Genomic DNA, 129,465 nt, shown 5'->3' on the forward strand with positions numbered 1-129,465 from the left:
CCAAGGTAACAAATTAAATGTGGAATTCGATTTTTTTTCTATATCACTTTAACCGCAGTCATTTTTGGATTATTTTAGATTATATGGTAACTTCGGCAAAAACTTTTTAAACTTCTTTTTATAAGTTACTGTACATTTTGAAATTACTGTTTGTTATTTGTTATAGTATCAATGTTAAAATATTTAAGAAAATATTAATATCCTGAATATAAAAAAGATTTAAGATATTGAAAACACAAGTTGTAACAAAACTAATAAGTGAATCTAAAAGTATAAGGTAAACCCGAAGTTGTTGAGTGATGAATCTGAAAACGCATCACACAGTATAGCTGACTTATATAAACCCTGAAACCAAATTTCAGAATTCCTTGTAATATAGTTCCTGAGAAAAATGTGACGAAAATTTTAAACTTGGATATCATGAGTAAAATAATGTAAGTGTCAGTAAACCGGAAGTTGTTGAGTGATGATTCTGAAAACCCATCACACGGTATAGCTGACTTATATAAACCCTGAAACCAAATGTCAGAAATCCTTGTAATGTGAAAATTTTTAACTTGGATGTTGTGTGTAAAATGATGTAAGTGTTCGGTAAACAGGAAGTTGTTGAGCGATGAATCTGAAAACGCATCACACGGTATAGCCGACTCATATAAACCCTGAAACCCAATTTCAGAAATGCTTGTAATATAGTTCCTGAGAAAAATGTGACGAAAATTTTCAACTTGGATATCATGTGTAAAATGATGTAAGTTCCTGAGAAAGATGCGATGAAATATATTCATGGGACGGACGGACCGACTGATTCATGGACGAATGGACAGACAGAGGTAAAACAGTATACCCCCACTTTTTTAAAGCGGGGGCATAATAAAAATCCTATAAATAAACTTAAAAGCATCACAAAAATTCTGAATTTCCAGGTATTTTTAATGGCCATAAATGTCATTTTCAGTACAACTTTCTAAGTTCATTGCGGTTAATTAATTGATGAAGGAAACAAGAATTACCTAAGGAAACACAAAACCTTCAGCAAGTATTTTTTTTTTCAAAGTTAACCTTTCAAAGTAGATATATGAATAAACTATGCTTTGAAATATTATACCTTTGTGTAATTAATGACATTATTGTAATCAAGTTTCACCTTACACAATTAGTTCAAGTACTAAAATACAGTAAAACCAGTAAAAACCAAACCTTGCATTACATTGAAACCTATGTAAACTGAACTCTTGTTTCCAGCCATATAGTGAACAGGTGTAATAACCACCATTGTTTTTCCCCTATTAGTTTTTATTAAATTTGCCCTTTTCAAAAAATATGTTTCAAATAAAGAAATACTTGGCATGAGTAAAGTTTCATCCTGTCCAGTACTACAGTCAAAATTTCACATAACATTTCATTGCATATAAGATATTAACCATCGCTGGAAGTTAACCAATCAAATTTTCACCCCTTTTTTTCCTGTGTACAAGCTTAAGTAACCATGTAACCTCAAGTTTCCAAAATATTCTATAGAAACACCAAATAAAAAAATAATGGTGCTTTCAAACACCCAAGATATATATGTTTATGACATCAGAAATTTTTTACTGCAATGAAATGTAGCATTAATTTAATTGTCAAATTCAAGGGAATATTTTTTTTCGACCCTTTTTTGTATGTAACCAGATGTGACATACTATTATTTGGTGGTATTACACCAATATTATAAACATATAGTGTTTAAAGAAGGACAACTCTGGAATTCAATCTGCTGCAATAGTGAAAATTGAACATCCTGTATTTTAATTATAGATGGTAATGTTGCAAATTTAAAGGGTTCCTTTTTAGAAGAAAGAGACTCTTTCTGGATTTTTAAGGATATTTTGGGGACCAGTATGCTGTTTTCAGTAACTTAAATGACCACGAGCCCTCAGCAAAAATTTGAAAGGAGGTTCTTGTTATTTCTTTAGATGCTATTTCTTGATCATGAAGAAGCTTCTCTTCCAAATTTTTGTAATATTTCACGATGGTTTGACAACTTTATTGAGGTCTTACAAACTTTTAACACACATCAAACCTAAATTAATACAAATGACAATGCTGAAGTTTCACACACAATGTTAGGTCGCTATGTCTCTCTTTTGTGAATTTCATAGCAGGCAAGACAAAAACCATCCAATTGGAAAGGACTTAATTTTAAAATGAAATACTGTACATTTAGGAACAAATTATACAAGTCAAAAGATTTGTGCAACAAAAGATAAAAGATAATCATATATATCTTAAATTGGAAACCAAATATTTCTACACAACAAACGGTCTTTGTCAGTGTCAATCTCTTTTCCATTCTAGTATTTTTAAAATTATCTCTAATCATTATCATATCACAAATCTAATTAATATATGTATTATATATTATATATTGAATTTACCAATATTCTTTTAGAAAATACAATGAGAAATTTTTCTGTTGGAAAAGCCCAGAATATTAATGTACTGAATTAACCTGTATTTGATATCTAAGAGTAGGTTTATTACCAGGTAATACATCTCTTTTTATTTGTAGGTTTAATATTCCACAGTTTCTATTACAGTAAACAACTGCCTTGTTGGTAGTGTTGGGAATCGGCTGGAAAATTATCATCTATTTATCAGTATAATCGTACAGCATGCTCTGATTCTATTTCAATTATAATCAGTTTTTAATTTAAATGCAAATTATGTAGGAATTAAAAAACGCTATACATTACGTAATTACGTAATACTTGTGCATGTCAAATAAATTATTAAAGGGGCATTAGCTGTCAAATTCATGTTCACCGATTTGACTCAAGTTCTCATATTTGATTTATAACATACGAAAACGTATATCCAAATTATAAAAAGTCTGAAAGAAACAATTTACGATGCATGTAACTTGATAATATGTATCAGTGTTTTGTGTGTATTTTAGTAGAGACGCCATCTAATTGAACCATTGAGGTGACCTCGAAAACTGCTGACAGTCATATAACCCGATATAAACATTAATATAGATATAAATAGATAGCGAACACGTGCAATTGGATTTTTCTAGGTCTGTTTGATTTCATATTCAGGGTTTGAAGCTAAGAAAATATAGCAGTAGCCAAGTGTGCAATAAAAAAAAAATAAGGTAGTCCACTTAAGAAGTAAGGGGCCCAGAGGTGCGCTGCGAGGGGTCTGTGTCTTGTTCACCTTTCCTTTAAAGCAGTGCGGGGATTGTTAAGATGTGTTCAAATTGGTCTGTCGAGACATTTCCCCGACCGGATATTATGATTGTAGTATAATAATCACAAAGTCGGCAGAAAGGTGTATAAATTTTTCGTACGAGAAAAACAATAGCTACAGAGAAATTTTCATCTCCAGATCGATCACTGCTTAACTTTATTCATCATCTTTTAAAAATAGAATTATCACAAAAGTTAAATTACGCAAGGTGAAGTATCAAAATTGAAAATCATGCCGCACTTCCGTTTCGTGTCGTTTGGCTGTTCTGTTTATCCTGTCACGGGTTAAACTGAACAGCTGAACGAAACCAAAGAAAAGTGCTCAGGATACAGGAGTACTATTTCAATAACAAGAAGAAACATTAAACTGGACCCCTATTTTGCTCTCATCTAAACGTTTATGGCGGAACGTCAATCAGTGGGTAGCCAATTGAAGAAGCATGTGCAAAAACTTAGTAAAACAAAGTTGGAAGACTCCTTAATTAGAAATATATTGTTAAAATTTCTGTTTTTTAAATTTTTATTTACACTGAAAAATTTGGCCAGAGATTGGATTTTTATTGGCCCACACTGGAATTTGATATTCACTTGCCAAGTGGGCGACTTAGATGGAATTTTTATGGGCCCACACCGGAATTTGATATTCACTTGCCAAGTGGGCGACTTAGATGGAATTTTTATGGGCCCACACTGAAATTTACTCGCCAATGGCGAGTGGGTGACAGCTAATTTCAAACCCTGCTATATTAGGTTTTAAAAAATGTTATTCATTGTTTTTACCTGTATAAGAAGTTTTTGTGGATCGAATCAGTCAACCAAATGGTTTACCCTTGTTTCACTTTCAATGTTGACATTCTTTTCCTTTCAATAGCTGAACATGCCTAGTTTATGCGTAACCCATCTCTAGCTAAGGGCTTAAATTGAAAGTCACATGAATACGGATTCAATGAGGTCGAATGCAAGTGAATATTTCATCAGTGATATTTCTTAGCTTATTTTGACAAAATTGAACTAAACTGCCAGTTAAAAGCCAATTATTATTTCACTATTTCACTTTCATTAATTGAACTAAAAAAATTATTTAAATTTTCTTATATCTCTTAGCTAATGCTTCTTTAAAATTGAATTACCAAAACATACAGATGCATAAATGCTGAGTACTCCATAAAGTGTATATGTACACAATGGGTGTCTTAAGGCGTTCCTAACAATTTACATAGAGGTGTCAAAAGTTTCAATAAATAGAAAAAAATTTCACCGACACTTTTATAATTATATAATTATAATCAATAAACAATTTTTCAACTCTATTTTCGGATATAATCAATACCGGTATTTGAAACATCCCTTCTTCAATGTACTTGTTGATCTTGTAGCAGTCTGCTTTCAACAAGTGCTTGAGGTCATATGTTCAATCCTTGTTGTTGTCAAACTTATCCTTTAATATTGGTATTTGCTATTCATGTTGTTGTGGCTTCAGGATAATGTGACTATGTAGGGTAATTGGTCGCTTGCAGACTGTTGTAAGCAAGCATACTAAATATCTGACTCTGCTTTTCTGTCTAGTAACTAGATACCCTAATAATGATTCTGGCTAAGTTTGGTTAAATTTGGCTAAGTAGTTTCAGAATTATTCTTTTTAAAAGTGAACAGACAACAGAGGAGGGAACCAAGTGATGGCATAAGCTCAGACTGGCCCACCAGATGAGCTAAAGAGCAAGGTATACTGTAAACCATCTTATTTTCCAGACTTTTGCAAGTAATACTCGCTATGAAACAGTAGAAAAGCTTGGCAAGCCTCGCTTTTCCTACAGTTTCTAAAACTGGTACAAATTCTCCTTTTTTTTGGACATATTTTATTCATATATTGTGTATATCTTGAATGGTGCAAAAATTGTGACAGGATGTACATTGCATTAATGAAGACTCCTGGTTCATTTCATATAACTAAGTATATGATTGATGATTGGTCCAAATTTTGGAAGTTATAAATGCACTCATTAAGTTCTGAATATACAATATTAATACTCACTCATAAGAACTCAATGGAAAAATATTACTCAAAATATCTTACTCTAGATGCTGCCATGAGATGTATTTTCATAATTTATAACACAAGCCAGCAAACTATTATATGGGTGTATGAATACTGGATAATTTATTAAATATGGCATTGTAAGATGAACTCACAGTATGTATCATTTCTTAGTGGCATACTCTAGCGGTAAAGATGATCGGACTCTAATATTCTGTATCCCTGGATCTGTTCCATGGTAATGACCAGCTCCATCAACTGTTAAATACAAAATTCCTTTACAATTTTAATAATAACTAAATCATCAATTTATTAAAGTATATGATGTTGTATGAAAAGACATGGACCATATTGAAAGCTTAGCAAATCAAAGAATACCCTTGTGTCTGTACTAAGTCAGCCTATCTTGGCCATGTGTTCTTTGTTACTGTGAATTCATTATTATCCTTGAGATACAAATTTCATGGGTATAAGTGAGCCACAAATTCAAATGTCAATGTTTGCTAGTATAGTGTAGGTAAATGAAGTGAAAGGTGCCACTTCTGACCTCTAACCTTTACAGACCTTCTTGTACAGTACCTGTATCTTGTATTGTGTAGGTAAATGATGTAAAAGATGCCACTACTGACATACGACCTTGACATACCTTCTTGAACAATACCTGCATCTTGTATTGTGTGGGTAAATGATGTAAAAGGTGCCACTACTGACCTCTGACCTATACATATCTTCTTGTACAATACCTGTATCTTGTATTGTGTAGGTAAATGAAGTAAATGGTACTACTACTGACCTCTAACCTTTACAGACCTTCTTGTACAATACCTGTGCCATGTATTGTGTAGGCAAATGATGTAAAAGGTGCCACTATTGACCTCTAACCTTTACATACCTTCTTGAACAATACCTGTATCTTGTATTGTGTAGGTAAATGAAGTAAAAGGTGCCACTGGTGATTTAGCTACCAAAACCTGGGGAAAAGAGAAATTACTCATCAGTTTCAATGATTCCTTGGAAAACAGCACTTCAAACCAAATGTATCTGCGATTTGTGTATGTAAGCATGTACGTAACCAGATTACAAAACACAATACTTTAAAATGAACTATTTGTACTGCATTTAATTTTAGATGAAAGAATGGGGAACTAGATATCAATTATTGTAAAAGTTATTTCTAAAAACATCAAATAAAAAATTTCTGTTTTTCCAAGTTTGAATATAAAGAATTTATTGGGGAAAGGGAGATAACTATACACAAACAAACACAGAATTTCTTGAATTCTAAGAGGGATATATTCTTCACTTATTTTTTATCCCTCAAAGCCTTTATATTATTCAATATAAATGCATGATTATCCTTTCATATTCTGCCACCTTTAACATTATACTCTTAATCAGCTGATTTATCTTCAATTGGAAATATGTGTCAAGTAGTTTCTGTTACAATATTCAATAAAATGCTTCGCTGGGGCGCAGCTTGATACGACCGCAGAGGTCGAACCCTGAACAGTTGGGGCAAGTATGGACACAACATTCAAGCTTGATACAGCTCTGAATTTGGATTGTTATTAAATATTTGACACAGCATAGGTTTCTGACACAGAAAGAATGTGGTCTAAGAACTTGAATTTTTTTAATTTACCTATTATGGTCCAATGTCCAAAATCAAAATACACGGTTAGATTCAGCATATCAAAGAACACCATATATTCAATTTTTGTTAAAATCAAACAAAGTTTAATTTTGGACCCCAACTTGGACAAACTTGAAAACTGGGCCCATAATCAAAAATCTAAACACATGTTTAGATTCAGCATATCAAAGAACCCCAAGAATTCAATTTTTGCTAAAATCAAACTAAGTTTAATTTTGGGCCCTTTGGACCTTAATGTAGACCAATTTAAAAAACGGGACTTAAAATTAAAAATCTAAATACACGGTTAGATTTGGAATATCAAAGAACCCCAATAATTCAATTTTTGATGAAATCAAACAAAGTTTAATTTTGGACCCTTTTGACCTCAATATGAACCAATTTGATAGCGGGGCCCACAAATAAAAATTCTAAATTCATGGTTAGATTCAGCATATCAAAGAACCCCATATATTCAATTTTTGTTGAAATCAAAAAAAGTTTAATTTTGGACCCCAACTTGGACCAACTTGAAAACTGGGCCCATAATCAAAAATCTAAATACATGTTTAGATTCAGCATATCAAAGAACCCCAAGAATTCAATTTTTGTTAAAATCAAACTAAGTTTAATTTTGGACCCTTTGGACCTCAATGAAGACCAATTTAAAAAACGGGACCCAAATTAAAAATCTAAAAACACGGTTAGATTTGGCATATCAAAGAACCCCAATAATTCAATTTTCGATGAAATCATACAAAGTTTAATTTTGGACCCTTTTGACCTCAATGTGGACAAAGTTGATAACGGGGCCCAAAAATCAAAAATCTAAATACATGGTTAGATTCAGCATATCAAAGAACCCCATATATTCAATTTTTGTTGAAATCAAACAAAGTTTAATTTTGGACCCCGATTTGGACCAACTTGAAAACTGGGGCCATAATCAAAAATTTAAATACATGTTTAGATTCAGCATATCAAAGAACCCTAAGAAATCAATTTTTGTTAAAATCAAACTAAGTTTAATTTTGGACCCTTTGGACCTTAATGTAGACCAATTTGAAAACGGAACCCAAAATTAAGAACCTAAATACACGGTTAGATTTGGAATATCAAAGAACCCCAATAATTCAATTTTTGATGAAATCAAACAAAGTTTAATTTTGGACCCTTTTGACCTCAATATGAACCAATTAGATAACGGGGTCCACAAATAAAAAATCTAAATACATGGTTAGATTCAGCATATCAAAGAACCCCATATATTCAATTTTTGTTGAAATCAAACAAAGTTTAATTTTGGACCCCAATTTGGACCAACTTGAAAACTGGGCCAAAAATCAAAAATCTAAATACATGTTTAGATTCAGCATATCAAAGAACCTCATATATTCAATTTTTGCTAAAATCAAACAAAGTTTAATTTTGGACCCTTTGGACATTAATGTAGACCAATTTGAAAACTGGACCCAAAATTAAAAATCTAAATACACTGTTAGATTCGGCATAACAAATAAATAAATGTGATCAAAGATTTTACAAATCTAATGCGCCATACTGTGCAATTAAAGATTACTTCTTGATATTTTTCAATATTTGAAATTTGAAAAAAAAATAATATTTGAAGAATAATTCTTTTTAATTTCTGAAATCTGAAATGAGAAAAAATTGGCCCCCCACAATTTCTTTTTATCCCCCCCCCCCTTTTTCCCCCAAAAAAATTCTTTCCCTGAAGATATGGTCATAATCTCAATTCAAATTTCCAATGGAGTTGGCAACCATAATTACCCATTTAAATTTACCATAGTGCTAACTTAATCTATTTTATAATAGAATTAATAAAAATATAGTGTCAAATCTTTCATATGGATTTTTTTGTAAAAAAAAAAGATGAAAACATTTGCAGATATTTTTACTGGTCTTCCTTTATAAATATGCATTTCTTTAAACATAATTTAAAAGCAGAGTAAGGGAAGTAACCAAAACGTTGTATTTGGATTACCTCCCTTACACTGTTTTAGATTATCTTTATTGTTCATTAACCATTACTTTATACATAATTTAAAAGCAGTGTAAGGGAGATAATTTCAATGATGTATTTGATTTATCTCCCTTACACTGCTTTAAATTATGTTTTGTACTAAAGTATTTGTCCATTAACCAGGACAACCTTGTTTTTCCCCCTTTTTTGCCCCTAATTCCTAAACAGTTTGAGCCATAACCCCCCCCAAAGCAAATCCTAACCATCCCTTTGTGGTATGGAAACTTGTAGTATAATTTCAGAGAGATCCATACACCGTTCCACAGTTATTGTCTGGAAACTAGAAAATGCTCATTTTTGGCCCCTTTTTGGCCCCTAATTCCTTAACTGTTGGTACCATAACCCCCAAAATCAATCCCAACCTTCCTTTTGTGGTATTTAACCTTATGGTCAAATTTCAAAAAGATCCATTCACTTAAACTAAAGTTAGAGTGCGAAAACCAATATGTATTCGGACGACGACGCCGGACGACGACGACGCCAACGTCATACCAATATACGACCACAAAATTTTTTTGCGGTCGTATAAAAACAGCTAGGATTACCAGAGTGGGGTCCATAAAAGAGCAAACTGGTTCCAGGAAGTAAATATAACTGTTCTACATCAACTTACTTGTCTTTTTTGTCCTTCAAGGTATTGTAAAATCAACCTTGTGTTAACATTATGGCTCCAGGTATTCCCTAAGGCTGCCGTCACATATCCACTGTCTGTTTCTGGTACAATTTCTCCTGTAAAGAAAAACAATTATTATCATAGAATCAATGCATACATACATTAATATAAGCACAAGATAAATATTTTTTTTTATTTCTACAAACCCCTCAGGAATTTCAACATGAGGTGGTACCATTAAAACTAAAAATTTATAGTGACAATTTTAGATCAAATTCATACAAGTAATGAATGCATGAGAACTCAAGTGTTTAATTTACTGGGAAACATATGTTTTCCTTTAAAATAAACCAGATAATGAACATATGCACCAATGGACTAGGTCCGTTAAGACCTCTTTTTGGCCCTAAAATATAGCATTTTGTAAATTTGTTAAAAATGTAAATTTTTAGCTATCAATTAGGAAAAAAAATGTTTGTTACATAAATATGGGCTGTTTTTGACAATACAATGCACATGCATCAGGTACTGGCATCATTAATTCATGCAACATTACTCAAATCTTCACAATTGTAGCATTTGTGCTCATTTTTAGACAGTTTTTGTCTAAAATGGAAGTGCCCGCACTTGTGTTCAGTCTTAATATTCAAGTATATATATGTTGTATTTGATGATGATTCATAACATATATAAAGGTTGAAACTGAACATGAATGCAGCCACTTACATTTTGGAGAAAAAAACATCTGAAAAGTAACGTTTTATGGCATATTTGATAGATTTTTCTTATGTAAGCTTGAATTGGAGCACCTTTAATGACCAAATCAGTTCAAATCTTTTACATAATTCAATCAACTGAAGTAGACACTGAAAGTGTTTAAAAAATGTCAAAAATCTTTCATCAGATGTACTTCAAATTTTAGACCAAAATTAGCCCTTACCGGGCCTTCTCCTTTAAAGTTGATGTGACCACAAAATACATGAAACCAAAATTTTAATGAATGATTGGATGGGCATACAGTCTGGAATAAACTGCTTCGCTGAGCGCAGCTGGATACGCCAGCAGAGGTCCAACCCTGAACAGTTGGGGCAAAAATGGACACAATATTCAAGCTTGATAGAGGTCTGAATTTGGATTGTATTAAATATTTGACATATTATAGGTTTCTGAATAAATGTAGTCAAAGAACTTGAAATTGGTTATATGAATTGAATTTATATTCAAGTAAAGATTTCTTGCTGTTGTGCAATACACTGTGCTGTTGCGCAATACTTAGTAAATCTGTTGTCAGACTATAAACAATTAAAGTTCAATTAATTCTCAATGTCATATTAGAAATTTATGAAAATGTAAAGGGAGCTTACATCAATAGATATAAACAATTCACAAAAGTTTCATGAGAATTGCTGACAGCATTTTTGAGTTATTGTCCGAAAACTGGAAAATCCCCCCTTTTTTAATGAATAAAACCCCATAACTCAGAAATGTAAAATGTAAAATTTATAAAATTCTAAACGGAGCTTACATCAATAGATATAAACAATTCACCAAAGTTTCATAAGAACTGCTGAAAGCATTTTTGATTTTTTGTCCGAAAACTGGAAAATCCCCCTTTTTTTATGAATAAAACCCCGTAACTCGGAAACGTAAAATCTAAAATATATAAAAATCGAAAGGGAGCTCATGTCAATAGATATAAACAATTCACCATAATTTCTTGCAAGTTGGTGAAAGCATTCTTGAGTTTTTGAGTTAATGTCCGACATGTTGACGACGGACGGACAGACGGACAACAGTATACCATAATACGTCCCGTAAACGGGCGTATAAAAACTTACTGCCCCATGACTATAATGATCAATATAATACATAGCCTTCATTCAGTCAGGTAAGCTTGAATGTTAATATATAACATTATATAATATAGGGAAACTTTCTGTAATTTTTTATTTTAAAATTGCATTAAAAATCAAGTCTTTCCTACAGAAAAATACAGACTGTATAACATAAATCTCAACAATAACAACAATATATTTTTTTTTGTGTAGAGGTTAATTTACATCTAAGAAATCAATAATTAACAAGGCTGAAGGTTGAACAGAATGACAGAACAACTTTTCAGTTTCATCAGTGGCAGAATGTTTTAACTTTATCAAATATCCTAATTTAAATATTGTTACCTCCCTCCTCCAAATCAGAAGGTGTAGGATTCTGTCCAAATCTTGTTGTAATCTGATTGGTTACCACAATCTGTAAAAGGCAATTTAATATTTTCATTATGCATTTTCATCTCCCCTTGTGTTTTTATTTTTCAGTTGCATGCATGTGTTGTAGTTGCTTTATGCTATATCTGATGCAAAATGTACAACCTAGCTGATAAAAACTTGGTGCTTTTTAGGAAATTGAAATATGTTGTTTGCATATGCTGCTGTTTAGTGTTAGTTTATGCTTTATATATTCAGACTAAAGCTCTATAAGCTTGAGTCTGATCGTTTTATTCATTTGGAATCTTACCAAAGTTTCTTAACTACCGTACCTACTCACCTAGTAGTTGGAAATTTGGGAGTAAAATTCATAATCCAGAGAGGGGTACCAACTTATAGGCGGGATCCAGCGACCAGAGGAAAAATCCTAGCTTGAGAAAAGTGGTCAGGAATGAATTTCCTGGTCAAAACTACGTTGGTGATTGTCAAACCTACATAAATCTCTAAATAAAAAGTTTTTATTGAAAATAAATGACTACAATACTGTCTTTGTGTTATGCATGCTGTGAAAAATATTTTCAACAAGTGTTGTTTGATTTTTAATTTTTTCAGGTTCATATTGGTTTATATTCGCTTTTCTCAAACAATAGGTTGTTAGTCATACTCTACAAACTCATTGATGCATTACGTAAACAACACTGGCTAATGAAACAGTGAACAAAACAAGAGGAATGAATACATCTTTATTATTAACAGCAATATAAATCATCATGATGAACATCAATTAAATTCAAACCAAATAAACATTCATGCAGAAAATGAATATAATTCCTGGATTTGCATTGGTTTTACCGGCGTTCAGTTACTGTCAGCTGCAAAAAAAATGCCAAAAATTTGTCCCGACTTATACCAGTGTCAAGACCAAATCCTTGGAATTTGGAGCTGAAAAGGGCAACCGACTTATAGTCGGATCGACTTATACTTGAGTATCAACGGTAAATATGAAATCTTGTGATGTGTGATTTTTAGTTCCTCCATATCTTTTGGATACAAAATTGTGTAAACAACTGTTAAAAGTTTGAATTTGTATTTATTTTTTGTTTTTTGACAATAACAATTTTTGAGGTTTATCAACTGAATACAAATACATAGAGTTCTTCTACTTACAGGAATACAAAAAACTTCTGCCAGATATTTCAAGATGGCTGCCTGCTGTGACAGGAAGTTGGTTCTGTCAATCAAACTTTTTCCGCCACTCCCACTGTATTCCTTTCTAACCAATGATGCAATAGAATCTACCACAATCAATTTTATTTTTTTTGATATTATCTCCTCTTCTAATGATGTCAGTCTAAATAGAAAAACAACAAAACGTTTTTAAATTTATACATTTATATGTGTTAGATGTGTTTCTACAAAAATTCTTGACAAGCAGAGTGTATAAAAATAAGAAGATGTGGTATTATTGCCAATGAGACAACTCTCCACGAGAGACCAAATGACACAGAAAATAACAACTATAGGTCACCCCATGGCCTTCAACAATGAGTAAAACCCATACCGTATAGTCGACGATAAAAGGCCCCAAAATGACAAATGTAAAACAATTCAAACAAGAAAACTAAAGGCATGATTTATGTACAAAATAATGAACAAAAAAAACAAAATATGATATACAGCAACAAACGGCCACCCTGAATTACAGGCTCCTGACTTGGGACAGGTACATACAGAATGTGGCGGGGTTAAACTATTTAAAGGCGCCAACCCTCCCCTAATCTGGGACAGTGGTGTAACAGTACAACATAAGAACAAACTTTAATAAACTGCTTCGCTAAGCGCAGCTGGATACGCCCGCAGAGGTCCAACCCTGAACAGTTGGGGCAAAAATGGACACAATATTCAAGCTTGAGGTCTGAATTTGGATTGTAATTAAATATTTGACATATTATAGGTTTCTGAATAAATGTAGTCAAAGAACTTGAAATTTGTTATATGAATTGAATTTATATACAATTTAGGATTTCTTGCAGTTGTGCAATACACTGTGCTGTTGCGCAATACTTAGTAAATCTGTTGTCAAGACTATAAACAAATAAAATCTTATAACTCGGAAACGTAAAATCAAAAAATTATAAAAATCAAAAAGAAGCTTACAAAGATAGATATATAAACAATTTACCAAAGTTTCATAAAAAATGCTAAAAGCATTTTTGAGTTATTGTCCGAAAACTGGAAAATCCCCCATTTTGTAATGAATAAAACCCCATAATCGGAAACGTATAGTCTAAAATTTACAAAAATCAAAAGGAGGCTCATGTCGATAGAAAAAAACAATTCACCAAACTTTCTTGCAAATTGGTGAAATTGTTTTTGAGTTCTTGTCCGATAACTGGAAAATCCCCCTTTTTTAATGAATAAAACCCCAAAACTCGAAAACAGTAAATCCGAAATTTATAAAAAATGAAAGGGAGCTCAGGTCAATAGATATAAACAATTCACAAAAGTTTCATGCAAATTGGTGAAATTGTTTTTGAGCTATAGTCTGAAAACTGGAAAATCCCCCCTTTTTTAATGAATAAAAACCCAAAACTCGGAAACTGTAAATCTGAAATTTATAAAAAACTAAAGGGAGCTCACGTCAATAGATATAAACAATTCACCAAAGTTTCATGCAAATTGGTGAAATTGTTTTTGAGCTATAGTCTGAAAACTGGAAAATCCCCCCTTTTTTAATGAATAAAAACCCAAAACTCGGAAACTGTAAATCTGAAATTTATAAAAAACTAAAGGGAGCTCACGTCAATAGATATAAACAATTCACCAAAGTTTCATGCATATTGGTTAAAGTGTTTTTGAATTAATGTCCGACATGTTGACGACGGACGGAGGTATACCATAATACGTCCCGTAAACGGGCGTATAAAAATCAGTTGATAAGGGCTTAACTCATCAGATGGATACAAAGCAGAAATACATCAGTGTACACATATAACGATTGTATCATAATGAAGGAACAACCGAAAAAAAAACCATTTTATCTGTACAAATATTTTAAACTTCATACTACTGTTCTCTATGGTCTATTATCAACCTATGCTTGTGTATAAATGTTTGATTTTATGTGTAAACATTCATTGACACGGTGAAAAAAAGAATTTGTGTCCATAGGACTCAATTGTGTGAATGCCCCACTCACACTTTCAGATTTCCATGTTCAGCAAACCCTGAAACTGAGTAATAAACTGTTAACACAGAGATATTTCACACCTTTTTGTTATTTTGAAAGATAAATGCAAATGTTGAAATATTTTGACATGTAAGTTATGCAAAATATTCAAAGTTAATAGACCATGACTGAGGGGCGGGGCCAAATAATCTCTATGGAAATGAGATGTGCCAATGTTTATACAACTGCATACCAAATATCATTGACCTACACTAGTAATTCCCCATAAACTGACCTAATAACAAACTAAAACATGTCAACTAAGCAAAAGTTTCAATTCAATAGACCATGACAGAGGAGGCGGGGCCAAATTATCTCCATGGAAATGAAATGTGCCAATGTTAATACAATTGCATACCAAATTGACCTACACTAGTAATTCCCCATAAACTGACCTAATCACAAACTAATACATGTCAACTAAGCAAAAGTTTAAAAGTCAATAGATCATAACTGAGGGACCAGGGCCAAATTATCTCCATGGAAATGAAATCTGCCAATGTTAATACAACTGCATACCAAATACCATTGACCTACCACTAGTGGTTTTTAAGCAAAACTCTAACCTGAAACAGGGAATACTATTGGATGGATGGACATAGAGACCAGAAAATGTTATGCACCCTACAATCACAAGCAAGGTATAAAAATAAGAAAATACCAAGGGTAAGTCAAAAATCGTACATACATTACATACACTCCTAGTAAGCTGCAGTAGTATGTCTTTACAATTCTCTACCTATTTTATCTATAGATTTTTAACTTTCAATTAAAAAGAGATGAACATAATTTTTAGTATCAAATAATACATTTCTCTAGGAGGGTTACAGTATGACTGCAAACCACCCCTTTTTTTTTATCAATATATTTAAGAAAACAAAAAAGTTGTTGAAATACATCAATTACATACTTAATAAGCTATACCTTTGCACTTTTTATCTAGGTTTTACCTTTATTTAAGAGAATAACAAATACCAAGTATGTGTCCATAGTACACGGATGCCCCACTCGCACTATCATTTTCTATGTTCAGTGGACCGTGAAATTGGGGTCAAAACTCTTATTTGGCATTAAAATTAGAAAGATCATATCATAGGGAACATGTGTACTAAGTTTCAAGTTAATTGGACGTCAACTTCATCAAAAACTACCTTGACCAAAAACTTTAACCTGAAGCTGGACAGACTGACGGACAGACGGACAAACGAACGGACGCACAGACCAAAAACATAATGCCCATAAATGGGGCATAAAAATACAGAGATGTTGTATGATCTGCAATGAGACAGCTATCCACCAGAGACCAAATGAAGTGCATGTAAGCAACTATAGGTTAATGTACAACCTTCAACAATGAGAAAAAATACCATATAGTCAGCTATAAAAAGCTTAGGTTTAAAAAATGTAAACCATTTCAAACAAGAAAATCAACAGCCTTCTTTAAGTTAACTACAATAAATGAAAAACAATTGTGGCAGACAGAAACAAACAACAACCACTGAATCATTATAATCCTGACTTTTAACAGACATATAAAGAATGTGGTTGGGTTTAACCTGTTTGTTGGATGGTTGCTTCCCTTGTTAACAATAGTAAGCTGTCCTAAACACCTTTTCATCAATTTTGATACCTTTTTTAATAACAGAAGAAAATGTCCAATGAACACCTACAAATATTCCCCTTGTAAGCTGTAAACTGTTGTTCTAAACACCCTCCCATTTTCAGTTAAAATTTGTACCTTTTACGAGAACAAGTACATTATTAGTAAGCTAGTGTAAACTGTCCTAAAACACCCTCCCCTTTTTAGCATTTTGTTTTGGCACTGGCTACGGTTACATGGAAATGTAACAATAATAAAAAAGTTATTGTTACATTGGAGACTAATTGCCGGAATACAATGTTGGCTAAGGAACCGATTAATTACGAATTTAACAATAATATTTGTGTCTACAGTTACATTGCGTTATTGTTACATTAAAGACTGCAATGTATGCAAGATATATTAAACTTAAACCTTCTATAGTTTTGTTTTTGTCTTCGATACCGTATAGCTAATTTTCGCGGGGTGTTTATTTTCGCTTATTTTGGCGGATAAAAGAAAATCGCGAAAATTAATGCATACTTTTGTTCTTCTATAAGCTAAAGTGTCGGTCGGTAGGTCAATAACGGTATAGGTTATTTTTAACAACATATAAAAAAAGGGCATTGAACATACATGTACTTTATAAAATGACTGTCATGTGTGTATATCCTTATCAATTAGTGTCAAATAGATTATGAGTAGGGTACTCTATCAGGTAATTACCCTTATTAATTAGTGTCAAATTGCATAAGAGTTGTAAATCATTCTTGATAATTTTATAACCTAATTAGTGAGTACATCAAAGTTCCGGTCAAGATCAATGAATAAGACGTCGTTTAGGGAAACAAATCAATTAACTTGCTTCTCAATTTTTCAATATTTTATATGCAACAATTTCAGTATCCGCCAAAATATTTAATTGGGATTTAAGAATCCACTAAAATAAAAACCACCAAAATTTGTCGTATACTTTGTTGCCCCTAAATCGCGAAATTTTACACCCGCAAAAATAACCCGCTATACGGTATGTACTAGATAATATTAGTGATAAATAATAATAATAATAATAATATTATTCAACAAATAGTGTTTAAATAGTATTAAGCATTGATTTAATTGTTTTGATGTTCTTAGAGATATCAAAATTGAGTATGGAAATGGGGAGTGTGTCAAAGAGACAACAACCCGACCAAAGAGCAGTTTAGTAGTGCCAAAGGCGAAAAATATAGTTCAATGGTTCGCTGTTAAGAACTTGGGCTGAGAAAATGTATTTTCTGGTTTGTGATGGCTGCTTGGAGTGATTTCACAAAAATGCATCGGACTTAAACATGATCCAAAAAAACAACATACTGGCCTGATTTGTGGAAACTGTCATTGTAAATAAAATAAAATGCTCCGCAGGGCGCAGCTTGATACGACCGCAGAGGTCGAACCCTGAACAGTTGGGGGAAGTATGGACACAACATTCAAGCTTGATACAGCTTTGGATTTGGATTGTGATTAAATATTTGACACAGCATAGGTTTCTAACACAGATTGAATGTGGTCTAAGAACTTAAAATTTTTAAATTGGACATTCACCTATTATGGTCCAATATCCAAAATCTAAATACATGGTTAGATTCAGCATATCAAAGAACCCCAAGAATTCAATTTTTGATGAAATCAAACAAAGTTTAATTTTGGACCCTTTTGACCTCAATGTGGACAAAGTTGATAGCGGGGCCCAAAAATCAAAAATCTAAATTCATGGTTAGATTCAGCATATCAAAGAACCCCATATATTCAATTTTTGTTGAAATCAAACAAAGTTTAATTTTGGACCCCGATTTGGACCAACTTGAAAACTGGGCCCATAATCAAAAATCTAAATACATGTTTAGATTCAGCATATCAAAGAACCCTAAGAATTCAATTTTTGTTAAAATCAAACTAAGTTTAATTTTGGACCCTTTGGACCTTAATGTAGACCAATTTGAAAACGGAACCAAAAATTAAGAATCTAAATACACGGTTAGATTCGGCATATCAAAGAACCCCAATAATTCAATTTTTGATGAAATCAAACAAAGTTTAATTTTGGACCCTTTTGACCTCAATGTGGACAAAGTTGATAACGGGGCCCAAAAATCAAAAATCTAAATACATGGTTAGATTCAGCATATCAAAGAACCCCATATATTCAATTTTTGTTGAAATCAAACAAAGTTTAATTTTGGACCCCGATTTGGACCAACTTGAAAACTGGGCCCATAATCAAAAATCTAAATACATGTTTAGATTCAGCATATCAAAGAACCCTAAGAATTCAATTTTTGTTAAAATCAAACTAAGTTTAATTTTGGACCCTTTGGACCTTAATGTAGACCAATTTGAAAACGGAACCAAAATTTAAGAATCTAAATACACAGTTAGATTCGGCATATCAAAGAACCCCAATAATTCAATTTTTGATGAAATCAAACAAAGTTTAATTTTGGACCCTTTGGACCTCAATGTGGACCAATTTAAAAACGGGGCCCAAAATCCAAAAACTAAATACACGGTTAGATTCAGCATATTAAAGAACCCCATGAAATCAAGAATAAAACCCCATTGAAATTGGTCAAGAAATAAGCAATTTATAGGAAGTATCTTCTTTTGCACAATCCTGTGCTATTAAATATTTCTTGCTATTGCGCAATACTGTACAATTGACAATTTCTTGCTATTGCGCAATATTGTGCTATTGGATATTTCTTGCTATTGCGCAATACTGTGCAATTGAAGATTTCTTGCTATTGCGCAATACTGTGCAATTGAAGATTTCTTGCTATTGTGCAATACTGTGCAATTGAAAATTTCTTGCTATTGCACAATACTTATTATATAATAATTTACACATCCTGTTTGGTGTGTATCTCCTACCATATCATTATTATTTGATTTTAAATATAAATCAGAAATAACCAACTTAAAATGGAAAATTTTAAAAGAAACAAAAAAGGAAAAAAAGAATAAAAAGGAAAAAAAAATAAATCCCCCCCCAAAATTTTTTGAACCCCCATTATGATTCATCACCCCCAAACTCAATCCCAGCCTTCCCTTTGTAGTATGGTACCTTGCAGTACAATTTCAGAGAGATCCATACACTTGAACACAAGTTATTGTCTGGAAACTAGAAAAAAATGTGTTTTTTGGCCCCTTTTTGGCCCAAAATTCCTAAACGTTTAGGGCAATTACCCCCAAACTCAAACCCAGCTTTCCCTTTGTGATATGGAACCTTGTAGTACAATTTCAGAAAGATCCATACACTTACACACAAGTTATTGTCATGAAACTAGAAAAATGCTTGTTTTTTGCCCCTTTTTTGGCCCCTAATTCCTAAAATTTGGAGGCAATTACCCCCAAAATCAATCCCAGCATTCCTTTAGTGATATGGAACCTTGTGGTACAATGTCAGAGAGATCCATACACTAACACACAAGTTATGTCTGGAAGTTACAAAAATGCTTATTTTTGGCCCCTAATTCCTTTACTGTTATTACCATAACCCCCAAAATCAATCCCAACCTTCCTTTTGTGGTATTGAACCTTGTGGTAAAATTTCATAAAGATCCATTCACTTAAACTAAAGTTAGAGTGCGAAAACCAATGTGTCTTCGGACGACGACGACGACGACGACGACGCCAACGTCATACCAATATATGACCACAAAAATTTTTTTGCGGTCGTATAAAAATTTAAAATTGTATGCAATATTGTAAATATCAAATAAAAGTTTTCAAGTTTTGTTTTCATACATATTACTATAGTCCCATCGTACATTGCAGTGCATTAGTGTAATAATCACGCAATGTAACCGTAGACACAAATATTATTGTTACATTCGTAATTAATCGGTTCCTTACCCAACCCTATATTCCGGCAATTAGTCTCCAATGTAACAATAATATTTTTATTATTGTTACATTTCCATGTAACCGTAGCCAGTGCCTTATGTTTTTAACTTTAAATAAGAGAAGAACATGATTGTTGAACATTAACAAGTACATTAGTAGTTATCTATAGTAAACTGTCCTAAAAACCCTCCCCCTTTTTAGTATTTTTTTTACCTTTTAATAAGAGAAGAACATGTCTGTTGAACATCAACAAATATACTCCTTGTAAGCTGTAGTAGGCTGTCTTCCTGGCTGAAGTATTCTGGGTATTTACACTGTGCTACCTGAACCAGCCTGTAAGTAAAATACATGTTAATAAATAGGATTATTCCATATTTGATTATGAAGAAACTTCTATCCTAGTTTTGTAAAATTCAAAAAGATTTACAGGCCTCTACAATAACTTTTTTTTCAACTTGTCCAGTAGGACAAGTACAACCCAAAACTTACTTGTCCGAATGAAATTGTAACTTGTCCAAAAAAAATCTTAATAATAACCTTTTTTGCATTTTAAGTTGATTCAAGGAACAAAATGAATTAAAACAATAGAACAGAACTTGATTTATATCTTTTGAAATACTTTTCAAAAATATGAGTCGAGAACAACTGAATCTAGTCATGTCACAGGGCTTAGGTTCTAGTTTTCATCAATGCCAAAGTCTCATCAGACTCTGCACATGAGGCACCGTCTGATAGGCCTGTCAATGTACACTCATTGGATTTGTATCCTGGTTGTTTAAGTTGAAAAAAGATTATTCAAATGCAATCAATAAAAAAAAAAGAAGATGATGTATGATTGCCAATGAGACAACTCTCTGCAAGAGACCAAATGACACAGAAATTAACAACTATAGGTCACCGTATTGCAAGTATTGTTTCTTTCTACATATGATCAAATATGATTTTGTGAATTTTATGGTAAATAATTTCTTCATTTTTATTTAAAAAATATTTTTGTTAAAAAAATTACCGGTATGGTATTTATTATAAAGCAACAGAATAAGGTAGGAAAACGAGGTACTGATTTGTGTTGGTCCCGAAATGTCTCCTGCGTTGCCAAACTGTCTATTAATCATGTCTATTAAATATGTCTCCTACGGTGCCAAACTGTCTATTAAACTTGGGAGCCGAGTCTTTCCGAGCTGGTGACGAACTGTCTTGTAAAGTTACCTTTTCTACAAAGCGCATCGCTGATTGGATCAGTAAAACTGGTTTCCGAGAATAGTATGCCTTTTACCTATTAAAAAGTACCTGACAAAGAACCAGTTTAAAATAATCGATTTGCAAGTAAACATGTCAAATTCATACTTGTTTTTATCTTCTTTTCTTGTTATTTGTTTATAATTACTTTGTTCATGAAAGTTGGATTAAATTTATTTTCTGCAGAATAATTTTACTTGTCCCGTCGGACAAGCTTGAAATAGCTTTTACTTGTCCGACCTTTTTTTCCTCTGGTACCAACAATCGGACAAGCGTTATTGTCGAGGCCTGTTCTAACAAAGCTATTGATGTTTAAAAATACTTTAACCACAGACTGAACCTAATGTTGACTATGCTGGGGACAATGGAACATTGTATCATGAATTGCTAGGTCTTGCTTTAGAAACTTACTTTGCAGCTTGACAAATCTAGGTTTCCCTCTCAGAAAAGACGGATCTCAGACCTTGGGTCTACACACATTTGAACCCCTGGCCTTTTAAAATGGTTAATGATCATAATGATAAGTGAGTAAACCTTAGGTCAAATAATTGAATTTCTTTGTAAATGATCTAATATGAATTAATTTACTTCAAATCGAGGAATAATAAGGATGCAGGTCTGAGGGGAGAGTCTTGGGACCAATGTTTTGGGAACTGGCTACAAATATTCCACTAAGGCACTACTTTTTGGGACCATGCACCCCTGATACCCAATTTTAATGTTTATCAAAAAATCATCTTCATAAAAAATCTTGCGATATTGTAATTTTATATTTGTAATAATAAACTTTTTGTATAAACTATGACCAGTTTTAGTTATAAGATTTTCAATTAAAGCAGCTGCTGTGTTTAATCTGTAATAACAAGTGAAACTGCGAGCTACTGCTCACTGATGATACCCCCGCCCAAATATTTTGGTAAACAGGAAGTTGATGAGTGATGAATCTGAAAACGCATCACACGGTATAACTGACTTATATTAACCCTGAAACCAAATTTCACAAATCCTTATGATGTAGTTCCTGAGAAAGATGTGACGAAAAATATTCATGGGACGAATGGACAGACTGACAGATGGACTGACGGATGGATGGATGGACAGACAGAGGTACACTTCACCCATCACTATTATTTTAACTTCCCAGCAGAAAATATTTTTCACTGAACTAGTATACATTATTGGTCAGGGGTTAGCTGGAGCCCTTCAACAGGTGTAGGATTTTCTCGCTGCGTTGGACTGATTGGTGGTCTTCGGCTGTTTTCTGCTCTTTGGTGGGGTTGTTGTATCTTTGACATATTCCCCATTTCCATTCTCTATTCTATCACTAAACTTTTACGTCTCAGCCGAAATGCTGATTCACTACAATTTTACCTTTCAGCTGAGAATGCAGACTCAGTATCTATGTACATCACACAACCATCTAGACCTCCAATATTGGCAGGAAGTGTGGCTACTACACTTAACATCACACAGAACTGGGTTTTACCACAGCCTGAAGGTCCTGCTATCTACAAAAAAGACATATTTCTTTCAATGAATCACTCACCTGGATCTAGGCTGCAATTAAATAAATATTTGTTCCCCCACACCCCAACAAAGATTTTTGCTGTTAGGTAGGTAGGTGATTTTTTTTTTGAAAATGTATTTGTCAGACATATAGAAAACATAATGCATGAAAAATTGGCAACTACACTCAGGGTACTCCATTTTGTGTTGATGCTATTCATCAAGCATTGTGTTAAGACTTTACTGTGAATTGTAACCTGTTATTGATAAGCAGCTTTGTACATTTTGATAAATACTGTATTGCATACAAAGCGTTCTCATTTCTGAAGTTTTTATTTTTCCTGTGCGTGGATATTTTATCCTTAGACATGAAGAGATGGTAATTTTGACTGCCATTGACGCGGATCAATCAGAACTACTCTGCCTTTTTCGAATTTTGTGTTGAGGAAATGACTAAGTAGTTCCGATTGGATGCAGATGCACATTAAATAAGAAGTCCAATCCAGATCACTATTTCCGGTCAGACGAACCTTTAAATAAGGACCCAATATTTTTTTTGTGGAGTCAGCTGCCTTTTTTAGTCGATTGGGGCATGGGGAAACAAACCTATTTCTTTATTTTGGCCCTGTGTGCATCTTACACAATGACCAATTTCATACAGACTTACAGTGTAGACTAGAAAATAATTCATTACTAAAATGTCTTTTTTTTTGTGATTTTGTATTACTGATATTATTTCTGTTTATAGTTTCACCCTTACTACTATACTTTTTACAAAAACTTACAACTCTCATTCTAAATTTTGATAGCATCATTTGCATGCAACATTTCCAAAAATCGCAATAAATGCTGCATGCAAAAATTTCTGAATTTACAATATACAAACCTCGGTCACAGTACCCATAGGAATACCACCATGTAAAACTTTGTCCAGGTCTAGTAAAGTTGTCTTGAAAAAATTCTTTGATTTTCTTCTCTCTAGAAGCTCTAATGCCTGTTAATGTTTTGGAAAATTGATCAAAAGCTAGAAAAGGTCATGTCTTTACCAAAATTGGTTCCAATATCATACACATCTTTTAATTATATATATATATATACCAGAAATTTGTCATTTGCAAACAGATTTAGATATGACAAAGTGACAATGCATAAAATAGTTTTTGATAAATTGTTTCATGTAATATGATAGATTGTGAGCAATTGCATCATCTGATAGTTTGGTTAAAAATTTATGGCAAGTAAATACTCATTGAAACGAAATGAAATCTGCGAATAGGGTTGGTCAAAAATTCTAAAATAATCAAAATTTTTAAAATGCTTCCTCAAAAGAGATCACATACTTTAGGACTTACCCGGTAGTATGAAAATAAAAGTTTTCGGATTGTTTATGAAGGGAGTTCCTAGAACCCTTGAATGTCCAATCCACATAAACATGATATACTTACAGTAACTGGTTCTGGAACACAAGCTTTACAACAAGTCTTTACCACCTTTTGTAAACTGTAATATCCCAATCCAAGTAGTTTCAGAAGTTCCAAATTGTTTTTTGACAAGAAATCCTGAAATCAAATGAACGTTTAGTACTGAAATTTCCTTTGTATCTTTAGTGTTATTGTTTTGATTATCTATAAACTTTTAAAGGGAAAATTCACGATTTTTTACTCATCATCTTATTATGTTCATAATACCATAAAAAACATATTCACCAAGTTTTATCTGGATATGAAAGCTAATAAAGAAGAAAATTGGGAATTATTAATTTTATTTATTCGAACTTCCTGACTTCTGTGACGTAGTTTAAGTCTTTTTGCATGCCGGGAGTGGAATTAATCTCATTTAAGTCTTGTTCGTTAATCATCTAATAACGCGATTTAAAACGCATCGACGACTTTTGGCATAGCTATTAACCAACTAATAATTAAGAAAGTAAAGTGATCAGCCGTGCAACTTTTAAAAATAAAATGTACGATTTATATTTTAAGGATTTCTGATATGATTATAGTCATTATAGTAATAAAAGTAAATCATACAATAGAATATTTTTATGAATTTTTTTTCCGACGGATATTTTCAACAAACATATATAACTGATAGTGTATTAAAAATGCATGTTTGTATTCTCACCTTTTACTTCAGTCTAGCAAACATTTCTCGCTAGTACTGTGTAAAATTAATACAATGTGTATTGTACTGTGACACTTAGTGACTACCTGTTGAATGCGTGGTTAAACTAAGGTATTTAAAGGTTTGCATTCTGTAATTCTAATCTTTTGATCTTCACTCAGTGAATTTTAGCCGTCACTGTTCACCTTCCAGGTGTGAACATCATTTCGTATGAATGATAAACGGGAGTGATAGTTTGAGATAGAAAATAAAAAAAGAAATATAATTATTTTGGGGGAGTAATATGGTGGCACAATAACTGGATAGCCGTGGTATATTTTTATATTTTCCGTAAGCTCAGTTTAAAATGAATTATGACTGCTGAATATTTTTGTAACAATGAAATACTGAATTAATTTAATTGAATAAATAATAATGACATTCTAAACACGAGTGTATGAACTAAAAATTGTACTATTCTAAATTAGAATTGGTAACCTTGAATATTTGAAATAGATGATTACCAATTGCAATTATATAATTTGGTCCGTCCAAAGCCGATCTTTATTTACATATTCAGGAATTATGTTCTTATCAAAATATTTTAAATCTCACAACGTATAAATACTTCAGCCATTTGAAGAAAGATGTTTAAAAAGTTGACAGGAAATTTAAGGTCAACTTTGTCTTATTGGAGAAAATTATCAGTTACATTAATATAGTTTGGTCCGTCCAAAGCGATCTACATTTACCTAATCGGGAATGTCCTTATTAAAATATTCTACATCTCACAACAAATACTTTAGCAATTTGACCAACGATGTTTAAAAATTTTTTACAGAATCAATCTAACGTCAACTTTCCTTTATTGAATGGAGACAGACCGGCGGAATCAATTTTTAATGTGCTTTATATCTTGTACCTTTGCAAGACTTATTCATTCATAAACCATGTCTATACCGCAGACATATATATACATATAATTATATGTCTGTCTTAACTGACAAGAATACTCCTGGTTTTACACTAGTAATTTGTCGAGTCCCTTTATAGCTTGCTGTTCGGTGTGGGCCAAGGCTCTGTGTTGAAGACCGTACTTTGACCTATAATGGTTTACTTTTATAAATTGTGACTTGGATGGAGAGTTGTCTCATTTGCACTCATACCACATCTTCTTATATCTATAAGCAGTATATTCTTTAAATTTCTGTGATTTAATACCAAGAAAGAAAAAAATCCCGAAATTAATTTGATACTTTGATACTCGATATTTTCCTGGAAAATATTCACATCCTCATTCGGTCTGAAAATAAGATAAGAAACTGGTATACAGAACATGCAGAAGTGTGAATGTCATAAAACCTTGTTATATCAGAAACCATTATAAATGTGAACCTGTATACGTAAGACCTCATGGGACGATGTACCTAACCACATACAGGTAATATACAAGTAGCTCTGTTATACCCGGAAATGTCAAGGTTAATCACTACCGATACAGAATGTACCAATGCAAAGTAAATTCTGATGATTGTGAAGCATGACCATTCATGATTTTAGAGGAGTCTTAGGTGGGGGATTGCCGGAACGATTTAAATTCTGACTAGATTTATTCTCAATTTAAATCACTGAACTAAAAAAAAAAAAGACGAAAACTACGTCCAAGAACAGAAAGAATTCTTCTTGTAAATTCATAAATACAACGTTCTTATTTTGTAACTTTCGATAGACTTGACCTCCAACCCCCTTCAAACCTGGGAACATTATATCTAACAATGTTTATGTTCCTGCCCAAATAAAAAAAAAAAGAAAAAAAAAGAAGAAAGAGATGAACCACTAGAGATGAACAGTAAGTCACATCAGATTCAGTTATCTATATAGTTGATTGTCGTTAACTAGAGATGTATAGTTACATGTCTCTGCGTTAACTGATAAGAATAACAGGAAAGTATAAACTTGAAATAGATTTATGATGAATAATATGCAACTGCGGCACCCCTTTTTATCAAAGCGTACATGCACGTATTTTAATGATTGTCCGTTATTTCGATTATAATGACAATTGTACGTGAAATCCTATAGTTGGTGCAGGGACAGTTTATACTAACGTTAGTATAGAAAGTCCCTGGTTGGTGAGACTTTTTTTTTTACCAGATATGCGACTTTTCGTATTTATATTTTCTCTTATATTACTCTTATTTAATATTTTATGCATAAGTGCAATATTGGGAATGGTTTATTCCCCCACAAGCTAACGTAATAAATTAATCAACCCTCAAGCTTATCAGACGTTAATACAACTACTATCAGTCTATCCGGATTGAAGTTTCTTTATTTCTTCAAATAAACTTTTTGGGGATCATTAGTGTACGTCCAGTGGCATATATATTACATGCATGTCGGAACAGGAAAATTGGCATACAGTTCTATTAGAACCATGTTCACATTAATATACATTATACCCAACAATTGAGGTGATGACGAATTTCTTCAACTGTTCGAGAACAATCTAATTGAAATATAAATCTGTGATTTTACTATGTCCATAACTTCGATGAACCAAAGCAAGTTAGATATCGACCTGTATTTAAATCAAATTGGTTCTGGATGTTCTTTCTTATATTCAATATACAATTTTAAATTGCGACTATCTATAGTTCCGTAACTTTCTATCTAGGCGTATAAATCAATGATCGACAAGTGCGTACATTTTTGTTAAATCAATAGTCTTTCATGTGTCCATCATTATTGACAACGAGTATATACTTACATTTTCCCCAATTTACCCTTGGAAAAAATATGTAAATAGATTTTTATTTTATCAAATCTTTTTTTTGGAATTATTAAGATTTTCATAAATATCATTCTTTACACCAGAAATGTTATTTATAAACAAGCGTATGAGTTTAGTAATGACTAGTATATCACTATCGGACATGCAAGACAGAGATGTATATTATACACCTGATAGTTTCAAAATGGAAAGTTACAAGTTATCGGCTGTGTACACTGATCAATACCCTCAGAAGTGAAGCGATGCATGAACATGCTTTATGTAATTGTGTAATAAGAGTTTTTAAGCCCAACAGGAAATCGCTTGAATACCTGGACGTGTCACCTCACAATACCTCAGGGAATAATTCCTTTAGCCATGCTGGTGATCAGATAAGAGAAGGTCCGAATTTATTTAAATTAGTTTATGACATAAAAGAATTATGAACAAATTAGATTTTCGAAAACGATTTTACACAGAACACTCATTTATGACTTTGAACTTTTGACTTTTTAACTAATTCCCATATAAATTTCTTGTTTCAAAAACTTCGTAAAGAAAAAACAGTTTAAAAACGACAGACCATAGTTATTTAAAAAAATAATTACATTTTCTGTAGCAAGTTAGTTAGTCGGATAAATGCGACTACGTTAGGTTACTGCTGGTTTTGGTCCTTTGTGGTTTATAGATATATCGTGGTTTCTAAACCGAGAAGATGTCAAAATGGCCGCACACAGAGTTGATACTCTAAATTTAAAATCGATGGTGATCTCTTATCTAGCAGAATAAAACGTTAATATTTATGAATTTGTGCTTTTTTATACAGAATGGACATAATATCAATTTTTTATTTTTTTGCGAAGTTTCCCTTTAAGTGTGATTTGTGCACTCAGCTTTCCTCAAGGTAATACATTTCAGAGTGTAATAGTACCAGTAATGTGATTTTCAGAGGGATCAATCTAGCAACTCATTCATTTTCTGGAAAAATCGGTTACCAAGAGTTTTTACATGTACTACATGTATTGACAGTATAGGTGCAGTTTTCAATATTTTTGCTAAATTCAAAAATTAAGATTTTTTGGCACTGAAAATTTATATCCCATTTGGGCTAAAATATCCCAACTGGATTATTTTAACCCATTTTGGAGATAATCCCCAACCTGTGTAATGTCTTTTTCTATTATCATACCTTACATATTTCATTTGGGTAACACATTACCACTGATATGGAATAATTCAGTTAATTTTCATTTAAATGCAAGGAAGGACGAATGTCCATAAAAATTTACACCCAGCAATGAATAGAATAAGGGAGCTAGGATGAAATTTGAAAAAAATAGGCAGGACAAGAGTTTTGAGTAAACAAAAAGGCAGGATGAGACACTTTGCAAAAAAAAAAGGCAGGATGACAATTTAGGTAAAAAAAGTCAGGATCAACTAAAAAAAAAATGCAGGACCGAATAGAGTGAAAAATAAAAAGGCAGGACAGAGATTACAACTAAAAAAAAATGCAGGACAAAATTTTTCATCCTAGCCCCCCCATAAAAATCAAATGGCAGCTCCCTAACTATTTCAACATCTTGATTGTACACTAGTTATCTCCCATTAAAATGATGTCACAGACGTATGTAAACAAAATGACAAAGACCATGTTAAAAGCCCATCATGTGACAAAGAAACAAGATCAAACAAGTTCAACTGCATCTAGTGTGGGTATATCTCTTGTCAACAGCCTTTTTCAGGACCATCAATATTTTACAAAGAGTCTACCATCGTTGTACACTCACGAGAAATTCTTAGACACAAAATAGTTTTCTAACATGAGTGTTTTGACAATCTGTTACTATACATTTGTAGTTACCAAGGCAAGTGCTTTTCCAATAGTTCACAAGTCCCTTCCACTGTTAGTTCGGAATAATAAAACAAAAATTTCTGGCCCCTTAGAAGCAATGAATATCCAAAATTGCAAACCCTAAAAAGTTATTTTACTTCGAGCTGCACCCTCAGGGAAATAACCTTTCAGGGTCTGGGATGACAATTTTGGATAGTCATTAATTGTATATTGCTAGATCACTCATGGTAGAAAGTTTAAATGATATAAAAACTGTTCTATTTAATTCCAATCATGTCCTTACATTGATTTGAGCACAAATATTTGGTCAAAGCAAACTCTGCAATAGTCAACTTTGACCAGTTTCTTTCTATTGTTATAGATCTAGTTCAGTAGTTGTAAGCTCAAAGCCTAAACTATCAACTTGTACTGTTATGGAAATCATGTCAATTCAAATTGTCAAATTTTGTCCCATGTATAGTTTAAACAGAGTCATATATACGGGAGAATCATAGTTCAGATAAAACGACATCTGCTGAGGATAAGGTTCGTTTCTTAATAACTTAAAGATCCTAGTTGAAGCAGGAAGGCGTCAAAGCAAAAATTAAAATAGCTTTCCAAGACATCGATCATAACCAACAGGAAGCGAAAACAGGACCCTGTAACAACAACCTTTATCATGGGCCCACACGAAATGCCATCAGTGAAGAGTGCCACACACTTAGGAATCATCAGAACCACATCGCTATAAGAAAACATGACTGCTAATGTTGAGGAAAATATAAAAAAAGTAAGGAGAAGCGCATATAGCCTCCTTGGAGGAGGATTTCATAGTCATAATGGATTAGATATTAGAGACAATGGTGCATCTATACAAAATATATGTATCTACAGTACTTCTCTATGGTTTACAGCTAATATTACCAACAACAAGCTCATTAGCACTAAAAGAAAACTTCCAAAATAAGCTACTTAAGCAAATACTTTCATTACCAACTTGTGTAGCAGATATAACTATTAACATCTTAACCGGAATACTACCAACAGAAGCCCAACTACATATCCGAGCACTTGGACTATTCAACAACATCTGTAATCAGCCCGAAGAAAGCATAGAAAAATCGCTAGCTAGACGACAACTTATCTTAAAAAACAACCAAAGTTCTAGTTGGGTTGTTGTTATAAAACATACATCTACAAGAGGCTACATGGTACCTGGATAACCCTGTTTAAAAATCCTTATGGACCTCAAACATCAAGAGAACAGTACATAACTACTGGCATGTGACTGGAGTAAATCAATAGTGCAACTACTGCCACTATATAAAGGACTGGACCATCTCACAACGAGAAACCTGGAAAAGGAAAAATTCATCCTCTGTTCATTATTATCTGCCATTCAACCATAGATACGGCAAGGGTACCAGTTAAAGTTAAGCTGCTTACTGGATCCTATATTCTAAAAAGCAAACGAATAAAAATATACAAGGACGAAACCGATCTGAAATGCCTACTATGCTCAAAGGATGACGAAATTGTGACCCATTTCATAATAAACTGTGAACAACTCCAAAATGTAAGGCATAATATACTTCTAGAAACAGTTGTTGTACAAAACAGTCTTGGAATTCAATTTAATGAACTATTGGACAATGAAAAGTTGCAAATAATTCTGGACATCACACCGGTAGCAACATCAAGAAAACTCTCTCCAGCCAGTGTAGAAAAAGTAGAACGCCTAACTAGACGCTTGATATACCAGCTACATATAGCCCGTATTAAGATAGTATGCGGATGATAATAATAAGGATAATGACTTTAAAAGGAAAAACTAACCACTTCCAAAATAGAAGAAACAATATCTTTGCCACAAAACTCATATACTAGTCAATTTACAGAGTGAAAAATAATGAACCTATTTTACCATATACACATACTAGTGGTGACATTTTATTAAAGTGTGCGATCTTATATCAAAAATATTTTAAATTATATATAGCCAACAGAATTTTAAGCAATATATGGATTATATCACACAAAGGACTTTTCAGAAGAACAGAATGCTTTTAACAAACATTTTATAAATATTGCCCCGAAAGATAGCCTATCAACATCTAAATCATACAAATTTGATAGTAATAAGATTTATGAGGAGGTAGCAGCAAAAGTACCTCAAGATACTTGGTTTTACATCCCCTTGATTACAGTTGCAGAAGTTAAGGACTGCCTTAACAATTTAAATGTTGCAAAAGCTACAGGCATTGATCAGATCAGTCCTCCCATACTTAAACTATCATCAGAAGTTATTTCACCGTCAATAGCTTATATTATAAATAGGAGTATCACTGCTGGTATATTTCCTTCTGAGCTTAAAAATGCCCCTGTCATGCCCAGTCATAAAAAAGGTCCTAAAGATACTGTCGACAACTATAGACCAATATCTATTTTGCCTACTCTTTCAAAGATTTTTGAAAAGCATGTCTGCAAACACCTATACCGATACCTATTAAAATATAAGCTCCTTCATGCAAGTCAGTCTGAATTTAGAAGCCACCACTCTTGTCACACTGCTTTACTAAAACTTATTGATCAGTGGTTGAAAGCCATTGATGATGGAGAAATTATAGGTATTATCTTCCTAGATTTTAAAAAAGCATTTGATCTGGTAGATCACATTATCCTTCTTCAAAAACTGCAGTGCTACAAAATTTCAAATTTATCATGTAACTGGTTTAAATCATATCTATCTCATAGATTCCAACAAGTTGAAAATGGGACAATCAAGTCAAGGGCACTAGAAATAAAATCTGGAGTACCTCAGGGCTCCATATTAGGCCCCCTTTTATATTTATTGTTCATTAATGATTTGCCCCTTCATATAACCTCATCTCAAGCAGACCTCTATGCAGATGATACTACCATTCACTGCACAGGTCGTAGTCTCAATACCATCCAGGACAGCATTACAAATGATTTAGACAGAATTGAAGAATGGTGCAAGGGAAATAAGATGTATATAAATCCAACAAAAACTACATCTATGGTTATTGGTTCTAGACAGAAACTAGCAAAAACAGACCATGTTCTTAATTTGACTGTTGGTAACTCCCACATTAGAGATGTTAATGGCGAAAAGCTCCTAGGGGTTTTTATTGATGAAAATCTTGAGTGGACAGCCCAAATTGACACTTTGTGCACAAAAATCAGTACCAGGCTAAATCTTTTGTCTAGGATAAAGAAATCCCTCCCCCTGGAAACACGAAAGTTATACTTTAATGGTTATATTCTCCCTATTTTGGATTACTGTTGTACAATTTGGGGAAACACCAGTGACCAAAATACAAATAGATTAGATAAACTTCAAAAACGAGCAGCTAGAATTATTCTTGAACTTCCTTATGATACCCCATCTAATACAATGTTTAAAAATTTATCATGGCTTCGATTTACTGATCGTGTAATTTACCACAAGGCCTTATATGTTCATAAATGTTTATATGGATCTGTCCCAGAATATTTGTCTAACAAAATCTCCTATGTTACAAATAAAAACGGAATGCAACTTAGATCAAATACTACCCAATTACTTAATATACCAAAGGCAAGAACAAACACATTTAGAAGATCTTTTTCATATTCTGGCCCAACTTTATGGAATAAACTACCAGAAGCACTAAGACACATGTCAAACATAAATACTTTTAAAACAGACTGCTTTAAGTTTTTACTTGAAAATCCAGGAATTATTTAAATGATTATGTATCAATTTTGATTATGTTTTCTTTTGTTTATCTTTGTTATGATGAAATTGTGTGATGCATTGTGAGTGGAGTGTGAGGGCCTCAAGGGAGAATAGTGTTTACTAATTGAGTATACCCTCTTGAAATAAAGATTATTATTATTATTATTATTATTATTAAATAACTTTTAAACAATACTTTAAAATATAGCTTTTAAATCATGAGGAAGAGGCACTCATTCTTTTATCATTTTACCGTTATACGAAAGCAAATGATTTTATGGAATAATGTTGTTGATATCTTAAAGAAATGAGTTATACTTTTAAAGCATACCCAGCTACGCATACAAAACGGTTAGGGGAACCGAAACCAAATGTGAATTTCAATTACGGACCCTTTCAAACTTTCATCGATGTTGTAGTTGACAAAGTTTCAGGTCGTCTTGAAAATCCAAATGACCCAACAAAGGCCATTTCACAGGCAACCCAAATATTCGACACTGGTGATTGGCCAAGAGATCGTCAGGAGTTAGCAATGTATGGCCCAGAACAATTAAGATTGATGGATGAGCATTTTGGTCAATTCTTAGTTAACATCGGGTGTGACAGGGGTCAATTGCAACAAGAGTGGAATGGATGCAAGTAAAAGCACATCTCGGTAACAGGCGGGTTAATAACTTTATCCCAAAAATCAACTCTCTGTTCCTGGATAAAGGTGGATGTTTTAAAAACATTCTTCTGCTTATTGAAATCATCCTTGTACTGCCCATAAGTAGTGCTATTTGCGAAAGGGGATTTTCTGCCGTCAAACGAATAAAAAGTGACTGGCGATCTAACCTCAATACCGAGACAATGAATCGACTTTTGTTAACTTCTATCGAAGGCCCTCCACCTGAGGACTACAACGCAGAGCGAGTTGTGCATGCATGGTGGAATGGTGGCCAACGAGAACGAAGGCTTCAATTTGATGGCGATGCAAACGGTCAACTTGATGAGGAACAGCTTCTTGACTTCATGATGAATGTGGTTTAAAACATTAACAATAAAAACTTGCAGTTGTACACTTCTACTCCTAGTACTCCATTTATGTGTATAATTTTGAAATGACTCAGAAAACTGAATGATAGTTTGATCTAAAAATTAACTCAGTGACTAATTGTGTCAATTATAAGAATACTCCAAATGTAATTATATTTGAAAATGTATGGTTCATTAAATTGTTTCAAAGTTTAAATTATATTCTCGATTCAACTATAATTAAAAAATCAGTTCATGACACATCATGCATGGCATTGACAAAGTCTCTAAGTCTTCTTGAGTTGAAATTCTGGTAAGTAGACTGCTGGGATTCCGGAAATATTATTGACTTCTCAATTCATCAATATTCATACTCCATATTCAATTTACAACCCATATACATGATAACTATATTTTATCTGCATGTACTACATTACAACCACAAAAATAGCATGTAAAAGTTTGGGCATGTAGATTTCACTTTCGGACAAGTAAAAGTAATAGGGCACTTGCCCAACTGAACAAGTTTGTATAAAAGTTAATGTCAAACCCTGTGAAACATGTGTATATATATAAAGAAAGAAAAGAATTTTATAGTGACTTGACTTTTAATCATCCTACGATAAGCACAGAAACATTTTAATTATAAAACAAAGGATTTTTAATATAAGTGGGTGTGGGAAGGATTTCACTGTATATATAGAGCACTGCAACATATTGGTGGAAGCATCACTGTACATAGAAATTACAGATCACAAGTTCCAGCCCTCAATTAAGTCTACTGAAATGGTTGCCTGGGCGTCTTTAAAAGTTGATTGGCGACCAAAAATTCATAACTGGTCGCCATTTAGGCTATTAGAATATTGAAAATCTGGCGACCGTAATTTTTTGGAAATTTTGCCCTGATCGGAGCCGGGTTTTAAATAATCGTCTGAGCACTTGACAGTAACACAAATGTTTACTGTATTTCAAGTGCCTTTTAGATATAAGCTTGATCTTGTCAGCGCTTTATTGCATCAGGTAATTGTAGTTCATTTGTAAGCAATTTTTTGTCGATGACTGAAAATGGCAAAGATCTATCTATCTTCATATTTCCGCACTTAGTCACAACGTTGACTATTGTGTGCCATTAGAAAGAAAACCATTGGCATTTATAGATTGTGTTTATTAAAAAGCACATGGTCAAGCCTCGTTCTCGATTTTGTCAGTAAACTGATGGAAACAAGGTCGGCGACAATTTTGTAATTTGTTCGCATAGATTCAATAAAATACCAGCTACCATTTCGGCAAACGATTACAGATGTTCACTTGACCGATGGGGCAATCACCAGTGCTTCTGCACAAGTCTGATGAGATTTTTACTAGACTGGGGCTCTGGACTATCAGTTAACGTCGCAGACTGTTTTAAAACATGTACAAAGAATATAAAATTAAATAAATCATGTGGTTATTTTACAGTTGATTTATACGAACTATTTTCTACACTTGACAGCAAAAAAACACAGAACAAAAACTTAATACTTTTATTTCACAAGGGTTGTTTAGCTAGAAAAAAAATGTAGGCAACCTGAAATTATTTCCTGGCCACTGAAGTTTTGAGATGGCCACTAAATTTTCATGTCTGGTGGCCAGTTTGCAACTTCATTTCAGAGGCTACTTTGAGGGAGTTCAACATACTAGCGTATGGTTCCTCTACAAAGGGGGTTAAAGATACAGAGGTAAGGTATCATTTATGATAATGAGAAGTTGCAGTATTTCACAATGCTAGATACTGTGTGAATATAAAACCTTGCATGTGAACACGTTGTTAACAGCTAATCTTTCTGTTATATCTTTTGATAACCCAGCTCTTCGAAGCTTCTTATTTGACATTTTTGTTCGAACGGAAAAGCGCGCCAAATTTGTTCGGAACATCTCGATCAAGAATATAATACCGGTACAAGGACGGACAAAATCCGGCATACGACAATAATTAAAATCATATTCGACAATATTATTAAATTTTACCAGCTTAATTTGATTTTGACTTCATAAATCTAGTGAAAGTATGGAAACATGTGCCCTTAATCACAACTTTTAAACAGTGTAAAAGGAATGATATACCTGATGATTTTAGAAAAATTGAGGCTTATTTCAGTCAGTTAACCTGAGACTACTATAACACAGAGATTGGTCACTTCCCAATATTTATTTTCGTGGCTATCCAAATTTGTGGTTTTGCCAAAAATTTGCATATAAGTTTATATTAAACTGTATTTCGTTGAACATTTAAATTCGTGGTTTAAACTTTACCTTCACCCACGAAATCCACGAAAATTGGTATCCCGCGAATACTGATAATGTATCCCGGCCATTATGATTAGGGGACGACCATTTGATATTCTGGTGGGGGGGGGGGGGGGGGCAGGAGGATTTGTTTTGGATCGGTTATTTATTTTTGTAAACTAAGAGGACAGATTATCTATTTTCTGCACTATTGAAGCAAGATTTTCATTTTCATTAAAGCAAGGGACTGATTATTTATTTTCACAACTATATTTATAATATTCGAAAACATACAATTTTTAAATTATTTGTTAATTATAAATAATTCATGTATAGTCAAGTCATTATGTACCATTTAATCAGAATTAATTATTATCCTCTACAGAAATGAATCTTCTATATTCCCCAATGCATATACATGTAATGCATACATACACAGTATTAAAGCCTAAGTTTGGTTGTAACTAAGGCTATTTTAAAAGTATTGGCAAACATGTTTTGCCGAGCGGAGCGAGGCAAAATTTTTTTTGAAGGGTTTTTGTACCGCTGTAGGCCCAAGAAGCTATAGAACAAATGATGCAAAATCATGCCTTCTGGGTGTTCCCCAGACCCTTTCTTAAACTGAAAATGCAAGTTCTGTTTTAATAATTTTATGACAATATTTTGGTCTCAAAGCAAAATCACGTTTTAGATTCAGTGTAAGACTTAAGTTTCTAGGAACAACATCAAAAGACAAATATGCATGATAAAGCAAAAATGTAATTCACATAGTTAAGTCTGTGGCTGCTGTGTTTTTTTAAACTCATGATCAAGTTAATAATAAAATTACTAAATTACAAAATGAATGCAACACTAACAGAATACAGAAGGGCAATCAATGAACAAAAGACAAATAAATAAGAAACATTGATCCCGAAAAATCAGGGGCTACGTCTGAGGGAGAACAGAACTTGCTTCTTGCAAGGCACTCACGGTGAACACAATTTGATATGGAGACAAGCGTTTGGTTTTGAAATTTCCTACATGAGGCATTTGTCTCAATGTAGTTACGGCCCTGATTTAATAAAAGTGAGGTAAGTGTTCCTGAGACAATTAACCTCAAGTTAAATGAAACCAATTTTCTGACATTTCAAGTATATTTAAATAATATTTATACTTTTATTATTAAAAGATATGGGAAGTGTTTACCGATTTTTTTTTTGGAAAAAAGATGAATATATGAAGAATCTGGTGCCATCTCATACTTTCGATTAGACCTGCTGAGTTATTTATTTTCAATACATTGCAAGTCAGGTAATTTATTTTCAAACTACAACAGAACAAACCATTTATTTTTGTGATTATCAAGGCTGAGTTATTTATTTTCAAAATCCTCCTGCCCCCCCCCCCCCCCCCCCCCCCCCACAGAATATCAAATGGTCGTCCCCTTACAACCTTTCAAAAATATATGTTATTTTGTTCATCTTTTGTGGATAGGAAAGAGACAACTTTTTAAGGTGGTACCAAACACCTTGACTAAAATCAATTTGGCTCGTTTAATATTCATAAAATTTTGACTAAATAATTGCTTTGACCCTTTGACAAAAATATAAAAATTTCAATAGAACTGGATTAAAACGTTCAGCTGATTTTTACAGAGTTATCTCCCTGTAGTGTTATGTACCACCTTAATCACATTTTTTTTCGATATTAGTGTATAATTTTATATATATATAATACGCCGTAGTATTTTTGTAACCGCATTTCTAATCATGAATAAACAAGTTTTTTTCTCAGAATCCAAGCTAATTCAATAGCCTGTATAGGTGTCACACCATCAATTAAATCAATCACATTTAAAACGTAAACTTGAGAACACTTTCTCTGACAAAACATAAAGTGCATTTGATGTTGATGCTTTCTAACATTTGCAAATGAATTTACATGAAGGAAGCTTTTTCTAAATGAGAAATGTATTTTTGCGCTCAAATATACTTGTCCATGAAGTCAGTAAGATTTTCGGAAAATCGGAGTGCTATATTTAGTAGTATGAGACTTTCGGATATACATGAAGTGAAACTAAAATGAGATCAAGTATTTAGAGAGACGTGAAAATTAATGATAACATTGAAAAACATTACAGATCAAATAATGGGCTGTCAAATTAGCACAAAAACAAGAACTCCCGGTCATCAGAATCAGGACTCCACTGAAAAGACAGAGACAGATATACAACGGAAAAAATATACAATAAAGGACATATCGATTCATAATAAGTCAAAAGGATTTATAGATATCTTTCCATTCAAAAACAAGGTGTACTCGACTAGTAAATTCAAGGACGCAATGAGAAGTGTAGTAAAACAGATATATGCCGAGATATTTAAAGACGGGGATCATATATTCATGTACAATGTTGACGTCTATGAGGAGTTTTATGATATCTGGAAGTACTCTCCAATCTATTTAGTTTTATTCAAATATGAAAACATGTATTTAAGTTTTTCAGACATTAAAGATGAGCTACCGGTGTGCAACATTGCAGACGTTATCGACAACGGTGAATTATCAAAGGATTTAGTTAAAGATTCCACTATGATTCTGGACGATTTTAAGGGCGATCCAAAAATCACTGAATACAAAAAAGAGTATCAAGACTTATTACAAAGATTTCTTAGTTTCACAAAATCACATAAACCTAATGGGCGGGTGTCAAACGCGAACAGACAGGATCCATACACAATAGCATTGACTTGACCGCTCTACGCAAATGGACAGAAACCTGGGAACTTTTCGATACCGACGTACCTACAGACGGGGCATGGCCAATACTTCCTGACAAAGTTGTTACTGTACCAACTGATATAAAGCTTGAAGATTTAGAGGGACTTCCAGATTTTGACTTTACGATAGAGGGAGAGGCAGCTTGGGTCGTAATTGAACTTGACATTGTAAAAAACGATAAGACAACCGAAGAACAGGAAAGAGTGTGGCGATCTCGTGAAAACAGGACAGATCTTAATGATCCTATGTCTTCATTGAGTAGGCAAACTGAAACTAGACTTGAAATGTATTTTATTCACAAGTATGAGTGGGATAGTTCGAAACTAGATCCCTATAGAAGATTTACAACAAGACTTCAGAAAGCGTGGACAGAATTCCAGGCCCTTGTTGAAGCAGATTAATGTATGATTATGCAGTCAGAGGACGAGTATTTCAGCTTTATTTTTATAAATTTCAAATACATTTATGTTAGTTTTATTTAAGAATTGAACGCTTCTTTTTATAATTTTATTGGGGTGTAAAGGAGTGTACCGAAGCAAATTTTGTATGAAGCGTAGAAGCGCTTAATTCATTCTAAAAATGTGCGCACAATCAACGCTTTTACAAGATTTTATAAGCCAAGTTATAAAAAGAAGCATTCAATTCTTTAAATTACATTTTTATGCTACACAACAACCATGAAATTAAGAGTTATATCAAGCTTTTCGTCGGGTTTTACTATGCATTATTCTAACATTGTCACGGATAGCACATGCAGTCACATAGCTGTTGTATTTTATACGGAGATACAATTTATTATCATTGGAGCGTCTAACGATTGTTGTCAACCAATCAAAATTACGTATTCTGATGAAACATACATGTAATGTTATTATTTCAAAATATATTACTTCTTTTTTTAAAAATTGATCAGTTAAGGTATGAAAAAAAAAATCAATCCGTACAATTTACCAAAAATCCACTCTTTTTTGGCCCCTTGAATTCGAAAATAAATCAACCAAATAAAATATTTAAGATGTTCATAAGACTCATATATCAGTACATGTAATTTTTAACTTTGACTTGCATATTTGAATTTTAGCTTCAAAGGTCTTTCGGTTAGTACTACTTCGGGGGTGTTTAACGACCTTGGTTACCAATAAGGGTTTCCCACGGTCGGTTAATTTCATCTAGTGCAAACTGCAAGAACTGCCAGTGCCAAAAAAGCCTCAATTGAAGATTATTAATATTAAGATTTGAGTCGAGGCTTTAGCCAAGAATATATATTTTGCAACAAGATGTACATTTGTGTAAAATATCTTTTTGGGTACAACCTTGGTTCATATCTATTTTCGTCCAAAAACTTTGTGTAAAATAACCATTATAGGTGAAATATTTCAATTTCAACATGTCTATGACACCGTAGTGACATGTCTGCAGTTAAGTGTTCAGATTATATCAACCAGCTGTTCATACCGCCCCGCCGGTGGTCGTCTCGAATGCGGGACGTTGTAGGTTCGACCTGGTCAAACCAAAAGCTTGAAAATTGGTACGGCATCTAAGAGTATATGAGCAAAGACTGGTGGCAAGGTTCCTGACTTGGGACAGGTAAATGAACACGTCGCGGTTAAAAAAATGGAGAACTCAACTAACTTTTTTTAGATATCATTCAGTGGAATAAGAAAAGGAACATTCAGGAAGGTACAAGAAAGACAATTTGAAAGAAAAATATATCATCAAATAATTAGATTATAATACAGGTATTTAAGACAATAAAAACACAGGCGCAAGCAAAATAATAAATACAAATACCATATCAAAGAATGGTCGCCGTTACAGAAAGCAAGCTTCATGTACTGAACCTACATATATCCAATAATACAGTTCTACACACTGAAGTCGTGGTGTCAACGTATATTTGTTCCGCCTAACAGAAGTTCCACTGGAAACTTTGTTATAAACAATGTCATAATATCTATTCCTGTTGGAACAAATATTCTGTACTATTTATTCCGTTAGGAACATATACTGTAATATTTATTCCTGTGGAAATAATATTTCAGAATATATATTCCTTTTGGAACTTATATTATGAAGGAACTTCTATTCCGTGACAGTTTGACAGATAAGTCACATCCGGTCTGATCGGGGTTGTAAAATGCGCAAATGCACGGGTTGTGAAAACTGCATAGGTTTCGAGCATCAGCTATTCGGAGTGGACTGAAGGCGTCATGCATGGCTATTAGGCTGGATTTCTTGTTTATATTTACACTCTTATTTTTTCATTTCCTTTCCCCGGTCTACCTACTTTTCAAGTCCTGCTGATGAGCTGTATTAAGTATCGAAACCCCGTGAGGTATTTGTAACTGTACGCTACAATAATAACCGATCACTCATGTTTTGGGTAGAAACACTGCACCTTTCATATGAAGCATACTTTTACGCATTTAAAACATGAGAATACATCTTAGTCATAATTCTTGAACATAACAATTGGCAATGGAAACTAGTTTTGAGTTAGATCTCAAATCTTCTCCTTTTAATCTCGAAGAGTGAAATAATGTATACTAAAAATCAGTTCAGAAAACACACTTACTCTATAATACCAGACAACAAAACACACAGGTGCAGTAGTAAATAATTTCATACATATAATGTTCGAAGTTGCTGACAGGAAGCTGTAACGGTACTTAGCTTATTGATATGAAAATATGCCGTGTTATACTTTGCGTCTCGTTATATTAACGATCTTCAAGAAGCCCGATGCTATGGTTGGTTAATCCTCTCTTCACGACAAATATATTGTTGTTTCAGCAGACAAAGCCTAAAACAAGAACTTAATGAGTATTCAAAGCAGAAAAGGGAAACCATATAAACCCCTACATCATTGACGTAAAGGAAACCACAAATCCGTCCTTCTCCTTTGGTATACAGAGAAAGAAAAAAGGCTATATAAATCTATCTTTATACTGAATACCTTTACTTCACAAAAATCCTGATAAAGAAAGATATATAGCCGGGTCGTCAATAACTTCAACCAGAGATCCTTCTCAAGTTCTTACCACCATTCTTTCTACAGTGTGAAATATTGTATTGAGATATAATTCGACCAGCGGTATCAATCAGAAGTGGATTCTTAAAAATTCTAAAAATCTACTCCTAAATCTTCAATCACAGTCAAAAACCTTTGATTTTTCTAAAAAAAAAAACCATTCCTGTTTCCCATGCGCAATTAAAAGATGGACTACGTTGTCTTGTTAAACTTTTTTTTTTGTGATTCTAAAAACAAATACACACAAGTTGATATAATCAAAATGCTGGACTTTTTAATCGACAACATATTTGTTGAGTTTGGTAGAATGATATTTCAGCACACAGTCGATATTCCAATGGGCATGCACTTATTATGCAACGCTACTAGCCGACTTGTCAAATTTTAGTACTCATATGGAGAAGAATACAAACAGAATCTTCTCAAAGACAAAAAGAAAAAGCATCTTCCATAATTCTTTAATTTCCCTTTCAGATAAATTGCTTGTACCTTTGATTTGTCTCTACCTAATAGATTTACGAGATTTGAGTATTGGTAAACTATTGTCGTCTTAATATACCAAATATCTTTGTATATATTTATCAAAAGTATAGCTCAGATAAAGAAATCATGCATTAGCTTAACTTCTTCCTTCCAACATCAAGTCCCTTAATAGTACGGAGTCCGTTCAAGAACTAATGCTGGACGGATTGTACACAGAAATGCACAGCCGCGCCCTATCTGATCGGGGTCTGAAAGAGTGCCTCTCAACCTCAAATTTCCGAGCATCAGCTTTTAGGTGTTGTCTGTAGATTACATAAAATTGAGAATGGAAATGGGGAATATGTCAAAGAGACAACAACCCGACCAAAGAGTAGACAACAGCCGAAGGTCACCAATGGGTCTTCAATGCAGCGAGAAAATCCCGCACCCGGAGGTGGTCCTCAGCTGGACCCTAAATAAAATTGTGTGCTAGTTCAGTGAAAATGGACGTCACACTAAACTCCAAACCATATAAATGAACTAAAATTAAAAAACATACAAGACTAACAAAGGCCAGAGGCTCCTGACTTGGGACAGGCGCAAAAAATGCGGCGGGGTTAAACATGTTTTGTGAGATCTCAACCCTCTCAAATGCATGTTTTTAAAGCCTGGATTTAATTCTGGATTTTGACCTCGTTTTCCTGTATACATATGACACTCCTGCCTCCGGTCTATCTACCGATAATCTGTTAATCCATATATCAATTATTTCATGTACTGAAAATCCATGAAATATTTGCCACTGGACATTACAAACGACGACCAATCAACCAATTAATGTTTATAATAGAAACAGTTGCAACTTTTAAATGAAGCATCATTAAACACATTTTAAGCATGACAAAACATTTTAATAATATTTCTTTCAATGGCGACAAAAATACCAATGCATGGTTGAAATGATATTAGTTGGGTTTTAAACTTAATGAAATCATGTATGTCATATACGTTCTAAATTGTTGTCCTTAGAGATAATGTGTAAATATATTAGAAATTTAATATAAGTAGCGTTCAAATAATACAATACTTCAGTTATTTAAAGAGAAAAGATTCGTTCAACCAGGACAATATGTCACTAATATTTTGTGTATTGGGATATTCATATTTGTGTTATCACCACTGAGAAATTAAAAAATGATCAGCTAATTCGATATTTGTCTTGATTAAATTAATCTGGTAAGTTTTAGTATACTTGAGATTAAATAGCTTAACAGTAATTTGAACTGACTTGCTCATTATCGTTTAAAACTCGAGTTTGATAATCCTATAAATAACAATATGGAAAGTCACTTCGAGCTAAACAATGCAAGGTATGTCAAATTTAAAAGTGGCGATTATAGTAGGGGTGAACGAGAAATTTTACTTCTATAAACAAATAACAATTTTCTGTTTTTCGCATTCAGCAAAATAATCCCGACAAAGCATCTAGTTACGCACGATCAAATGGTGACGCAGTATATATCATTGAGACACCTATACTAAACAACACAAAGAAAAAAACAACAAACAAACAAATGACACTCTACATTTTGCCCTGTGTGTCAGTAACTTTCAGAGTCTGAGACATTAACCTACTCAAGAATTAAACACCAAACAGTAATAAAACAGTCATACTTTGAAGAAAACATCTTTATAAAAAATAAAGATACGATAGCACTACCAATGAGACAACTATTAACCATAAACCAAAGGTCGAGGATGCAAACAACTATAAGGCAGTATACGACCTTCAGCAATGAGCAAAACCCACACCCGGTACTGTAAAATATATAATATTTCAAATAGATGAATGGTGTCAAAACTTTGACAAAAATATTAAAATAATATTTACTTTTGCGGAGAACAGTTTTATTTTGATGCATCTAGACATTTAAAAATACTTGTATGACATTATTACGCAATAAGTATATATTTATAATACGGGTATGATTGTATGGAACAATAAATCCGCTTTATCAATGATTAAGCAAGGATTTTGTCTGAATCTAAACGGATTTAATCGCCCATGTAGATATATTTACACATTCCAATGATCATCCATACACATATATACATGTCTGTTCATATAACAAACATAACAATGAACCTAATTTACAGGTCAAGTAATGGGCTGTAAGAACAGCACCTCCACAAAAGTAGAACCTTTTAATCAAACAAGAGAGAACGGTGTTATACCTACCTCACAGCAAAACGGACACATTCCCTCCAAAATATTGGACACACCTAGAGAGACATTGGGTCAACTACCTCATCAGAAGGATACGTACGCTAATAATGCTGTTAACGATACTAGGATACTAGAGAATCAAACTGAGGAGACTCAGAAAACGGCAGAACATGCGGAGGAGGAACCAGATGAAACAACCGTACAGCCGATCTCACTAAATCAAGATACCGTAACGTCAGGAGAACATCCGAACGAGACAGGAACAAAATTCGAGAATCAGAGCGAAACAGGAACGCCTCGTGATCTGACAGCAAGATCATCCGGTGATCAGAGTCAGCGCTCTACAAGCAGGGAACCCGTTGTAGTCCCTACAATGTCAATGGCAGAGGAAGATCTATTACGGACTAATTATACGATTAAGGACATCTCGATTCATAATGAGTCAAAAGGATTTATAGATATATTTCCTCTTGGAGAAAATGTGTACTCGACTGCCAAATTCAAGGACGCCATGAAAAATGTGGTAATACAGAAATACGAGAAATTTAAAGAGGAGGAAAAGAAAGTTGATGATTATGACTATCAAGAAGATTTTTATAAAAACTGGAAGAGCTCTCCAATCTTTTTAGTTTTATACAGATATACAAAAATGTTTTTAAGATTTTCAGACATTAAAGCTGAGCTACCGGCGTGTAAAGTGGCGAACGTTGTCGACAACGATGAATTAACTAAGGATATAATTAAAGATTCCACTACAATTCTAGACGATTTAAAAGGCGATTCAAAAATAACCGAATACAAAAAGGAATACCGAGACTTATTACAAAGATTCTTAGATATTTGTAAAAAATTAACAACTGGAGACGATAGTTTCAACGATTCACACGGACCTAATGGACGTCTGTCAAATATGACAGGACAGGACCCGAATACAATAGAATTTCCTATACCAGACACAATACAAGCTGACTTGACAGTTCTACGCAAATGGACAGAAAAATGGCAACCTTTCGATACGGACGTGCCAACAGAAGGGGCATGGGCAATACTTCCGGACAAAGTTGTAAATGCACTAACAGATCTTATAGAACTTCAAGACTTTTGTCGAATATCTTCGGACGGACTCCCGGATTTTGACTTTACGATCGAGGGAGAAGTAGCTTGGCCCGTGATTGAACTTGACATTGTGAAAAACGATACGACAACCGAAGAACAGGAAAAAGTGTGGCGGTCTCGTGAATATCGGACAGATCTAAATGATCCTATGTTTTTATTGAGTAGGCAAACTAGACTTGAAATGTATTTTATTAACAAGTATGAATGGGATAGTTCGAAATTAGATCCATATCGAGGATTTACAACAACACTTCAGAGAGGATGGAAAGAATTCCAGGCTCTTGCTGAAACAGAGGAATTTACGGTTATACCAGAGGACGAGTATTAAAATATTTGAAAAATGTGCATGTTAAATTTATTTTTTATATCGCTTATCTCGGCGTCTTTTAAAACTGACCAGATATAGCATCAGGTAGTTCTGATATAAAGTTTTAATATTTTTGATAACCCATGCAGATGATTCACGCTATGATAAGTGATATTGTGTTTGAACGGGCACAGGACGTTTGCGCTTTTTCACCTGTAACACGATAGGACATTTGCGCTCCAATTGCGCATTAAATTTTTTAGACACCTGTATTAAATTGACCGGACATTTGCGCTTTTTACCTATAGTTGTCTACCTGTAATTTTAATGAGTTGTAATCATTACGTAGATAAATTCAACTCATATTTGTGGGTTAGTTAGTTCACATTGACACAGTCTTAAACATAGAGTTTAAGTAATAGTTATACACTGAGGGATAGGTGTGTCTGGATAAGAAACCCCGACGGCCGGAGGCCGGAGGGGTTTCTTATCCAGACACACCGTATCCCGAAGTGTATAACTAACTTACACCCGATTCTAAACCCTATATTTGTTTTCATTGAATATTAAATGAAAAAGAAGGGATAGCATTTTTTTGACAATATCAAACCATGATTACTAAGAATTTTTTTTTAAATGAAACCCCACTAGTAACCTTACTTTGACGGTCTTCATTCGAACTTTGACAAGTGAGTAGATTTGACAAATGTCAAAGTTGCCGTTTTGCATATTCCCGTTAAATTCATGTGCTATTATGGATCAGCAGGTCAAGGTTGGCCATATCGTGCATTCTTAATACAAAAAAATACATCATGCTCCTTGTATGCAGTTGTCAATATGGACGGGTATGAGACGGACGACATTTTGAGTCAGACGTTGGATTTGGCAGAATAGTCTAAAGATAACGCAATATTTATAACCCATAAAGGTAATCATAAATTTATTTTACATGTAACTTACGGTTTTATAAAAAAAAAGCCCCCCCCCCCACCTCTTCTCAACATTAAACAAACAAACATTCATTTCAAACATACTGAGGAATAGGTGTGTCTGGATTAGAAACTGGACGACCGGACACGCTTAACATACAAAAATACAGATTGCAAATGTTGGAACCCCCCGTTTGCGGGGCAATCCAAAAAGGGGGGTCCGAGCCTTGGAATCCCCCTTTTTTACGATCAATTCTTTTGAATGGGGACATATGGCTGGAACACTCCCCTTCTTTATCCTGGGTTGGCACCCCCTTTTAAAAATGGCTTGATCCGCCCCTGGGTGCCATCATCATCTTCAACAATCCAAAAATTAATAAATTTATTTTTATTATTAAGACTTAGTCTAAATGTAAACTATATGTTTTAATGTATAATTTACATAAAAGTTCCAGGAGTATTTAAATGATTTGTTTTATTCAAAATAGATGTTAAAGATTTATTTTGCTATTGGAATTTCGTGAAATATGTTTTTTTTTTAATTTGTCTTGAAACAACTTGTAGTGAACACTATTCGCTATTCGTAATGTCTTGTGTTCATGCTATTAAAAAAAAACCAATTCATATTGTTATGAATAACGATGGACTGTGTTTTCGGGATGTAGAAGCAGGGGTTTCCAGAAACCCCGCTCGTCATACCCTGTGGTCAAAATCCATTGTTACTCGTAACAATAGATCTATTCAATTTACCCTTGTTTCAGAAATAGAAACTGTGAAGGATAACAATAGAACTGGGGTGTAAAGTTATAGACTAGTAAATGAAAAAAAAATGTATATGTCACGATGGATTCTTATCATTGAACAACAGTCGGTTAATTACAATTCCGACGTTATATTGATGAACATGCAGGGACCTCAGTCAAGAATTGAGAAAGAGTAACTAGAATATTTTTTGAAATGTGAGTGATATACCAGTTAGGCATATTACAAGAGCTAAATTTGTTTATTCCCTGGACTGATATGCATAAAACCACTCAAGTTACGATATCCAATCGTAGTTAATTTATCGTAGAACATGTAGAAAAATCCGTCCGTTCGGAACAAATCTTAACGTAAGAAGCTTTATGCATACGGGCCCTGAGCTTCAGATATCAAGCGAAAACTGACCTTTGATGACTATATGTGTCTTATATATAGCTATATATAACTATATTAATGTGCTATGAAATGACGATTAAACTTTTAACCATAATGAAAATTATTACTTTAACTGTGCCAGGTCAAACCAGGAACATATATATTAGATATACTGTTCCCAGGTCAAACTTACCGATCCTAAGACAGGATAAAATAGGTGGGAAGTCATAAGAAGCAAATATAGTAAAGCGCGAATTTCCTATGTAAAAAGGCGCAAATGTCCTTTTTTAAAAAGCGCAAATGTCCTATAAATTGAAGCGCAAATGTCCATTAAAATAGAGCAAATGTCCTATGACAAAGCGGAAACGTCCCGCGTCGATTTTAACTTTATTTATTTATTTATTAATGAACGAAATGCACATTTATACCCCGAGGTATATTATACCATTCATTTTAAAGGTAACATAGGTGAAAACAAAGATAATTAATGATAGATATGATAGTTATTATTAATTTTGAACATATTTGGAAATTTGAATTATATATTTTTCATATGGAATTCTGAAAAAAAAATAAAGTGATTATGAGAAATCACGTAATAGCTTAAGACATACATGTAACTTAATTACGAATATGTAAGAGTAAATAGTAATTTGTTTCAAAATTTTACAGAATAGGGATCGCTTTAGTAAACAGTTTTAGTCAGTTCGTAAGTTGCTTCAAGGCATAAACATGGAGTTCGTTTGTCAGAAACAAATTGGGGAAAATCATAAGTGTACGATGGATTTACTTTCAGTATCGAAGAAAAATGCATGCGCGCAAATGTAATTAAAAGCTGCGCGCAAACGTAATGATTTTTGCGCGCAAATGTAATGGTAATGCGAGCAAATGTAATGCACCGAACAATACAATACAAATATATACACAATGCAAAACAATCAGTGCAATTTACTTGAAAGGCTGCGGTTTCTCCGCCAATTCTACTAGAATTGCTTTATGGGTCAGTGCATGGTAGTTGAAGGTTAGTTGTCATATACCTACAAGTTTCCATTTGTTTACTTGAAACTATAATGTACCAGTATATTGTAGTTTAATAAATCTCAGTGCACCCACTGCAATAAAATCACAAAAAAGCAGTGGAATGCTTTGATTCAAATATCCTAAAGTAAGACTGGGATAATGTACACAAATGTATATTAGTCCCAGGATCAGATTTACCAGTTTCGTCGTGATTAATTTTCTTGATTGTGATATTACACCTTGCTTCTTAATCGTAAATGTAATGTGTCGCTACTATTGTAATGCAATTGAAAGCAAGCAGCTTATTTATTTTCTTTACTAAAGGAGCCAATGATTGAATGTTATCTTCATATGAAATTATGAAATTAGACCGCTTTGTGGTCTCTTGCACGATGTGAGTGCGTGAGGTCGTGGGTTTGATACCCGATTGATCGAACCTAAGATATGAAGATTGGTATGTGATGCTTCTCCGCTAAGCATGTAGTATTTAGGAATAAGAGCTAGCAAAGACTGGTCGGCCCGGAGTCAGAATAATATGTTAGGTTGACATGTTCTCCTACGAACTGTTACCTTGCCACGGTGAACTAGCACGTTAAATCCAGCTCAGCGTATTGGAATAGAACTAATCGGGGTTATATTCATATCACATTATGTTCTCGTCATGAATATGCATTTAACTTGCCACTGGACGTTAAACGGCCATCAATTATAATCACTATATGTAATTAACCGACTAACAATTTGGTTCGTTTATAGCGTGTTTTCTGGATTTACCTGAATAAATATAGCCTCGATCATTTGAATTTATACATCCCCGGGTTCAAAATATTTGTATATGATTCAAACGTTATTTAAAAAAAAAAATAAATATGAATTTATAAAATAATTGGTTATGCGACCACGACCTTTGCCACACATGATCATTAGAGATCGGGGTCACCCCAAGGCTAATTATCCACTAGATTGTTAAAGATCTTGTGCATGGTTCAAAAGATATTGAACGGAGTAGAAAATTTCAGTCTGTTCTCAATCACTATGACCGTGACCTTTAACCAACTGATCTCCCAAATATATGTCTAGTTCATGCAAAGGGACAATTTCAAGCTACTTTGGTTAAGGTTGTTGCCAATATCAATCTTTAATTGTTGATGTGACATTGGCCAGTAACATAGGGAACTCAAAATCGATAACATACTTCAATAAGGACATTACAGAACTATGTTTATAAATGATTAAAAATATTGTTCAAAGTATGTCTAAAATCACGAAATTTGTCAAAATTCCTGTCCCTTGATTAGTGCTTGTTCCCATCGATTTCTTCATCAGCCTGTCTGCAACCTTTAAAGTTAGGTATGGCCGTAAAAATCAATTGACCACTAACATTTTTAAAGACAAATACATATTCAGAAAACCATTTATTATCTTCAGGGATCGTACCGCTGTTCCTACACCCAATTGATCCGACACCCCATTAGTACGACACCCCGATTGTCCGACACAGGTTGTAATTAAAAAATCTGCTTCGTAGAACCGGTAGACGTGGTATTTGAACTAGTGCCTACCTTCTGGTATGTATAAGAAATACAATATTATGTTTTTCTCATACAACATATGACCTAGCTATTTCATAAAAAAAAAACTACTGCGCTAAACAGAGAATTTGATTGATTGATTGCTGTTTGCTTTACGTTCAGTGGCAAATATTTCATACATGTTCAGGACGAGAAAATAATAACAATAAATACAATAGATAGGTCTTGTAATGTGGAATTAACCGGGATGAAAGGCGTGGAATTCGGACTGTCACTGCCGGAAAATGAAGGTATATTAGAGAGGGACAATCATGCAACACGCCACCTACGAACCCCCAAGGAGTTGTTGGTAGGGGTCTTAACGTCCGTAATGCGAAACACTTTCTCTACACAAGGCATTAGATGTAACGTCCTAATCCTGACCGGACGTGGTTACGTATTTATACATCAGTCCCGCACAGTTAAAACGGACACCGACTTTAGCGGGGTTTTACAGCCAGTCGGAATAAGACCAAAAGTAAAAATATTTCCGCATACCCCAGTCAACCTTGAGGTGAAAGTAATTTGGAGAACAGGCTCTCGTCGTAAAGGAAAATGTCCAGACCGCAATTTACTCTCCGAAACGGTCAAAACTGGAAAAAAATCATTTCCAATAAAAAGAAACTTATATTATCCAAGCATGTTGGTTTCCATGTATATACACTGTACTTGAATTTTAAAATCTTTATATACAATGAACTTGAATTTAAAAATAAAATATGAAAGTCAAAATATCCGTAGTAAAATTGTACAATTGATAATATTTGTTTTTTTTTATTGAATACTTTTTTAAGGTTGTTAAAGTCAATAAAAAGGATTGCATTAGCCGTCAGAATGGACTTACAGTGAATTCTTACTATACATTTGCAACTGGGCGTTAAGCTAACAAAATATCAATCGTGTAATAATGACTGGGAGTGTACCCTGAAAGCAATGATTTTGACTTTGTATTGCATATTCATTAAAAAACAATCACTCAAAACAAAATAATAGTTTAACGGTGTTTTTCTTTCCAGCTAAACAAAAAATCGATAAACGGTCAACAATTTGTTAATCAGTGAACAGCATAAGCAAAAACATTGTGTGAAATAAGGTCATATCTTGGTCTTCTTTAAACCAACAGTATAACCCTTGACAAAGTTAGCTGTGCAGGATGTTTAAATTTGTAGCCATGTCTGGTCAGAATGAGGACGCAAAATGTATTTGCTTTCCCATATCCAATATACCCTCATTTTCCGGTATCATTCAAAATTCCCCGCCCTTCATTCCGGGCGACCCCTATTACAGGGCTTACCTCTCATCCTGAACATGCATGAAATATTTGCCACTGTACGTTAAGCAATCAACAATCAATCAGTATTAGTTCTTTCTTTAACTTATCTGCTCTAGCTTCATACCTATAAGGAGTATTAGCATGTTCTTGTGACATATACAGCATTTGAAGTAATAAATATAGTGGTTTGTATGTTCGGATGTGAAGTATTTTTCATAGCAAAGAAACATTCTGATTTTGTACAAAACTCCAACAACCTTATAATCTTATCGTTTGTCATGTCGAGGAAAATTAAAACATTATGTATTGATAACTCTATTGTATTGTTATTTTCCCCTATTACTATTTACTGTAATATATTTTGAAAACTCAAACAGTCAGCAGATTATCTACGGGAAACGCGCAAAACACTGAAAAGTCGATTACTTGGAAAGGAGATAATTATTGAACCAGTTAACTCACTGTTTGAAAAAGAGCGAAATTGCGGCAAAGCACCTCAAGACAAGTGTTCGGTCTTAATTTCATTCATTTGGGTTTTTTTAACTTTAGTTTGCCTCAACCAAATGTTACGAAACTCATATACAATACTTATTAGCACAAATCAAGTTCGAATTTGGTTGGCGTCACTTCTACTGTTCCGGAGTTAAGCCCCTTATTATATGGAACAATTGCTGAAATTTTCGTTTCCATTCTCTAACTTTAATTGCCTCAATCAAATGTTTTGAAACTTGTACACAATGCTTATTACCACAAAACTCAGATCAAGTTGGAATTTGGGTTGCGTCACTTTTACCGTTCTCGAGTTATGCATCTTTATAACTTTATATGCAGGCGGGGGCATCATGTATGTCCCATGGACACATTCTCCATTTATTTGGTTTTTATCATTTAATATAGATTACCAGAAGCCTTAACAGTTTTCTTTATTTGAGACAGAAAATGGTTTCCTCCTACAAATCCATGATGCTAACAACTCATCTTTTATACCCAAGGTGATCTAGTCCCCATTAATATGCAAGAAATATTGTCCACTGCACTTTAAGCAAACAACTAATGAATCAGTTGTTTGGGTTTGTTGATTTTAGGTTACCTGGATAATAGGGACTGTCACTAGATCACCATGGATATAGAAGGTGTGTTGTTAGCTTTATGTTTTTTAGGAGGAAAACAATTCTTTGTCTGAAATAAAGAAAACTGTTAAGGCTGCTGATAATTTATATCAAATGATAAAAACCAAAAAAAATAACAAATTACAGTCTCTTAATTTCTGCTTTAATCTTTGACCTAGTGACCTAAAAATCAAGTGGTCTTTTTCATCCCAAGGCATATTTAACATCGAATTCCCCAAATTTTAGCCTATTTATAGGTACTGTGACCTTTGACCAACCAATCCAAAAATCATGAGAGATCTTGTTCTTTCTAAGGGTGCATTTCCAAGCTAGGTTTGGTGAACATTGGACATGATTCAAAAGATATCATACAGAATCAAAACTTTTTCTAAATATTCAGATATTAATTGCTGCTATGACCATAACCTTTGACCTATGGCTTGAAAATCAAATATAGGACCTTTTCCCTCCAATGCACATTATCAAACAAAGGTTGAAAAAGATCTTACTCATGGCCAAAAAAATTGTCTGGAAATTTCAGTCTTTCTATGTAGGTAGTAATTATGACCTTTCTCGGACTGGAAAAACATCATTCAAGTCTTCTTTCTAGGAGGCATTATCAAGCTGTTTGGTAAAGGTTGGATATAATATTTCAAAAGATATCATTTGAAAATCAAAATTTTACCATAATTGCAGTCAATTAATTTCTGCTATTTCCTTGACTTTTGACCTAATGATCCCATAATCAATATATGGACCTCATCGTTACACTGAGCATTATCCAACTAAGTTTTGTGAAGGTAAGACCTATGGTTCAAAAGATATCTTCCTGAACCAAAATTTCAGTCTATAAATTGCTGTTGTTATACTGACCTTTGACCTGAAAACCTTTTGGGTTTTTCATCGTTCCATTTGGCATTTTCAAAACAAGTATAAAAAAATTTGACAAGGTTCAAAAGATAATTCAAAAACCCAAATTTTGCTGAAATACGGAGACCTTGACCTTCGACGCATTGATCATAAAGAACAAAATAAGGGTCTTCCTCACCCAAATTGGCATTATAAAACTGAAGCTTGGTAACAATGTTGTTTATGGCTCAAATTTCTTGTCCAGAAACCTGAATTGTTTATGTCCAGACGTCCAGATGTATATATTATATAATAAGCCAAAACACATCCTTTTAACAATCAACAATATATCAATTAGATTGGTTGTGAAAAGTGAATTGACTTTGTGTATAGTAGCCACTTGAAAAGGCAGGGGCAAGGTAAGTATGGTTAAAACGATCTCTTCCAACAAGTTACCATGATCCATTATATCTTTCCTGAATCTTTGTTAAAAGTGCTCTTTAGCATTGATGGGCGAGACAGCCTTGGGGCATCAAATTTAATTTTTGCATTCCATCTGGATGAACCAAAGGCACTTGTTTCTATCCATTGGGAGATTGTATCCATATATAATAGAAGAAGGTGGCTAATGAATGTCATGACCATCTCCGCTTTAGGACCTTTTTGGTACCAATAGCTTAAAGTAAAATATTCCCTACGTATACCTTATATGAATCATTTTATTGAATATTTTCCTTACACTACACATATTTTAAATATATGGATAGTCGACCTCCCAATGGATAGAAACTTGTGCTTGTGGGATGAACCCCTAGGAGTGGATGAAACTTATGAATATTCACTACCGGTAATCAAATGAAACAAACTAATTTAGCTGTTTTTTTAATCATTTAATGTTTCTTTGTCCAATAAACTTTAAATTTTTAACAATACATAAACAATTCTGTGAAATGAATGCATAATCAACTATGTAACGATTGCACATCAGTGAAATATATATAAATATAGGTAAACATATTCACAAATTATGTATTATAATTCATATATCAAGAAACAAACAATGCGAGTCCTTCACCACAAAATAAAAATGCTTAAAATGGACGGAAAGAAAAAATAATATGTATAATAAATAATCTTGTAAATATGAAATGACTTGAAACAACAAAAGCATAGAGGTTGAAAATTAGGACGGATTTGCAAATTTAAGGCTCAATGATAGAATCAGTGCAGCCATTAATTACTGTAAATTCAGAAATTAATGTGTGCATTAATTATTACGAATCCTTGGCCATTGGCAAAAACATGAACTCTAATTAATCCTTTCAAAAACTTTATGAAGGAATATCACTACAGAAATTACGAATGCGAGTTTTCATAATTGCGAATCTGATACTGTAGCATTTTTTTGCATTAATAAAAACATCACAATAATTTCTGAATTTACAATCTGCTTTCACAATGTTATATAAGGATATCTGCTAGCACTTTCAGTTAAAATAGTATCTTAAAATCAGCAGTGTTAAATGAAATACTCCTTATAATCATATATGAGGCAGTTAGGCAAGATTGATTGATCAATTGTTGGTTGCTTAACGTCCAGCAACAAATATTTCATATTTCATGCAATTTAAGGGCAAAGTTAGATTTTTCTAAAATTTTCATTGAAAGAGTTAAATGTATACACATTCAAATATAATTTAAAATAAAAGTATCATACTTATCATCAAGAAAGGTAAGGGTTTAAATTCTATCATTTTATGTTAATTATATAAAGTGAAAATTCTTTGATGAATCAAAACCACATACTGTTGCATTTTTTGCAATAATTTCACGAATTTCCAGTACCTCAGTTTCCATCAAACTAATGAAAAATGCATGGAGATGCAGATAAATACTATGCTATGGACGGAAAGTCAGTAACATTCTTTTTTCTTATATCAATAGAGTATTTGAATATTAGCACTTGAATAACATAAATTCCATAATATTAAATAACAATATTCCAAGAAACAGTTTGATTACCGGCATATATAATCTTGGTTTTAGAGACAGAAAAATACCCACAAGTTCCTTTTGAGACAGCTGAAGTATTCTTTATTTACATATTGGGGGTGGGTTGAGCGGAGTGGTGTGTGTGTGTGTGCAGGATTTTGAAAATGAATAACTTGGACTGGTAAGAACTGAAAATAAATAACTTTGCAAAGAACAGGATGAAAACGGATATTTTACAACACAAATGCAGGAAACAAATGTGTGCAAAAACAGCAAAGCCATGGAAATAAAAGTAAGCATGCACAGTAACAGATGAAAAAAAAAACCGATTAGTCCAGTAAAAAATTCTTCCTGCCTTAGAGGTATGTTTGTTTGAATTGCCATTTTCAGCGTCATGATGGTGAATATCCCTAATATATAATTAACTACTTCCATTTTAATGGTATATACATATATCAGATCATGATTACACTATTTCACAGAGATATAAATAGATTTGACAAATATCTGACTCATTAGCGACTTGTTTTAATTGCTTCAGTGAACAAAATTGGCATCTGATTAGTTTAACATATTAATGATCAATCAGCAACCTTGTCATATATTGTATCTTTATTTCTCAACCTTACCATAAATCATGAAGCTTGAAATAGTGACCTGTTCTAGGGGCTCATCCCTACCACTCATTACATAGTACCAGTAAGTGTCCCCTTCCTAGCTACCAACAGCAACATAAAATATTTCACTTTAAATAAACAAAAATCTTCTTCTAGCAATTCAAAAGAAAGTACAGTAAACAGATGTAATTTAAGAGTGGGTGGTAAAGTAGGCATCAACTAACTTAAAATCTAAAAAATATATAAAAACCAATATGTTTACTTCAATTTGTTCTTAAATAAACTGTTAACACAGAGATATGTCTCACCTCTTTATTATTTTGATAATAAAATGCAAATGTTGAAATTAAAATAGCAATACTTTAACCATGTAAGTTATGCAAAATATTCAAAGTCAATGAAACATGACTTAAAAGACTCCGTCAAGGCGAGACAAAAAATCAAGCTTTTCTACTTTTATCTAATATTATTGCTATTATGACCCCATCCTTAAAACAATCCTGGTTTATCAAATTCAAAGGACAATATGTTTATCTTTGACAGGTTTTATTTTCATTTCTTATTATTTATAATAGTCAGAAAAAAGGATGACATATGTTACATTTTCTACAGCATTACTGAAAAAGAATATTTATAAAAATAAGGAGATGTGGTCTGATTGCCAATGAGTCAACCCTCTACCAGAGACCAAAGGAAGAAGTAAACAACTATAGGTCACTGTCCGGCCTTCAACAATGAGCAAAATCTGTACCACATAGTCAGCTATAAAAGACCCCAATATGACAAATGTAAAACAATTCAAACGAGAAAACTAATGGCCTGATTTATGTACACAGTCAGAATATTTTAAGATTAAAACCAGGAGCATATGTTACATCTACAATTTCATTCAAACTTGATTATTTTAAGGATGTTTGCTAACAAGCTTTTTAAAAGACTGTTACAGATTGATAGTATATAAATAAAGGAAATAAAAAAGCAAAAAAAAAAATGATGGGTCCGTGTGCTTGTTTTCAAGATATAAGCCATTGAAAATTTGGCGGGAAATAGCTCTCTCTAGATTTTTCATACATTTAACTTTGTGCCCTTTTTTCGTTCAAAAACTATGAAAAAATAACATGGATATCATAATATTATCAAATATGGTTTTTTAAACTATATGTAATAAAATTATGAAAAGAAAAATAGGTTTTAGCGGGTAAAATTTATAATGGCACTTTAGTGATAAAACCAGAGAATTCTGAATATCTTGCAAAATTCAACAAGAGTGCACACGCTGAAATGTCTCGCCTTCTTTACTAATCATTGACATTATGTTGATAGACCTAAATATAAAGCTTTATTAAAACTGTCACATAAACTTAACATTAACCAAGTAAACTAAACATTGACCAATGAACCATAAAAATGAGGTCAAGGTCAGATGAACCATGCTAGGCAGGCATGTACAGCTAACAATTTTTCCAGACAACAAATATAGTTGACCTATTGCTCATAGTTTAAGAAAAACAAACCAAAACACAAAAACTTAACACTGAGCAATGAACCTTGAAAATGAGGTCAAGGTCAAATAAAACCTGCAAGACTGACATAAAGATCATAAATTATTTCCATACACCAAATATAGTTGAACTATTGCAAATAGTATTAGAAAAAAAGACCAAAACTCAAAAACTTAACTTTGACCACTGAACCATGAAACTGAGGTCAGGGTCAGATGACACCTGCCAGCTAGACATGTACACCTTACAATCATTCCATACACCAAATATAGTAGACCTATAGCATACAGTATAAGAAAAACAGACCAAAACACAAAAACTTAACTTTGACCACTGAACCATGAAAATGAGGTCAAGGTCAGATGACACCTGCCAGCTAGACATGTACACCTTACAATCATTCCATACACAAAATATAGTAGACCTATTGCATACAGTATAAGAAAAACAGACCAAAACACAAAAACTTAACTATAACCACTGAACCATGAAAATGAGGTCAAGGTCAGATGACACCTGCCAGTTGGACATGTACACCTTACAGTCCTTCCATACACCAAATATACTAGTCCTATTGCTTATAGTATCTGAGATAAGGACTTGACCACCAAAACTTAACCTTGTTCACTGATCCATGAAATGAGGTCGAGGTCAAGTGAAAACTGTCTGACAGGCATGAGGACCTTGCAAGGTACGCACATACCAAATATAGTTATCCTATTACTTATAATAAGAGAGAATTTAACATTACAAAAAATCTTAACTTTTTTTTCAAGTAGTCACTGAACCATGAAAATGAGGTCAAGGACATTGGACATGTGACTGACGGAATCTTCGTAACATGAGGCATCCATATACAAAGTATGAAGCATCCAGATCTTCCACCCTCTAAAATATAAAGCTTTTAAGAAGTTAGCTAACGCCGCCGCCAGATCACTATCCCTATGTCGAGCATTCTGCGACAAAAGTCGCAGGCTCGACAAAAACAAGAAGAGCAAACATCCTTAAGACCGTTAATAATACTCCATAGCATAAAAAGTAAAATGAACTTAATATCAACAAAAAGTGATTATAACTGCACAGTACCGTGCATTGTAAATGAATGAATGAGAGTGGAATTATTGCAAATATTTTATGATCAACGATTTATTGCATAAAGCCCCATAGTCCATCTGATAATGCAATACAGAAGTCCCCAGAATGAAACTACTGATGGCAAAATATGTATATATTATATATATATAATACTGGTCATCGTCAGCTTTACGTTTGTTGGAACTAGTGTGATGATTGTCAGATAGCTACCACATGTCTGCACAACTTGACGATCGCATGAGGAATGAAAATATATCACAAATGCTGTATACCAGTGTCTTCCATTGTGGATTTAACTGTGATCTTTTTGAAAGACCATCTACACCTGAGATTGCTCCATATATATATATATATATCACGATTTGGATTTTTTAATAACATTTGCAACACTTTCTTTTAACGATCTAACACTTTCATTAAGTTTGAGGTCTACATCATGTAACTGTTTTTGTTGGAGTTCCAATGCAGTCAGCAGATTACCATTCTGTTCTTTACTTTGTCTTACTTCATCAACTGAAAAATGGAAAAAGAAATGCTTGACAGCTTTATTCCATAAAAGTAAAACACTGTGCCATTAGAGCACGATATGCCTGTCCTACTTTAACCATAAAGTTTCTTCACTCTAAAACAAGCAGGTCAAAATTTTTTTTAAATTGTTAAGGACACAAATACATAAAAAAAAAAAAAAAGAAAAAAAAAATTGTGAAAATTTTGACAAATAAATGTCCCATAACCCTGGAAAATCTAAAATATCACCAAATCGGAGCTTTTCTTTCAATGTTTAAAATCTATGTAAAGACTTCATTTAGTAATCTTGAGTTATCATAAGATGGTCCTTCCAACTTCAGTCAAACTTGTATTAAGCAGTCACTCATGGGAAGTTTTTAAAAGTGACCACTCAAGAGAGGTGACCTTTTATAAGAGGTTTCTCAAAATTCTAATTCCGACTTTGACCGTCTGGAATTGTGGCAAATTGTTTTAGTGTTTTCATATGGTTGAGTTATAGTTCTTGGAGCAGTGAAATAAAAAAATGGTGAATCCAGCACTGTAAATTGAAAGAAAACTTTCGAAACACATTTATATTCATGAAAAGGCCCTCGCAAAAAAACATACAGAACAAGTATTACAAATATTACAATTTTTGAACATATAATTAAACTTTCACACTAAGTTATTGTCCGTAGAACAAGAAAAACAAAATCATACATTAAAAACAAACATTAAAAAGACATGATAGAGTTAGAGAATTGTTACATATCATTTATAGTTAAAAAAAATCTACACATTTTCTTTTAAAAGTACCAAGATTTTCACATAGTTTTATTTCATTTGGTAGTTTATTCCAAAGTATTGAGGAGCTATATGTGAATGATTTTTTCATCGAATTTGTATTAGGCCTCACTACAGGTAGATTATTATTTGCAGACAATCTTAAATTTCTGCTGTGTAGGTTTATCATTCACTCAATGCTTTAACACATCAAAGTGCCAGAAGTCATTCCATTACTGGGTTTAGTGTCCTATAACACTGGGAGTTGAAAATTTATTTTTGTCCTATAACACTGGGAGTTGAAAATTTATTTTTGTCCTATAACACTGGGAGTTGAAATTTTATTTTTGTCCTATAACACTGGGAGTTGAAAATTTATTAGTGTCCTATAACACTGGGAGTTGAAAAATTATTTTTGTCCTATAACACTGGGAGTTGAAAATTTATTTTTGTCCTATAACACTGGGAGTTGAAAAATTATTTTTGTCCTATAACACTGGGAGTTGAAATTTTATTTTTGTCCTATAACACTGGGAGTTGAAAATTTATTAGTGTCCTATAACACTGGGAGTTGAAAAATTATTTTTGTCCTATAACACTGGGAGTTGAAAATTTATTTTTGTCCTATAACACTGGGAGTTGAAATTTTATTTTTGTCCTATAACACTGGGAGTTGAAAATTTATTAGTGTCCTATAACACTGGGAGTTGAAAATTTATTTTTGTCCTATAATACTGGGAGTTGAAATTTTATTTTTGTTCTATAACACTGGGAGTTGAAAATTTATTAGTTTCCTATAACACTGGGAGTTGAAAATTAATTTTTGTCCTATAACATTGGGAGTTGAAAATTTATTTTTGTCCTATAACACTAACTCACCATTTTGTTTCATTTGTTGTATATTGTGTTGAACAAATTTGATATCTTTAAAGAAATTTTTCAATGATTTGGCAAGATCTACGTCTAATCCAGGTCTTTCTTCTTTCCGTGTCCCAGCTGTACTACCTACAATGGTGTAAAAATGTTATAGTGGCTCAACAAGGCCATCTATATCTTGATTTCTCCATTAAAACTTCACCATAGACTTATTATTAAAAAAATACCAATTTCATATTGGACTTTATACAGAATATGTTATAACTACAGAAAGAAGTAATTTGTCCTTGCTCAATGTAATTGGTACACATAAATAAGGAATTCACATTTACTTTTTTGCAAATAAGAGGTTGAGACATTCATAGCCAAATATATATATATATATATATATCCTGTTTTTCAGAACAGCAGAAAATTGTCAAAAGTGATTTTCCTTTGCAACATAAAGGTGGTCTATAAACACAAAGTCTGTGAAAACAAGCTAAAAGTTTAAATTCTTAATTAAAAATGAGTGGCTAGTTGTCTCATTGGCAATCATACCACATCTTTTCATTTTTATAATTTCTTATATGAATAATAAAAAAATTTGTTCTCTGTAATGTCTTCTAAATTATTCAGGTCTCTCAAGAAGGTTTTACAATATCAATAACTGCTGATTCATTTTTATTCCCGGGAAACCTATTTTCATTGATTTAACGCCAATTTTAAATGTTCGACAAAGTATAAATTTTCTATTGGCTTGTATGTGGACATTTTTTCCTCAATACATGAAAATAAAAGAATAAACAGTAATGCACTAATTTTCTTACTTCTTCTAGAATTGGCGATTGCTGTAGCTTGTTTCTGTGTTTCCAACTTTTTTAGTAAACCAAAATTTTCTTTCTTCAGTGTATCACAGACTTCATGTAAGCCTTCTATTTCTTCCTCCTATAGATTATAATAGAGTTAATTTTAATACTAAGTTATGAATATTCATGATTAAGAACAAATTTTACTTGTAGGACTACATATCTAAAATTGAATCAATCATGCACTTCACTATTATTTAAAACTATGAATTTAACCCTATGAATGTTATAAATTTTCACTTTTAGGTTGCATTTCTGTAAATATAGACAATGCAATTTCCCATAGGAACTCCCTTTGCGGCTAAAACTTTGCCTCTTTTACTATGAAGTTTCGTAAAAAATTATATCCTAGAATGGAAAGTTGATATGCACTACTATTTAATTCAAAGGTCAAAACATAGGGCTGTGTGGCATATTGTCAACATTTATATGCCCCAAACTTGTTAGAGTTTAAACTTATACTAAAATTCTGTACTACCCCTACCTTCACTTTGTGCCTACTTCAGTTTTCAATTTTCACCGCAACAATATGTTTTTATACTGGTAACATTCCCAAGTTATGTCTCTATGAGATGAAACATAGAGATCATATAGTACGTAAACAAAACCAAATATCTATGAATATTATATATCTCCCCAAAAGAGGCGTGGTTTGAGAAACAGCTGTATTTACAAAGTGCAACCTATATTGCTATTTTAGTTAGCTCTTTCGTGGACAGCTGGCAATCTTTATACATGTATTTCTCTAATTCTTCGCTGATTTATCCTTTTCCTGACCTGTTTGATTTTTTTAATTTAATCAAGGTGTGGTTCGTTTGATCTCATTTCCTCATTGGTTTATTTCAATTCAGACGTCAAATTTTCTTGCTTTCCTCTGAATTTGCTATTGTGACGTCCCGAAAAAAGGCGACCATGCCTGATGACTAAACATAGAAAGAACACAACTTTTTGCAGATTGTTGGAAAAGAAGGATTATGTTTGTCTGCATATCCTCTAAAAATTGATAGAGAAACAGTTCTACTTATAAATCTCGTGTAATACAATATTTCTCCACTCTCGACAGTTAGATTTTAAATATTCAAATTTGAAAATTTAACTGTCTCGAGTGAAGAAATATCGTATCACACTTGATGCAGTGGTAGAATCTATATATAACTTTTTAATTCATAAGACTTATCAATGTCCCTATAAGTATAAACCCTTTGATAATACCTCAGCATTACCACAGAGCTTAATTTCTGATACAAAAAGGGATAGACAACTCTTGAAGACAGCTAATTTAAACTAGAGGCTCTAAAGAGCCGGTATCGCTCACCTAGGTGTATGCCCATTTTCAACAATGAACACTCTCCAACATTGTAGACAAGAATAAAATTCATGAAAAAAATATTTTTTTTGTTGATCTTGTATTGCTGATCATTTATTTTTTCTATCTTGCCAAAAGCACAAAAGAGTGTAAAATCAAATCGTTATTTAAGGGCAACCACTCCTGTAAAAAGTCTACTAACTATTTCGGCAAAATTTGTCTTGTATGTAGATCTTGTCTTGCTGATCATATTTGCTATTTAAAGTGTCTATTTATCTTTTTTAGTTTTCAGGATGATCGGTAAAAACACTAAATATTTGGTAAAAATCATCAGTAAGGAGCAAGAACTCCAATGAAGAGTCGACCAAAGAATTTGGCCATGAAACTTATTTGTAGATCTTGTCTTGCTGATAATTTTTGCTGTTTAAGGTTTCTATCTATTATAGTTTTCAAGATATTAGGCAAAAATAAGCCAATAAACTGATAATTTTTGTCATTTAAAGTTTCTCTCTATCCATTATAATTTTCAAGATAATAGGCAAAAAGGAAATACACGAGGCTCTCAAGAGCCTGAATCGCTCACCTGTAATTTTTTGCTTAAATCTTTCATCAATGATTATTTTTGCTTTTTAATATATATTAATGAGTGGCTTAAAAATTCCATTGAGATGTTCTTTGTATCTGTCATATTTTCTTCAAAAGCAAAGAAATACATTTTACCCCTATGTTCCATTTTAGCCATAGTGGCTATGTTTCTTGACGTACAAGAAAATAAAATACAAAATTTATACTAGATACTCTGAAACTCATTCAGCCCAAGTTTGGCTGAAATTGATTCATCAGTTTCAAAGGGGAAGATTTTTTAAAGTAAGCAAACTAGATGAACAAATTGTGAAAAATTGTCTTTAAAGGGCAATACTCCTTAAGGGGTCAATTGACAATTTTGATCATATAAACTTATTTGTAGATCTTACTTTGCTGAACATATTTGCTGTTTACAGTTTATCTTTATCATTAATACTATTCAAAATAAAATTATAACCAAAAACTGCAAAATTTCCTTAAAATTACCAATTTAGTGGCAGCAACTCAACAATGGGTTATTAGATTCATCTGAAAATTTCAAGGCTGATAGAACTTCACCTAATGAACACTTTTTCCCCCATGTCAGATTTGTTCTAATTCCTTTGGTTTTTTAGATACAATGTATAAGCCAAAAATTGCATTTTACCCCTATATTCTATTTTTAGCCATGGTGGCCATGTTTTTTGAAGAAACAAAAAATAAAACACAAATTTTATTCTAGATACCCTAAGGATCATTCAGCTTAAGTTTGGTTGGAGTTGGTTCAGTGGTTTCAGAGGAGAAGATTTTTTAAAGTTCGAAAACATGATAAACAAATTGTGTAAAATTGTCCTTAAAGGGCAATAACTCTTTAAGGGGTCAATTGACAATTTTGGTCATATTAACTTATTTGTAGATCTTACTTTGCTGAACATATTTGCTGTTTACCGTTTATCTTTATCATTAATACTATTCAAGATAATAACCAAAAACCGCAAAATTTCCTTAAAATTACCAATTTAGTGGCAGCAACCCAACAATGGGTTATTAGATTCATCTGAAAATTTCAAGGCTAATAGAACTTTACCTTATGAACACTTTTACCCCGTGTCAGATTTGCTCTAACTGCTTTGGTTTTTAAGATATAAGCCAAAAACTGCATTTTACCCCTATGTTCAATTTTTAGCCATGGCGGCCATATTTTTTGACGAAACAGAAAATAAAACACAAACTTTATTCTAGATACCCTAAGAATCATTCAACTTAAGTTTGGTTGGAATTGGTTCAGTGGTTTCAGAGGAGAAGATGTTTGAAATAGTTTACACTAGACGGACGACGACGATGGACGCCAAGTGATGGCTAAAGCTCACCGTTCCTTCAGAACGGTGAGCTAAAAATGGTAAAATTCGTTTGACAGTTTTGACATAATAGATAATAGGTTTAGCTCAACATTTTGAACATTCCTGCCCCTGTCAGATTTTCTCTTTTTATAGTGATTTTCAAAATAATAGACAAAATGTGCATTTTACCCCTATGTTCAATATTAGCCATGTCGGCTATCTTGGTTTGCAGAAAGGGTCATCAGACACATTTTTTAAACAAGTCATCAGACACATTTTTCTAAACTAATGATGGGACAGGTGAGCTAAAAATGGGAAATATCATTGACAGTACCATAATCAGTAAGCTAACAAATACATATTAAAAAAAAAAAACTAGACTAAGCTCATAAATCCAATAGTTATGTCAATTAAACGAATAATCTGTGCAAATGCAAATGTTAATGTGACAATTATTTAAAACAGAAACATTTAAAACACAAGTTAGATAATTTTCAAACATCACATGATATTCTACAGCCTCTAAGATTTTCAAACAAAAATCACAAATTAAATTAAAAAAAAAATCTATTAACCATAACACTGATTATACAACAGGGCATGATTTTTTTTTCTGTTATGATGTCATCTACAATGTTGACATTACTGGTACTTTATAATTTCCATCAAAACAACAAAAATTAAATGCTGACAAAATAGTTATTTTAAAAAATGACTGAAGACAATTTATTCTATCAGACAGGATAAATCTTTTTCCAATTTAACAAAAGTTGCAGAAAAAGACAATTTGCTGTTCATATCCTAAACGGTTATGGATAATGTTATTAATGCACACCAAATAGAAAATAATGTTACATTATTCAGCTTGTTAGGTAAATGTTCAATTGTTAAAGACCTTGTCAACCAATCATGCTTTAGTGTAAACTTTTGAAAATATTACCCAGAATTCCTGAAGTTTCTGAAATGGTAAATTGTTTTCTCCTAACTGTTAGTTTGTTTTAGAATATATCATGATATTGTGAGATACAAAAAAAACGATTTTCTAACTAATGAGTTAAATGTCTCTGTTTAAAAATGTGTAACCTCACCCTTCTTTGTAACTGTGTCAACATATCATTACCATCCTAAAGGGAGATAACTCAAGGTTAGTATAAGGAAAAGAAACTGTGTGAATTCATACTCAATGATGTCCAATATCTAATCGACAAGATTGACTATGGCGTTGATTTTTTATCAATATTTTTAGAAATAAAAATCATAAGATTTAAGAATTGAGGTCGATAAAAAGTAAATTAACAAAAACTACTATGAATTCACATTTTTAATTAATAGAAACATAAAAAAATAACAATTCCTCACAATTATTTCCTTACAATTTCTTTTAAAAAAACCTACTCTATTAGCAATTTCATTTGACCCAAACAATTTTTTTTTTTTTACTCTACATTATAAAAATCTCCTTATAGTTGGTATAATTTCAGGATGGTTTTGCAGTTTAGCATAGTGAAAATTCTAAATTCTGCTTTTCCAAAATTTGGTGTTGTGTGCAACCAACCATCAACCTATTAATCCTACTACCAAACACATAGTGGTAAATGAGTCACTTAAAAACCCAACAACCAAATCATAAAATATTAATGAGGAACTGTTTCCAATGAAAATAAATACTTTAAAAATAAAGCACAGGAAAATTACGCATTTCACATGTTACAAATAGAATATACTGAAAAGCCAAAAATATATCTTTTGTATGAAACAAATACATGTATTAGCAAATTTCAAAAAACAATTACTGTCAATTATCTAAGATTCTTAAGAATTTTTCTAAACATTACTATTCCTTTCAGAAATATTGTATGGAAATATTATCTAAATTGTTACTACCTACTTGGTAAAAAAAGGAAAAAAAAACTGACATTGAAATGTTAGAACATCAGCAATTAATAATTTACTGTTAAAAGGATCAACCAGGAGAAAAGGAGGATAACAACAAAAAAAGCAATCAATTGTTTTACTCACATCTGATGAACCATTACTATGGCCATTTGTCATGGTGGGTAGTTGCTTATCTTCATCAACTAGAATACAGAAAAAAAATATTTGTCACCCTAAGAACTCTTCCCGAAATGTAATGGGATTGAAGTTAAGCTATGCTACATGGCAGATTTGTGTAGTACTACATGATCGTATGAATTGACATTAGATCATCGGTACATGCATATTTATTTTGCTCATACTTGGCATAAATATTAAGTGCTATTAAAACAAGGTGGCTTTTAAATTAATTTTAACTAAGAAATTTTGATCCTGTAGCAAGCAATATATTTAACTAGTTGTAATGAAATTCATATGTGCATTGTAGGCATATCTTTGTGATAAAGACTGGTTATATATTAAATACCAATTGCAATTTCTAAACTTAGCGAAATGTGACATATCACTGAAAAATGTATGTTTGTAAAAAAATGTACTGTTCATTTTGAAAACTTGAGTGAACTGTATTACAGTACTTTTGTATAAATTACCTTGAGTACCCCACAGTTCTAATACCATAGAATCTGACTGGAGATACCTCAGAAAATCTTCTGTGACTTTTTTTATTGTAATTTGTTGCCTCATTTTGAGATCTGCGTAACTTTTACCCCACACGGTCTGTGTACTGATAATATTCTGCTGATTGTAAAACTTTGTTCTGAAATAAAAAAATTAATTTCTGATGATTAATGACCACTTCAAATTGTTTGCGTCTTTTTTTTTTTTTTTAAATTTCTTTTGTGTTTAAACAAATTATGTTAGACAATTTTAAATTCTGACAGCAAAATATGTGTTAGTAAATTGTGTTTTGCCTTGTTACCATAAAATGGATATTTTACTTCAAAAGCAGAATTACTTAAAAGAGATATGGTATTAATTCAAAACTAACCTGCAGTAAATGCCTCTAGACTGATTCTCCATGGTCCATCGGATACCCATACATTGTGGTAACATAAATATCATATTGAATGGTTTTCCTATCATCTCATGTGGTTCTATAATCTCATCTTCACTACACAGCTGTCCCTTACTATCACAGGGTAACAGTTTCACCTGGGTCACTGCCTCCTCTTTTCCGTGATAATTATGTAATGTAAAATGTTCATCTACCTCTACACAATATGACAAACTTTGAAGTAGAATATGGGCACTGAAAAAAAGTAAACATTATGTGGTACACATGAAATCTCTTTGTTTTATTTGTTTGTTTATGTGGCTGTTTTTTTTTGTTTGTTTATTCTGAACAACTAACTATTAGTCACAAATGTAACAGAATCATTGTCTGGTTTATTTTTCTATTGTTTGCAAAATTGTGAATTATCTCCCCTTCTCCAAAGAAAAAAAATGATGAAATGTGGATTGGAGAATCATTATGTTGCAATGCATTGCACTCTGGTTTATAATATTTCATAAAAAGGCAGTAACGGGACCATTTGTAATTTCTCTTCATATGACATTTAGTACACTTTTTGTTGAGCTCTCTTTTAATTTTTAAATATCACCATATGGAAAGAACTCCAACTTGAGTAAACATAATATTTATATATGGTTTACTGGCTCAACATGTAACCAATTCACAATGTATTGAATCATGTAGTTGAATCATTTAACATTTCAAACATACTTTTCTATATTCCTCGAAACTAAGGAGATTTGTTGTCATCAAATGCTTTAAAATAAATTTCATAATTTTTTTCTTACCTTCCAAGGAATACATCTTCCACAGGATCCCAAAATGGATCTTTGTCTCTTTTAACAATCACATTTTCTCCATCCATCCATCGAACATACATTTCATCCATTAAATCCTTTCGATGTAAAAATTTACTTTTTGACCAAATCCATACCTTTAAAAAGAAGAGCATAAAATCATGAATCGGTAGTTTCTTGATATAGGATTTTCTGAGGTCAGTTTTAAGTTTATATATAAATTATTTAGACATGCTATATGGTGTGCTCTATTGCCCATTGTTTACGAACACATGGTAAACTCTATACATTTTTCATACATTTATATTTTTCTGTTGCCGTCTTACCACATATTTCTTTTCATTCTTACTATTTTAGAGAGAAAGAAACACATTTTTTTTTTCAGTATACTGTAAATTCAGAAATTATTGCGAGGTTTTTATTATTGCGAATAATGCGACTGGGTGAGTATCACAATAATAAGAACTCGCATTCTGATGTTTGATAATATATCTGTATGCAGATTTTCCGACAATCGCAATAATTAATCTCGCATTTTTGTCCTTTCTTAAAAAGTTGCAATAATAAATGCACACAATCATTTCTGAATTTACAGTACATGTAAGATTAATTTTCCTACAAATTAGAGACAACCATCAGTGTTTTCCCTATCCTCTTTAAATTTGTTGATGTTCTGATATTGCCAGCTGTCTAAAACAAAGGCTCTAAGCATATACAAGAGTGATAAAAATCTCCCTTTATAAATAATAATATTGCCTCTTCTAATTTATACTGAACAGCTATTTATATTTGTTCTTCCTAATGACTCTTGACAGCCTTGACCTTAAAGTTGATGGCCTTACCTTGTTTGTCTTTTTATTTGTGACTTTTATAATGACATCTTTCCCTGTTGCTTGACCTTTTGGATCATGACTAGCTTCACTTTTAACCTCAGCATCCAATATAACATTCTGCAAATATAAAACTTGTAATTAAACTTTGTCACAGAAAGATTATTGGAACTAATTCAGAAATTAAGCTTTCCCACTTGTAAACTTTGTTACAGTCTCAATTCTTTCATAAAAGAAGCCTGTAGTTCAGTGGTTGTTGTTGGTTCATGTCTGTCATATTTTTTTTTCATAAATTGTTTTGTTATAAATTAGGCTGTTAGTTTTCTCAATTGAATTGTTTCATATTTTTTATGTCTGGACCCTTTTATAGCCAACTATAAGGTATGGGTTTTTCTCAGTGTAAATTTGAAAGCTGTTGTATACCTTTTTGAGTTCCTCACTGATAGCATTAGCTTCAGATACGAGTGGCATCAAATCCATAAATTCCTGGAATACCATCACTGAACGTATGTTTTCTGTAGACTCATGGACACGAGGGGTTTGGATATCCATGGCAACACCTTCATGTTCTGCCAACTCCATCATAAAATAATCAAAATTGTATCGATCCATTGGATCACTGGCTTTTCTTTCCTTAGGAAAACCAACAAACTGATATAAACAGCTGGAACCAAACTTTAATCTGTCCTATAAAAAATGAAGATCACACTTTTATTTGTAAAAATGTTAAAATTATTTCAAAACCATATTTCGTCTATTTTTATAACCTCATATAATCTATTTGGATTTAAAACTTAGAAGATATGAATATATTTTTGTGTTGCTGGGTTGTCATCTCATAGACATATATCAAATATCTCATTAATCAGATAGATAAAAAAATTTTGTTTGATCTAAATTTGGCAGCTTGACTGTCAAAGTCCTTTAATAAATTGAATGTAAAAACACAACTTTTCGCATAAAACAAAACAGAAACCTTTTTCTATTTACTAACATCAAAATGTGGAAAACAAAGAGAATCAAATTTCTGTAACAATAACTTACTGTAAATTCAAAAATTAAAATAGTATTTACAGAGACATATAATACAAGAGATTCGCAACTCTAGTAGAGTCTATATAACAGCCAATGAAATGACGTGGCCACCGGAAAGCCGATTAATCCGATGGATTTATGGGTAATAACCCGTATTGTTGTGTAAAAGGTTCTACGCCTCACGATTTTTCTAATGGATAATGCCGATACCTTTCACAGCTAAAGCATGCAAGTATATTTAAAAGTTACAAAAAACTAATTCTAATAATTTGTTATTGATAAAATGTGTTCTAATGATGAGATTAATCAAATACAAACAAAGTTAAAACTCGGCCCATTTTACTTCACCTATTGCCGTAGAAACCATTTGATCTCCCAATTTTTTTCTTAAAACTTGAAAAATATGCTAATAAATATATAATTTTATGGGCCAATAGTACTCCCAAATGTTGTTTCGTGACTGAAAATAAGACTATTTTCGTAAAATTTAAACCAACAATGTGGCGATTTTTTCTGATTGATACCCGAAATTTTTTATTAAACTGGCTAAATATTGAAATTGTTCATGGACAAATTTCCTTAAATCAGTCCTTCTTTTTTATGCACTATGAAATTTATAGCCTGCATTTTGTTAGACATTTTATTCATTTTTCATTCTGTTTATAGCAAAGTTGTTTATTTTCTCCTATTCTGAAGTCATTGTTTTTTTCTTCTTTTTAGGGTGCCAAAGATGAACGAATGCAGTAAATTTACAAAAGGAGTAAAATTTTCCTAGTAAAGGAAACCTTCTGCTGGTCGTACTATTATGAATGAGCTTCATATGCATCTGTTGTCGTTTCAGACTACGCTTCTCGTTCAAAACATGAACCTAATTCATTTTTAAATTAAAATCGTATTGAGGACATTTCAATGGTGACTGCAAAAGATATATATATATATGTTTGTGGTATATCATCTTTTCCACAAGTTTATTGTTTTCTGTTTGGTATTTAATTAATATTAAGATCCATTTTGTTAGATCTGGTGATCAATTTATTTGGCAATCGCCAATGGCAGTCAGCAGGGTTTAAAAACATCAGTTGTTCGACCTGTTAGTCAAATGCGTTTTGTTAAAATAGACTTTTTCACTTTTTTTGGTCTTTTGGAAATTGTTGTTTGTGCTGTATTTAGACCCCTCTACCAAGAAATTTGTTTTACATGCACACGTATAAAAATTGCGGTTTTTATCCAACGCAATCATAGGTTTGAACGTTGTTTTCAATTTAGACTTTTATATATATATATATATATATTTGATAATAAAAGATTTTATTTACACCAAGGATTTGTATATGTATACACATAAACAATCTTACTTTTAAATTGCCATCTCTTTACCCCAGAATAAAAAGACAAAAACCGCTACAAATGATTAAAAGACAAAAACCGCTACAAATGATTAAAAGACAAAAACCACTACAAATGATTGTCTCGTGGAAACAAGGTTATAAAATACTTTTTAAATAGTGTCTTCCGTGTTGCTTTGATGTATGACCTGTGTTTTTTTATAGATTTTTTGTTGCTTCGAGGACACACATATCCATCTATGTATGCAGTATTGTCAATTGTTTTTGTTGGTGGGTCTCTCGCTTATGTTTTCGTCCTTTTCACTATCAACAAAGAGTTCTTTATCAGTTTATTCAACTAGGAGTATATCTAAGTCGTAACTATTAAGATTGTCATCCCACGAAATAAAATCGGAATTTTCCATATTGCGTGCACATGAATGAAGCTTTATTCAAATGAGAAATTAATTGTAATTTTCTTAAATATTAATTCTCAATACACACTTCGAACATGAAGAAACCATAAATTTACCGACAATCATTTAAAAAAACAACTCAATGCAAGCCTATATGATAAAACTGTCAAACAACACTTAGAAATCAAACATTTACCAACAATCCTACAGAAAAAAAACTCAATGAAAGCCCAATAAATGAGGAATATAAAAATAAATAAAATTTTAATAATTTATAAATATCAAGAATAAAAAACAAAGCCTATCATGATTAACAATTAATTAACAAATAAATTAAGTTTTTTTCCATATTAATTAATTATACATTTTGTGAATTGTATTTTTGGAAAGAGTGTGGACACCTGTGGTGTGACAACTTCTTGTTTACAAGGTGTCAATTAAAACTCATTATTTATAACATGTTCGTGATTTACCTGGTCATCGAATAATTCAAACCTAATATACATGTCACACTGTGAAATTATGTCTCCGAGACAGGTGTATATTCAATAGAAACCCATTATGTAACTATCAAATAAAATGAACTCTGACACAATTTATCAAGTGTTAATTATTTAATATCAGTTTTTTTTTAAACAATATCAAATTATGTCTCTTTTTCAATAATACAAATCTAAAATCAAAATTACATTAAAATAAATAATTATATATGTACTCAAATTATATTTAATTAATTATGATAAATTTAACACTGAAACAGTTTATGTTATGCTTAAACATTCGTCCTTACTTCGAGTACTTTTAATACTTTTATTAATGACTTTATTACCTAAGGAGATCTCGCGAGGTTTAACTAGTGGCCGCGTGTTATTACGGGATTTCGCCGAGTTGCAAATCTCTTGTATTATATGTCTCTGGTATTTATAATTAGAATTGTTGTGTTGCGGATAGAAATACAAGATTAATTAATGCAATTTTGGGAAAAACTCGAAAACAAATATTGCTATAAGGAATTAAAAAGAATTTTTTTATAATTGAGATTCACAATCCTTTTCATTTTTTGCATTATAAACAAGCATTCTGAGAGTATTGCATGGCAATACATAGTCCCCTACTGGTTAAAAAATCATTATATTGGAACAAAATGCTAACTTGATCTATAACTTGTCATGGTGTAAACTATATAACAAATATCAAGTCAATATCTTCAAGCATGACGAAAAAAAGTGTTGAAAACTTATTATTTATGTGAATTTTCTATGTCCAAGGACCATAACTCTGCACAAAATCATCGGACTGGAACAAAATTTGAACTTGGTCTGTAACTTGACATGATAAAACTATATACCAATTATCAAATCAATATCTTCAAGCACGAAAAAAAAAAGTGAGGAAAACTGATTTGCCGGACTGACAGATAGACAGACAGACAAACAGAGTGCAAACCTAAAGTCACCTTTGACTTCGTCGGAAGGGGACTTAAAACATCATTAAATATTTGAATTTACAGTAATTGAACATGGACGTCTTCATAGAATGCAAACTTGGTTACTTTATCTAACTATGAAACCAACACTTACTAAATGTTCCAGTTTGGTCTTGGCTTTGATCTTATGACCATTAACAAATATCTTTGCTGATTTGGAACAAGGTTCTAAGAACATCTCCTTGTCATTTATGTTTATAAGTTCAGCATGGGACTGTTGTATTCTAAAATATCAAAAATATAATTTAAAATCTTGATCCCCAAACATAAAAGAGATAAAGGCTATTCAGTTATTTCGTACGACTTATGATGATTGAGGTCCAGATTATTTAATTCCTAAATTAAACAGCCAAAATGCAATAAAAATTTAATATTTGCAGTCCTCGTAATGGTTTCCTGGAGATTGCTTGGAATTTCACTACAGCATTTTTTTAGATCAATACTGGCGAGAGTATGATTAGGGTAATTTTATTCACTTTCCAATTAATATTGAAATAGAATTTGAACTATTTACTCAAATAATATACATTTTCAGAGTCAAACAGAATTATTAGGAAAATAAAAGTTTGATGCATATTCCAGTTATGTGAATATTTAAAGTATTTGTGTGAAACTCACCCCAGTCCTCGAACCTCAATTTTGACTTTTGGGTTTCCAGTCTTACCCAATAATGTTGTTCCTGAAAAAAAGCATGAAGACTGCTAAATAACACGAATTATCAATGTGATATTATTTGAAATCTTCAATTTCAAGGTAGCTTGCAAATGATGAAAAAAACATTAATGGAATGTTAAAATATGAAGACATACTTTCTCTTTGTTAAAAATATTCTTAATTACCAATTACAGAGTAATCATTTCCCACATCCGGCTTTTTTGTAATTTTTACCCACTTTTTCCCAGATCACACTTTTTTCACCCCTTATATCCCACATACCAAAAGCATGTCATCCCCATTTCATAACTTTGTCAAAAATCAATGTTACATCACATTACAAAACATATATACGGTCTCCCAATACTATCTTTTTAGTCACATTAAGTATAACAGGATCTTCATTGATGTTTGTTAAGTAGGTCACAGTTTCCCAATCTTACCTTTATAGCAACAATGTTTAATGACATTAGATAACATTGGATCTTCATTGATGTTTGTTAAGTAGGGCACAGTCTCCCAATCTTTTTTCTGGTCGCCACTTGAAGGAGAGGACACTTTTGATCTTTCCCAATCTTTTCTGAAAATAATTCAATCAGTATGATTTTTCCATTTCTGATGTGTTGATGTTTAAATGACATACATGAGAATGAAATGTTTACATGACATACATGAGAATGAAATGTTTACATGACATACATGAGAATGAAATGTTTGCACGACATACATGAGAATGAAATGCTTACATGACATACATGAGAATGAAATGCTTACATGACATACATGAGAATGAAATGTTTACACGACATACATGAGAATGAAATGTTTACATGACATACATGAGAATGAAATGTTTGCACGACATACATGAGAATGAAATGTTTGCATGACATACATGAGAATGAAATGCTTATATAACATACATGAGAATGAAATGCTTACATAACATACATGAGAACGAAATGTGAAAGTAAGAGTCTGAAATTGAGATCTTAATTAAAAAAAAAAATTAAGAATATTTAGAAACCAGCTAAAAAATTGGAGTAATATTAAAAACACATAAAGAGTTTCTTATGAAATTCCAATAATTAGTTGGTTGAATACCTTTTATTTTATAAATAAATCAGTTTGTTAATTTATAATATTTAATTAGCTTAGATTGATTGATTTTTGGTTGCTTAATGTCCAGTGTCAAATATTTCATGCATGTTCAGGACGAGAACAAATTAACAACAAGAAATGATTGTAACAGGATGCTGTTACGAAGTCTCCCAAACGAAGCTCCCATAATTTGTAATTCCCAGGGTCGCCTGACATTGGGCAAAGTCCAGTGAAAATTGGTTTGGTCCAGTAAAGTTATATGCATTAGTGATGCCTGGGGACTAGCCCTGTATATCATTCCAATCATCTTGGCATGACAAACCAGAATATATATGGTTTAGGGGTGAGGATCTCGACCATTTACAAGATACTAGAACATTGGGGGTGGGGGTAAACCCTGGGGACTGACCGTATACGTCATTCAAATGTTCGAGACATGACGAACAGGAATATATATGGTTTAGGGGTGGGGATCTCGACCATTTACAAGATACTAGAACATTGGGGGTGGGGGTAAACCCTAGGGACTGACCGTATACGTCATTCAAATGTTCGAGACATGACGAACAGGAATATATATGGTTTAGGGGTGGGGATCTCGACCATTTACAAGATATTAGAACTTTCTCAAATGGCAGGGGGTCGAGATGACCCCTGGGGACTAACCCTGTATATCATTCAAACCATCTTCACATGACAAACCAGAATATATATGGTTTTGGGGTGGGGATCTTCACCACTTACAAGATATTAGAACTTTCTTAAATGGCATGGGGTTGGGGTGACCCCTGGGGACTAACCCTGTTTTTCATTTGATTTGCTTTATCATGACAAACCAGAATATATATGGTTTAGGGGTGGGGATCTCGACCATTTACAAGATATTAGGACTTTCTCAAATGGCAGGGGGTCGGGATGACCCCTGGGGACTAACCCTGTATATCATTCAAACCATCTTAGCATGACAAACCAGAATATATATGGTTTAGGGGTGGGGATCTCGACCATTTACAAGATATTAGAACTTTCTCAAATAGCAGGGGGTCGGGATGTTCCCTGGGGACTAACCCTGTATATCATTCAAACCATCTTAGCATGACAAACCAGAATATATATGGTTTAGGGGTGGGGATCTGGACCACTTACAAGGTATTAGAACTTTCTTAAATGGCAGGGGGTGGGGGTGACCCCTGGGGACTAACCCTGTATTTCATTTAATGGGTTTTATCATTTAGAACATTTTCAATTAAAAAGATTGTGTCTATCACAAACGGTTTTCAATTTATAATCATTTTAAAATTTTAAAAAATAAAATCCCATAGAGTTCTATTGTAAAACCCTCTTATCTTTTTGCCCCTCAAAGTACCCCTTTATAAACCACATTGCACAAACAAAACCCTGATTGCACCACTAGACATGTTAGTCTAACATATTGTGAAACCCTAAGTTAATATGACAAGCGATTTGGAGAACGGGTGCGGACAAGTTCAAATTTAAAAGCGGCGGAAGAGGAAAAGGAAGAAGAATAATAATAATAATAACTGAGCAAAAACAATAAGTCTTCCCAAACTTCGTTTGGGAGACTTAATAAATACAAAAGGTAGGTCCTGTAATAGAGGCAGGCCGGGATGAAGGTCGGAAAAATTTAGACTACCACTGAAAAATGAGGGTAAATTGGATATGGACAGAGATTTTGCATTGCAACAGGCCACCTACAGACCCCTCAAAAAGTTATTGCAAGGGTTCTTAATGTGCAGAGATATCTATATCATAACAGCTAGTTTATATTGGCAAAGGAAGAGTCTAGAAGAGTTTTAAATTAATTAAACAGAGACTATCAAAGATTTTCTATCAATATCTAATTCCCTAAAAGACAAAAACATATTTACCTAGCCTTTTCGGATTTTTTATTGGTGTAGGAGTAGGTATTCTCTGATGACAGGTATATCTACACAGTCTGTTCTGATTTTTGATTGGATAAGGAGTATGTACTCTCTGATGACGAGTATATCTGGTATAACAGTCTGTTCTGATTTTTGATTGGATAAGGAGTATGTACTCTCTGATGACGAGTATATCTGGTATAACAGTCTGTTCTGATTTTTGATTGGATAAGGAGTATGTACTCTCTGATGACGAGTATATCTGGTATAACAGTCTGTTCTGATTTTTGATTGGATAAGGAGTATGTACTCTCTGATGACGAGTATATCTGGTATAACAGTCTGTTCTGATTTTTGATTGGATAAGGAGTAAGTACTTCCTTTAAAGAATCAGTATACCTACCTAGCCTGTTCTAATCTTTGTTCCCATGTAAGCTGCATGTCCTGCATTTTCCTTTCATTTTCTTTCAACATCTTTTCTAACTCTATAAATACAAGATAAATTCTTACTCACTAAACATTGTTTCAACATATGTTTAAATCCTAGATTCTAAAGTACCAGTATTTATAATTGGTGAAACTTTTTGTGAAGAGAACTAAATTGTGCAATTTCTAAACTAAATGGTTTCACTATAACTAGTTTTAAATCTATTTATTTACTAAATTTCATTGATCTTTCGTACTACTTTTATTTCTTAATATCAGGAATAAAAAACATCTAGGAACATTGAACACCATGCAAGACTTCATATGTGTCATCATTTGACCACACAAAACGATTCTTTGATCCAGATAAAAAATATATCTATTATTTCTTACAAAGTATTAACAAAAATCTGAGAACATTGAGGCTCTATTTTGGTAAGATAGCCACAACACTAGACATTGACCTTTAAAATTAGAGATTTATGAACTCATCCAAATGATATAGTTGCTAAATTTTATAACTTGATCCTAACTCAAAAATAAATAATATACATCAGAGTTCTCGAAATCTGGAGGTCATTGGGGCCACCAAGACTACAAATCTAATGGTCCCAGTCAAAATTTGGTAGTCCTGCATTTGTAGAAAATATTTGCTTTTTATCATTTTCATGAATGTAGGTATAAATAAGATAAGGCCAATATCAAATATTGATATACATTTCAATTAGGAGCTATACTAAAATACTAGACAGCCAAAAAAAAACAAAAACCACCACAAACTTTTAGTTAGACATCAGGACCACAACTGCCCCTAAAGTTTGGTGGACCTACCTGATTTTTTGGTGGTCAGGACCGATGGGACTGCCAGTTTTCGAGAACACTGATACATGATCAATTATCACTTTTTAGTTGGATTTTTTTCTCAAAAGATTTTTTACCCAGCAAATAATATAATATCAAAAATGGTAAATGCTACAAATACGCTACAGAACTAAAAATAAGTTATATCGATATAAAATGTGACAAAACAGATAATCAATTATAAATCATGCTTTGTGTATATCGTGCATAAAATGTGCATGTAAAAAGTACACAAGGAACAGCTGCATTCCATAAAGATATCCCACATGCATAGAAAAATCATGTAAATTTAAGTCAATATTTCCAATGACATCTTCATTCCTTACTCACATTAATGTTAACATTTCTAGTAACTGTTTTTGTAAAGTTAATTCTATATTAGTAAAAATCAATAGAAAAAGTTGATTTTCTATAATCTTTGGCATTAAAACACATAATGTGTTTGCTCCCATGGCATAAAATGAAAGTTGGAATTTGGAAGGGTGGAAAAGGCTTGCCATTAAATTCATGATATGGAGAATGTGAAGAATAATTTGTGCCAAAAATTTGCTGAATGTAAATATGATAAATTTTTCATAATTTTTTTTATTTCCCTTAAGATACTGAAACACTTAATAATTGACATAATAAACTAGAATTTTTTTTTATTTCCACATAGTAAGCATGTTGAGCATTAGCAAGTGTGAAATGCCTAGGGGAGGTCAACATCATGCATGAAGGTCATGTTTAATCTGTAAAATGTTCGAAAGGGGAAAAAAAATCAATGCTCAGGATTTAAACACAAAAAAGTAAAAGTTTGGAAAGTCAATGTTTTAAATACTAAGAATAATATATGCAGAAGGAAAATTGAAGGGAATTTTACAGTCCATACAGATTGATTAAAATAAGGATCCTGTGTCGCTTAAAAGAATCTGGCTTTTTATTTTCAGTTGTGAAGAAATTTGCAGGATTTGTATCAACAATACACTTCTTTAAAAGATTTAACAGTTGATTAAATCATTATTGGAACAGAAAGTAGAACAGAGGCTTGTAATTTCCTTGTACGCTGCTTGTGGACACAGGATCTTCATTTCAATCAAAGTGACATTGCATATGACCTTGACTTAATAATTCACCTTGACGAGACTGTTCTATAGACAAAACATAAAATTCTATCACAATTCTGAAGCACATGGCAATAAATTTAATTCTACATCTCATGCAACTAGAAAATTAATTTTACTAATTTTAGTTGACTACCATATCACATTTTAACCCATAAGTTATCTCCCTTTTGACTAAAACCCAACCACCTCAATTGTTGTTAGTTATTGACCATTACAGATTCTATGGAAAAAAGGGTATTATTTAGATCAGGAATAATCTTAAAAAATAGAAATTGTCTGCTTCAACTTATAACTGAATTCAATTTGTTTTCTGTATAACTTTCTGTGCAGCACAATGTTTATTTTTTTTATTTTTATTAATTTGATAAAGCATCAGATGAATAAGAAATTACCCAAATAACAAGACCCTAATCTATATATATCCTTCTTATTAAACAAAAATAATATATTTTGATTTAGAATAATTACTTTGTATATCACATATTCATTCAATACAATAATAATTAATACTTGAAAACAGCAATCACCTACAACATGCAATAAAAATTTCATATATTTATCAATAAAAAGATGAAAATGTTATAAAAGTCATGCAAACCATGTTGGTTAATAAATAATCAATAAAAAAATTGCATAAATTTGCATTTTTACCAACTTACCTTCACTGGAATTCTCCTCTACATTATCAAAATTAATCAAATATATAAATTAATTAGATCACTGAAATCACAAACCATTATAATTGGTAGTAAGCATTTGGCTTCATAAAATTCTGTCTGTCATAACCTGTCATTTAATTATTTTGATTTATTTTCGAGAATAATTGAGAGCCTTAACTGTTTTTACGTTTTTGTGTTTCTTCTTTTGTTATTTCACAGATCAAAATTTAAAAAAAGGGAGACTTGTGATCTCAAAAACTAATTAATGTTAATTTCCATGTGCCTGTCCTGCACATCTCAGGTGCAGTAAAATTGGTACATGAACTGTAAATACTTATAAAAATTTATTTACATCTTTTTTACTTTGAGCAATGTTGAGCTTGATATATTGTTTAGCATTCATCTATTTAAGGAATGACTTATAATTTAATTCTAAATTCCATTTTAAACCAGAGTAAACCATGAAAAAAACGTTGATGATGTCACGGTCACATGACAAAATTATGTCTATGAGCTGATAAACAAAAAAACGTCAGCCAATCAGAAGACGCATTACATCCAAAATAAAATAATTGACCTTTATCAGTAAAAAAAGGAAAAACAAAAATAAAAAAATTCCCAAATTTTCTCTTGATATCATTTGCTCATCAAAAAGCTTCTGTCCAAGTTTCATGAAACCTTATGCAGGTTTGGCAAAATTATTGTACCTAAAAAAAAACTTTAACCACAGGCCGAATTAATTAACCTCAAAAAGCCTTTTTGGGTTTGTTAAATGAGATCATTTAACTAATTCTCCCTCCTCCCAAAAAACAGGCTATGACAAACAATTCAGTATTATTATTTTGTTTTCAGTGAGTATATGTGAACACACCACTTTCAATCATCACAGCACATAATGACAAACATTCAGTGGAATCTAGCACATAATGACAGACATTCAGTTGAATCAAACAAAGTTATGCAAAAATTAAATGCTATTGTGATTAGTGGTTTTAATTCACATTCCAAATATTCAAGGTTATACGTGTTAAATCTAGTCAAATTTCAATACTTCTAATATGATTTATATTGGTATGTAAGATGCTAAAATTTTCAATACTTCTAATATAATTCCAATTGGGATTAAGGATGCTAAAATTCAGCAAATACCAGTATAAAATATACTAAATTAGAAATCTAATGGTACTATTTCTATAACATATCAAAATGAAATTCACTTAAACATTTCTATGTCCTTTTTTATTATTATTTCATATGGAATAATATCATAGAAATCACAAGCAGACTAATTCTTAAGATTTATCTCCCCTTCGTAGTAGCTAAATTTAATTTTTATTTTCAGCTACTCTTTGCATTTCTTTTATAATCTGATTAAAAATATATCTACTTTGACCTTCAACACTATTAAAGGTTACCAATTGGTTAATTTCACCAACACACATTATGTGACTTCAAATTATACACATAGATAAGCTAAGTTATCAAGAGTAAGTGACTCCAGCAACACAATTAAACAAGATAGTGGGAAAATATAACAATTACCTTCAGTTGCTTCTTTATTCAGGCCATGGCCTCCACCAAGACCACTCTTTTTGATCAAAGCCATAAGTTTTGCGTTCTCTTCCTTCAGCTCTCGGATCATACGATCAGTTGGACTCTCATTAATAACTGCTTTATTTTGGATTTTCTTTGCACTGTAACAAACCCCAAAAAAATCATTTCAATTATTTTGTATGTCTTCCTTGATAAAATGTTTTAGAAATTCAGATAGCTATTGTTAATAAACTGCTTCGCTGAGAGCAGCTGGATACGCCCGCAGAGGTCCAACCCTGAACAATTGGGGCAAAAATGGACACAATATTCAAGCTTGATACAGGTCTGAATTTGGATTGTTATTAAATAATTGACATATTATAGGTTTCTGAATAAATGTAGTCAAAGAACTTGAAATTGGTTATATGAATTGAATTTATATTCAATTAAAGATTTCTTGCTGTTGTGCAATACACTGTGCTATTGCGCAATGCTAAGTAAATCTGTTGTCAGACTATAAACAAATAAAATCTTATAACTCAGAAACCTAAATTCGAAAATTTATAAAAATCAAAAGGGAGCTTACAAAAATAGATATAAACAATTTACCAAAGTTTCATAAAAAATGCTGAAAGCATTTTTGAGTTATTGTCTAAAAACTGGAAAATCACCCTTTTTGTAATGAATAAAACCCCATGAATCTGAAACGTATGGTCTAAAATTTATAAAAATCAAAAGGGAGCTCATGTCGATAGAAATAAACAATTCATCAAATTTTCTTGCAAATTGGTGAAATTGTTTTTGAGTTATTGTCTGAAAACTGGAAAATCCTCCCTTTTTTAATGAATAAAACCCCAAAACTCGGAAACGGTAAATCCAAAATTTATGAAAAACAAAAGAGAGCTCACGTCAATAGATATAAAAAATTCACAAAAGTTTCATGCAAATTGGTGAAATTGTTTTTGAGTTATTGTCGGAAAACTGGAAAATCCCCCCTTTTTTAATGAATAAAACCCCAAAACTCGGAAACGTTAAATTCGAAATTTATAAAAAACAAAAGGGAGCTCATGTCAATAGATATAAACAATTCACAAAAATTTCATGCAAAATGGTGAAATTGTTTTTGAGTTATTGTCTGAAAACTGGAAAATCCCCCCTTTTTTAATGAATAAAACCCCAAAACTCGGAAACAGTAAATCTGAAATTTATAAAAAACGAAAGGGAGCTCACGTCAATAGATATAAACAATTCACCAAAGTTTCATGCATATTGGTTAAAGTGTTTTTGAATTAATGTCCGACATGTTGACGACGGACAGACAGACTGACAGACGGACGGACAGCGGTCAACGGTATGCCATAATACGTCCCGTAAACGGGCATAAAAAAAGTAAGATGGTAAAGTCATAACCTAATTTTCTTTCTTGATGCAACTTAATTCAGAATTTGTTTTTATTAAATTCATACATCATAAATTGAATAAAATGCTCCGCTGGGCGCAGCTTGATACGACCGCAGAGGTCGAACCCTGAACAGTTGGGGCAAGTTTGGACACAACATTCAAGCTTGATACAGCACTGAATTTGGATTGTGATTAAATATTTGACACAGCACAGGTTTCTGACACAGAATGAATGTGGTCTAAGAACTTAAAAAAATTTAATTTACCTATTCACACCATATCATTATTATTTGCTTTTATATATAATCAGAAATAACCAATTTAAAATGAAAAATTTTAAAGAAAAAAAAATCCCCCCCCCCCAAATTTTTTGAACCCCCTTATGATTCATCACCCCCAAACTCAATCCCAGCCTTCCCTTTGTGGTATGGTACCTGCAGTACAATTTCAGAGGGATCCATACACTTGAACATAAGTTATTGTCTGGAAACTAGAAAAATGCTTGTTTTTTGGCCCCTTTTTGGCCCCTTATTCCTAAACGTTTTAGGCAATTACCCCCAAACTCAATTCCAGCTTTCCCCTTTGTGATATGGAACCTTGTAGTACAATTTCAGAAAGATCCATACACTTACACACAAGTTATTGTCATGAAACTAGAAAAATGCTTGTTTATTGCCCCTTTTTTGGCCCCTAATTCCTAATATTTTGAGACAATTACCCCCAAAATCAATCCCAGCATTCCCTGTGTGATATGGAACCTTGTGGTACAAAGTCAGAGAGATCCATACACTAACACACAAATTATGTCTGGAAGTTACAAAAATGCTTATTTTTGGCCCCTAATTCCTTAACTATTGGTACCATAACCCCCAAAATCAATCCCAACCTTCCTTTTGTGGTATTGAACCTTATGGTAAAATTTCATAAAGATCCATTCACTTAAACTAAAGTTAGAGTGCGAAAACCAATTTGTCTTTGGACAACGACGACTTATACTTTTGTTTTTTGCAAAACCATGATGGAGAATCTCAAAACCATGAAGGAGAATCTCAAAACCATGATGGAGAATCTCAAAACCATGAAGGAGAATCTCACCACCATAAGGGAGAATCTCCACACCATGAAGGAGAATCTGAAAACCATGAGGGGAAATCTCAACACCATGAGGGAGAATCTCAAAACCATGAGGGAGAATCTAAAAACCATGAAGGAGAATCTCAAAACCATAAGGGAGAATCTTTTCTTTGATCTACATTGTTTGTAATTTATGACAAAGAATTAAAAGTGAGTTGTCATCATTTTCGTCCTATTCATTTGTCAAACTGTAATTTAACTTAAGTCAATGTACACATAAATGAGCAAAGGTACTGTGATTTATTCATTATGTTCACAGTTAGGTTCTAAACAGTAAGAAAGATAAACATTGCAAGTAGGAGAAAGCAAATATTTTATAACAATAATTTACCGATCAGCATATCTGAGTGTGGATAAGGTCTCATCGTAATTTATATCTGCAGGACTAAGGGCAGCAATCTGTCAAATAAAAGAAAATTTATGGATAAATTTAATCCATAGTTATTAAATCGGTGTTTGTATTGCAAAAAAACAGTCATTCAAAAATAAGATTAAGCCATCAAATCATAGGTCTAAAAAAGTTGGTCACTGAAAAAACAGTAATCACATATATTTAAATTACCGCAACTTGATTTAGATTTTTTTACTCCGTAAGTTTACAGAAAATGACTTGACATATTTGGATATTTAAACTAGAAACAATTTAGATTTAAATCAAGTCAATTTAGATTTAACAAAAATGACATGTGGCCAAGAAAATAGCATATCAGCTTTTAAAATCATTCTAACTTTGAATAATTTACACAAATTAAGGCAAATGAAAATGAAACAAACAAATAAAAAAGGAGCACCAAAGGTGTCAATTTGTCAAACTTCCAGAGTGGTAATTTTTCCTCTGAACAAATTTTTTAGAAGGAGAATTGTTGTAGAACCTTTTTGACCTTGTTTTTCATAGTATATTATCTCACATTTTGCATTAAACATTAAAGGGTTATTGGTTTTCTAAATTACATTCAAACGATCAATTAACAATGAATTCATTAGCTAAAACCACTTGTAATGAATTAAGGTAACTTAGCCACTATATATGGAGTAAAAACTCATCATAGGTACCAATAGATGTGTTTTTTTATCTACACAAGATTCAAAAGAAGTGATTGAACAAGAACAGATTTAAATCTAAATCAATTACAAAGTTACGAGCATTGAAAACACCAAATTCCAAAATGTTTTGCCAAATCTAGCTTAGTCTTGATGATCAATGCCTGTGGAAGGTAAAACCTTGTTGTGTCAACAATTACTGGTATTTGATTTTTACAATACAAACAAGTTATAATGAAATAATGGTCAGAGGAGGAGGAGAAATAGGAACATTGTCTCTCCAATTAAGGAAATTTGACTGCCCTGCCAGGAAAATGTTCTTCAGAGCGTGATTTCAAACTTTTTGACCAATATTTTGAGGATCCCATCAATGCCTTGAGCATTTGACATCTTTAATTATTAACATCATTATTGCCATTTTGTGTGGCATCAATAACAACTAATTGAAGATTATACTAACCATAATGGTTCTACTGTTCCCTCCTAATGCTGATTGTAATAGCTTTGTAAGCACTGAATCTCTATAGGGAACCAGTACTTTCTTCTTTCCCATGGCAAGATCAGCTAAAGCACTAAAACATAAAGTAGAATAACATCTTCATTTTTTTAAATTTGACAAAATCTTCCTTTTTTCATACTTTCTTAATTAAGAAACAGGAAAAGAGTTTATTTCTGGAGTAATTCTCTATTAACTTAAGTATACTCTACCAACAATTTTATTTAGGAGGTGTTGGTTCAGCAAGTCTTTATCAGGATCAAATCCAGGATTTGATTGGGGGGGGGGGGGGGGGGGGGGGGTTGATAATTAGGAATTAAAGGCCCTTGTTATGATTCAAAATTGGTGGTATTTCACCTTTATTTCATCGATTTTGAAAATTTACCAGTGAAGGGAGTTATGGGATAGTAATGGGAATTTCTCTACAACATCAGTGAATAAAAGGAGATGTGGCGTATATAAAATAGCAACAAAACAACCCAAAAGTCACAATAAACTAAAAGCTATTGTTTTAAGGACTAACTGAAAGAATAAAGTTCTATTCATTACAATCTTTTCAATTACACTAAAAGAAGAGAAAAAAATATTTTCATACAGACGGGAGCAACCCATCAATGACAATATAATAATTCAGATGCAGAATGGAAATTATTATTTAAGTTATACCCCTAGACGAGAGATATTCTAAATATAGATTTTGAAAACATTTAACCCAAAGGGTAAGGCTATCAGCCTGTGACTGGCAGTTTAGGAGCTAATATTAAGTCAGACAATTTGTCGCAGGTAATGAAATATTTTTAAAAGTCTCCAGGAGGTTATGAGTTTTATTGTTACCATTTAAAAGAACTGACGAACAATTAACTTTTAAAATCAGATATTACAGTAACACTAAAATCTGTGTTTTAATTAAATTACAATGTATATATTTGTTTACCCTGTATTTTAAACATGAACATAATTTTCAATTGTATTTTTGCATTATTTTCATACATTATAATATTAGATATACATTTTATACTGTAGCTAAATTAAACCTAAATTTCAAGTGTTCATGGACCTTGTTGACTGGTGCCTGTGTGCTTGTAAAAAATAATTAAATTTAAAATAATACAAAAAATAAAAGGAATATCATATTTGTGATACAATTGGACACTAGTTCATTATATTACTGGTAAATTTAGTGTCAAATTGGAAAATCCTGGTATGCTCAAATCTATGCACAACTTAAAATTATATAAATACATGTATTGACACCCCCCCCCCCCCCCCCCCCCCCTCCCCCCCAAAAAAAAAAAAGAAAAAAAAGAGGTTTTGATCATTCCCATATTAGTTTCATAGTTTGTAGAATTATGTTAAAATGAAAATCTTGTTATATGAAAACAAAATGAAAATCTTGTTATGTGAAAACAAAATTATGACAATGTGAATTCATTCTATTAGAACTTTTGTCAGCGGACTTTAAAATGGCAATCTATTCTGTGATGGCTAAACATAATTCTACTACAGCATGCAATTAAGCAATCATGCTATATAGAATCTATTTGTTGTGTATAGATACATCTTTTGATCAATACCTAATAACATTTCCTAAGGTTGACAAACTCTGGTTTATAGCAGAACCCTCTTTGAGACGGTCCCCTGTTGCTCCTGTTGAGTCTGCTCTCTCACTTCCAGCCAAATCCACCAGATTAATATCACTACTTCTGGTGTTACTTCCTCCATCTGTTTGGAACACCTATGATAAAAAAACGCAATATATAATAACTGATTCCCTTCTTCAGATTCTAATGCATTTTGGGTACTATTCTGTAAAAAGTGCATAGAACCATTATGATAGGTTAACAAGGTCCTTAACAATGAATATGTAACAAATGGGGTATTACTATTTACATTCCTGTGTGCAAACAACAAAAAACCTTCAATCCTTCAAATTCTGAAACAGGGAGTTTCCCACGGTCACATTTGAGTATTGAAATGCCCTTATGTAAAATTCAATTTCAACTTTATTTTCTGCTTATATTATTCTTAAAGGCCTGATTTAGACTTTGACATATTGTATAGACACTCACTGGTCTATTATTGGATATCCTAGCTCCAGAGTTCTCGAAAAGTGGTGGTCTGAAGGTGTTGACCACTAAAATTTGAAATGGACCAACACAATTTTTGTATTTTGCATTAGAAATAAAAGTGAAGACCAGCAGATTTTCTTCAAGGACCACCAGGGACAAAAATATTTCTAGAACTGTGTAGCTCTAGATGTCCTTTATTTTGTTTTAAAGTGTTATTGCCATTTTCAGTCATGTCTAGTTTAATCTGTTTCCATTTGTAAAAGATTGAGAAAATTTTATTGTTACTTTTATTTTGAGTTATAGTGGGGTTTAATACATGTATATGAGATATAAATATGACCTTCACATTTTTTACAAATTCTATAGGTTTTCTTTCAAATAAAACCTCCTGGTGTAAAATTTCGCTGCAATCATTTTATTTCATATCGCTATATTTCTAAAGCTATCTTCTGGGTAGTACATGGAACAGTCAAACTGAGGATACCTGTAAGAGCACGGCCACTGTGGCATTAACATAAAATAGTTAGGTATTCATTATATTGCTTTAAAAATTTCCCCTGTCCATTAAGCTAACAACAATCAATCAATCAAGATCACATCTGCATACACATTAATATAACTACTGATTTCATCGGTCAACAATTATAAAATAAAAATATAAACATTAAAGTAATAATAGTTATGTTTTAAATTCAAAAATTAATCGTATATATTACAAAAGTATCAAATATTGGCATTAAGTGGATACTCCCTTTTAATAAATACATTTTATAATCAACATCTCAGAAATTTTCTGATAATAAAACTAAACCGGTAATCAGTCTCATCTAATTACGACCTTTCTGAAAGTTAGAAGCAAAAATCTTGATGACATTTGACCTTGCACTCATATGCATTTAAGTTTGAAAAACCTTCCACTCTGGTACAAAAGATACATTTTGCAGTCATGGTTATAAAAATTGTCTTAATGTATTCTTTCTTTATACCCTGTGTATTTGACATTTAAAATTCAAACGCAATTATCTTGTAATGGCATCAAAATGTATTTTTAATCCCATGATCAAACTCTGTATACATTGATTTTCCATCAGCTACGTACATTAATCAAATCGTTTTGTAATGTTTCTACCATGAATATATTTATAACAAATTAACCAATTATTCAACCGTTGTACATAAAACTTTTGTATAATGTAGGAAATAAATGTAAATGTTTCCCCCTCTTTGCAGGCCAAGAAGAGAAGTTTTGGAAACACTTCTTTTGAACTCTCTTATTGACGGAATAAGCATAGACATACATTAAAAGGGGGGTTCAAAAGGAAGTCTTTCCAAAGTTTTGACGAGGCAAATTATTTTTTCTTAATTTCACAGAACTAAAGGATAAAAATTTTCCAGTCCATTAATAGAAATTTTGACAAGACAAAAAGCACAATTCTTTAACAGAATTGAAGGATAAACTTTTTCAAAGGCCAGATGGATAAACAAAATTAATCATTAAACAAAAGCCCATTCACAGTTCAGAGGCATGGTCTCTTTTACAAACTAAACAAACTATTTCTTTCACAGTCTTAAATGATGAACTCTTCCACACATTTACAAAAGGGTTAACTCTTTTATTGTCCGAAAAACTCATGCTGAAGCATTTGCTGCAACCAACAATAAGCTGGCCCAATGACCTTTTTGATTTAAGCTGAATATTGGCAACTTACTTCAACATGGTTTAACTACCAGAGGTTATAATAAGCACAAATACAAAACATTTATAAGCACATTCTTTTGCACCCAGGTTATCTTGGGCTAAAAATTCGTTCAGATGTCAGACAAAAATTTAATTAAACATTTACTATCCATTCTGATGTAATTTTACAATCTTCTTCACATCTCTTACATGCTCATAAACTCATAAAACCGTCTCAAAAAGTCATTTACTATCTTTTCTTCTCTTCCTTATTGATTCAAAATGGTACCATCATCATAGTGACCAAAAAATTGTGTTAATCATCATTTGCATTGGAATAGAACTCTTTTATATGACATGTCACATATTTATGAAGGCTTTGATTCTAATTTTAAAGAGATGCTAAATCAACTTTAGTATTAAGGAAGAATCAAAAAGGATGAATTTATAAGGTCACACTAAAACCAGGAAGTTTCAGTACAGGTGAAAACAGATCAAAATATTTAAAATACAGGTGATAATAGAAGATTCTAGTTTCTGGCCAGGTAAAAAAGGTCAATATTTCTGTGTGTACCAGGAAGTCAAAAGGTCATATACCTATGAAGGATAAGCAAGACTTTTTTAAATGCAAGATCAGACATGCAACCAACAGGACAGAAGCATGATCTCTTTACAGACTAAAAGTACACTTGTTTTCATAGCCTTAAAGAATAAACTATTCCACACGTCTACAAAAGGATTTACCCTTTTTACAGACAAAACAAACATCTTTAATATTTGAAAGCAAATAAGAAAGACACGACTTTCAAATATTACATAAAGAACTGAAACATAAAATCTTGCAAAAGCAAATATTGAGTAATTGAAGGACTTTGGCCATTGCAAGAAGGAGGAATGGTCTTTATTGATCAAGGATCGAATGTCCCCTTTTTGCTACAGCTAGTGTCAAAAAAGCCTAAAATTTTCATTGTTTTTCCTCACATCATGTATTTTTCCATTACATGTACCATTAGTGACAATGTTTTAAATTTTTTATCTTTAAACATTTTTAAAACCAAAGTTTCACTGTAAATGTTTGCTATCTATAATCTATAAAATCTTGTCTTTTTTTTGAATGTGTAAAAGCATTACAATGTTGTGAGAGAATAACAAAAAAGTAAATCATGTTAGACATTTTTATGTCTTTATTGTTCCCTTTATTGCTATTTTTTTTCCAATATACAATTATATTACCCCTTAGATGGTTAAATAACCCAGGACAAGTAGAAATCTGGCACAAAAAATATATTTTAAATCTTTCCAATGCTTTTCAATTTATTTTAATAAAAGCCCAAGACATTTTTTAAATAAGTTAAGTTCGAATACAGTAAAACCTGTGAATAATAAGCTCCTAAGAGAAGTCGAAATTTGTCCTTTGTAAGCAGGCACCCTTATTTTAAGAAAACCAAACATATATTTTAGAAGATGAAAGACAGATATTAGACTGAAGCAAAATCCTCCTTGTAACTAGTAAGTTTGCAGTGATAAAATTTTTTTTAATTTGAATTATATTTAACATCATATATATATCATGTATTTGTACCTTGAATCCCTGTTGAAGGTTCAATATAAGCTTTTTAATTTATTGGATTTTTTACCATTCCCCTTGCAGGCAAAGTTTTACTTTAAATAAATAAAAAAAAGATGGAGTAAATGAATGCAGTGAGATAGCAAGCAAACAACACAGAAAATTTTTGGAAATCTTAGCAAATATGGCTGATGGTAAAAACTGAAATACCAAGATACTACTAAATAAATATGATTAAGGTGGTACCAAACACCTTGACTAAAATAAATTTGGCCCATTTAATTTTCATTTAATTTTTACAAAATATTTTCTTTGACCCTTTGACAAAAATATAAAAATTAAAAAAAACTTGAACCCACAAACACTACTTTTGATTATTGAGAAGCTTAATAATTCCTTAACAATAGAACATGATCAGCACGTTCAGCTGATTTTTACAGAGTTATTTCCCTGTAGTGTTATGTACCACCTTAAAAGGAGATTAATGGGGATATACACCAATCAGGTAGCAATCAAACAAAACCAAACCAAAAGACATCAAAAGGTTTACATATTCTCTTCAACCAACAGGTGTCTACACTATTTGTCAAGCTCTAAATCGCCCAGTCTGGAAAAGTTGTCAATGAATTTTAACAGAGACTGCCAAAGTTATAAATACTACTGATCAGATTATGGTTTGGGAAGGCCTCATAGAATTTTAAGATCTTCTGATATCTCCCGATTCTTTTTTATCAGATAATTAGTGGCAGCAGATACAGATTGAATACTTTAAATAAAGTTTTTAGCCATTTTAACAAAAACTCTTACGAGAGAAGAATCACTTACAGGTTAAGAACAAATCAATTACAGTTTATGATAAATTTATGTCATACATTTTTTTTGGAGAAGAAAATCGCTCTAATCCATGCAGTAAAAATGGGAAATTCCCATAAGAATTCTAAATAGTAATAAACTTAAGTGTGTCTACATGTGCCTTGGAACTGAGATATATCATCCATCAAAATTGCAATTTTTAAAACCATTTTTAAGTATTTTAAGTGTTATCTGTCCATAGATGATATATCAAAAGAAAATCAAACGATGTTTCAAAAGATGAGATACATTTTTTGTGTACTTAGAAAGATATTATAATCAGGCAAAGTCTCTATAAAAATAAGGAGATGTGGTATGATTGCCAATGAGACAACTATCCACCAAAGTTCAAATGAAGTTTTTTACTATAAGTTTGTAGTGAGTAATAAAAATCTAAAATTGTGTAATTATGTTTTGTGTCATCACATCAGTACTTTTTCTTTAAAAGGTAACCCCCTCTCTTCATCCCTGCTCATTAATTTTAACAATACTTTCTATTTTCATATATTTGCCACTGGACAATAAATAACAATCATTCAATAATGAAATTGTTTATCAGGGATTTAAAACAACTAAGATAGTTTTGCAATTCTGTTTGCCATTTAAAACATTTCTTTAGCGTATATATAACTACTATTTTGTCATGTAGTATGTATATATATATCGGAAATCTTCAAGTACAAGATAAAAAAAAAAGCTTCCCTAGTAGACATGTAGTATACAAAGGAGACCTTCAAATACACAAATGTATTAGGTCTCGCTGAAATTGACCAAAAATCAATTCTAGCCATTAATTATTTCAACTTATAAAGAATTCCTCTTGATAAGACCTACATGTAAATAAATAATTACAATAATGTGTTATGCTCAGGTAAGCTGTTACAATAGGTGTTAAATTAATCTGAGTCTAAATCAATCCTTAGTCTATCACCACTAAGCTTACTTAAATCAAGCTTGTCTAGAAGCTTGTTGAGAATGTTTGACCTTATTTGGTCGTGTATAATACATACTTTAATACGGAAGATATATATCTAGTAGAGCGGATGCGTATAATGCACAACTGTTGATTTTTTTAATTATAAGAACCTTACATTTGTATCCTCTTCAATTTCATACTTTTTTTAGGCTTTTAACTCTTTTTGATTTGACTGGCACTGATGTCCTTTGTAGCCAAAACGCGCACCTGATGATAAAACTATAAGCCTGGTATCTTTGATGACTCCCCCCCCCCCCCATATGAAACAACAGTTTGGACAACTTTGCCTAAAAACTACTTTCTCACAGTCTCATACCTGAAATTTTAAAATGGCAAATATGAAAATTATGTTGTTTTCATAATCATTTGTAATTTTTTGTCTTTATAAAAGGGGTTGTCATTCTATTTTTGATTAACCAAAAGGTAGATGGGCCAATGTTAAACCTTGAGAAAGCAATCAAAAATATTCAGCTTGAGAACATGTTGATGTGATCATGAACACTAATTTGGACTAGACACTGTATAATACCATTCTAAACTGGAGTTATCATGGGTTAGCTCATTAGGTAACAAACCCCCCGAGTTTTCTTGTGGTAGCATGCTTACCTTCAGTCAGGAGGTTTTATACGGTTAGATATTTGGCCAGGTCAAACCAATGACTTTAAAATTGAAATCGGCTGCTTCTCCACTCTGCATTTTGGAGTAAGAGTAAAGAATAGTTGGCTAAGAATCAGAATAACAGACTTAGTAGGGTAACTTTTTCAAGAAGACTTTCAGTTATAAAAATGAGAAGAGTTGGTATGATTGCCAATGATCCAACTTTCAAAAAGAGGCCAAATAAAAAGCAAAAGGGTTTTACCCTTTTCAGTTAGGAATTGATCCCAGATGTAAAGTCAACCTTGTATATAAAGGTCACTCTTAGGACCAGAGAGTACTGACCTTATAATAAAGGTGACTTTAGAATTGACATTCAAAATGCATAGGTGTCAGTACAGCGGGACAAGATTAGAGTGACTAGACATTGCAGGCTTTTTGCTTAATAGAGACGACCATTATAGCAGGTTTGACTGTACTATTACTGCAAAATACTGTACGTTCCGATGCTGATATTGGCTGGTAGAGCACAAGTAACTTAAGGTGTTTACCTGTGCAAATCTAATGGTGATAACCATATGTGATCGGCTACTGGTGGCATTCATGTTTGTTGATGCAGTTGTCCTGTTAACTGTTCCCTGTTCCATTAAATTTTCTATTTCCTTATAATTACGAACAGGTACAAGCTGAAAAAGACAATTAAGTTAATTGTTTTCCATGTATTTTCTGCTTCAAAAAAATCAATTCTTCCCATAAATAACATAATGATAGGAAGAAAAATTCTATTTGATTAAAAGCAGACTCATCAATAAAATTTTAATTAATGCAATGTTTAAAAAAAGAACTTGTCTTTTAATTTTTAAAAACATTCTGATTATAATTACATGTGGATCAATGAAACCAAAATCAATAGACTTGTCTATCAGGAAACTGTGTATTTTCCTCCCCACTTATTAATACTTTTCAACAGGCTTTCAAAATTTTAATTTTTTTTTTCTTTCAAAATCATCATGAATCATGGTTTGAGTAATCTTTAAAACAATTTCCATTAAAAACACACTAAAGATCCATAATTTTCTATTTTTTTCATGATCTTACATCATCTTTCTTTCGTCTAACTAAACCTTTTGTATATAGTCAGAATACTACTACAAGGAAATTTAACGATCTTGATTACTCATGATTAGTCTCGCATAGTATTTATATTCAAACAAAAAGAGCCCAATTTTCATCTCCCTATTCAGCATTAGTAGCTTACCCTAAGTCCTTCAACATAGAATCCACTCTGAGGATTTTGTCTGATTTTCAATCCACCCTGTTGAGGTTTAGCTTTGACCAGTAGATCTCTGACTTGTTCGTTGTAGATTTCTAGCATACTAAATGAAACCTAAAAAATAAAATAAAACACAACCATCACACAAATAACTCATGGCACAATTTGTATTGCTAAAACATTTTTTAAAATCAGGAGAAATTAATATATTCTTTATTGATGCAAAACAATCCCAATTAGGAATATAAGCATACAAATAACATAAAAATGATCAATGCCAAAAAAAAAACAAACAATTATATCACTTGTGTATTATTTATTAAAGATGACATTATACATAATGTCCTCTATCCTCAACTCTAATGACCGTTTTATAAAGAATGTACCAGTGACTGTTAAAACATCACTTGGTGTTGACAGATTCTAAAGCCCTTCCTTTAAGTATTGATAACATTTGTTAAGTTATCAAAGTCATTTTCTGCAGTAATAAAACATCTAAATAATAGACCACTTTCGAGTTTGTCCGTCACTGGAAAAATCTCGTCAATTATGCGTGCCTTTATGACATCATTTACCAGATAGAGGGGATCGCCTGTATCCCTGCACTATTACAGTTCATCAAGAGTCTTAGTGATTGTCACTGTGCAGGATAAACTAGCAATAATGTTTATTCTGAAGGTACTTAATCACAATTCCCTAATGACACAAGTGCTGATTGTCAATTATTAGAATTCAATTTGCCAGATAATTCGTGCAATATAGCATCATAGTTTTCCAACCACTCGCTCAACATAGGAACGGAAGTGACGAGGCCCCTAAACGCACAAGTGATGTTCACTAAAACCAGAGTTTTTGACGGAAATGCATTGAACTCGAAAGTTGTCTATTGTTCACAGCTATTCTTAGTAAAATCACAGGACAGAAAGAAATGACATTCATCATCAATTTCATTTTAACATTTTTACAAATATAGAATTACAGTTACAGTTTTACAAATATAGAATTACGGTATCAAGAAAACCTAAAAAATATGATGCTATGAACACAAGAAACACTTCACATGGTTATAATATAACCTTCATTTTCACAAAATAGGGTTAGCATTAGATAGTTTTCATATTATACACATGAAAAAGATTGGGACATTGAAAATTTTTGACATTCATTTTTTGTGAAGGTTTGAGGTTGTCTAATTATTCACTTGCCTAGACTAGGATTGGCTTATTGCTTGACAAATGCTATAGATATCCCTGTCTAATGTTGAAGACTGTATAATATCTTTTTTAGATTTTTGGTGGTGTTGGACTGTTGGGTTACTGTTTCATTGTTGTATACCCTTACTTCTTTCATATCTGTATTCAACATTGATGCCAATTATGAATTAAAGATGTATAGATATTCATGATAAAAATAAAGATATGAAATTATAAACGTCAATGAGACAAGACAAAAAAAAAACAGAACTCCAAGACATCTAGAGAGCAATTTTCATCAACAATACACATTTGTCTACATAATATGTTTATCTCTAAATCTGTAAAAGTTGTTAAAGTGTGTATTGTCGGTCGACAACAAAAGTTATAAACCCAAGAAAATATTACTAGGTTAAGAGGAGGTGAAATCTTGAGTCCTTCAAAATATGATTTATATAAGGGACAAATGTTATATAATTTTTGTCATTATTCTCAACCTTCTATGCATACCCAATAAATATCTCAGGTATATATTTGTTTTTTGCCAAAAGTGGATTGAGGTCCTTTTATCCCTCCTTGAAAGAACCAATTCACTTTGATTTAGAATATTTTTACCGATTATTACCCATTTCAATTATTTCATAATGTAAATAAATTATCACAGTAAATTTATTTTGATTATTTACTTCAAACTTTGAGAGCAGAGCTGTTTAAAACTTCTAGGTTTAAGTTTAACTTTATAAATTTTCATGTATAAATTGTTTCCTTTTTTGTAATAATATTGATTCATTCAACAAAAATATCATGCTTCTCTGGTCATAAATACTTGGAATTTATATAATAAAATCAGACAGCATAACATGTTAGCTCAGACAATAAAAGGAAAAGTCAACATACATGCTTTAGGGATTAACATGGATTAATTCGGCTGATTAAGTAATGTAGGAGGTGTCTTAATTCGTCTATACAAATTATACCATTAATACCAAATGAATTAAAAAATTTGTTCGTCATTTCCTATGTTTTAGCTTATATATGGCTAATGCTAAATTATACCATGTACAGCCTTTCTGATCATTGTAATATTCATTTGCTGCTAATGTTTATTTTTATTTTTGTGTGGGGGTGTCAAGGACTTATAATTTTTGGCTCTAGGATGATTGGAATTATGTTTTAGAATCATCTCTATAATTAAAGTGTTTTTTTGAAAAATATGATTATTTAGTGGTTATGAGTCATTAAACCATTTTTTATACATTTCGGTCACTAGCCTTCTTCAGTTTTTCTACTATCCTTCTAACCTACATGGTAGACATGTCACTTTTCACAATCTTTTAGTTATAATTCAATATAATGATGTTAAGGATGTTCGCTCCTCTCGTTTTTTAATTTTTGCCAGATATTCGGAAACCTCTGGTTTTATCCATGTAATGCCATTAAAAATTTGCCCACTAACGCCTACTTTTCTTTCCATAATTTGATTACATATAGTTTAAAATGTCATCTTTGAAAATCTTATAAAGTCCTTGTTATTTTTTCATCGTTTTTGAAAGAAAAAGGTGCCAATGTTAAATGTATGAAAAATCTAGAGAGAATTATTTCCCGCCAAATTTTCAAAGGATTTCTACTCAGATCGATTAAGAGCATGACATATTGTACAGACACTTAACCTACACACTTGAGCATGAAATTTAGAGGAGGCCATATTTCATAGGACATATATTCCTTTTAAAAAATTTGCTAATCAAATATTGCTGACCTATCGTGTTTAATTACTGAGGAATAGGCTTCATCCAAAAACTTTATAGCATGGAAATGAGGTCAAGGTCAAGTGACAATGACTGATTGACAAGGAATCATCTTGAAAAATGTGTGTCCTCCTAAATGAAGGTGTGAATAAGATATTCAGGTTTTTGTAAATTGTTAAAATGGCCACTGCTGCCACTATAGAAATAATAATGTGCCACCCTCTGCTACGCTTGTTGCAGGTTAGACAAAAATAGTAATACAAACACAGATGGATTCCTATATGTAAAGTTGTATATGCATGTATTGATAGAGATTTATCAGGTCATATGAGAACAAACTTTCCTAAATGTCCACAAAGTCTGCATGAATTGAATTCATTCCAATAATCACACTGTTGATTCACGCAATCAATCACTTGAATGCGGTCATTTCTGTGAAATTTATTTAGATTTCAGAAAATACTAAACTGTCAACCTTGAGTGAAAACATGTAACTTAATTAATATTTTAACTATGAAATAACTTAACGCTATCACCTAGTAGAATAATTAACTGTTGGTTATCTTATTCAAAGAAATTCATACTGTAATTTTCTGGCCTAAGTTATTAACTTCTACGCATTTGAATTGTGTTTCACTATAGTCCGTTAAATTCTTTTTATTTATTTGTAGAAATATGATCTTTCTGTTTAATATTGTAATATACAATTTAAACCTCTGGTTTTATCCGTGTCGAGTTGTTATTTTATGACAAGTCAAAGAGCATTCAAGAACAATTAAAGTCATAAAATTGTATTGACTTTTCGGTATTATCATATTCAAAGTGTCGAGGCAAATTTTATCAAGTAGGGAATTATTGTCCTTGGGCACAAATTCAGGTGTCTTTAGAAATGTTATAAAACTTTGTAAACAGGTACTGCATATGTACGATCGATAAAAATGATTGTTGATAATCTACATGTAAAAATTGTATCTTTAAACTGTTATGAACATTTGGCTTATATAGTAAAGAGTTTATATCTTTTTTATATCGCATATTCCTATTGTAATGCCTCAAATTTTACGAACAATTTTATTTCTGGTATGTGATAATTTAAATGAAAAGGATAAATTAAGTATGATGGACTGACAATAAATATTTCCATATATATAAAAGTTGTAATTTTTACAAATAATTATATTTTTGGTGCGTGACAATTCTATATAAATTGAAAAGGAAGGAATAACTATGATGCAGTGACTATAAAATTAATTTTTTTTACATAATCAATTTTTTTTCAAAGGCCAAATTTAAACCTCATTATATTTTACGAATTAGTAAATTGCATGCTATGATGGATTTAAGTAAAATCACAATTTAAGAAGATATGGAAATTTTTAGTGAAATTTCAATAAATATCTTTAAAAAATCTTGTAAATTAGTTATGTAATATTTTAAAACTATCATTATATAAATGTATTTTAGAATTTTCAAATCTGCAAATCTAATCTTGTGCTGAATTCATGTGAAAATAATATGAATTTAAAATTCATTTAAAATAGCCTTTTGCTAAAAATTAATGTGAACATTTTCAAAGTTGAAAGGTCAACTATTTGATGTTGTACTTTTCTATTCCAAACTTCAATATTAAATTCAAAGAGCAACGACAACTCAAACCCAGTGTCTTGACCGACAAGTAGACCTTGAAAGGATTCTATATATTATCAAATATAATTATCCTTTAACTCATTATTAGTGAGAAATTCTGAGCTGAGGTTACAAAAAAAACTATACAGTTTTTTAAGCAGTCGTTGTTGACCCTGAAAATGAGGTCAAGGTCAACAAACATATGACAGACAGTAACTTTGTCACACACCGCATACAACCTTCTGAAATATGAATCTTGATACAAAAAGTTACACTACCACTGCCAGATTAGCATCCCTACTTCTTGCATTCTAGAACTTTCGAGACAGACAAGACTAAAAAAATATCCTTTTATCAACAAAATGTTATAGGCATGAAATCATAAAACTTGAATAACCTCACTGTATATTTACTGTTTACATGTGAACAAAACACTATGAATTAATAATTATTTAGGTGTAATATAATATTTATTGGAAATGAGATATAAGAATTAAAGGTTCATCAATTTCTGTTTATATGTGTGAATATAGTACAGTATTCATTATCAACTTGTTAATGTCTATATTGATTATCCCATGGGGTTGTAGAGATAGTTATTTTGTAATCATCTAAATTCTTGGCCCACATAAATTCAATTTTGAATGTTTGAAAAAGCATTTCAGTACTTTATGTTATGTCCCATAACGATATCTTTATACAATAATGGAACAAACAGATTTTCCATGGCAATTATTAATAAAAAAAGTATGCCAAGGATGGCAAATACAAATTTCAATTAAAACTAGAGGCTCTAAAGAGCCTGTGTCGCTCACCTTGGTCTATGTGCATATTAAACAATGGACACAGATGGATTCATGACAAAATTGTGTTTTGGTGATGGTGATGTGTTTGTAGATCTTACTTTACTGAACATTCTTGCTCCTCACTATTATCTCTATCTATAATGAACTTGGCCCAGTAGTTACAGTGGAAAATATTTTGTACAAATTTACAAAAATTTACAAAATTTATGAAAATTGTAAAAAATTGACTATAAAGGGCAATAACTCCTTAAGGGGTCAATTGACAATTTTGGTCATGTTGACTTATTTGTAGATCTAACTTTGCTGTACATTATTGCTGTTTACAGTTTATCTCTATCTATAATAATATTCAAGATAATAACCAAAAGCTGCAAAATTTTGCCTGATTGGTCTGAAAATTTCAGGGCAGATAGATCTTGACCTAATGAACAATTTTATACCATCAGATTTGCTCTAAATGCTTTGGTTTCAGAGATATGAGCCAAAAACTGCATTTTACCCTATGTATTATTTTTTTGCCATGTCGGCCATCTTGGTTTGCGGGCAGGGTCATCGGACACATTTTTTAAACTAGATACCCTAATGATGATTGTGGACAATTTTGGTTAAATTTGTCTTAGTAGTTTCAGAGGAGAAGATTTTTGTAAAAGATTACAAAAATTTACGAAAAATGGTTAAAAATTGACTATAAAGGGCAATAACTCCTTAAGGGGTCAACTGACCATTTTGGTCAAGTTGACTTATTTGTAGATCATACTTTGCTGAACATTATTGCTGTTTACAGTTTATCTCTATCTATAATAATATTCAAGATAATAACCAAAAACGGCAAAATTTCCTTAAAATTACCAATTCAGGGGCAGCAACCCAACAACGGGTTGTCCGATTCATCTGAAAATTTAAGGGCAGATAGATCTTGACCTGATAAACAATTTTACCCCATGTCAGATTTGCTCTAAATGCTTTGGTTTCAGAGATATAAGCCAAAATCTACATTTTACCCCTATGTTCTATTTTTAGCCATGGCGGCCATCTTGGTTGGTTGGCGGGGTCATCGGACACATTTTTTAAACTAGATACCCCAATGATGATTGTGGCCAAGTTTGGTCAAATTTGGCCCAGTAGTTTCAGAGGAGAAGATTTTTGTAAAAGTTTACGGACGACGGACGCAGGACGACGGACGACGGACGCAAAGTGATGAGAAAAGCTCAATTGACCTTTCAGGTCAGGTGAGCTAAAAATGTCAAACATTTGCTCATCAATGAAAGAATCCTTAAAGAAAGGATTTAAAAAAAATTGAGTTTAAAAGAGGCAGATAATGATTTGTCTAAAGAAAATCAATTCAACTCTATTCTGAAGGAAATAAAACCTAAGTTTTGCAAAGATTATAAAATTGTTTACTGAATATTTATAAAAAAAAAAAAATGTTATTACAAATTATCTCTACTGGCATTCACATGAAAAACCATCAGGAAAATTCTGGTCCATGTTAACTACATGTATCTATAAATGAAAATACACCTGTTGTAAAAATCAAAATGAAAAATAAGGTATCTGAGCTAGTACCCCAGTTTGCATACTAAATACTGTAAACCAACTTATTTTTGTGCACATTTTATTTCTATTTTATATTTATATTCATGTCATTTTTCTATAAGTGAAAGTCTTGAAAATAAATCACTCAAATATTTAAGTTGGTTAACAGTAATACTGTAGTAAAGAATGCTTGTAGTTACTGAAACCACACTGAAAGTACTTAACTTGTTGTTTAATTTCATGGTGTCCTACACTTAAATTTGATCAAAGCAGAACATCATGTTTACTTTTTTCTCACCTGTAATTGTTTACTTTTTTCTCACCTGTAATTGTTTACTTTTATCATCATTTTGTTCAGCAGCTTTGAACAGCTCCTCACATAAGATCGGTACAATGCCTTTATTTGATCCATATCCTATCATAGAGTAACTCTTGCCTGATCCTGTCTGCCCATAGGCAAACAAGGCAGCATTATAACCTTGCCAGGCATTGTCTAACACACCTTTACCAAGGTCATTATATACTTGTCTCTGCAAACAAAAATATGGTGTTCAATTCAATTTTCTTTATTACTGTATTTGTGGATGGTTTTGTTGTGCCATCACCTTTCAGGCTGAGAAAAGTTACTCCCCATACACTGTTTTGAAGCCTTAGTGTGTATGTACAAAAAAAATGATGTACACATACATGGTTTATTAACATTTTTGTTACAAAAAAAGACACCATTGCTGCCACCAGTGAAATGGGTAATGAATATAGAATTGCCATAACAAAGCAAACAGTTTTTTGAATTTTTTTAAAATTAGACAGTCAGTTCTAAACTTTCAAAGCCATGTATATATATATCAACTTCAATTTTGAATTTACCAGTATATGTTATGTTGATAAAGATCTACACTCTTAGGGACAAAACAAGTAGATTTTACCTTGGGATTTTAACATGAACAGCTATAACATATATAGTAAAACTGAAGGGCTTATCAATGAATCAATGAATTTTAACACTATAAAGTTTGATCTAGTGTGTTAAAATCTCCATATCAAAATCAATGAACGAACAAACAAATGATCAGCACCAAAATTAAATTCAAACAACTGTATATTAGATATTCTGGTATGTCCTTGATATTTCAATCATATTCATAAATAAAATACCACTAAGGAATTTACTATTACCACTGCTTAAAAACCACAATATGATCTTTTTATCTACTTCAAATAGTTAAAATCGATAACAAATAAAAGGAGCAGTAATCTCTCTGTCATAAAACAAACACTAACAATCTGGTGTTATTTTCATTGTCAATTGTATTTTTTTCCTTCAGTCAAACCATGGAAGTATTATATTGACATACTTCCATGGTCAAACGTTGATGTTGGTATGCTTTAAATTAACTACAGAATAGTCAAAATAATTCTGTGCCTTGATCATTTTCTTTGACTAATATGATATAACATGTGTTTCTTTAATTTTTTGTTCTTTTCCTGAGGAAGTTATATCCCCCAAATTGTTTGATAAATAAAGGCAACAGTAGTATACCGCTGTTCGAAACTCATAAATCGATAGAGATAAAAACAAATCCATGTTAACAAACTAAAACTGAGGGAAACGCATCAAATATAAGAGGAGAACAACGACACAACAAAAACACAACATTAAAATGTAACACACACAGAAACGAACTATAATATAATAATGGCCATTTTCCTGACTTGGTACAGGACATTTTAAGAAAAAAATGGTGGGTTGAACCTGGTTTTGTGGCAATACGCCAGACAGCTGAGCAGTAAAGACAAAACCAGTGAACAGATGTCTATAGTATACAGTACACAAAGGGGTGCATCCAAGATTTTCAGGAGGGAGCATTATTCTAGAAAAGGGAATGCATCAAGGAGAAACATAAGAAAACCTTTTCTTTCTTTTTTTTTTGGGGGGGGGATCAATGGGGGGCTTGGCCCTCTATGCCTCCCTGGATCTACCATGGACACATAAGATCAGATCAATCAAACTAAAGAGATCACTCTTACTGGTATTAAGTGAATCACTGAGAAACATGGCATTGGATTGTTTAAGATTTGTCGTGACATTAGTCTAATTCATAAGGTTCTACACTACGAAGAGAAATTTGTGTGTACCAGAGTTGTTGAAATCTATTTGGAGTTTGTTAGTCCTTGTAGCTTGTGAATTTTCTGTAATTATTTATAGTGTAAATCACTCCTGATTTTTGGTGATCCTGGTCAAAATTTACCAGTCAGGACTCACTGATGAATTTCTCTGGTGAACTGTATTTATTCTTTATATTTTTCATAGTTATTTTTTTCTATGTAATGATACCAACCTGATCACTGTAGTTAGATCCTGCTTTTGCAACATTAAGTCCAAGTTCATTCTCGTCAAAATCAGTATGTGACCAGTAAGAATGGTCAAAAGAGAATACCTTTGTCTCGTTATTCTCTGGGTTTTTGATGGTTGTTGTTTGTCCAGACATTGATATGATGCACTTTGACCCTGCATTTTTCTCTCTCTGAAAATGTAAAAAAAAAAATATTTTGAAATATTTCAAAGAGTTGCATTAGTTTCTTAACTTAATATTCCTGTACATGTGTCACTGTGTATTCTGAATTCATGTGCTGTGTTGGAATTTCCAAGTTAAGATGGTCCTTAATACAGGAGCAAAACAAGTGTATTCCATACATCAATATATCTATGAATATTGGTATGACAATTTTGTAAAAATCATTTTGTTCCTTGCATATCTGTCAGAATGTGTATTTACAGTACAGTACCTTACCACATATGCATGTCCCTGTTCCAAGTCAGGGACAGTGCTTGCCTTAAGTTATATCTTAAATTCTTAATGTTATGTTATCATATAGGGAATATACATGTAGTATTGATGGCAGACCTTTTGTAGTCTTCGTTTAATTCAACCACGAAACACCTTTTTTTCAATGCTCTTTAACTTTGAAATGGAACTGTTTTGATTCAAGCGCAGCTAAGGATAGTGTCTTTTGTAGACCTAGCACACATCTTACATGCTAATATTATAAGTCGGGTATCTTTGCTAAGTTTTGCCAACAATTTTTCAAGAACCACAAATTCAGGACATTTCAGAGCTTGATGTAACATATAGACATTCTGTCTATTGTTGAAGACTATATGTTGACCTCTAGATATCTTTTTTTTAGTGTGTTGTTGTGTTGCTGTCTCATAGACATGAATGTTATAACTCCTTTCATTCATAAAAAAACAAGAGGAAATTTTACAACTTGGTTTCTAGATTTTAATTGTTAAGTTTGAAACAAGTATGTTTGTGCCCTTCGGCCACCAATATTATGGCCACTTTATTTGACACTTTATAGTTCCGAAATTTTCAACAGAAACCATTATCTTACATGAAGGACAGTTTTCTGAAGGACAGTCATGACAGTTTTCCGAGTTTGTGCAAACATAAATGAGTGTACAATTTGTAAAAGAATTTCAAAGTTTATTGGACACACTATAAACAAATATATTGGACATACAATAAATTGTATTATGAAATGAATATGAAGTGAAATTTTTGTTTCATAAGTGAATATCACATTTGAAGGCATGTGGTTTTCTGCACAAAAGGTTTCTAAGATTTATAGAAATACAAATAAAACATACAAATACAAAGACAATTCTATCATTGTCAATGTCTCTAATCTTCTTTTTCTTGCTTTGATATCAAAGGTATGCCAAACAGGGGAGGTAATTATACAACCCATTATTGTATTTGATGCTAAGTACCTTATAATAAATAAAATAACAATTTAAAGTACTAAGTACTCAAATATCACTTATTTTTATTATTTTACAACACTACACCCGGGTAGCATTAAGTTTAAAAGCACTACAGGGAATTTTGACAATTGTAATTCAAAATAAAATTTTAAACCTTGAAAAATTTCAAATGAACTATTTATATAAACCATCATCATTATCTTTCCATTTTTTATATATTTTACTTATTATTTAAACAATTTTTGTCCTTAATCATATAAAAAAATGTACAAGAACACCAGGTGAAATGGGATTAAATATGTATACAGGTAATTATGTAATTATTATAACAGCTTACTTTTATTGATGTCATAATGTATAACAGGGACAATTTTTTACAGTTCTATATAACACAACAGGTTATAAAGTGTTTATTACCAATTTAAATAAATCAATTCTTAACACTTATATGTGAGCCACTCAGCATGCTTGAACTATACCCAATAAGAATACTCACTAAGACTATATCCTGTTATTACTGTTTTCAATTTTTTTTTTTTTTAAATAAATTGATTGTCATAAATTTTACATAATAATAAAAAAGTTCTATACCAAACAATCTAGGTGGTCCTATAAAGGCCCTTCAGAATCAAATAAAATACACACAAATACCACAAAACATCAACTATTTACGTATAATGTAACTAAAGGGTTGAATCCTAGAGGAATGGGCATTTCTATGACGTTATCAAATAAACTATTTCACAAAAATTAACATCCGAATTTGAAATTTACTATCAGTGCTATTGATCAAGATGATCTAAGAAGATACACCTTAGTAATAACATGTGCTCCTATAAAATCAGTGGGATTACCATTTTCTGAATCACTATGCAAATAGACTCTCATCCTAAAACTCTAGAAAAGGGTATGCATCAAGGAGAAACATAAGAAAACCTTTTCTTTCTTTTTTTTTTTTTTGGGGGGGGGGGGGGCAGGGATCAAGGGGGGGCTTGGCCCTCTATGCCTCCCTGGATCTACCATGGACACATAAGATCAGATCAATCAAACTAAAGAGATCACTCTTACTGGTATTAAGTGAATCACTGTGAAACATGGCATTGGATTGTTTAAGATTTGTCGTGACATTAGTCTAATTCATAACGTTATACACTACAGAGACATTTTAGACTGAATCACCCTGTGTGTACCAGAGTTGTTGAAATCTATTTGGAGTTTTGTAAGTCCTTGTAGCTTATGAATTTTCTGTAGTTATTTAAAGTGTAAATCACTCCAGATTTTTGGTGATCCTGGTCAAAATTTACCAGTCAGGACTCACTGATGAATTTCTCTGGTAAACTGTATTTATTCTTTATATTTTTCACAGTTTTTTTTTCTATGTAATGATACCAACCTGATCACTGTAGTTAGATCCTGCTTTTGCAATGTTAAGTCCAAGTTCATTCTCGTCAAAATCAGTATGTGACCAGTATTTGAAATTTGCTATCAGTGCTATTGATCAAGATGATCTAAGAAGATACACCTAAGTAATAACATATGCTCCTATAAAATCAGTGGGATTACCATTTTCTGAATCACTATGCAAATAGACTCTCATCCTAAAACAAAGTTTTGTACCTATGTTGTTGTCCCTCTTGCCAGATTAACAAAAATGTGCACAGGTCTTACAAACAAAAAATTCTAAGCATACCCCATTTATTACCGGTATTCAAAGTATCAGAAAACAGGAACAAGGTGTCCTAAAAAGGGCAACAGCTTACAACTCATCACTGACCGATGAGCTGCTGACCTAATGTGAAGTTATTCTTTCAAGTTTTGGTAAAATGTGCAATGAAAATTTTTAAGTTCATTTAAACATATTAAAAAATTCAAAGTACATGTATCGGCAAACAGGAAGCAGGCATCTGAGTCAGATCTGAAAAATGTCAGCACATTACAACTCATCACTGACATTCACTGCCAAGCTGCTTACCAAATATGATGGCATTCTGTTCAATAGTTTCTGAGAAAAGTGTGTTGGACAAACAGATGAACAAAAGGATGGACAAGGTGATTGCCCTAAGCCCCAATTCTAGAGTAGGGGTATAATTAGAGTTGTTAATTCAATAAGATATTATTCATCAATACATATATCATATGGTTGTCAGCAGCTATTCTCTCAGCTGACATACTAATAGAAAAGATTTTTCATCTTGTCATGAAAAAAATATGATTACTTATTGAATTTTCCTAGAAAAGAATAAGAATCACTTATTTATTTTACTTTTAAACTAGTTGGCATCAGAACAGGAGAGGAACCAAGAAAGTGGATAATTTAAATTACACTCAATTTCTGTTGCCCCCTCCTTCCTGAAAGCGGGTTGTAAAGGATTATTTGTGTGCAATTTTTATTCATGTTTTCTGCTTGAAGCTTATTATTCACTGTAGATCCAGTAGTACTCCTCCACTATCAGGAAAAGAACTAGATAAAATGTTTTTGGTTTTTAAAGGAGATAATATTACACTAATTGTTTAGAGCGTCGTCTAGCAATCTTCATAAAACTATCTAACAACTTGATCAAAGGGTAGATCATTCAATTTCAAAACACAAGAATTCTGAAATGTTTCTAAAATAAATGGACATTTGAACTATTTTCCTTTCAATTATTATATAAATAATTGTGATTTCAATTGGATATTTGATCAAAGTACCAGACTTTATTTTTGTCAATGTCACAAAAGTAATTCTTGAGTTTGATGAATTCTTTAGAATGAACATTTGATCTAGTAAAAAGTAAGTCAAAAAGGACTTTTCAATTATTTAATAAACACTTTGAAATAATTTAAATCTTAAAACTTAATTAGCACTCAGATATTTTTGTGCAATGTTTTTTATATCATTTTTTTAGTAAGGTTTTTAATTTTCTTTTAAATATTAATCTTTATTTTTATTTTTTTTTTATTTTTATGATCTTCCATGCACACTTCCCTCAACTACCATTCTCCAAGAATTCTCAACCATTCAACCAGAGCCCATTCTAGACAGAAAAAAAGCCAACGGTCTTCTTGTATGTAATTGTTTCTTTAATCTGGAGTAGATTCAGGCTGTGTGAGTTCTAATTCACACAAATTTTTAGATGAGCCATTGAATAAGGTAAACAATTGCTGAAAATTTTTTTTTGGAGTTTTTTCAAAGTACATGTGCACTTGATTTTTAAACATAAATGTAACGATCAATATTAAACTTAATAAAAACTGTTTAACATATCGAAATCTGAACATGTATGCAATTTTTAATATTGGAATTTAAGAAGAAACCAAGGAATGAATGATCTATTACACCATACAATGCTAATATGGTAATTTACATTCATGACTTATCAAATGTTTCAGTGACCTTAAACCATGAAATTAAAAAAATTATAAAATTATACAACCCTGGGAGATTAATCAATTTAAAAGTACACTCTAAATTCACAGGGCATCTATTACTTTTTTTTTTTTTTCACAATGAATACAAATCCCTTAATTCATATTTTACATTAAAACAAACCTTATCAGCAATATATGGATTTCTTCTTACATTTCAATAAGACATGCTAATTTGTCATGGAGAACCTAATTTAATATCACTTTAAATCTTATAACCTGTCATGCTGGTTTCAATACACACTATATTACCATTATAATAAATCTATATATTTGATAGCTTTTTTACATTCAAAATTTTTTAGTCATTCGAAATGTTTCCTTACAAATTTTCTATTCAACTACCGCGTTTTCAGAAAACCTTGGCAGGTTTCAAATTTTCTTTTTTTGTTTATTTGATTTCATTTACGATAATATGTGGTTTTATTGAATGCATTTGAGGTCCTTGCACTGACTTTAGAAAAGGCTTCATTACATTGTAGGAGTGCTGAATAATACAGATTTAAGACCTGGGACATTCTTGAACTATTTCAGAATGTGATGAAGCTCACGCTATTGACATACAAAACAGAGACCTCAAAATAAATGATCTATTTGAACATACAAAACAGAGACCTCAAAATAAATGATCTATTTTGACATACAAAACAGAGACCTCAAATTAAATGATCTATTTTGACATACAAAACAGAGACCTCAAAATAAATGATCTATTTTGACATACAAAACAGAGACCTCAAAATAAATTATCTATTTTGACATACAAAACAGAGACCTCAAATTAAATGATCTATTTTGACATATAAAACAGAGACCTCAAAATAAATGATCTATTTTGACATACAAAACAGAGACCTCAAAATAAATGATCTATTTTGACATACAAAACAGAGACCTCAAAATAAATGATCTATTTTGACATACAAAACAGAGACCTCAAATTAAATGATTTATTTTGACATACAAAACAGAGACCTCAAAATAAATGATCTATTTTGACATACAAAACAGAGACCTCAAATTAAATGATTTATTTTGACATACAAAACAGAGACCTCAAAATAAATTATCTATTTTGACATACAAAACAGAGACCTCAAAATAAATGATCTATTTTGACATACAAAACAGAGACCTCAAAATAAATGATCTATTTTGACATACAAACCAGAGACCGCAAAATAAATTATCTATTTTGACATACAAAACAGAGACCTCAAAATAAATGATCTATTTTGACATACAAAACAGACCTCAAAATAAATGATCTATTTTGACATACAAAACAGAGACCTCAAAATAAATGATCTATTTTGACATATAAATTGACATAAAAAACAGAGACCTCAAAATAAATGATCTATTTTGACATACAATACAGAGACCTCAAAATAAATGATCTATTTTGACATACAAAACAGAGACCTCAAAATAAATGATCTATTTTTTGGAGTTCTAGTTGATAATATATTGCCTTACTTTTTTTTTTTTATTTTACATATTATTAACATCAAGTCATCGTCATCATCATCAACACAGTAAACTCGTCCAATGGAGTGATATTTTTTTGTGGGTATAATATAATATAAATTCAATATTTTGTACCATATTATGGCTTAAGATGAAAAATTTAAATGCGTCCAATTAAACTGATAATTTAGAAGCTATAAATAAAAATGATGAAAATAATTTTTTTAATGAAGAGGGTTTTTAATAGAATTAAGAGTGACAAAAAATTTTCAATTCTTTTGCAAAAAGAGACGAAAAAATCCTGATATTTTTTCTCAGTTTTCTCATTTGCAATCAAATAAAATTTGCTTTCTCCATAAGTGCAACGAAATTTACCAAAATATATTCAGTAACTGTTATCTTCATATACAGTTTATAAATCATATTGTGACACAATAAAATCGATCTTAAGATGGAACCAAACAATTATGATTTCATTATATTAATATCCATGCAACAAATTGGTATCATATATATGATATTCCTAAAATCACTGATTTCTATCTCATCATTTCATTTTCTACTAAAAATTGCTAATATCGAAAGTGGAATGTGTATTGGAATCTTACCTGATTAAATGGTCTTACGCGAACAGCAACCTTCACACTATCTCCAGGCATGCTTGTGTATTCTCTTTGAATGTTGCCAACCTTATGTCGTGTTTTATATAAATTCCGTGATTTTATAAATCCAGATATTTGAACTGATTTCCGGTCACAATCATCTTAATTAAATTTATTTGACCGCGGTATTTTGAGTGCAAGTAAACATTTCACGTGTTTACCTCTGTTGCGATGTTTCGTGATAACTGACAGGTACCCGGAAGTAAAGACCAATCAGATTTCACAATACAAAAGATTCCCATGGAGGCGTGACTTGATGACAGCTGATCAAATGTCAATCTCGGGTGAGAAAGAATGTCCAAATTAACTTACTGTGAAAAAAAGACAATTAACAAATTAAACTAAATAATAAAGTAAATAATTAAAGAGAGATGCATCAGTAACATGAACAGTAACCTTTAATATTTTTTAAATCCATGGCCATTATCTAGGACTTAATATTATATAATGTTAGATCAGCATATGGGTATGTTGATAATATTTTGTTCAAGGATTTTGTTGTAGTATTGTTTTTTTTAACTTGTGATTTTTAATGTCCCTTTAATTGGTATGTGATGCCTTTTTTCTAAACCTATAATATTTTTACCAATTTCTCTTGTGTTTCAAAAGACCCGTCTAAATTTCATTTAATTGATAAATTCAACAACACTTACCGTGTATCGTGATGATATTTTTTCGTTAAATAATGGACGATGATGTTCCTCTGGCACCATCTTACGGTGTTTATATATCCCAACTTGTTCGTTATGTCCGTGTCCGAAGTGACGTTTTGGATTTCAATGAGCGTAATCTATGTATTACTGGTAAATTATTAATTCTGAGATTTCGTTACCACAAATTACTCAAATCCTTTACTGAAATCTTCCATATATACAAAGTTTCGGTTTTGCAAGTTTGACTGTACCTGTAAAAAAACCTTATTTCAGACGGAATAGCACATCCCAAATTTTATGGTGATGTTGTTTACCGAGCCCGGAAATTTATATACGATCCGGGTAAACTTATCAATCCTTAAAATAAACTTATTCTAAAAGGTTACCAATTCAACACTGTAATTAGATCTTTGAATATTGTTTTTATTGGTATAAATATTGTTTTTGTTATCAGTAAATTAAAATCATACCAATAGTTTTTTTTATACACATATGCACTTTAACGATTGGCAACTCCGTGAAATCCCGTTAAAAAACGCGGCCCGGAATGAGATTCTCGTCGATAATTATTCTACAACATGTAGACAAGTCAGGGATGAATAACCTCGATAGCTAATCAAGAAAAGTAATAGGAAAACTTATTTCAGATCAAATAAATTCTTTTTCTAAAAAACTACTTGAAATAGTTGTATTTTTTTTAATGTATTTGATTGAGAAAATATTTTTTTCTTTTTTTCGGCATTTCTTTTAATTTAAAAAGTAAAATCTGGTAATGATCATGATATTACAAGAAACATTTCTTTGCTAAAGTTTGCTTCTAAATTACACAGTGAAATTATGTGTGTCCGATTTTCCGGTCATTATTTCCTAAGAGTTGTGACTGTGGATTCACAGGTGTGCGATTACGCAATTTATTGCCCTCCGATCACCTGAATTTTGCCGGAGGTGAAGTTCTAAGTGGATTATTACTTGGTAATTGTTTTTACAACTAAACAAATTCTGACATTATTTTTACCATGACCAGAACTTTATTTTAACAGAAACACTGGGCTATACTATGAATAGGGTAAACGGACAGAAAGTCACAGGACATAAAGTCACAAATTGGATAGGACAAAAAGTCACAAATAAATTATTGAAAATTGTTTGAATATATAAGAGAAAGATCTTCAAATAATATCTTTTTTTACATTTATTCATTTTCAAGGTCAGGAAATTGTTCATAAGCCTTGATAAATGAAAAATTATAAAATTTTAATCATGCAAATAATATATTTCTTGGCACCATGAAGCCATTTAAGTGCCAAACCACTTTGACATTTTGTTATCATAACAATTATTTGATCATCATTGATATTTATTGAATAAATTTTAATTACAAAGTTGCTTCATATATTATAGTTCAATAAAAAAATCAAAAAATTATTTTTAAAATTAGTGTTTTCTTGTTCAGAGAAAAATAATCTCAAAACTGAATTGTGACTTTTCGTCCGTGACTTTTTGTCCTGTGACTTACTGTCCTACATTCTACTATAGTATTCAATCAGGAACAAAAATAGTCATTTAACATGTCAAAAAAAGAAATCAGAAAGCAACTTTTTTATATAAAAAAATTATGTAGCCAGTAGAATTTTGTCTCGTGGAAAACGGATTTAAATGATTAATTTTTGATTGACCTACAATTACATTATTTGTGGAACCTTTGCATGAATTTCCTAAATGAACGTACATTATGTACAGTGTTGTCGAAATCACTATTTTTGCTGTCATGAAATATTGAATATGAATCTGTCATTATTTGTAGTTTTTTATAGACTTAATATCACAGACCCTGATTAAAAACAACGTGTATCATAAGTACAGTAAAATGCTCTGCTGAACTGTAGAATTTTAATGTTCTGTTTCATAGACCACAGAAGTACTGCAACATCCTTATCTTTACTCTTTCCTATCGGGTAGTGAAACTCGAGTTTGAAATTAGAAAGATTTAAAATTGAAGACAAGTTTTATCTGATCTTTTGTGGGTTTAAGTTTCGGTGCAGTGCTATGTGGGCTGTTATTTTCTTTTCATTTGTCATTTTTTTATCTGTGTTACATGACCTTGTACTTTTTGTATTGCCCCTTGACATCTCCTGCTTCTGTTTAAACCTTTACCACTAATATCTCATCTGGTTTAAATAAAATAGTGTCTCATTCCCGGAATTTGTTCTACAGGAATTCATTTTAATATCAGTTTTTATAAGCATATAAACTGCTTGGTCTCTTCACACAATTTATGTTTAGGACGGAATGCATCAATAGGTACATACATGTACCAGGTCAGCAATATATAAGTACACGTTATGTGCTTTTGACCTCCACAAGAATTCTTAAACATTCATAGATGTGCAAAGAATATTTTTGTAGTTGGGTTGTTGTCTCATTGACATATACCTCACATTTCTGAATAGTCATAGCAGCTGTGCCTTTTCAATTTATTGCAGAAAATATTTGCATTAACATTTTTCAAAATAGGCGAGGTGAAACAGTGATCACAGAATGAGGACATGTAAAACTGAAACAACAGAACACAACAGATAAATTTAAACAAGCACCATTGCTAAAGGACTGAAACAAACATAGATGATGACTAATATGAGCGACTAGTAGTGTACAAGTAGAGTGAACATTTCTTGCTTCTTATTCTACACATTTTGTCATTTCATGTAAACAATTTAATATGTTATTTTCCGAGGAGAGGAAGGAATTTGTGAAACGAAATATTTTGCCTTTAGTACTGTCAAGTTATATATTCACAGGAGTGTTGTTGAATAAATGAACATTTTCCCTTTTTTTACATTATGCTACCTTTATGCTACAAAGGTAGCATTTCCATTCTCATGATATACAAAGATATTATAGAGTGGCCTTCCAATGATAGTCATACATGTAAATCATTGTCTCATTGGCAATCATACTACATGTACATCATCATATTGTTATACATGTATGTAAAAATTATGTACATGTATACTTTGTAAACGTAAAGAAGACAAATGAAGTTGAACACAAGATATTTATTTGAATTTTTATCCGTATAGTCTCTGCACAACTGCCACTTCTGTTTCAAATTCAATAGATTGAATGCAGAGTCTTGTATTTATTCTTAGTTCAATGTCACCATCACTTGCACAAAAATCGCATACACATGTACATCAAGTTTGGCATATGAACTATGATATTTGAACTACAATAATGTGGTGTTTTCACAGTCAGGATAAGCACATGTCATTTTCTCTCTTACAAAACCATTTTTTAGTATCACATTGATAGTAGTACATGTAATCGGTCCACTACACGACTGTGCAGTAACATTTGAAAAAAGTCATCACTAATAGTTGTTCCTGTCTGCCAGGGAATCTTTTTTTCAATCAGAAAGGCTAGGGAGTCCTACATTCAGCACATGTATGATATTACATCTCTTTTATGCTGCACTGTTAGGTAAATTTGATCAACATCTTTGTTCTTTTATAACATGCAGGATCCTGTTAAAAAAAAAATGCTGTCAGATACTGAATGTAAATATACACTTGTAAATGTCATCAAAGTGGTGGAAATAATGAAAAAAACAATTTATATACACAAAACCGGTATGTCTTGGGAAAGTAATTCCTGTGATCAATGGTGATGGGTACATTTGTTCTTTAAAGATGGACAATTTTATAAACTGTAGCCATGGACAGGTGCCTGTCTTTATATTGAAGAGAATGAAAATGGCCGACAGCTTGAATGGTCATTTTTAATTGTAAATTGCATCAAAGCTGGTGAAAATATGGAAAAAACAACTGTTATACACAAATCCAGTATGTCATAAGAAAGTAATTCATGTGCTGGGAATAATTATTCTCTAAAGATGGAAAAGTTTATTGACTGTAGACATGGACAGGGGCCTGTCTTTATATTGAAGAGAATGAAAATGGCCGACAGCTTGAATGGTCATTTTTAATTGTAAATTGCATCAAAGTGGGTGAAAATATGGAAAAAACAACTGTTATATACAAATCCAGTATGTCATACGAAAGTAATTCATGTGCTGGGAATAATTATTCTCTAAAGATGGAAAAGTTTATTGACTGTAGACATGGACAGGGGCCTGTCTTTATATTTTAAAAATTGAACGTGGCCGACAGCGAGAATACTGAATTTTAATTGTAAATTGCATCAAAGTGGGTGATTTAATGAAAAATTCAACATATTTACACAAAACCAGTATGTCTTGGGAAAAGTGATTCATCTCATAAATGGTTTTATTCCTTTTTGAATGAAAAGGTTTTAATAAAAAATACGTCCGTGTAAAAATTTTTCATAAGTCCATGTCGGCCAAGCTTTCCCCTTATTATTGACCACAATAAAACGTTAATCGTCACAATATTTTAACTAACAATTACTACAAACTGAATAAAACAAGGTAAATAATTAACGAAATTGAAATATATACTTACATTATGCTGTTTTGAAAAGCTTGATGTAAAATAAAAATCGAAGCGGTGGTGAACTTGTCATGATCAGATGCAAAATGGCGATCTCGTTAAAGTCTCGTGTGATGCGTGTTTTTAATTGGATTTCGCTGACCACTGTTACAGTTGCCAATCTCTGTGTATATATGTCTCTGGTACTACAATCTGTCGATCCATTATTTTGGCATTGCACAATGTCATGTTTTCTCTGACTGTTAATGACGTCTTTACACTAAATCCATTGCATGTTGGATGTGTACTGATCGATATTTTAGTCTTTTAAAAATACAATTTTTTTTTATCAGTTGTTATTGGCTTCGAACTAGCTGTCAGTAACTGCGAGTACCCTCAGATCCGACTTACCCAGTGTCCTTTTTGTTGTTAGGGATGAGGGATGCATAAATACCCTACCACGCCCGGTCTGTGTTTATTTATTTTTTTTATGTTTTCCTGCTTTGTATCGATCTGATGAGTTAAGCCTTTTTCAACTTATTTTTATAGTTTGTTCTTATGTTGTGCTGTTACACCACTGTCCCACGTTAGGGGGAAGGGTTGAGCGCTCACAAACATGTTTAACCCCGCCACATTCTTTATGCATGTGCTTGTCACAAGTCAGGAGCCTGTAGTTCAGTGATTGTCGTTGGTTCATGTCTGTCATATTTGTTTTTTTGTTAATTGTTTTGTTATAAAATATGCCGTTAGTTTTCTCAATTGAACTGTTTCATATGTTTCATGTCGGGGCCTTTTATAGCCGACTATACGGTATGGGTTTTTCTCATTGTTGAAGGTCGTACGGTTGCCTATAATTGCTTACATCCACTTTATTTGAACTTTGGTGGATAGTTGTCTCATAGGCAATTATATCTCATCTCCTTATTTTTATATTACTAATATTTGTTGCTTTACAAGATTTACAATGGGTGGCGATTATTTCCAATTTAATTAAGTCTAAAGCTTCAATTTACAAATTCGTGTTGCTTAGTCTTTGGTTTTCTATGTTGTGTCATCTGTACTATTATTTGTCTGTTTGTCTTTTTATTTTTGGCCATGGCGTTGTCAGTTTGTTTTTGATCTATGAGTTTGACTGTCCCTCTGGTATCTTTCGTCCCTCTTTTATATTCTTTACAGTGTTAATATTCTAAATTTGCGTGCAGGTGGTAAAATTGGTGACCGACTAAATTTATATTTTTACTTTTTTTAATTGATTTTGAAAATTATGTCATATATTCAAAAGACAAACAAAATTTATAACAAAAGTTTTAGGAATTCGGTTCACAATAGTAAGCTTTTTTCACCATGCATTCATTAAAAAATTAAATATACACACGTTTCCCCCAAAATAATTACAGTCCAATAAATAAATCTAATAATTGTATGGGGTACGGGTAAAGGTCAATGACCGAAACAGCAATCCGGAAAATTAACGCCACATCACCACTCAAAAAAAAAACCCAGAAGTCACGTTTTTGCAGTCGAAATGAAGTATCATTGGTGTGCAACAAGTGTATTCTGATATTGATTACAGTTTGACTCTTTTTACTACTTTTTTTACTACTTAGAACAAATATTTGTTCGACTAACCATGTCTTTATTAGTTTTTGTAAATATATAACTTTGACAAACTGTCCACATAGGAATTTGTTACTCATCTATTCCATGAAATATTTGCTTTATGAAATCTATTGCTAGTTTTTAAAAAGGTGTTCATGGTCTGCCTTACAAACAAGTAAACTAGGGTTTTTCTCATTGTTGAAAGCCGTACGGTTGCCTATAATTGCTTACATCCACTTTATTTGAACTTTGGTGGATAGTTGTCTCATTGGCTATCAAACCTAATCTACTTATTTTTATAAGCGTAAATCAAGCAATCCAAAGGGTTGTTTTGGGGTAAAGAAATATGGTTATTTCTTGGAATTCTCCTTGCCGACAGTAAAACCCTTGCCAAGTATAATATAAATAAAAGGCAACACTTAATAGTTTATCGATGTACGAATCTCGTAAATCCATTTAAAATTAATCTAAAAAGTTGAGGGGATCGCAAAAACTCCAAACGCTGCATGCGAGAACGGTAGTGTCGACAAAACTAGCGTCTTCTACTATACAGCATCACCCGCCATTCGAATTCATATTCAGTCAAAATGTCACAATAAACACGGTAAATTTACAGATAGACAACTGTTTTGGTATCTAAAGATCTAATACGACCGCGAAAACATGTCGCTTGTAAGTTGAGACACATGCAGACACATCGTATCGTCAAACAAGTCGTGATGATGACGGTAGACTTATATAGGATCGATTTCAGGTGTTCTACTTCATAATCTTGCATGGTAAACTAGCCCTTGTGCCAGGAGCACACCCCTTTAAATGAAGTTCGTTTAATGAGAATATATACGCATAAACCGTTAACTGAGATATGTAAAAGCCATACGATGGGAGAGGAGGTATTTTACTGTTAAGACTGAATGGGAAGTTAACAATGGGAAAGCTGAAATCGCCACGTTTGTCATAGAACATCTGTGTCAATAATCAGAAAATGATCCAGGTATATATGACGTAGAACTTCTAGTTTCGGTAGTGTCCTCAATTTCAAGTTAACCGCGTTTGATATTTCGGAAATGTGAACTGGAGTTTTTGAGTTACAAGACATCATCAATATACCTATCTGAAAGTGAAATTAAAGAACTCGTGAAGATGTTTTTTCGTTTTTTCTTTTTTCTTTTTTTGTTTGTTTGCATTTTTTATTTTGTATGAACTTCTTACATACAACAAGTTGGCCAATAGGGGTGCACAGTTAGTACCCATTGGAAGCATGGCTGTTTGTTAAATATTCAATCCACTAAACTCGACAAATACGTTGTCGATAACAAAATTCAGCATTTGGAAGATATCGTCTTCAAGGTTATTGGTACTGGAATCATTGTGGTTCTTCACAAAGTAAGCTTTGTCTTGAACTAAAAACAAGGAATTTAATTGTATCTTATGATTCCCATTTTAGTAGAAAATGCACTGTTTAATGAGGTAATGAAGTAACTCTTTCAATTGAGAATGTGGAATACTGATAGTAGTGTCGAGCGTGGAAAACAAAATCTTTGTACAAACGAGCCAAACATGGTTACCTCTTTTGATTCAACTGTTATAATTCCAAAATTAATTTTAATTTAGTTAAAAGTACAGTACAGTAAATTGAATAGGTTTAACTGTATTGTTAGGGAGGAATGTAAACAAAAATATTATACAATCCTTGTAAATTCAAGGTCTAATATATGCGAAGTCAGATAACTATGAGTAGCATTTTCACTTTCTATTGTCTAAATGCAATAATAAAGACAACAGTCGAATACCCCCTGTACAGCTCGATTTATTCAAACATTATTTGGAGTTTAAAATTAAAATTCCTTTAGCATGCCATACATTTTATTGGTTAGTTTATTAGCTATTGTTCTAACCTATATTAAAGTTTAGGCAAATGGTCACCAAATGTTTCTAAAAGAGGGGGGGGGGGGGGGGGGTGACACCAATTTCCTCATTGATAGTTTGAAGCAAGACAAAACAAAAAATATTCTGTATTCTTTAATGTTTTAGATCATTTTTCTCTATCTTTTATTTATTTTGACCCTTCTTCATTCTTTACATTTCAGCACCCCATTATTATTTATTCTTATAATTGTTAGCCTATTTTTCTCTATATTCTTTATATTTTTAACCTTTATTCTGAACTTTGCCCATTATTCTCTGAACACTCAACCATACTCTCATTTATGCTTATCTTATTTTGATATCTATGAAACCGCCACAGTTCAGTTCATTTCTTTTCCTGTGCTGATTTGAAATAATGTTCCCTTTTGAATTTCTAAAGTAATTTCTTAATTTACCAACGAGGATGTAAGAAATGTATGTTTTAAATCACGTAAGTTCCGAAGCACTGACAACTGAGCTGATGATACCATCGGGGACTAACAGTACACCATTAGAGTAATCGACACGGTGCTAGTAAACTTCATAGATTTTGGGCATCCGAAACGCTTTTCTGGATTAACCAAATTCATCAGGATCGCTGAAACCAAAACACGTTCGGAGAATAACTCCTTGTCTTTTCTCATCAATAATTGTGATTTGTATATAATTTGCCATGTTTTTCTTTGTTTAGAGAATTTGGTTATGAGGGTAGTAAAATGGCTTAGAAACTATAAGATATTTACATTGTATTTTTGTTTAAATCTCCGTAGGTATATGTTTGATATGTTCAATAGTTTTCATGCAGACAGCAACCCTCTATTATTGAAATGAAGCCTTGCAATATCGTTTCAACTAGGAGATATATACTAGATAAACAGATACTTCTGGAATGCTACACAAAAATGGAAAGATCACTTTTTGAATATTGATATCATCTTTTTGGTCGAATAAAGACGGTCCCTCGTTTTCAATTTCTTAATGCAAGTCAAGATATAAATCAGACTTTTTTGTATCATCATGTGATATCCTTTATATCAAGTTCAACGAGATACACAAGATCAAAGCATATATAATTTTCGTTTTCAGTAGAATGAAAGTTGATCCAGTTCTAAATTAGGTAAATATTCTAAGGAAACACGCACAAAAAAGAAAACTAATTATTTTGATTTCTTCTATATCACGGGTATTTGGATTATTTGTTAGGATTCCAAGTGAAATGTCAATATCGTATTTCTTTGTGAAGCAGTTTATAGAGCAACTCCATTTACGGGTTTTGGGAAGTTTTCGCGTGTCATTGTCAAGACAATGAAACTTTAACATGATTTCGTATTTAAAGTAAAATACAAACCCTCTGTTTTGTTTACAACAGAGACATATGATATGTATTATATATATATATATATATCTTTGTTTAAACACTTTAAGTGTGAACGACTGAAAAAAATCGTATGTCTCTTCGGACCAAATTACGGAGGTTTGTGGACTAATTACCATCTGCAAGAAGTTACATGAATCATTGATTTGCTTATGTTATCCATATAGCAAGGAATCAAACATATCTTGGTTGTATTTTATCCCCATTGAATATAAAAATAAGAAGATGTGGTATGATTGCCAATGAGACAACTCTCCACAAGAGACCAAATGACACAGAAATTAACCGAACTATAGGTCACCGTACAGCCTTCAACAATGAGCAAAACCCATACCGCACAGTCAGCTATAAAAGGCCCCGAAATGACAAATGTAAAACAATTCAAACGAGAAAACTAACGGCCTAATCTATGAACAAAATAATGAACGAAAAACAAATATGATACACAGCAACAAACGACAACCACTGAATTACAGGCTCCTGACTTAGGACAGGTACATACAGAATGTGGCGGGGTTAAACTAGTTTGTTGGCGCCAATCCTCCCACTTACCTGGGATAGTGAAGTATTCATGTTCTGTAAATGTAACATTCCCCTTGCATTTGTACCTATAGTTAAAAGTCACTTTGTACAAACAAAATAGAGAATATTTTAAAGTACATTTAGCAAGATAGTATTCATTCAAAGGCAGCTGGTTGTATTAAACAAAAAAGAAAAGGGAAATCTGGAAGAGCGCAAAGCGCAAAGCAGTCTGCAAAGACGGCAATTTTGAAGTGCATTGGGGTAAAAATGAATTTGGTTAAAAGACCAAACGCACTTTTTCTGTCATGGTAAGGTTTCATTTTTTAAATTGCACACCGATTAGCTGTTATATTTTGTACCAATTATTATCAATTATAAGCACATATTCTTGCGGCATGGACCGTCTTTTTATTTTACTATTTTCTGTGTTATAACTTTTGTCTTAAATATTTCAACTCATTTTCCCTTATTCTATGTGTTCTTGATCTTATCCACATAAACTTACAATAATTTTAATTTATACGTACTGTCCTTTTACATTATCCAATTCAAGAGTAGATAACTACATGGTCTAACGGACTTAATGTCTAGAGATAGCACTAGCCCAATAGTCAACACTTGGGTTCTGACATGGGATACCACAGAGGCTCTCATTTTCTCTAATTTTTTGTTCATAGAATTATTTGAAATATGTATATGTTTTATTCTACCCTCAATCATAGATGACCATAGACAGATGTTTCTTTTTTTAGCTTCCAGTGCTCTTTAAATTCGTAGCAAATTTGACTTTCCAACCGACAGTCACAGATGAATCTTTGTCCCCTAAGGCATCTCCAGCCCAGTAGTCAACACAAGTGTTAGAAAAACAAAGTGATTTTTTGAAAGGAATTATTAAAAAAAAGTCAACAAATAAAAATATAAAAGTAAATTAGATCCTCGACACCTCGACAAACTTTACAACTAGTTTATCGCTACCAATTCACTAACTGATCAAATTGAGTTACACTGATATCCACGTGGCAGTTGATGGAGTTTACCTAGTAAACAATAATGGGCAAAATGTGCAGAATAGATGACAAAAAAAAAATAAAAAATTGAGAAAAATAGGACAAAAAAATAAGAACAGTGAATAATAGGGTGCTAAAATTAAAAAAATGGAGAATAATGGGGGAACATATAATGAATAGAGAATACATTTATGTACTGACCTAAAAATTTAAAGAATACAGACATGAAGTACCCACTTCCAGACCTTCATCCATAAGGTTATTTTTTTTAATTTGCACTTTATGAAGCATTCACAAAAGCAACAAGACAAAGTAAGTTCGGTTAAATAAAAAATCCAATTTGGTCAAATATAATCTGACTGCAAAGGCAGGGCGGCAACACATATAGTCAATTCAAAGATTTTCAGACAGGTTTAATCAGAACTCCCAGTTTAAGTTATTTGAAATGAGATGTAAATTTTTTTCATCAAAAGATATGTACCAATTCTTTAACATGTTTGCTTTCAAACTTATTAGATTGATTGTTGTTTGCATAATGTCCAGTGGCATATATTTCATTCGTATTCAGGGCATCACATTATCAACAAATCCAAAACATATTATCTGTATAGGGGATTGACTTCTGGAATGAATGTTTGACTTGAGAATGCTCTGGATAAAGTTTTTGTTTTTTAACAAGAACAATTCTCAAAATATCCAGATAAAGTGGGCTGTACATTTAATAGAAAAACAAAGGATATGGGGTATCCATCCATGACTCAAAACCAGTACATGCACAGCAAAAAAAAAAAAAAAACACAAAAAGCAAAGGAACAGCGCTTTTATTGCTCTTCTTCACCTCAAAGTCACAGTGAGGCATTTTTCACGGAGCAAAAAAACTCCCACCTCACTGCAAGTTTGAGACGGCCCCTAGCACCGTCTTGAGCGGAATTCATTGCAAAAATAATTTGGATAGACTTTGTAAGATGTAACACCACCTAATCGGGCCAGGTCAAAAAAGAACATACTGGAAAGCAGTAAATACTTTAAACAAAATAGTTCCTTCGCATAGGTGTAAATCTTAAAACTATGTAGCATATATTTCAAGGTATAAAATGAAAGGTGTCAACTTTCAAGCAAGTATATATGTATTCTATGAGAAATTTATGTATTACTGAAAATTATTACACCAGGGTTTTCGATATCATAAACTAGTCAAAACATTTACTAAATTTTATCATCGGTATAAGGACATCATTCGTAAATATAACTCAACATGCAGACATCTTATACGTTTGGGTATTTCACATCCAATCTTTTATGGTAATATTCTTTACAAAGCACAAAAATTTCAGTATTCACCTCAAAAGCTAACAAAACCTTTAAACAGACTTGTTAAGAAGGGATATAGTTACGATACTGTTGTCAGGTCATTAAAGATTGCATATTTTGGCTTTAATATTTATTCACTTATAGGGTCTTTGCATCGGAATTAAACACATTTATTCTGAAACCAGTTGTTGGCATGACACGGGTTATGTTCTTCTCATATAATTTATGATGGTATAATACTAAACCCCTAACAGGAGGGATTGTGCCTGATATTCATATGATGAAGACATAATCTTTCAATCAGTTTAATTGAGGTCTGGAGCTGGCATGTCAGTAACTGCTAGTAGTCTGTTGTTATTTATGTATTATTGTCATTTTGTTTATTTTCTTTTGTTTCCTATTCTGACATAGGACTCGGACTTCTCTTAAACTGAGTTTTACTGTGCGTACTGTTGTGCGTTTGTTTTTTCTACATTGGCAAGAGGTATAGGGGGAGGGTTGAGATCTCAAAAAACATGTTTAACCTCGCCGCATTTTTGCGCCTGTCCCAAGTCAGGAGCCTCTGGCCTTTGTTAGTCTTGTATCATTTTTAATTTTAGTTTCTTGTGTATAATTTGGAGTTTAGTATGACGTCCATTATCACTGAACTAGTATACATATTTGTTTAGGGGCCAGCTGAAGGACGCCTCCGTGTGCGGGAGTTTCTCGCTGCATTGAAGACCAATTGGTGGCCTTCGGCTGTCGTCTGCTCTATGGTCGGGTTGTTGTCTCTTTGACACATTCCCCATTTCCATTCTCAATTTTATATATACTACTTTTATTCTAACATCGTATGGATAAGAACAAGAATGCATTAAATAACTTTTAAGTTAAAAGAAGTCAAAATATTAGTTGATATTTACTAAAAAAAATATAACACAAATTTTTTTTTATAGAACTATAGGCCCTAAATAGCCTTAGACTGTTAATTCTGTCTCAAATCTGATTGTATCAAGCTAGGTGACAGCACTTGTCAGTCTATAAAGAGCCTGTGTCGCTCACCTTGATCCATGTTTATTTTCAACTATGGCCACTTTCTAACATTTTTAACCAATCACTGAATATGTACACAAAGTGAAGTATACATCTTTAACATACCTAAAGATTTTAGAAAATTTATAGGGGTAGGGTTGAAAACTAGACTGAAATGAATACACAAAAGGGAATCATGTTTTCCCTACCTGCTAGACATTTTGAATAAAGTACGGTGGAACAGAACTTTGTGCATCTTGGCCCAAAATTTTAAGTTTACAAATATGTTCTAAAGAATCAACACCTAAGCAATTAGTTGTCACTGTCACAATTCCTTTAAGTCATTGTCTTTCTTTCTCTCTTTGATCCCATTTTATCAAACTTGATTTGTTTATGAAAGCACTGATATATAATTATATGTACATGTATATGAATAAAAGATATGGAGAACATACCAATGAGACAGTAACCCAGAACATTTAGAGGTCAATATACTATCTTGAACAAAAGACAAATGAATATACCACATTCCAATGATGCCATGCCCGAAGTCTGGAACTGTGAATGAATATAACATAAACTGTAATATATTGATTTTCAGATTTGTTTGAAAATATCAACTGCGAATCACAAAATGATGTTTCACCTGTCTGAAGAAAATTCAGAAAAAAATATTCTGATGGACAGCAATATTTCTAAATAATTGAAAGTCACTGGACCATATATTGATAGTAATGCAACTTTATATTACATGTCAATGATCTATCACAAGTAGATCCTATCAAACTAACTTAAGCAGAAAACTTAACAATATAATTGTTGATGCCGCCAAGACAAAGCTGCTGGAAAAGTAAATCCTATGTCTTGCCTTGTCACAGGCGAGACAAAAATTATCATTATGGATCAAACTTATATTTTATAATACCTTTATAAAGTTAATTAGAGGCAACCATAGATAATCAGATTTTAATCACATTATATATCCATTAATTGGATACAAATCAAGGGAAAAAAACAAAAATTGAGTGAATCAAAAAGGGGTGAGACCAGGGTAAGCGTCTCCTGCTATACATGTATCATCCACCTGTGAATCCACAGTAAGGTAAAATGTTATAACCAGGAAATTTACAGATCAGACAACTATTCTGGTTTATAAACAACTAAAACTGCAAAATACATGTTCCTAGTTAGTTGAGACACAGACACATCAGATTGTGTAGTGTAGATTTCAGTCGTTGTTCTTCGTCATAATCCTGTTGGACTGGAGTAGTTTTTCGTCAGCAGCACACCCCTGGTAAAGAAGTCTGTTACTGCTGAGAAATAGGAAATTGATAGTTGGAAATTTGAAGTCATCAAGTTCGTCATAGATTCTGGTTTGAAGTTATCTATCTGTGTCAATATGTAGAATAAATTGCTTTGCCGGGCGCAGCTGGATACGACCGCAGAGGTCCAACCCTGAACAGTTGGGGCAAAAATGGACACAATATTCGCGCTTGATACAGGTCTGAATTTGGATTGTAATCAAATATTTGACACATAATAGGTTTCTGACACAGAATAACTGTAGTCAAAGAACTTAGAATTGGTTATATGATTTGAATTTATATTCAATTTTTTGCTTTTGTGCAATACAGTGTGCCTGTGCGAATTGACCCCCCCCCCCACCCTTTTTTTGCAAAATAAAAAATCCCCCCCTTTTTCCCCAAAAAAATTCTTTCCCTCAAGATATGGTCATAATCTCAATTCAATTTACCAATGGAGTTTGCAACCATAATTACCCATTTAAATACATCATAAAAGTCCTAAATAGATAGTTTAAAAGCAGTGTAAGGGAGGTAATACAACATTGTACAATTTTGTTTTTGGATTTCCTCCCTTACACTACTTTTAAATTGTCCATTAACCAGGAAACCCTTGTTTTTCCCCCTTTTTTGCCCCTAATTCCTAAACGGTTTGAGCCATAACCCCCCAAATCCAATCCTAACCATCCCTTTGTGGTATGGAAACTTGTGGTATAATTTCAGAGAGATCCATACACTTTTAAAAACACAAGTTATTGTCTGGAAACTAGAAAAATGCCTTTTTGGGCCTCTTTTTGGTCCCTAATTCCTAAACTGTTAGGACCATCACCCCCAAAATCAATCCCAACCTTCCTTTTGTGGTATTGAACCTTATGGTAAAATTTCATAGAGATCCATTTACTTAAACTAAAGTTATTGTGCGAAAACCAATGTGTCTAAGGACGACGACGAGGAAGCCAACATCATACCAATATACGACTGCAAAAAAGTATAAAAAGATGTGAAGCAGACCTTCTATTTTTGTAGTATCCTTACTCTTACAAAATAGATTTATTCTGAAGGCTTAGAAGAAATATCTGATTGAGGACTGACTGCTTCCCATCATACTGCAAAAAATACATGCATATTCAGGACACGGACATGCTAATGTGATATAAGATAGCCTTCTTTGAACTTTGACAAGCTGAGTCATAATTTGAATCTGCTACATCTCAGGGTAACAGACCTTATGTCATCCAACCTGAAATCATTATTCTGACTTCCAGTCAACAACTCTTTCTTCTTATTTGGACATGCTGATTGTATTACAGAGAAGCAATACCAACTTTAAAGTCTCTGTTTTGATACAACTACAGCACTTGAAGTGCACACAATAGACCATGGAGTCAGTTATAAGGAAAGTTAACTAAGGTTATTGCTTCAGAATTTAAATTTTAACAGTCCTAATTGAACAGGAGTTTATCATAACAGTATATATTTTTTTTAAATTACTAGATACAACTCCATTCTTATTTTGGGGAACCATGCAAATTAACAGCATTTTTATTGTTTTCTGTTAATATTCATAAAAATCACTTAAACTGTTGAAATGCACTCGTCTCCCACCTTAACCTTAGTTAATAAAAACAAAGTAGAGTTATCACCCTCCCAGGGATTTATTTCTGAAAGAGACGTAAGATTACAACACAAAACCATTTCCCTTCTCTCCTGTTAAAAAAACTCCTCTTTTGCATAGATCAAAGCAGCAATTCCTGTTAATTCCACAACAATTTCTTAACAAGAATCGCTCTTTGACATGCTAAGCATACCCAACTTTAATTAAACACATAACTTATCAAAAC

At 32.2% G+C, this 129,465-nt stretch overlaps 3 protein-coding genes and 1 long non-coding RNA gene across 9 annotated transcripts; 2 read left to right on the forward strand and 2 right to left on the reverse strand.

The window, feature by feature from the left end:
• Positions 1–5,428: 5,428 nt before the first annotated feature.
• Positions 5,429–36,548, reverse strand: LOC127699138 (DNA repair protein RAD51 homolog 2-like). The gene is made up of 10 exons (XM_052202885.1): positions 36,452–36,548; positions 24,646–24,759; positions 24,087–24,194; positions 23,066–23,202; positions 20,669–20,788; positions 12,930–13,113; positions 11,739–11,808; positions 9,559–9,674; positions 6,161–6,239; positions 5,429–5,526 (listed from the first exon to the last, which is right to left on the reverse strand). The coding sequence occupies exons 1-10, from the start codon at positions 36,533–36,535 to the stop codon at positions 5,432–5,434; spliced, it is 1,107 nt and encodes a 368-aa protein (XP_052058845.1). The 5' UTR covers positions 36,536–36,548; the 3' UTR covers positions 5,429–5,431.
• A 7,658-nt stretch (positions 36,549–44,206) lies between these two features.
• LOC127699127 (uncharacterized) lies at positions 44,207–46,870 on the forward strand. 2 transcript variants are annotated; one of them, XM_052202870.1, is made up of 2 exons: positions 44,207–44,420; positions 45,342–46,870. In XM_052202870.1, the coding sequence occupies exon 2, from the start codon at positions 45,350–45,352 to the stop codon at positions 46,853–46,855; it is 1,506 nt and encodes a 501-aa protein (XP_052058830.1). In that variant the 5' UTR covers positions 44,207–44,420; positions 45,342–45,349; the 3' UTR covers positions 46,856–46,870. The 2 variants fall into 2 exon arrangements, with proteins under 2 accessions (XP_052058830.1, XP_052058829.1); XM_052202869.1 differs by lacking the exon at positions 44,207–44,420 and adding an exon at positions 44,461–44,554.
• Positions 46,871–47,360: 490 nt separating this feature from the next.
• Positions 47,361–49,507, forward strand: LOC127699166 (uncharacterized). The gene is made up of 2 exons (XR_007981115.1): positions 47,361–49,042; positions 49,083–49,507. It is a non-coding gene; the product is annotated as an uncharacterized LOC127699166 (long non-coding RNA).
• A 6,081-nt stretch (positions 49,508–55,588) lies between these two features.
• Positions 55,589–112,683, reverse strand: LOC127699105 (kinesin-like protein KIF28). Of its 5 annotated transcripts, XR_007981070.1 has the most exons (25): positions 112,436–112,683; positions 105,520–105,705; positions 103,504–103,710; positions 96,257–96,385; positions 95,550–95,684; positions 88,837–88,997; positions 87,227–87,338; positions 86,057–86,124; positions 83,200–83,351; positions 81,658–81,675; positions 79,009–79,090; positions 76,065–76,201; positions 75,586–75,646; positions 75,062–75,191; positions 71,129–71,392; positions 70,718–70,825; positions 69,867–70,012; positions 69,055–69,315; positions 68,657–68,823; positions 68,151–68,209; positions 67,220–67,255; positions 62,883–63,000; positions 62,077–62,202; positions 59,258–60,441; positions 55,589–59,110 (listed from the first exon to the last, which is right to left on the reverse strand). XR_007981070.1 is itself a non-coding variant. In XM_052202843.1 (24 exons), the coding sequence occupies exons 1-24, from the start codon at positions 112,484–112,486 to the stop codon at positions 60,284–60,286; spliced, it is 3,054 nt and encodes a 1,017-aa protein (XP_052058803.1). In that variant the 5' UTR covers positions 112,487–112,683; the 3' UTR covers positions 55,589–60,283. The 5 variants fall into 5 exon arrangements, 4 of the variants coding, with proteins under 4 accessions (XP_052058803.1, XP_052058801.1, XP_052058802.1 ...); XM_052202843.1 differs by lacking the exon at positions 67,220–67,255 and adding an exon at positions 67,072–67,089 and having other exon boundaries at positions 55,589–60,441; XM_052202841.1 differs by having other exon boundaries at positions 55,589–60,441.
• Positions 112,684–129,465: the final 16,782 nt, after the last annotated feature.

This window comes from Mytilus californianus, unplaced genomic scaffold, assembly GCF_021869535.1.
Source record: "Mytilus californianus isolate M0D057914Y unplaced genomic scaffold, xbMytCali1.0.p SCAF_4, whole genome shotgun sequence".
Lineage (NCBI taxonomy): Eukaryota > Metazoa > Mollusca > Bivalvia > Mytilida > Mytilidae > Mytilus > Mytilus californianus.

Coding starts and splice junctions, on each gene's coding strand:
- LOC127699138 (XM_052202885.1), bottom strand. CDS start 36,535: ATGTCAAATAAGAAGCTTCGAAGAGCTGGGTTATCAAAAGATATAACA. Junction 23,203..24,086: donor CTATGGGTACTGTGACCGAG/GTTTGTATATTG, acceptor TCTTTTTTGTAG/ATAGCAGGACCTTCAGGCTG. Junction 9,675..11,738: donor TTCTGATTTGGAGGAGGGAG/GTAACAATATTT, acceptor TTTTCTTTACAG/GAGAAATTGTACCAGAAACA.
- LOC127699105 (XM_052202841.1), bottom strand. CDS start 112,486: ATGCCTGGAGATAGTGTGAAGGTTGCTGTTCGCGTAAGACCATTTAAT. Junction 68,824..69,054: donor TCTAGAGGCATTTACTGCAG/GTTAGTTTTGAA, acceptor TTTTTATTTCAG/AACAAAGTTTTACAATCAGC. Junction 62,203..62,882: donor AATCGCCAATTCTAGAAGAA/GTAAGAAAATTA, acceptor ACACCATTGTAG/GTAGTACAGCTGGGACACGG.